General features: G+C 46.2%; 1 pseudogene; it reads left to right on the top strand.

The window, feature by feature from the left end:
• Positions 1–6,364: 6,364 nt before the first annotated feature.
• LOC143637806 (endothelin-converting enzyme 1-like) lies at positions 6,365–46,790 on the top strand (annotated as a pseudogene).
• The last annotated feature ends 55,544 nt before the right edge of the window (positions 46,791–102,334 follow it).

The following is a 102,334-nucleotide window of genomic DNA, read 5'->3' as shown; positions in this document are numbered from 1 at the left end:
AATCACTTCTGATGATCTGTAGCACTGAAAGATGCCTGTGGTTTTCACCAATTAATTGATTATTTCAAAATAGCTTCTTGAGAGGATTTTAACGCTCCTGGTACAAAGAAACGGTATGTGAAGTTTTAGATTTGCCAATTACCATGATCTGATCCTTGTACATTGTATATAGATACTAACATGTCACTCTGGACCCCATAAATAGATGTATAATTACTACATTATACATATATCATAATTAAATTAAAAACCAGTCAATTAAAATTAAAAAGTATATAAAATGAATGTAAGAATAATGTAATAAATGAGGTGAGATGATGAAGGGGGTAAAGGAAGAGGCTACAGGAAGTAGAAATCACGATTTCACTGTCTGTAGTAAGAAGTTAAAAGAAAGTTTCTAAAAAAAATACAGAAATAACTATGCTACATAAAAGGCATGGCTACTAAATCAACCACTAAAAGATTAAACCTTTAAAATTTCCAGAGGCAATTTGCACATCGAGCAAAGAAAACATGTCAATTGCTAAAATAAAATAAAAACTAAAATATCTATATATTATTTATACATAATATATAATATAATTATGTATTTTAAAAAACCAAAAGCTAAAAGCAACAATAAAAATAGACAAGAAAAATTGATGACTTAGTGAATATCTGTCAATGGACTAAATTCACCTAGTAATAGAAGGAAACTGATTTGTCATCAAATGAATGTGACCCCAGGCCACAGTAGAAGTGGACCTCAGAAAAGATGAATCATGCCTGTACCCACAAGGGCTTCCATTTCTTGGGTGCTTATTCGTGCCAGGACTGTGAGAAGTTTTTACCTGTGATTGGTATCTCCAGCCCAACGGTTCTATCATGTAGATTCCATTGCTGACCCTAGTTGAGGGACAGGTAAATGCAATGGGAGACACTCAGACGTGAACTGTTGAACCAGGACTTGAACTGGGACAGCATGGACGGCAAGGGGCATTCCATGTGGAGCCGCCTCCCTGGAGTGCAGGGAGCCTGGCCTTTCTTTCCATGAATTGCTGGGAAGTGAACCATTGATGATTTGTTCTGAGAATTCAACTTATCCCACAGTTATCCAATCTTAATGGGCTAAGTGTTTCTCTGATTTTAGTTGAATTGAGTTAGAATGTTGATGTAAAAATATTCTTTAGTTTTTTTTCAATTAGTATATTTCTGTCCTTATGTTTCCTTTTATAAAACAATTAACAAATGGTTTATGGTGTATTTAATAGATTTCGTTTTTCAGCATTTTTAATTTCAAGCTCTCGTTCTATACTGGTTTTCTGGGCCAATGCAAGGAAATAATTAACATAATTGTTTTGAGGTTTAAAAAACATCTATAAAACCTGTAAGTATTTCTTTTTATCTGACTTGACTGATGATTGAGGTCTGAATTGGGACAAGGTGTTTTGCTAATTTGCAGAAGGATCAACTGATTTGTACCTGGTCAGTTTTATAGGTTTATCACAGAGATTTATGGAAGGCAGACAATTCAGATGGCATTATGGCCATTTGATGGCAGATTAGTTACTCAACTGTACTAATCAGATGTCACATCTAACTTTTTTAAGTAACCCTACCACCATCCCCCAAAGTGGTAGCTTGTCAGTAACCTGTAAAGTTTCAGCCATTGCTTCTATTTTTTTTTTCTCAAAAATATTTTAAAATAAGCAACATTTTATTTTCTGTCTGGATAGCCCTGGGCTACATCTGCAGAGGAACAGCTGTAAGTCAATTATCTTAGAACTGCTAAATAGTTACATTCACTTGGATATGACTTTTTAATTTGCTTCCAGATGTTTTTGCATTGCTTCTCATGAAAATGAGACAGGAACAGTGCAGACCAATGGCTTCACTGAAGCAGAGGATTTGGGAATGTACCATTTTCTGTACAGACAATACAGCAAAACACCTTGAGTAATGCCTAGCACACAGTAGGTTCTCTGTAGACACCTGGAACATCAAAGAAAAACAAAAGCCTTCCTGCCTGCCACTCTGGATAGCTACATATCCCTTCGTTTTGCTTTTTGAAGTTAAAAAGTATGTTTAACAGTTTTGTTAGAAAGTAGAAAATCCAAGTGTTGAAATAATTATAACAAAAAACTGGGTTCCTGTCCAATGCGCTCCCCATTCCATACCATCAGTGACAGTCCTTAAGCTCTATGGATGGGACAACTTCTTTAAACTTTTTATTTCTTTGGGAAATTTAATCTTTATTTTTAAATAATATGAGCAGAGTGCCATGTAATCATTTGTGAATTTTTGACTATGTCTTTTGGATTCTTACCATGCAGAATGAGGCTGTCAGTTCATTTTTTAATCATTCTCTTGCCCCTCTTTAATGCTGCCAATCAAATTCTATCTTAGTATTTGAGTTGATCCACATTCAAGGTATTTATTATTATAATAGTATAAATATGACTTTTTTAACTTAATCAAGAAGTATCATACTTTTGAGCCTAGAAAAAGTCATTTCGTATTTCTAGACATTTTGTTTTCCTAGGACTACCTCAATTTTTTTAAAAAAATCTCTCCATACCTTTATAATGACTGGGTCCTGTAAACACCTGGCAATATAATTTTCTACAAGGTCAAAACTGTTGAATAATTTTTAGTTCTGCTTTTATTTTTTTATGTTTCTGTAGACATCCCCCGAGGAGCCCTTGCCTGCTGCATTCTGAGCAGATTCCTCTTGGGTCTTCTGCATAGATAGCTACTGCCTTGGGACTTCCTTCACCATCATTCTGAGAACTCTCCTATGTTGAAACTCTTGATTTCTGGATCCCATTGATTCCTCTTTCTTGTTTTCTGCCTTATTTTTGTGGAGTGCATCCTTGAGTAGCTTCATGGAAGTGGTGCATGAATCTATTTTACTATCACAACTGATTGGTTTTGCTGAGCATAAAATTCTAGGGTGAAAAATCTTTTTGAGAATTCAGAATTTTGAAGGCCTGGTCTCTCTAATCTTGCAGCTTCAGATGCTGCTGTTGGGAATTCTGGTACCATCTTTATTCCTCTTTAGTTTTATATGCATTTGCTTTGCTACTTATTTCTTCTTTGGTAGCTTTTAAAATCTCCTCTTTATTTCTGATATTTTGAAGTTTCATAATGACATGCTGTGTTCTTTTGTTAGCATTTTGGAGACTTAAATCTTTCAGATATGGGAATGATCTTATAGTTTTTTATTTGGCACACCCCCCCCCCCCAAGATTCTTCTTGATTTTTTTTCTCACTGCTTTTCTTTCTTTCCTATTGTCTATTTCTGTGCTTATCTTTTTGTGAGATTTTTCCAATTTTCTCTTTATGGCTTTTACAAATTTTAACCTTTCCAATCCTAATTTCCAAGACCCCTTCTTGTTTATTGCTTTTTCTTTCTCTGTTCTTGTTTTAGGCAGGCAAGATGTTCTTTCTGGAGACGTGAAGAACAGTTTATCTGACGTTTTCTTCTATCCTCTGTCATAGTTTTGTTTGTTTGTTTGTTTATTTTTGTTATAAGCATGACTGCATAGTTTTCTAGCTGAATTGAGAGAGGGAGCTGGTGCATTTTACTCTCATTTTGCTGATAACCCCTGAGACCTTCACAGATTCCCTGCCTTCCCCTGTGCCTAGTAGACACAAATCCAGAGGCTCTTTGGTTTGCTTTTTATTAGAAAGATTAAAAAAAGAATTTAAATTCTTTGTGGAGTGAGGGTAAGGATGTAGGGCTCTAATTGTTTTCTGACATGCATTAGAAAGCAATCCCCTGTTTCAGTCCCAGGTCACCTTCGAAAGACACCTTGAAATGTAAGTTCTGAGCTTTTCTAAAGTTTAGGTGGCTTGCTTCTCCATGTGCTGCTTAGAGGTTTGCATTCCTTCTCCTCTGGAGTCATCCAGGATTCTTCCATTTGATCTCAGATATTTATGTAGTGTAATTTAGGGATTATAAATGCCTTCTATTTTGCCAGAGTTTGAAGTTCTATTTCTATATCTTTTTTTCTTTGCGAGGAAAATCGAGAAAAGAACACGGAAAAAAAATAAGATATTTCCTCCATCCTCTCGAAGCGGAGAAATTCTATTTGGTTGATCTTAAATAGATAATGTCAGGTTTTCTCTTTGTTATAGTCTTAGTGACTGCCACATTTATCTTTCATAAAACTTACTCTGTTAGGTGCATTAATTCTTTAAGGTAAAGAAATGATGCACATAACTTCATCACCTTGAGAAAATTACATTAATCCTCAGTTAATTTGCTGCTATAGTAGAATGAATCTTACAGTGTTAAATCATACATTTAAGAATCTAACTTTTTATTTCAACAACTCTCAATTAAAATTTCTCCTAAATTTTTCAAGTATTTTCCTGTATTATTAACCAGAAAGGGACAAATGTGCTGTCTTCCTGGTTCCTCACAGGCATCTTATAAATATTGCATGTTGCAGTGTGGCACAATTTGGTGACATCTCTGAGGCTGGTACCTCCTCTTTCACTAAATTCTATCAGGTGCTTGTCCTTTAAGTTCAGTAATTGATTTTTAAGGAGGTGGCTGTCACCTTGCAATGAGTCATCTTCAGGCAGGGCTCTCCATTCCCCTGACACTGAACTGCATTTAATTGACTGGTGTCTTCAGAAAGAACTGAAACTGGCAGCGGAGGCAAAATCTCCTAGCTAGCAAACCAGGAACCTTAAATTTAATTGCAAATCCTGTTCAGTAGATGTTGATTTAATAGCTGAGGATAGCTCTTCCATCCAGGCTTCTGGGATTCCATATTGTAAACATCTCAAGCCACAGGGCGGCTCTGTGCTAGTTGACTTTGCCTTAGGCCAGGATTATACAACCTTGGCCTCCTGGACATTTAGGCCAGGCTGTTTAGCATGGTGGCAGTTTTCCTGTGCACTGTAGGATGTGACTGTGGAATGTCCAACAAGCATCCCTGGCTTCTACCCAGTGGAGGCAGGGACACCCCCACTCCCAGTAGGGACAGTCAAAAATGATTCCAGACATTTCCAAACACCCCAGAGGGGCAGCATTGGACTCCTGTGAAGGACTTTAATGTTATGGGTCTCCTTTTTCTTCAAGTTCTGTATAATTCTGTTCTGGGTGTTTGAAGTTGTAGAAAATATGACAGAAGTTAACTGGAATTAGTTGCAGAATTCCCTGGAATTTTGTGAAACTTGAGAAAATTCATAAACCATCCACATTTCCACATTTTGCCAGGGCTAACTGAATTACACTGCTTTAAATATTTTGATAAGTAATGTTTATGGAGTACAAACTCTGAGCTCACCCTATGTGCCAGACCCAGTTGTAAACACAACCAACATCCTCAGGGAAAAATGATCATTGCTTCCATACCGACAGAGGGAGAAACCAAGGCTCAAGTTGGGGCCTACTGCATTTCAGTGGCCAAGTTAGGATTCCTGGCCGGCCAGGTAGGGGGACCTCAGAGCCAGAGCTCTGTGTGATGGCTAATTTGAAGATGGCAGTATGAGTAGACTAATTCATCTGCCAACCAGAGGACAGGGCTTCACACATTGTTCACTTTTATGTCCCTGTTCCCTGGACCAATAATTGACGTATGGCAGAGGCATAGTGAAGGTTTGCTTTGCTAAATGAATGGGACCATTCTAAACTGCCGTCTCGCCTGTGGTTGATGAGGAAAGGGGAGTCACAACAAACAGTAAGTGCATGTTAGGGCTTCATGAGAGGAGCTGAGTTGTGATATTGTAGGTCATTAATGTGTTGCAAATATCTGTCATTAGCAGGGTAATTACCTTCCAGTGCAGAAAGGAAGCAGGGGAATAATTACAGCCCTCCTGCTGGATTCTGGGCCTCCTTGCTGGATGGCGGGCTGGGAGCTGAGATGCTGTGCTGAGTAGAGGCCCCACCACTTCCTAAGAATTAGCATGTCACCAGTACACGGGAGCATTTGTGACACACACGTGATAAGAGCAGACTTTCTCTGACGGTTCTCAAAGGCAGAACCTGCAGCCCCTCAGGGTCCTCACAGACGTCTCCAAGGCCATCTGGTTATGAAGAGTTTGGGTTTCTGTTGACAAGCAGCTTCTGACGCTGGCCCTCATGTGAGGCGTCAGTGCTGTGTTTGTACTCCAGCATTTGCCCTCAGAGTTCACGGAGGTGGGTGTCAGGGTGGCCTGGGACTGCGCAGGCCGCAGGGTGGTCCTAATACAAAGCCTCTGTTGGTTCACAGGAACCCTTGGCCATGATGTCACTGTACGGTGAACTGCACCTTCCTGATGCCCATTAAAAGTCAGGCCCTGTGCAGAATTGGAGTCGAGGCAGGGAGCGTGAGCTGACCTGCCATTCTCTGTCCAGACATCTCATTCATTAGGTCCTTGAGAAACAGCCATGGAGAAGCAGAGTCATATAGCAGTGTTCCGTAACAATGGCACCAAGCGAGGGAAGGCCTTTCGCTCCAAGACGGAAGCCATGTATCCATCAAGCACCGGGTGTCATCCAGACACAGGCCAGATCCAACTGAAGATGAGATCACAAGATTGCTCTCATTTACTGTGGTCATTGAGCTAGTGAACAATGGGCCAAAGAATTAACAGTTAATTATTTAATAGAAAAACATGTGCATCTGCTGTGAGAGTTGAGCCTTTAAGCTGCATGAGTATACTGCCTTGTAAAGGGAGATCTGCTTGCTAGAGTTGATTGCTAGACGGGGTGACCACCCATCCCAATTGTCTGGGACACAGGAAGTTTTCAATTTATCAACCAGGACAGCCCCAAGCAAACCAGCACATGGTGGCCTCTCTCTGGTTAGACCACATCTCAGTCAGCAGAATCAGGGGAACAGAGCATTTGGGGAGTTTGATAAGGGGAGTCTGTTGGGAAGACAGCTTTAGGTACCAAGGTCTGGAGTTTGTCCCTGTAACTAGGGTGTCTCTGAGGAATCAGCTGTTTTTCAGCATATGGGATGTGCCCCGAAGGAGACAGGAGCCAAAGCTCCATCTGAGACAGTCAGGCTTGTAGACTGAGGCAGCTGGGGCTTCAGATGGGAGCACGCTGTTCCAACTAGCTTAAGAGAAAAAAGTGGGCTGATGTCAAATCTTAGGAGCGGGTCTGATTTTGGCTTCAGGTTAGGGTAGGTCTACTGTCTCAGGGCCTTCTAGGTCAGGGCTCACTTGGTCTCTTGCAGACAGGCAGGTGGCCACTGATGACCAAAGTCATCCTCTCTTCAGAGAGATTCCAGTAGGAGAGACTCCTCAGCTCTGGGCTAAGAGTCTTCTGGTGGCCCCGTGTGGATCCTGGGATCACTGGGCCCAGTGACTGTGGCCAGAACAAGTGTGTTAACTGGCTGACCTGAGTCACATGGCAGGGCAGCTCCCTCAGAACTCACAGGGAAAGGGATTCTTTTGCCCACAGAGGGAATTTGGGGATGGACAACTGGGATGCCAATTGCTCTGTGTGCACTCATTGCTTCAGTGCGTGGCTCCTAGTAGAGCTTCAATTAAAACCTTGGCCAGTCAGAATAAATGTACAGGAAAGAAGAATTTTTTTCAGGATGGGGAGACTGAAAGTTGTGCAAACTCGCCGTGGCTTTGAGACAGTTCTGGAACTTGTACCTGAACCTTTCAGCAAACTGATTAGTCTTAAGGAAGGAAGAATATCCCAGACACAAAGTTCTTTTGTCCTGGAGGCTCTCAGTTTTTCTTCACTCCTTTTCACAACCTTGAAGGCAGAACTTGTGTTGGAAAACAAAGGGGGCTTTCAAGTCCTTTGGAAAGAGGCCCCAGAGACTGGGGCAGGGTGTGGAATAGCTCTCAGCACACAGCTCTGGTTAGGTTCACTGTAGATGACTGGGTAGGTTTGGTGGAAATTAATGCAAAAAATACATGCTTCTTGTTTGCTTTGAAATCTTTGAAATCTACAGGTTTGGAATTCAAAGGGAAGGCAGAAGGACTTCTTGGAACCAGAAGGACTGGCACGTTCTCAACTGTGTGACCTGGACAGGCCATGTCACTTCCCAGAGCCTTCGTCTTCTCTACTTTAAATGGGTAAGCAGTGCCCAATTTGGAGATGGCTCTGAGGATGTACCTGGTGCCTGAGAGGACTTCCTCAGCTCAGTTCTGGGCACTGCTGTTGTTAGGACGTGGGACGGTTAGACAGGCTGCCACTGCCTGCTGTCCTCAGTCCCAACAGACTAGCAACAAAGGCTTCTGTTTACTGTACACCACCCGTGGGCCAAACGCCTGTCATTTAAGGCTGTTGCCTCCTGTCCTCCTCGGAGCACCCCTGCAAGGCGTGGTTGCTTTGGGTCCTTTTCCATATGAGGAAATGGGCATAGACCAAGTAACTTGGCCAAGCTTACGCAGTCAGTGGGGGTCGAGTGGCAGGTTGAGTGGAGAAGTTTGCACAGGCTGCGGGTTCCTGAGGGCTCTGAGGCCCTGCCCACCTGCTTTGTAATCAGGATGCACTCCGGAGCACACCAGGACCCCAGAGGAGCTCAGCTCTGTGACTCAAGGCCTTCGCACCGCTCTGTAAGTGGGTGTGTCTGTTCCATCCCACATGGTGATGCCATGGGGCCTCTCAGGTCCTGCGGTCAGGGGTCCGAGGCTGGATCTCATGTCCAGCTGTGTAGATCCAGTCAGTGCCTCATTGCTCAGCCCTTATGCAACCCAATAGGGTAGATTCAGGTTATAACCAAAGCCAGGGGCCCACTCTCCTGTACCCCCACATCCTGCTTTCTGCTGGTCCACCTGGTGAGCAGCCCCAGGGGTTCCATCCACCAACTTGGTCACTCACTCCACCAGAGAGCTCATGGCTGTGTTGAGCCTTTGCCACTGTGAAGTTGCTGACCTGTGAGGGTTGCCATGTTGGGCTGGGGTGGGGAGGGCCCTTGGGGGCCTGAGGAGAGGGCAGAGACTTCATCTGAGTCACCCCTGCATCCCTCTTGTATGAGACCCATATCATTCATTCATTCCATAAACATGACGGGTGCTTAATCTGTGTACAGGCACTGAGCTAAGGACCTGTGTAATACTTAAGAAATAATCACTTGATTATTTAACTCTTTAATGGTTTATGGGCTTTTTACCAAATGTGCTTGGCCCAGCAGGTGCTTAATGCCTATTTGATTCATTAATTACTAATCTCCAGACTTTTAACCATATGTGCCTGGCATCGTGCCTGCATATCTTAACTGTGCAAGCAGTAAATTGAATAGACGAAATTTTCTTAGAGATCCTGCACCTAATCTCCATCATGTTGGCCTAGGAACTGGAAGTTGGAGTGAACCACAGAGTAGGAGGATTAAGCTGGGGACAGCGTTTCTCTGCCGAATGTGCGTGTGTACCTGACTGTGCAGGTGTGAGTTGCGAGTGTGTGCATGCACCTCTCTGTCAACAGGGCACAAGCAGATCTTCCTCACCCTGAAGCTGCCACCTTACCTTGACCTCACCGAAGTCAGTCCAGAACAACTGGCAAGTCAGTGTGGAGCTGGCCAGCCCCGTTGCTCAGCTCATGGCCCAGGACACGGGGAGTGGGCAGATTCAGCAGCCAGTGTTGCCTTCGACCATCCCTAGGAGTTCCTGCCCAGGAAGTTTCTTCACTGGGAACCAAAAGGGAACCCCCAGGGTCAGCTCCTAGCAATCAAACCCAAAACACTTCTGCCAAGTGGGGCCCACACGGAAGTATCCTGCTTCGACCTTGAGTTCGTGGCTCTCAGGGCCTCAGATTTTCCCTGGCCTGGACCCAGGAGAGGAATGAGCCTGGCAGAGGATCAGTGACCCTGGGCCACCTGAGAAAGCAGTGGCCACCTCGGATGTTGACAGTAACCTCGTTACACAGCAGTAGGTGCTGACATTGGCCACGAATGCGCAAACATCAGGCCAGTCAAGGCAGATCCTCTGGTGATTCTACAAGACCCGCCAGTGAGTGATGTCTGGCCAGTGAAGTGCATTCCCGTCCACCCTCCTGCTATGCCCTCCCTCCCAGAAACTCTCAGATGCTTTGCAAACAGCAGCCGCCAAACAAACAATAAGTTCTCCCAGGAAATATTTCAAAGCATCTTTGATGGCACTATCCAGATGAATGCTTTTGACGTGGGTCTGGTTCCTGCTTCTCAGCTGACCACACATCCTAAAGGGAAGAAATATGAGCCCTGCTGCAGGTGGTGACAGGCGCTGGGCAAGGCACTTTCATTCAGTCACTTGTTCGTTCCACAGACATGTATTGAAGAGCTGCCGGATGCCAAGCACAGTGACAAGAAGAGGACATAGAGGAGCAAGGGAGATAGCAGACCCACCCTGAAGCTCATATTCTAGTGCAGGAGGTGGACAGGGAGATACGGTCGTGACCCAGTGCAGCCCACACTGAGATGGCAAACACCCAGACAGCAAGGGACCCAGAGGGGAAGAGAGTCTGGAAAGGTTTCCCTAAGGAACGGAAGCCTTGGATGAGCAGGGTGGGAAACCATTAATTAACTAACCAAATTTACATTAAGCACCTGCTTGGCCAAGACTATTTGTTTAAAGATCGTCAACCCTAGAATAGTTAGATAACCCAACAGTCACTCCCCGGACCCAGCCAGGAACCCAGGGCAGTGTCTGCAGAGGAGGCACCCGCTGAAGATGCCACCTGCAGGACCGACTCTAGGTGCTGGTTTCTGCTTTTGTCTTCAACCCTGAGCCCCTCAGCACTCTGCCTTCTGGGTCTTTCCACCAGCCAGGATCATACCAAGCTTTACTTCCTGTAGTTTGGTTGTAACAACAATAGGTATTCTTTTTCTTTCCCAAATATGAAGTTTTATCATAATAATGAATAGGCCTTGTCAAGCCACACACAAGTTCTCCTCTGCCTTCCCCCATAAAGAGTCCTGTCGTCGCTGTGGCTGTTCACGGGGACATGCAACTCTGAAACTCATGAGGAGCTCATTCGGAAATATTGAAAATGGCAGCTTCAGTCCTGCCGTAGAAGAGATGCTCTGGGTTCACGCACAGTAGCTCTGTCATTTTAAATTACTGCCTAATCTCAAAATTAAGTCACCCTGATTTTCTTGCTGTTGTGTGACTCCTCTGAGCCCTTCATCCACCTGAAGGACTTGGTGTTTGTCAGCTGAGGGGGATAAGACCCTGGGGGACCTGTTCAAGACCCCCAGCCCTGCTGGTATTGTTTCTGAGTGAGCTGAAGGCTGTGTCTTTCCTCCTCTCTAGAGATTAGTCTGGAATCTCAGACCTGTCTGATGTACCCTGTGTGATGGGATCATGGGAGGTCTTCCTGTCGTCACAGTGAAATGGACCCTGGAAAAACTGAGGCTCAGAGGTTTTGTTTTTGGTTTTCTTTGGCAGTGCTGGGGGTTGAACCCAGGGCCTTCGGTGGCAGAGTGCATACTGCCGAGCTGCGCCCCCAATCCAGGCTCTTAAAGGAGGTCTCTGCACCAGACCGCACAGGCAGAAGCGGAAAGTTGAGATTTGAACCCAGATCTACCAGTCTCCAAATCTACCCAGCCTCACTGCCTCCCTGTGTGGTGAAGGAAACAATCCTGCCCGTCAGGCCACTCCAGCCCCTGCTGTGGCCACCAAAGAAGAGACGAACAGCAGGAAAACACGACCTTGGGGCTGCTGGGCCAGGACAGGGCAGCGTTGGCTCTCAGCTCTCCCGTGTGGCTGGATGAACTTGATCTGGTCGCTCTCTCAGAGCCTCAATTTCCTCAGGGATATTCCACCCATATCTGACGCTGGAGCGAGGGTTGGAAGACCGTGAACGTGGGTGGTGGTCCTGGTGCCCAGCCTGTTCAGGAAGCAGTCCCCCCTGTGGCCTGGGTGGCTCCTGTGGGAAGGCCATGAGGTGGGCAGGTTCATTCGTCCTGTGGCCTCAAGGAGCCTCTGGGGACCTGCTAGGTTGGTCCCTTGCGAGAGCTCATCAGACAGCTTTGAGGCAGGGTCCGGCCTTTGCTCACGCCTTTGGCAAACCAGCCTCTCAGGTTGTTTCTGTTTATTTATTTATTGTTTTGGTTTAGGGTTGTTCAGCCACTGCCCCCCACCCTCAGTTGGGACAACCAGCTCTCCTGCCTGGTGAGGGAATGGCTTCTCCCAGTCCTTTCCCTGTCCCTGAGTCCTGGTACCATATGTCCACATCACCCAGTTGGCTCCTAGTCAAGGTTCAGTTTAGTTTTATAAATAAGTGGCAGTTTCTCCTGGTGTTTTGACTTTGCTTTTGTAACACGTGTGTCCCCAGCAGAAGGGTCGGCTCCTGAAGTGAAGGACAGCCTCCTGTCTCCCCGCCTCACACACACTCTGAACTCCGCAGAGGGCCCCAGTATTGATTTTGTGGAGTAGATGAGTGCGTGAGTGAGTGGATAAGTGTGTTGAGCATAGGGGAATAATAAGAAGTCAGAGAATCTTTGTGGAGGGAAGGGTTGATTAAGAGAAAACCACCCCTGGGTGTGCTGGTGCCCGCCTGTAATCCCAGATTACGTCGGAGGCTGAGGTAAAAGGATAGGACATTTGAAGTCACCCTCAGTTTAGCAAAACTGTCTCAAAGTAAAAAAGGCTGGGGATGTAGCCCCGGGGTGATGAGTTCCTGGATTCAATCCCTAGAAGGAGAAAAAAGCACCTGGGCTCCAGGTACTTTTAAGCCACAGAAGGGACTTTAGGCAACGGGCAGAAGTCTTATTTTACAAAGCAGAAGATCATGAAGCTACTAGAACCCTTTCTTGTTTGGGGTCTAGTGACGATCCAGTTCCAAATCTGTTCGGTCAGGGCAAGGGTGGAGCTCGTGTGCTGGGGCCCTAGGCCACCTGCACTGCCCTCCCCAACCCTCTTCCCTGCCCATCACTGACTTTTTTCCCTTACCCCTCCAGGAACACCCCCAGTGTGCCTGAGCGAGGCCTGCGTTTCGGTGACCAGCTCCATCTTGAACTCCATGGACCCCACGGTGGACCCCTGCCAGGACTTCTTCAGCTATGCCTGTGGGGGCTGGATCAAGGCCAACCCTGTGCCTGATGGCCACTCACGCTGGGGGACCTTCAGCAACCTCTAGGAACACAATCAAGCCATCATCAAGTACCTGCTGGGTAAGCACCAATGCGGACACTAAGGAATGGGCTGCAGGGGGCGCCACCTACTGCACCTGCCAGCTAGGCCTGGTCAGAGGAGGGGCATTGCCCTGTCACTTGCTGTGGGGCCCTGCTGTGTGAGTTATTCATCTCTAGTCTCAGTTTCTTTGTGAAACAGCACTAATAACATCCAAACCGTAGAGGTGCTGGGAATCAAACTCAGGGCCTTGCATATGTTAGGCAGGTGCTTTGTCAAAGTTTTGAAACAGGGTACTTGCAACATTGGCCAGGGTGGCTTCAAATTTGCAATCCTCCTGCCTCAGCCTCCAAAGGAGCTGAGATTACAATCAGGCACCATTGCGCTCAGCCCAAACTGCAGATTTGAGCACTACAGAACACACTGTGATGCGTCAGCCCGTGTGTGACTTATACCAGGTACACAGGAGCTGGTAGCTGTGGTCAGTTTATGTTGTGGCTTCAGGATGCAGCATCGTCCTTGGCTAGCATTGACTGAGTTTTGAAAGCTGTGAGCAAATGGAGTCAAGGCTGGACATACCACATCAGACTTTAAGGCTACGGCCCAACGAAAGTTGTAACAGCTTATCGGAGAGTTAAGTTGTCCACGTAGGCAGGGGTCTTCCGTGACCTCACAGACTCTCCAAAGTACTTTTGACTTTGGGGTTGATGGTTTCATCCTCAGATTCCAATCCCCCGCCTGCCTTGTGTGCAGCTATATTTCTGGTTCATGTTTGTTGAATTCCCATCAGCCCCACGGAACCCAGAGGGAATTCCAGCGCCAGGCTGCACCCCAGTCCTGACTCAAACCCCTTGGCAGTAGGGACCTTTTCCTGCTGCCCCCTGCTGTCCCCTGTCCTGGGACCCTAAATGCTGGGAAGGGCCAGATTATGAAAAAAACAATCCATGCAACCATGCTGGACAGACCTTGGGTTTGACAATACTCATTAACTTTTTGAAAACCACTCAAGTCACCCAATATAGGTAAAATGGAAGAAGCTACCTGAGAGGGGACAAATCTTCTCAAAAGGACAGTCATCTCTTTATGAGACAGGAAATGATTCTAATTTGACAATTATGAAATCAAGGCAGCTGGGGCTCTTGGTGAAGGTGGTGAAGGAGTCCTTGACTCGCTCGTGCCTCATGCTGGGGCACAGCTGCCACCAGGTAAACCTACCTGTCCTTTCTCCTTGACCCGGGCAGTTCCTGGGTGGGATGTCCCTCAGCACCCAGTGCAGTGACAGCCTCCTGCTGGTCCCCCAGGGATGGAGCAGGGTGGTACGCGAACTGAGAGTAAAGGAATTCTGCAGGCCAAAACGGCCAAGCCCCAGCCTGAGATGGCCCCCGGCCATCTGAGGCCACCAAAGGTGTCTTCCAAAGGGGGTGCTGCCTTTTGTTTCAGATCTGGAAGCTCAAGTGGCAAATATGTCTGTGGTTTCAAGGCTACAACTCAGGACAGTCCCTTCCCTAGAGCCCAGTGACACAGCCGGGGCCTTGGCAGGACCATAACGAAGCTGCGGGTGTCCAGACATGTAGCAAGGTGGGCTGGCCCCCTGCGGTAGCCGCAGGAGCTGGGTTCAGTGCCGACTCTCACTGAGGGGTCTGGGCCAGTCCTGGAGCCTGGTTGTTCATTGACACACTGGCAACTGCGCTCCTCCAAGTTGTAAAATTCAATGGGAAAATATGTATAAAGAGCTCTTCTCAGTCTGCACATGATGGTTGCTCTTTGCAGTGGTAGTACTCTCATTCCTCACATTAATCCCCGCACAGGACTGTATGGTTCACAGAATGCTTTTGAACTGTCATCCCATTTTATCCTGTAGGGTGGGAGCTGGGGAGGTATCATTCACCTCATTTGATAGATGAAAAAACTGAGGTTCAGAGAGGTCCTCAAGATAGGCTCATAGTTGGCCTGATTCCTGGTCATGTGCCCTTTCCCCTGTCCCATGCCCTCTCCTCAGGTATGAGGGACAGACATAGCTCCCTTGTCACTGCGTTGAAGGGAGCACAGAACACTGAGGGCTGGAGGAGAGTGGGAAGGACACTGGCATCTTTTGAGTGTCTATTATGTTTTAGGTTGTTTATATCCACTGCCTCTTTAATTCTCATTAGCATCCTGGGACTTAGGGATTATCGTTCCCATTTTATAGATGAGGAAACTGAGGCTCAGAAATGTGAGATAATGGAAGGGGCTCGTGCTCTGGAGGCAGAGAGCATCGAGGGGGGGAGGAAGAAAGATGGACAATTAGGCCCAGAACCAGTCCTTTTGCTTTGTGGTCAAGGGGGCTGGCCTCCCACTGGCCTGGAGCTGATTCTTACTGGGAGGACCTTAGACCTGTGCCAAGACTGGATCCATCCTGTCCTGTTCCCTGTACATTGGCAGGGCTCATGAGGAGTGGCCTCCAGGCCTGGGCTGTAGCCTTACATCACCATGTCCCTGAGAGTCCCATTGGACATGGAAAGCTGCTCTGAGCCGGGCACAGAACAGCCAGCACCAGGCGATCAAACCCTTGACCCCAGGGCCAGGGGCTGATGGTATCAGGAGGCAGACCAGAGAGCTGCGAATTCTGGTGGCCTTGGCATAAGCTTGGCCGCTGCCAAGTGACCTGCTTCTCTCCACCGGAGCCCCAGTCTCTGTGAAATGGAGGAGCCAGTGCCACCGAGAGTGAGGCTGCTGTGACACTGACTGGCACGTGTGGTTCAGAGGGCCACACACAGGGCCTGGCACCCACCGAGGGCTCAGCAGGGCATAGGCGCCCTTCTTGGTGGGGTGGGTTCCACCCCACCTTCATCCTGACTTCATCCTGACAAGCTGTGTGACTGCAGAGAGCCACCAGCCTCTCAGGCCTCAGCTCTCCACCTGTAAAGTGGCATCTAACTCACATGGTTAATAAGGATACTCTAAGGGAAAGGATCACTGCTTATTTTATTTCTCAGGGAAGCACTGACGCGGACCTGGTTCCAGAGCAGGCAGTACAGGCACTTCCGCGCCACCGAGGCTCTTGGGTTACTTCATTTTATTCCTGTGGTGCATTCAAGTAGGCACCAGTATATTCCCATTTTACAGATGAGACTCACAAAGACAAAAGAAATGTATTTCCCAGGAAAAGGTGGAGCTGGGATCAGCTATGGGGCCTCAAAACTTCTGTCCTTTGTTTCCTGGCTCTCCTGAAGTCAGATTCCCATAGACAGGCCCTGAGTGTCGCTGCTCAAGAGATTGGCTGGGCAGCGCCTCTGGCCTCACGGCTCCCATCTGCAGTGGCTGCTTGGTCTAGCTTTGCAGGCCAGCCAAGCCCTGGCCTAGGCCTGACTCAGTACTGGGGTCACCTTCGCATCACACTGACCAGAGGCTTGGAAGGCACATCCTGGGGTCCCATCCCCATCAGGGTTACTCCTGGGGATTAGTGTACAACAGCCCCTCACCTGTGGGCCTCGATACCTGGGTGGACACCGGAACGAGAGTGCTCAGGTTCCTCTGAGGTCACCCAGAGCAGACTTCTTTCTAGATGGACAGAGGAAAAGGATATTTGCAGTGCCGGCAAGGACGGCGTCCACTGGTCCAGAGGACAGCAATTACCATCCATGTGCCAAGTGAGCTTGGGCAAGCTGTGCATTTCTTTCATGGGTGAATTCATCCCAGGCCCTCAGGAAATCCAGAGACCTGGAACAGGTGGGCTGAACTAGGATTGTGGGTGTCCTCCTTGCAGCCTGCTGGCTGGAGGGAGCGACCTCAGCTGTTCAGAACACAGGCGCCTCACTGCACTCTGCCACTCTCCCAAGAGACATACAAGCACTACCTTGTGGACTTAAGGGAGACAAGAGTGTGGCCTCACCAGGTACAGGGGTGCAGGCCTGTAATCCCAGCCACTTGGGAAACCAAAGCAGGAGGTTCACAAGTTCAAGGCCAGCCTCAGCACCTTAGCAAGGCCCTAAGCGACTTAGTGAGACCTTGTCTCGAAATGAAAAAGAAAACGGGCTGCGGATGAGGCTCAGTGGTTAAGCGACCCTGGGTTCAGTCCCAGGTACCAAAAAAAAAAATAAAAGTGTGGCCTCACATCATCGGGGAAGCCAAGAGACAGGCCCCTCACTCCTTAGCCTGGCCCTTGCCTGAGGCTTTCCCACTGTGCTTGGATCAGATATTCCAGCCTCTAGAGTGCCCCCACCCAGCCCTTCAAGACCCCATCGACCCACTGCCTCTATTGTGTTTTCCAAGGGCTTCTTAGGGCTTGAGCTACACGTGCATCATGGTGCTGCCAGGTTTACTCTACAATATCATATATATATATATATACACATATATATATATATACATATATATCATAAATCATAACAAAAAAACGTAATGCAAGCTTGTAACAATTCAAGCATTACCAGGACAATAAGGAAAAGTTTACAGCCTCCTTCCTTCTATCTCAAACACAATATACACATGCACGCTACTCCAGCAGCATGAGATGTGTCCACGTCACTGATCTGGCAATGAATCAGGTCACCCTGTGTCATCGCTCATGGTTTTGTTTTTTTTTATGTTTCCCACATTTGCTGTTTCATCTTCCTGCCCTCTGTGGACAGGCTGTGCCTCTGAAATGCTGGCTCTGTGCGGGGCACATTCTGAGGATGGGGTCACTCTGGGGTCCCAAGGGCATAGAAGTTGTTTGGCAACCTGAGACCAGACCACAGAGTTTCCAACTGCCTGGATACTTCCTTCTTGGGGCCCTGAGTTCCAGGAACTTCCCCAGTCACTTCCCCAAAGTCCCGGAGAGGAAAGACAGCATCCCATTTAATCGGGCCACTTCTTCCTCTGGGAGTTTTTATTGGAACGCCCTTTCCCACATCACTCCTCAGGAGCCTGCGCGAGCCCAGGCAGGCAGAGCGGTGACCCAGGGGGGCAGGGCGGTGACCCGGGGGGCTGTGGGACAGGGAGGGGGGGAGCTGGGAATTCCATGGTCTCCCTGGCTGCAGCAGGACTGCCTGGCCAGGGACGTGTGGGGCCCCCACTTGGCCATCAGGGCAGGACCTGTGTTTGTTTTAGATAAAAACCACAGACTCAGTTCCAACAGTCACAGGCCTCCGGAGCCCCATCCTGCTGGGGAAAGGGGGAGCTGATAAAGAAGGCGACTTGTTCTGCAGGAGAAAAAAAAAAATAAGGATACCATGTGTCATTGCCATTCCTGGTGCCTACTGCAGGCCAGGCCCTGCACCGAGATCTCATGGACACCCCATGGGGATTCAGCATCATCCTCGCATTTCAGAGACTGGGAGAAGGTTAGGCCCAGGGAGGGGAGGGGAGGCACCTGCCTCGGAGGGCAGAGCCCACAGCGGCTTGGGCTTGCTGGAATTTGGACTCAGGCCGCTTAGGCCTCTCTGGGGACCGGCCACCCCTGTGTCGGTGTGGCCATGTGTGTACATCTCATCCTAACAGTTCCCACTGCGGCTCTTACTAGTACCATACCCAATTTATAGGTGAGAGGTTGGGTAACTTACTGGAGGTCGCACGAGTCAGTGGAGTCAGTGGCTGAGGCCCAGGGCAGAGGTCCACTCGGGGGTCTGGTAGAGATCCCCAAGTGTCTGAACCTGAACTTCAGACCGACACTCTTCACTTGCCACTGGTTCCCTGGGCTCCATATCCTGGTAAAGGCAGCTTCTTGCCCAGGCTGAGGAAGCCTGGCACCATTCCTGACACTCTCACCCCTCCTCTGCTGGCCCATGCCCCCATCTTGGCCCATCTGATCTACTCCAGTGGCCTTCACCTGGCCATCTTGCTTCAGCACTTGTCCCTGGAGCCCTTGAGTGAGGAAGGAGAGGAGGTGGGAGAATCCCGGGGTCTCCAGGAAGCAGAGGTGGGAAGAGGCACTTGAACTTCCACCAGGGCTCCTGCCCCAGCCAGAGCTGGAAGCAGGGTCCAGGTGTGGTACCCCTGGAGGGGGCGTAGCACAGCACACACCTGCATTTCCTCTCCATGCAAATGCTGGGTGGCACCAGCCCCTCACCCTCCTCCCCTGAGGTGACATCCTGCCTTGTTAACCACGGACACTGAGCTCTCTTCTTTGAGCACATGTTGCTGAAGGCCTACTTTGTGCCTTTTCAGGTTCTGGGGACACAGGGATGACTAAGACACAATGTGGGGCGAGGCAGCCCACGCAGCCCCACTCCTGCTCCACGTCAGCCTCCTCCTGCCCAAGCAGGGCTTCCTCTGGCCGCCTTCCCAGGCCTCTCCCACCATCCTCTCATGGCATCCGGCACCTTCTCTTCACACTCCCCTGTGTGGAATCAAACACTCTTGTGACTTTAGTTGCCATCTGTTCACCACTGGGCTGCCAGCTTCCGCGGACGGGTCCATGCATCTCCATACCCAGCCTGGCAGCCACCAAACGCCAAAAACACACAGCTGTGGGAAAGTCAGTGAGCAGGACCCCAGGTTGCTTGAGGAACTTTGAGCTTGGTTGGGGAGCCTCTCAACAAAGGAGAGAGGGAGGCCATGCTTGAAGGTGGTGTCCTTGACCTCCAGGTGCTAGGGAAGGAAGGGCCAAGCAGCCTCAAGCTGGAACTCAGAATGTGCTGTGATAGCACAGCCAGGCTGTTCCTGGTGAGCCTTCCATGGGCCTCTTATCTGGGTGGCCTTGGGCTCTGGAGGAGGGAGATGCCAGGCCCTCTAGCTGTGCACAGAGCACCTCCCCTAACAGTGGCCCTGGCATTCAGGGTCATGACTGGAGCCAGATGTGGATGGTGAGGCGCAGCTTCTGGGCCTGGCAAATGATGACAGTTCTCCTGCTTGTCCTTCCAAGAGCCTAGCTGCTGGGAAGGGAGAAGTATTACCACAGAGCTGAGGCCCCTGGGGTGAGGGACTCCCCCCTGCCCCCCCATGCTCTGGTTCCTGAGTCTGAGGTGTGGCAGCAACCCTAGCTCCGCCCACTTTCCCTCCTTTGTCCCCAGGAAGCCTCACACAGGTGTCTCCAGAGCCCAGTGGCAGCCCTTGGTCTCCAGGGCAGGGTTTGCCCCTCCCTGTTCAAGCCCCCAACCTCCGTCTCTCGCTCAGGGCCTTCTGGCTCTGATCTGCCTTCAGTCCAGCCCCCCGCATGCCCATCCCCTTTCCGGGGCTACCTTCCAGACCTCAGCTAGACTGGGCTTGATGCCCTCTGACCAATGATAACCATGGTGCTATTTATGCCAGAATGGAGGGACAGGGAGCCTTCTGGGGTGAGGACTGGATAAGCTGATTAGAGACTGGCCAGGAAGTGACTCATGCCCTTGGCACCCAGCAAATGCCACACTCTTTCCTTTTCTTCCAGCAGCAGGCCCTTCCTGCTTCCTTCCTTGGCCCCACGCTGTCCACTCCCTCCACCCAGTGCCCTTTCCCCTTGTTTCTACCTGGAGACCGCCTTTGTTTCTCTTTGAGACCCAGCTCCAATAGAACCTCCTCTGGAGGCCCCCCCACCCCCAGGCAGAGCGGGGTGCTTCTATGTGTTCCAGAGCCTCTGCAGTGTTAAAGCACTTTTGTGTACTGTATTCCTTCCTTCGCACATCTTTGTCCCCGCTAGACCGTAAGCTCTTTGGGGATAGAGAACAGGTCTTAATTTTGTGCCCAGAGTGCTGAGAATGTTCTGGAAGGAGTATCATAGGAGAGGCTCTGGGTAAAAAAAAATAGTCTGAGAAAGGATGGAAGCAAGTGGGGTTTTAGCTGGGTCCCATGCCGAAGCCTCCTGGGGTTGAAGACATTGTTGTCTGGTCCCAGAGTACCCACAGTACCTGGCACAGAGCAGCCCTTTGATCTGCGTCCCATGGATGGATGGATGGATGGGTGGGTTGATAGAGCCCCACGAGAAAGGTGCCTGTGGAGGAGGTGGGTTTGGAGAGATCTTGGGAGAAAGCAAAGGAAGAGGTTTAAGGTCAGAGAACAACTAATCTGAGAGAAGGACAAGTGGCCAGATGAACGCAGGGGCCAAGAATCTGGCATGGTCTGGAGTGGAGCTCTGAGACAGACATGCAGGCCCAGAAACCCCAGCACATAGTAGGTCCTGGGGACCTGAGTACTCAAACTCACCAGGTACAGATGGGGACCTTCTGTGCTGTGCTCACACAGGAGGGTGGCCTTTAGCAGGCGGCTCTGGACCAGGGGCTAAGGAAAGGGAGGATGGGAAGAAAGTCTCTGGGTGGGTGGGTGGGTGGGGGTCTGAGAACCAAAGAGGATGAGGTGCTGCTTGCCTGAGCTGGGGAGGGATGGGGAAAAGAGCCCTTGCAGTCATCTGCAGGTCTGTTGACTGCACCTGGCCCCCCGAGGAGGAAGCGGAAAGTCAATTCACAGTGAATGAGGCCTTTCAGGCTTCACTCAACCCCAGTGTTTCTCACAAGGAAGGTCAGCTGGGATCTGAAAGCCAAGACATGGCTCTGTCCCAGCACCAGGCAGGGGAATTCCTGCCCCGTGTTGGCTGGCAGGGATGCCAACTGTCCTGCTGGGTGGGCCTGGGCTGCCATGCCAGGGACAGGTCCTCAGGCCCAATCAGCAGATGGGCAGAGACAGGGCATGCCCTCCTGATCTGCACCCAGCTAGGATGGGGGCACTCATACCCACTGGGGCTGGCTGCTCCTGCCTGACAGCAGCTGCCCTGACGGCTTCACAGTGGGGAGCACCGAGGCTCCAAAAGAAACTTGCCTGGGGATCCCCAGCAGGTAAATGGGGGCTTATTCAATATCTGCTATCTCTTATCCTTCTAGAAAAGAGTGAAGAGGAAGGCCCAAGTATACTACTGCGCATGTATGGATGAAACCAGGATCGAGGAGCTCAGGGCCAACCCCCTGATGGAGCTGATTGAGAAGGTGAGTCCCTGGGACACACTCTCTCCTCCTCCTCCTGCCGTGCCTCCTGCCAGCCCCTCTGGCTGCAGCTCTCAGGCCCACTGGTGCTCAGCCACCCCCACACCTCCAGCCTCCACACCCAGCTGGAACATGCAGCCTGTCTGTCTGCCACTGCATGTACATGCACGTCTGTGTGTGGGGGGACTGTCTGTTGTAATGTGTGGGGTTGTGTGTCAGCATCTGTTGAGGACATCTAAGTGTCTCAGTGCATCTGCATGGGTCTTGGGGACAGTATTCACTGGGAATCTCTTCCTCTGGATTGCCACTTCATTTTCTTCAGGAGGTGGGTGTGAGTGTGCAAGAGGTGTGTGTTGTTCCAGAGAAACCCACAGGGAGTCTTAGGCCAGCAACAGAGCCAGACCTGCTGGCTGGAGGCCTCACCTTGCTCCTGAGCCCAGGAGAAATCTTCCCTCTGGGCCAGGCTGCCTGGCACAGACGGAGATGGCTGTGGCTTTTCTGGCCACCCCTTGCTTGCTCAAGGGCTTGCCATCCTATCTCAGTTCGTGGAAGGTATTGCTGCAGGCATGGGGACTCTCCCAGTCCCTCCTCTCTGGCACAGGCCCCATGTGCCAGTGTGTGCCAATCCTGGAGGACCAAAGAGATTTTTTTTTAAATTCCAACTTGGAGAGAGACCAAGGTAGACCATAGCTTATCAGCCTTTTTAAAAATACAGAGCCTTATTTCCCGTAGTCACAATTGGATTTATGTCTTAATAGTAATCACGTTTGTGTGATTGATTGTCCAACAAATGAACAGCACATGGGGCAAAGTCTCTGGGATTCACAGCTCAGTTGTCAAGGATGAGTCTTTGCTCCCTCCCTGGGTCTCCAGGTCACAGGTCAGAAGCCCTTTAATTTGCCCTGGACGCTCCCAGAGGTCAGATGACTGCTCCAGGGTCACAGAGCAAGTCAGCTGCGGGACCAGAATTTGCATACAGTCTCCTTACCACCTTCCCCTCCCTATTCTGCTCTGCCTTCTCCCAGCTCGGAGGCTGGAATATCACAAGTCCCTGGTCCAAGGACAACTTCCAGGACACCCTGCAGGTGGTCACTGCCCACTACTGAACCTCACCCTTCTTCTCTGTCTACGTCAGTGCAGACTCTAAGAACTCCAACAGCAATGTGATCCAGGTGAGCAGGCCTGGGCCAAGGAAAGGGTGTGGCCTCCTGGGGTGGAGGGAGACCTGCCCTGGGCCGAGGCAGCAGGCTCTGGTTTCTAAGCCGGGGTTATTTCTGGCAGCCCCAAACAGTGAGATTTTTATAGGCAAGAGACTATGAGAGGGCAGACTACCCATCTTGGTGGGCAGCTCATCGTGGGCCTCAGAAGTGACGAGTGATATCAACTTCTGTGCACAGCTGTAGCCACCTCTTTGTCCCCTCCCTTAGCCTCTGGCTCTGTGGTGCTGCTTGGAATGCTTTTGGTCCATCTCTCCCACCAGAGCCTGCCCAAGGCTGAGGAACAGCACGCCCAGGAGAGCCCCCAGATTAGGGGTCATAAAGGCTTAGTTCTCAGCCCCCAAATGTGCCACACACTCACTGTGTGACCTTAGCAAGAGGCTCAACCTCACTGAGCTACACTTCCCTTTTCACCCTAATGAACTATATAATAGCAGCTACCCAAGGTGCGTCAAGGTATAGCCAGAAGGTTCCAATGGTAGCCATCAGGAATTGACCCTCCTCTGCCTGCCCCACTCTCAGGAAACCCTGTACTGACACCGTCCTCTCGAATCCTCATTCCAGCTCCGAAGGTTAGGTATTATCTCCCTAACTTTCTGGGCAAGGAACCTGGGGATCAGAAAGGTTAAGTAACTTGGGTTAAGGTTAAGTCACCTGTGTTGGCTCCTCGCCACTTGGGAAGGGTTTAGAGAAGTAGGGTGCATTGCTGAAGCCAAGGGGTGTTTAAAGAGGAAGGAGGCTCTGTCCAGCCCTCAGAAAGGCCCAGGTCCCTGCAGCTGACCCCACAGGTGGGCAGGAACGTGTCTGTCTTATCACTGAGTGATCCCATCTGTGACTTCGGCTACCAGCTTGTGCTCCTGCTGGAACATGAGCTGGTCCTCGGTGCCTGGTGTGAGAAGTCCTGGGGCAGGCAGAGGCCGCAGGAGACACACAAGCAGGGCCTTCCTCTCACTCTGCCTCCCTCTTTAGGTGGACCAGTCTGGCCTGGGCCTGCCCTCCAGAGATTACTGCCTGAACAAGACTGAAAACGAGAAGGTGAGTGCGTCTTTGCGGTGGTTCTCCCACCGTGTCCTCCACAGCATACCTGGGCAGGTCTTAGAAGCTGGGGGAACACAGGGGTATCACTTTCCTGATGGGCAACGGGCAGCCCAGGCAGGGGAGGGATGCCCCCAGGCTTGCTAGTTCATATGCAGGCACTGTGGGCACAAAGGGCAGGGGTTAGGTGTCATTTGTCCCCATTGTAGAGAGGTGGCAGTAGCAGCCCCCACCATTTGAGGGTCTCAGACCTTATATATACCTCACCTCTAACCCTCCCAGTCACCCCAAAGTCACTCAGCTTCTCTGAACATCATTTTCTTCATCTGTCAAATGGATATTCATTTTACCTTGCCCTATACAGAGGAAGAAATAAGTCTCAGACACAGAAGTGACCTCTTCAAGGTCACACAGCCAGTAAGTGGGGAGATCCAGAGCCACAACCAGATCACCTCCAACCGCTCACAGCTCTCCCTTCCCCTGCCCGGCCCACTGAGGTTCACTCACCTGTCCACGGGGCTTGAGGTCCAGTAGGAGAGGGAGACATTACTTAACGGACCACCCAACTAGATGCCAACTGTATACATTGTGATCAGGGCAGAGGGAGCCGACAAAGAACTTGATTCAGCTCTAGGGACGTGGTGGCAGAGGGTGGTTGAGAAAAGGTGCATTTCCAGAACAGGAAGATGGCTGAGGATGAGCCCTGAAGGCAGGGCCAGAGCAGCAGGGGCCAGCCTCAGGGACCTGTGTGTGTGCAGAGGCGGTGGGCTTTACCAGGAGCGCCACGGACACCAGTGAAGACACACAGCGCCAGAATCCTCCCCAGAGCTATTTTCCAGCATGTTTCCTGGGCCCCGTGCACAGGGCCGCAGCTAGGCCGGCCTCACCTGGCCCACTGGGTGGCAGGTGACAGCCACTGACAAACAGTTTGGGGGTGCTGGGCCCTACAGGTGCTGACTGGATACCTGAACTACATGGTCCAGCTGGGGAAGCTGCTGGGCGGCGGGGATGAGGACGCCATCCAGCCCCAGATGCAGCAGATCCTGGACTTTGAGACGGCGGTGGCCAATATCACCATTCCCCAGGAGAAGCGTCGGGACGAGGAGCTCATTTACCACAAAGTGACGGCCGCCGAGCTGCAGGTACCCTGTGCACCGGCTACTGCAGGTGCAGGGCCACTGGAGTCGGACAGGGCTCTTGGGGGGAGGGGTCATACCAACTTCATCATGACCATAAAGCCACCCTTGGGAGGAGGTGTTTATGCCCAGGTTACAGATAAACTGGGGCTCAGACAAGTAAGATTACCTGCTAGTGACCACAGAGTGCAAAGGGACTCCAGAGCCAGGCTTCTTCCCTCGCCGGGCTGCTTCGTGTGACAGCGTTTCCCTAGCAGCTCCATGGTTGTGATGTAAGGCTCACACGGACCGGGGCATTCCCAGTCATCCAGCACAGAGCACTAAGTAAAGGTGGGGTGTGGATTCCTACGTTGCTTCTCCCTTTGCTGAACAGGAGATGGAGAGACATGGTCACGTCCCGGAGGCTCCTGAGGGCAGGGGTGCTGGCCCTTGGACTCAGGCTTGGCTCAGCTCTTGACCATGTACCTAGGCAATATCCAGAAGCGTAACGGGGAGTCAGACCTGCACTTTCTGTGAAACTGTGTGACTCACCAGAGACCTGCTGTCCCCTCTGAAGGTCAGCCTTGCCGAGGCTGCCCCCTGGTGGCTGCTCAGGCCTCCAGGGCCTGGGGTGGACTTTCTACTGCTTCCTTCTTTCTGGCCCGTGTGCTGTTGCTGACCCGCTTGTCCTGGGCCCTGTTGGTCTCCGAGGAATGAGCAGAGTGGTCCCACGTATCTCCCAGTTCCTTGCCCTCAGGCAGGAGCACCTGGTGGCCCTTGCTGTTCTGCTGGGGTGGACCCTGCGCCTGCAGTGGGTTCCACTGGCCGGTCTTCTCCCCGCTCCTCACCCATCCATTCCTTCTTCCTTCGAGGAGGAAGTTCCTGCCCTTTTTTCCTCCTCCATCTGACAGATGTATCAGGAGCCACCTTGGGCCCTGCTTTCCTGTGCTTCTGGTCTAGTGGGGACACTAAGAAACAATCCCAGTCTCCCTACCTAGTGCTGTGGGCGAGAGAAGCAGGACGCTGGGGCCCGGTGGGGAGGGGCTGGGGAAGCTGAGTGTACACCTGCCCCGCGGGGACCTTGGTGTGTGCAGGGCCTCGTAGGCTTCATTCCAGAAGTCGTGCTTCCACTGGGTTTCCTGGGTGAAGTGTGTGTCCCTCTGGCCCCAGACAAAGGACTACAACCAGCCCTGCTCCACCCTGGCCTAGTGGACAGCAGTTTGGGAGTGTTGAGTCCCAGGGCTGACCGGATACCTGAACTACATGGTCCAGCGGGGAGGCTGCTGGGCCCCGGGGGTGAGGGCGCCACCTGGCCCCAGATGCAGCAGATCCTGGGCTTTCCCCACCTGATGCTTCACCCTGTGCCAGGATCCGCCACCTCAGTTCATGAAGCTCTCGTGAGCCCTGTAACTGGTGACATTCAGGAAACTAACCCACTTTCCCAGGTCTTTGCCCCAGGCCATGCAGTCAGGTGACCCTGATTGTTGGACCCAGTTTGAAGGTCTCATCACACACCTCTGAATTCTGTGGCCACAGAAATGTAGATATTGGCCTGAGAGTCTCCTGCTAGGGAGAGGGGAGGCTCTGGGCCACAGGGGAGGCCAGGCAGAGAGGCCTACAGCAGTCAGCTCTGGGGGCAGGGTCGCTGACCCCATCTTAGGAAAAGGATAGACAGTGCCCAGAGCTGGTTCCTGCTGGGGACTCTGATCTAGGCCTCCTAATGCCCAGCTCATGTCACCAGCTCATGTCACAGCTGGGCGACAGGGCTGTGCTGGCGCTTGCTGGCTCAGGGCCCACTGTGTGCTTCTCTTCCCAGCCCTGTGGGGGTTTGCCATCAGTGTTGGTGGGAACATTCACCCAGGGATGATGCCAATCAGCCCCCTACTGAGACCTGGTCTATGACTTGTACCAGCACAATACCGCCTTTGGGAGCTGCCCCCGCTCCATCCCCAGCCTCATTTGTCCTTTGAGATCTTTGTTCCCCAATAGATACGATGTCCACTTAAACCCAGGAGCAGGGGCTGGGGTTGTGGCTCAGTGGTGGAGCGCTTGCCTTGCACGTGTGAGGCACTGGGTTCAAGTCTCAGCACCACATATAAATAGATGAAGGTATTATGTCCATCTACAACCAAAAAAAATTAAAAAATAAAAATAAATAAACCTTGTCATGTATGTAAGAAATAATAATAAATAAAAATAAATGAATAAATAAACAAACAAACCCAGGAACAATGGCCTTGGGGTGGAGCCCAGTGGTAAAGCCTGTGCTTACCTGCTCAAGGCCCTGAGATCAATCCCCAGCACCCCGCCAAATACACCCACAGTAAGCCATATAACCTCAGGAAAGTCACCTTCCCTGATCAGCAAACTCAGCCTCTGTGAATTGGGGGTCTTGTGGCTGACTGCCTGTCCCAGCAGGCGGGGTGGATCTTAGGTGGCTTTATGGGTACGGTTTTCCTGTATGAAGGGAATGCATTTCTCACTTCCCGTTTTTGTCTTACATTTCACCCTTTCAAGAGAATAGAGAATGGGGTTTGAAATCTGCCAGGCCCAGGGTCACTTTTGGTGGGTCTTAAGCGATGATCGTAATTTCTGGGATTGCTAGCTAAGTCAGGTGCCCATCCAAGTGACTGACATATAGAGGCGTCTTTGCTAAAAGACGAGATATGCAGCCCAAAGCCTCATGTTCTGTAAAACTGCACACTAAAAATAACTGAGCGTGTGGGGAATACAGGGCCAGAGCAGACACATTGTGCAGCTCTGCTTGAGGAGGTGACACCAAGGGACACATGCCAGCATTGAAGCCCGAATCCTATGTGTTTGCACGTAAGTTGGGCCGCTTGGGCCGGCGTCAGACTCACAGAGACAGGTGGGGGTAGGAAGTGGAAAGCACAGAGTTCAAGTCTTGCAAAAGTCATCTGCAGCTGGGTGAGCCACATCCCCAGGCCTTTTTATTTTTCATTTTGAGACAGGGTCCCACTAGGTTGCTGAGGCTGGCCTTGAATTCGAGATCCTCCTGCCTCAGCCTCCTGGGTTTCTGGGATTATAAATGTGCAAGATATTTTACCACAATTTATTTTTAAAATGTTGTAGGACTTTATAACAAAAATCTGCAACCTCAAGAGGAATAGCTCGCATGGCTGGAGGCTGCTGCTGCAGGAGATGCTGGCCGTGACGTGGAGGTGTTGGGGGAGAAACCTCTGCGCAGGGCACCTTGGGGTGCCAAAGGGAAAGCGAGATCTGTTGGGAGCTGACAGTTATGAAAAGCCAAGTCTCTCTTTGGAAAGCCCTTGGGTACAGGGTCTTTTTTGGGTCACCTTAAAAACAGAGCTGCTGGGGCTGAGGTTGTGGTTCAGTGGTGGAGCGCTCTCCTAACGTGGGTGAGGCACTGGGTTCAATCCTCAGCACCACATAAAGATACATAAATAAAAACAAAGGCATCCTGTCCACCCACAACTCAAAAAATACTTAAAAAAAAAAAAACAGAGCAGGCGCATGCTGGTGCATGCCTATAATCCCAGAAGCTTAGGAGGCTGAGGCAGGAGAATCAAGAGTTCAAGGCCAGCCTCAGCAACTTAGTGAGGCCCCAAGCAACTTAGCTGCCTCAAAATACAAAGGGCTGGGGGTGTGGCTCAGTGGTAAAGTGGCCCTGAGTTCAGACCCCAATAACTCCCCAAAACAAACAAGTGCAAATAGCCGGGGGCCTGGTGTGTGCAGGGCTGAGCTGCAGGCCTCTCCCTTCTTGTTGCAGTCATCACCAACTTTGCTGTCCCAGCTCCCCACTCGGCAGCCTCTCTTGTGGACCACAATTTACCCCCGCAATGCTGGCCTTCCTGAATGTTGGATCCTCTGCAGCAGACTGCTGCTGCTGATACTCTTGTTGAGTGGGACAGTGCTGGCTTCTGTGTGTGACCCTCCCAGTTACCAGATACACGGGACTCATTGTCATGATGATCCCTGTTTTTCATATGAGGTGCTGAGGCACAGATGGGCACATTAACTTATTAAAGGTTGCACAGCTTATAAGCAAGGAAGCTAGACCAGGAGCCCAGTCCAGCTCCTGATTCTTAACTGTTAGGGGTCTGAGGCTCCATTCTTCCTCTGTAAATGGGGATAATTGTGGCCACTGCTTGGTCAGTTGGGCAGTGGCACATGCCACATGGGAAGGGCATGGTGACGGTGGCGGCTGCTGTGCCTGCTGCTGCTGCAGCCTCTCCTCCCACCCTGGTTCCGCTTCAGATGAGGTTTGCCTCTGGCTCCTGGGGACGCTGCCTCTGCCTGGAGCTCCATCAGCACCATGGTCCCAGGGAGAGGCACAATGACACCTTCTGAGGGACACCCAAAGACGGGGCTGAGGAGAAGCCACCCTCCAGCCTCACGCTGTCCCCTTCCCTTGCAGACCTTGGCACCGGCCATCAACTGGCTGCCCTTCCTCAACGCCATCTTCCACCCCGTGGAGATCAATGCGTCCGAGCCCATCGTGGTCTATGACAAGGACTACCTGGAGCAGGCCTCCGCGCTCATCAATGCCACGGACAGATGGTGAGGCCGGCAGCCCTGTTGGGCAGGAGGGGCAGGAGGCGGCAGGGCGGCCGGACGCAGGGTGCTGCACCCTGGTGGGCTTCCCTGAGAGGCAGCAGAGGGTGCTGGTCCCCTGGGCAGCTTCAAATCCTGCTGCCCTCAGCCAGCTGTGTAGCTGTGGCATGTCCCTTGTCCTTTGTCGGGGTCATACTGTCACCCATAAGATGGGGATCAGATAGCACCTACCAAGCAGGGGATTCGTGAGAGTCACACAAAATGATTCATGTTTTAACACCGTGCCTGTCATGGAACAGGACTCCGCCAATACCACCCATAATTTTTGGTTAATACTTACGGGTTTTTTATTTTATTTTATTTTTTTATTTCAAAGGCTTATAAAAATGTTGAAAATTACAGAAAAATAGGAAAAATGTAAAATTATTCAAAATATTACTCTTGGTCATTTTGGGGGGTGTTTGTGTGTGTGCATATCAGGGAGAGAAGGTGTGAGGGAAGGGAGGTTTCCAATCCATAGCTCTTCTTTCTCATTAACGTGACTAGATGGATGATCTACTTTTCCCTTGACTTTTCATTTTTATTTTAGTAGTAGGAGTACTGATGATTGAACCCAGGGGCACTTAACCACCGAGCCGTATCCCCAAACTTTTTGTATTTTATTTAGAGACAGGGTCTCACTGAGTTGCTTAGGGCCTTGCTGTTGTTGAGGCTGGCTTTGAACTCACTGTCCTCCTGCCTTAGCCTCCTGAGCTACTGGGATTACAGGCATGTGCCACCGCTCCAAGCCTTGCCTTGACTTTCATTATGAATATTTCCCAGTGCCATCCCAAACCCTCTGTGAGGATCATTTTTATAGTTGCATAGTATTCCGTCAACTGTTCATACAATATTTGCCACACTCTCCCCGTAGTCAGGCTTTTAGGGTGATTCCGGTTGAGGTTAGATGTTCAATATAGTGAACATCTTTGTACTAAGGTAACATCTTTGCAAACATGACTCAGCCACAGATAGGTTCCTGTGCCCTGTGGGTGGGGGACATGGGAACGGTCATTCATGGAAACCTGGTGGCCAGAGCTTCCTTTCCTGCCCCTGCTGCTCTAAGGCCTCTACTTCCTGTCTGGCCTTCAGCAGGGAATGGCAGCCTCCTCCCCACTGTAGCATACACCACCAGGCAAGTCTCTAGGCAGCAGCTTCACAGGTTCAGACACAAAGCAGCTAAGCAGCAGCATGTGTTGAGCACTGCTGGTATGCAAGTGATTGCACTGGACACTGGGGGGTTCTAGGTGGAGCGCCAGGCGTTCCTCGGAGAGTTACATTCCATGTGCTTGGAAGGCAGCCGCCAGCCGAGCACCCAGATAGGCTAGGAAGGAGGCTGGGGTGAGGCTGTTCGGGAGCCCCGGGCATTTCTGAGCCAGCGGTCCTCTCACCCCAGCCTGCTGAACAACTACATGATCTGGAACCTGGTGCGGAAAACAAGCTCCTTCCTCGACCAGCGCTTTTAGGACGCCGATGAGAAGTTCATGGAAGTCATGTACGGGACCAAGAAGGTGAGCTGTGACAGTGATTCCCAGGTTCATGCTGAGCACCTACTGTGTGCTCTGCCCTGGGTTGGGGGCTGGAAAGACCACTGTACCCTCAGGGCTGTGGCACTTACGAGGGCTGAGTCTAGGAGGAGAATGAAGAGGCCACTGAAGGGTCCATTTGGGGTCATGGGAACACTGATGGGGACTTAGGTGGCTTAGAGGCTTCTGGAAGGAGGTGGTTAAGCCAAGCACAAAGAGGAGTCTTAGCAACTCAGCTGGTTTGCAGAGAAGGTAGTCTCTGTTCTGACACTCCAGCTGTGGAGATGTCAGCACTCTCCTTATGTAACTGTGACTCTAAAGGTGGGGACTTCTTCCTCAGAAGCATCAAACACATCAAACACCTGCTCACGAGGGTTCCCTGATTATTATCCTCCCTGTTTGTAGTCGGGGGAACCCCAGTCCAGATCCAGGCCTCAGGTTCTCTTCGGGGCAGGAGTCCCAGGCCCCAGACCCAGTAAGCTCCACCCATCTTGAGTGCCCCCAAACCTCTGCGGGTCCTTCTGTAGGAGGCCCCAGGCCTCCCTCCTTCCCGCCGGGGAAGCTTGCCTCCCGTAGGAATTCTGATGCCAAGAATGAGGCCGTCACCTCTCTTTTATGCATCCAGCAAACAGTTACTCCTGCACTGTCACATGGGCCAGGCCCCAAGCCCAGTGTGGGAATACCAAGATGGGTGGGGTGGGTCTGTGCCCAGGAGCCCTGCCTGCCTGGGAGGTGCCAGGGCTGACCTCCCTCATGTACCAAAGGCCCAGAGAATGGCTGGGTGTGCCCCGGCTGCAGAGCAGGGGAGGCTGGGCAGAGATTTGAATGGGAGGTTCTGCTTCTTATCACACAGCCTTGGGCGGGTCACTTAAATGGGCCAGGGACTCGGTCTTCCCATCTGTGAAAAGGGGTGACTGATCCCTGGGCTCCTTTTCCTCAGGCCGTAAAGTCGGTTCCAAAGGTGGAAGCTTCTGCTGGGTGCCTGGCCGGCTGTCCTCGTGCTACCTGCCTACAGTCTACAGTTCTTGTTGGGAGGAGGGACCCCTCTCCACTCCCTGCTGGGCTCCTCCGGTTACAGTGAAGAAGTTACAAGTCGCACAGCCTCTTCAGGGGCCTCTTGGCCCCTCCTTTTCTGCCTGGAGGTGGCCCCCATGTCAGATGAATGCTGCCTGACCCTTTCTTTTTTCAAAGAGTTTTCTCCTCATTCCAAAACCTTTGTCGTAGCCAGTCAGAGTGGCCTTTTTGCGGGAAGTCACTGGAGCCAGACTCTCTGGGCTCAAACCCACCACAGCCACTTGCTCCCTGAGTGCTCCTTTTGGGCCAGTGACTTAACCTCTCTGTGCTTCATTTCTCTCCCTTAGTCTCCATGGACCATTCTAGGCGTGGGGCCTACACACCCTGGGCACTCAGGCGCTTAGTGCTGTCACGGCTGTTGACATCATTACTGCGCCTCTGTCTCCTGCTGGATGTTCTGGGCATTTCCACAGAGTCCTCAAGGGCAGGCCTGCGTTTGATTCAGCTCTAATTCCTGAGAACTGGCACAGTCCCCGAGCAGGGGAGTCACTCAGGGGACAAATGCATGTGTGTAAAGTGAATGGGCTTCTCCAGAGACGCGGGCAGAAGATGAGTAAGAATCTGCCCGTGATCCAGCCGTCAGAGCCTCTGCCCATCGTCAAAGTTGGAGGCTCCCTAGCTGTGACCCACTATGTGCTCGGCCTCAGCATATCCAGGCCAAGTCTGTGTCCAGCTGTGGGCTGCCCAATGACTGGCAGGGCAGCGGGCAGGAGGGAGAGGGGAGCAGAAAGCAGCCATTGGAAACGGACACAGGTTGCGACAGCTAAGCAGAATCCAGGGGCTACACTTAGACTAGAATGGCCTTCCCTTCCTTCTTGACTAGAAAAAAAAATTTAAGTCATAATTTACATACAATAGAGTATTCAATATACCTGGCCATGGTGGCACACTCTGTAATTCCAGGGAGACCCTGTCTCAAAATAAAAATTTGAGACATAGACCAGTTTAGTGTGATGCTAGGGTGGCCCTGGGTTCCATCCGTAGCACCCCATTAAGAAAAAAAGAAAGAAAGCCCGCCTAGCATGTGTGAAGCCCTGGGTTCAACCCCCGGCGCTTAAAAACAATATGCACACACATATGCATAGAGTGTGGGTGAAGGATACAGTTGGTTGATTTGTGACAATGAAGTCGTGTGTGTGACCACCAGCCCAGTCAGGACAGAGAAGGTTTCCATGGCCCAGTTACCCGGCATGCCCTCGGGCCCCTCCCTGCGTCTCCCCGAGGTGCTACAGATGGGCAGCCGAGTCCTACGCTGCCTGCCTGGCTGCCTGGCTCAGTGAGTCTGTGGAATTCATCATGTTGTGGCATCTCTGAGTAGCTGGTTCCTCCGTGCTGCCAAGTGGTATGTCGCTGTAGAAAAACACCACATTTTGTTTATTTATCTGTCTGCCGATGTGCATTTGGGTTGTTCGCAGTAGGGCTGGTGTAAAGCAGGCTGCCCCAAGCTGGTTGTCACGCCTGTTCCTCAGGGTTAAGAGGACCCTGCAGCTGGACCGGTTTCCATAAGCAGGGTCATCACACCTGGTCATTCACACTCTCCATGGGGGGATGGCCAGGCAGGGGGCCAGTGGGCTGAAACCCTCCCAGTGCTCTTTATCAGCTCTTTATCTGGGGAGCTGCAGCCCAAGACCATTTCTGGTTCATACTGAGGCATCCTGTGGGCTAGCACTGCTTGTGGGTGAGACTGAGGAAGAACCAATTTAAGCCCCGCGCAGTGACACACCTGTGGTCCAAGCTGCTGGGGAGGCTGAGGCAGGAGGATTGCAAATTCAAGGCCAGTCTGCGCAGTGAGCATTGAGAGACCCTGTCTCAAAATAAAATATAAGGAAAGAGCTGGGGTTGGGGTGGGCGTGCGGCTCAGTGGTGAGGCACTGCCTGGCATCCTTAGCACATTAAAAAAAAAAAAAAGCCGACATTGAAGTTTTGCAATGTCACTGTGGCCTTCTGTCTCTAGGAGGCTGTAAATGGGGCTGGGCCCCTGGCCTTCTAGGAAGGTTCCCATTGCTCAGGTGGATGGGCAGCTTCCCGAGGTTCTGCGCCTCCAAGATTCCTTGTGTCCTCCAGGAAGCAGGACCAGGTGGAGTTGGCGGGAGCCCTGGATGGAGGGCCAGGCATGTCAGAGTTCCCATCCCTGTGGCACCCCTGTCACCTACTGTCACCTGCTGGACCAGTGACTGCCCTTACTAAATTTCTGCTTCCCGTCTATCCAGTGGCTCATCCCTGCCCGCTACGGGTGCTCAGTGGCAGACCTTCGTGAAGTGCCAATCATGGAGACTGGCACTCAGGAGACAGTAGGTGGTGGCCATGAGGGGTGTCGGTGGCCTAAAGTAACTTCTGCGGTCAGAAGAGGTCTGTCTCCCTGGAGTTCTGGGGGGAAGCACAGGCCCCCGATGGCGCCACCTCCCAGGCAGGCCTTGGGAGAAGGAGGACTGTGCCCAGTGACCCTCTGCGCTCGTGTTTTCCAGACCTGCCTTCCTCACTGGAAATTTTGCGTGAGTGACACGGAAAACAACCTGGGCTTTGCCCTGGGCCCCATGTTTGTCAAAGCGACCTTCGCCGAGGACAGCAAGAACATAGTAAGTACCTCCCCTGTGGACAGAGTGGGCATCGCATCTACTGGGCGCCCCCCACCCCAGCCTGACAGCCCACACTCTGCTCTGCCCTGGTCCTTTCCTGCTCCAGGCCACAGGATCCCAGGCCTTCTTTAACTCAGAGGCCGTTCCCTCAGGCTGCAGGGCGTGACTTGCTAAATGACTTCCGTGGTTGAGGCCAGGCCAGTTGTTTGTGTTATTTAATTTGATCTTCCCAGTGACCCCATGAGGCTACCACAGCCATCTCCACTTCCTGGGGCTGCGAAGGACCCCACCAGGTAATGTTGACCTGGAAGTGACATTTTTCTTACTCTGAGGGTGACAGAATTATTCAAGCAGGTAGAGGATCATCATGGCTGAGTGCTAGGGAGACAGCCAGCCCCCAGCTCAGATTCTGGCTCTGTCACTTGGCTGGGTGACTTGAGCGGTGTTCTCCCCTCACCTGGGACATGAAAGTGGGGCTGTCCCTTCTGCAGAGGGGTGTTAAGGTGAGACAGCAATAAACCACCAAGTCGATCTTAAAGCAAGAGATGGAACCTTTATTCACCAGTTGATGTCTGGATCCACCAGCTGGCGGGCCAAGGGCCAGGCTGCTAGTCCACACCCTTTGACCACTCCCAGGGTTCGAGCACACCTTTTGTAGTCCAAAACCATATTAACATATAAGTGGCTGTTGCTATGATTCAGATCCATAAGCAAACATCATAAGATCTAAAATCATAAGCACTAAAGAGGGTGGGCCAAAACGTCCCTAGTTGAGAACAAGTTAAAGAATGGCTACTAACATCTACACCTCTGACAAGGTAGCTTGTCCAAGAAAAATGGGAACTGAAGAGGGGACACTTTTACGTTGTATAAGAATTGCCATCTGTGTCGCCTAACATGCCGTGCTAGGCAACCGCTCACTGATGGGTGCAGAGACGGGGATTTCCCACGGGAGAAGATTTTCTTACATGATGTGGGGTCTCAGGGCAAAATGGAATCTGTGTGGTCATTGCCCACACAGCCTGACCATAACAAAATGAGATGCTACACATAAAGAACACCTGGCCCAAAATAAGCTACAGTCAATGGCAGCGATAGTTTATCACTAATGGTATTGTTTGCGTAACTAGTATCTGTAGTCAAGGGGCAGCATTGCACTTCCAGTCTGCTGAGGCAGGGGCTGGGGTGGTGGCTCAGCGGTAGAGCCCTCGCCTAGCACATGCGAGGCCCTGGGTTCAATCCTCAGCACCACATAAAAATAAGTAAAATAAAAGTATTGTGTCCAACTACAACTTATATATATATATATTTTGTTTGTTTGTTTGTTTGTTTGTTTTGTTTTGTTTTTTTAATCTGTTGAGGCAGAATCTGAGTCCAGGTCTGTCTGGCCCCAGCCCCATGGCTCTTGCCTTCCCCTTCCCTAGAATCTTCCATCTTCTATCTTTGGCCCCCGGGTCTGCCCTGCATCGTCACCCTCAACAGCTGCCATTTGTGCCCTGAGACCTTTCTGAGTGCCCCTCAGATCAAGTTCTCTGGGTGTTAAAGCTCTATTCCATCAAAAAGGATCCCATCAGCCTGGGAGAGGCCATGTCTTCTGGACGGCTCCAAAAGAGCACTCTACCACTCTAAAGGCTCCGAAAAGTCCTCCTGCAGACCTTTCCGCTTCCCCAAGGCACGTCCAAGCTCATTCGGCCACAGAGACCAGTGCATGGAAGGCCCGTCTCGTCTCGAGGGATGTCTGTCCATGTTAGGAACATGGTCTGGAAGCACAGCCATGGCCACCCTCTTAGCCCACTCTGCAGAACCTGAGGCCTTGAGCCAACCTCAGTTTGACCTCGGGTCCAGTGTCATCCTGCCTGGGGCACTGGTTGCATCCAGGGGGCCAGTGCCCAGAGCTGAGGATGCAACATCTGTCTCCTCAGGCCAGCAAGATAATCCTGGAGATCAAGAAGGCCTTTGAGGAGAGCCTGAGCATGCTGAAGTGGATGGATGAGGACACCCGGAAATCAGCCAAGGAGAAGGTGAGGCCGCCCGGGAGCTCGGGCCACCCAGGCTTCCTGCACCGGGCAAGAGCAACAGAGAGAGAGCAGGGCTAGGAGAGGCCAGCCTGTCCCCTGGGCACGCATGGATGCTGTCCTGCCTTGTGACCAGTCTAGCAGGCTAGGGGGACAGCCTGAAGCCCAGTGTCACACATCTCTTGGCTGAAGGTGGACAGGCAGGAGAGCACGCACAAGAGAGGTGGACCAAGCCACTGTGGTGCTTGCTCCCTCCACAGCTCCCAGTCCCCCAGCAGTAGGGGACAGAGCCTCAGAATCTCAGAACCTCATCACCTCCCAAAGGTTCCAAAACTTGAACTTTGGGGACACATTTGGACCATAGCAGCTTCCCTTGGGGAAGCAACATTTAATCAGAAACCCAAAAGATTAACTGGGGGCTGGGGTGGTGGCTCAGCCGTAGAGCGCTCGCCTAGCCTATGTGAGGCACTGGGTTCGATCCTCAGCACCACATAAAAGTAAAAAAAAAAAAAAAAAGATATTGTGTCCACCTATAACTAAAAAATAAATATTAAAAAAAAGATAAGTTAGGCAAGGGGGGAATGTTTCCAAAAAGATGTGAAAGCCCTAAGTGGGGAGGAGCCTGATCCCCCGCCCCTTGGCGTGACCCTGAGCCCAGAGCCCACAAAGCTGGGGCCAGCTGGTCAGCATCGCGGGTGCTCAGTCCTCTGTGTCCCTCCCATCCAGGCGGACGCCATCTACAACATGATAGGCTACCCCGACTTCATTATGGACCCCAAGGAACTGGACAAATTGTTCAACGACGTGAGTGGCTTACGCCCTGCTATCCCAAGTGCCCACTTGGGGAGGGTCCAAGGTGGGCGGGGCTCCCAGGGCTTCTGGAGGCAGGGAGGCTGACCTGGCATCATGACAGCGATCAGGGGATTAGCTCAGTGGGAGAGCACTGGCCTCGCATCATGACTCCAACTGGGTTCAACCCAAGCACTGCATAAAATGGGGTGGGGGGAGGTAGCGGGGCTGAGGTTGGCTCAGTGGCAAAGCGCTTGCCTCACACACATGAGGCCCTGGGTTCAATCCTCAGAACCACATTAAATAAATAAAAAAATAAAGATATTGTGTCCATCTACAACTAAGAAATTTAAAAAAAATAAAAGACTTGGGGAAGCAGATCCTAAAAGGTGCAGTACCTGACCCTGAGCCCAGAGCCCACAGGGCTGGGGTCAGCTGGCCAGCATCGTAGCCCTAAAACACCACGGTGGTGGGGGGAGAAAGTGAAGCCCCTCACACCCCCGCTCCTGCCCCAGAACGGCCACCTGTCTTCAGGGTCGTACCCCAACCTCCTCAGAGAAAACTTGGAACTCAAATTTTGACCTTGAGATGGGGTTGGGAAAGAGGAGGCAGCCATCCCAAATGCACAGTGAAGCTCCACTGAGGCGGAGGGGGATTACTGCCTCCCTGCTGCCAGAACCTTCGGCACATCACCCCTTTAAGTGGGTTGTGATTTTGCCCCAAATGATAGTTTGCTATCTTCTCATGAGTGAAATTCAGGCATTTTTGAAATCATAATAACCTCTCATCATGGTTCTATTTAAAACCTAAGACTATTAAAATTACTTCTGAGAATAGGAGACTCATTCCGCAGCCATGTTTCTTGAGAATACTTTCAGACACCCCAGGGTCATCCTGATGCAAGACCCAGAGTCTCCTGGAGACGGCTCAGGCAGGGCCTACAGACAGGGGCCTGCCCCTGAGGGCCCAGTGTTTTACCACAGCCCTTGGGTATGCCATAAAGATCTGGAGTGGACCTGAGGGAGGGCTTTGCACCTGGTAGGAGCTGAGAGGCCGGGCCCAGGGGTGGGGGGTGTGATAACGCCTGTCCCCTGACATTTCATAGCCAGATTCCAGTGTGGTTCATTAAATCTGTGCTGTCCAATTTGTTAGCTACCAGCCATGGGGGGCTATTTAATTAATCAAAACTTAAGTTAATTAAAATTTAATTACACTAGCACATTTGAGATGCTCAGTAGCCACCTGTCACCAGAGTCTACCATATTGGCCAGTGTAGGTGGAAAACACACGGAGAACACACCCATCATCACAGTCCTGTAGGACAGTGATGGAGATACTTCTTGCTCAAGGGAACCACTGATGGGGCATCCTGCAGCACTGTGACACTGTCAGGTGCCTGAAGAAGACAGTTGTTGCTGGGCCCAGCAGGTTAGAAGCCTCAGAGGGGCAGAGCCTGCAGCTCCGAGCCCACACTCTGGCCCTGGGCCTGCCTACCCATCCCTTCACCTCGTGGGGTCTGAGTTTCTGACTTTCCTCTGGGGTTGCTCCCATCTGTGTCTCTGCTTCTTTCCTCAGTACACGGCAGTTCCAGACCTCTACTTCGAGAACGCCATGCGATTTTTCAACTTCTTATGGAGGGTCACCGCTGACCAGCTCAGGAAAGCCCCCAACAGAGACCAGTGAGTCCCCCAGGCCCGGCCAGGAAGGCCTTGGTTCCCCACCATAGGGATGCACCCCACTGAGCTTGCCTTCCTCACCCACTGTCAGGTGCCAGGTGTGACTGTCACAGAGGCCCTCTTTTCAAATTAAGAAACCAAAAGCCGCTGGGTGTGGTGGCACATGCCTGTAATCCCAGCAGCTCAAGAGGCTGAGGCAAGGGGATCGCAAGGTCAAAGACAGCCTCAGCAACGGCGAGACACAAAGCAACTCAGTGAGACCCTGTTTCTAAATAAAATACAAAAGAGGATTGGGGATGTGGCCCAGTGGTCCAGTGCCTCTGAGTTCAATCCCCAGAATCCTCTGCAAAAAAAGCCAAAGTAGAGCCCATCCTGGCCCCAGTCTGGGTGCCGCAGTGCCCAGCCTGTTGGCAGAGTGAACCTGGCCTCTGAGGCCGAGGGGGCCTGGCACCACATCCCAGCTTCATGGCCTCAGCATTCAGAGCCTTCATTTCATTATCTTCGAAGTAGCAGGGAAGGGAACTGGTTCTTGGGTCATTGAAGCAATCCAGTGTGGGAACTGGGGAGAGCCAGGCCCTGACAGGAGGCCCTCCGTATGGGTGAGTGTCCCATAACTCCTCACAAACAGGAGCAGTGGTTTCTCCCACTGTCCCACTGAGGGCTGGGAAAGGTTCTAGATGGGCGCTGATGACCCAGCACTTAACACACTGCAAATCCCACTGTGCATCAGTGTCCCCTGGAGAGCAGTTTCAAAAATAGTCTCCAAGGATGAGGGTGTAGCTCCGCGGTAGAGTACATGCCTAGTACTTGAGACCCTGGGTTCCCTCCCCAGCACTGCCAAAAATGTGAGGGGGGGGTGTGGGGGTTGCCTCCTGACGTTTTTTTGTTGTAGTTTTTGGTTGCGGGGGCTTTTGCAGCAGGGGGTAGGGAGTTCCTGAGGATTGAACCCCGGAGTGCTTTATCACTGGGCTAAATTCCCAGCCCTTTTTAATTTTTTATCTTGAGACAGGGTTTGACTAAGTTGCTGAGAGCCTCACTAGGTTGCTGAAGCTGGCCTTGAACATGTGATCCTCCTGCCTCTACCTCCCAAATTTGCTGGGATTACAGTTGTGCACCACTGCACCTAGCCATAGCCTAACTTCTACCCCAGATCTTAAGTCAGAATAATCTGGAGAACGACCCTTCTTTTTAAAATGGTCTCCCCAGGAAAGTTAGATGTAGTCAGCCCGGTACTAGTCCCTCCACTCCTGAAACAGGATAAATCTTACCAAGTCAGAACGAGTCCTCTTTGCCTCTGGCGCCCTCTTGTGGGCAATGGAGGTTCAAACATCTTTTTCCTCCAAGTTTTCCATTGTCAATGAGGGTCCCCCTAACAAACAAGAAGGTAGGTGGACCTTCACCTTCAGAATATGGCACAGACACTACTGCCAATTTACCTGGCTTCTTAAGTTTTAGATTAAAAGTTTTCACTTAAACTTGTCTTCTAGCCAGACACAGCAGTATTCATCTGCAACCCAAGCTACCCAGGTGGCTGAGGCAGAAGGAGCCAAAGTTCAAGGCCATCCTCGGCAATTTAGCAAAGTAAAAAATAAGGGCAAGGGATGAAGCCCAGTGATAGAACACCCCTGGGTTCAGTCCCCAAGGAAGGAAAGATTAATGCATTATGGAAAATCTGAACCAGTCGTGGTGGTGCACACCTATAATCCCAGTAGCTCAGGAGGCATGGGCAGAAGTTCAAAGCCAGCCTCAGCAAAAGTGAGGTACTAAGCAACTCAGTGAGACCCTGTCTCTAAATACATACAATATAGGGCTGGGGCTGGGGCTTAGTAGTCAAGTGCCCCTGAGTTCAATCCCCATTAACCTCCTTGCCCTCCCCCCAAAAAAATATAATATGAAAAATCTGAAAACTTATTCATGAACTTTTCATACCCTGTACACTAAAATCATTGATCTGTCTTGCACTTTTTGGATTTTTTTACATAATTTTTTACATAATGGCTCATGCATTGGTCCTTTGGAAAATAGTGTTTTGCCAGGCATGGTAGCACACGCCTGCAATCGCAGCAGCTGAGGAGGCTGAGGCAGGAGGATCATGAGTTCAAAGCCAGCCTCAGCAATTTAGCAAGACCCTAAGCAACTCAGCAAGACCCTGTCACTAAATACTATATAAAAAAGGGCTGGGGATGGGGCTCAGTGGTTACACACCCCTGGGTTCATTCCCCAGTACAAAAAAAAAAAACAGAAAAGAAAAAAAATTGTGGTTCCACTAAGATTTACAGATTTTCCGCTGTCATATACTGCAGCCAAAAAAAAAAAAAAAACCACATTAGTTAACATCATAGTTGACCTCCTGAGAAAAATCTTAAAGTACTGGGAAGCTATCAAATTCATGATGGTCAATACAAGTTTTCCAAAATTTTAATATTTCTTTGAAACTTCATTTTTCTTGAAACCTCAGATTTTTATCATTGGTAATAAATGACAAAATGTGAATTAGTTCCCCTGAGGTGCTAAGCTTCCTTTTTCATTTTCAAGAACATGTCTGCCTTGTTGCCCAAGTCCAAAATTCCATGGCTGGTCGGTCATCCGAAGAGGATGAGAGAGACCTGAAGCACCACGTGGGTATTCCCCATTGGTCACACAGGATATTGAAAAGACTGGTACTTGGGGGTCGAGATTTAATGGAATTAATGATTAGGCTACTTTTTCCTGGGTGTTGTCAACGAAAATGACCCGCTGGCTTGTTTTGGTTGGAGCACCTGCTAGGAAAGGAGCAGGTGGCCACTAGGACTTGCCCGGCCCCCTGCCCAGGCGGCAGCAGTGTCATTCAAGGTTGCTTTTGTACCATGATGCAGATCTCAACATGTGGCAGAGACAGAGTGTCTCAATGTTATAATGAAAATAGTTTTGACATCATAAACCAGAGGATCTTGGGGACTGTCACTTTAGACCACACCTTAGAACGGCTGCTAGACACATTTCAAGCCTCAAAAATAACCTCAGTTCAATATCTGATGGTCCCTCTTGCTGTCTGTGAGCGTCTCGGTGTGGCAACCTCTGAGGTGACATCACTGATTTATAGGTATTCAGGTGTTTTCTAGCTTCCCCCTCAGAAACAGTGCTGCCTGATGTCCTTGTGCTGACCTGGTCCTGGGGTCAAGGAGTACCCACTGGAGTTCCGCTCCGCCCACCGCCTGGGCTCTCACGCACCTGTTGCTTGCAGGTGGAGCATGACCCCGCCCATGGTGAACGCTTACTACTCGCCCACCAAGAACGAGATCGTGTTTCCGGCTGGGATCCTGCAGGCGCCCTTCTACACCCGCTCCTCGCCCAAGTAGGCCATCTCTGGTGCTGGTGCCCCGATGGGTCCCCTGCCCCTTAGCCAGCCCTGTGTCTGCAGCTGACCCTGACAGCCATCTCACTGAGCCATCTGTGCCCTGGTGGCCCAGGTGGCCTAGGATTGCAGCGTCGTGGGTGCAGAGCGCAGCAGCCCCTGTCCCCTGCCTTCCCTCCAAGGGTCTCTGGGGCCAAAAGCTCCTGCAATCGGGAAACGTGGCACAGTCATGCAGTCAAGAGCCCCATGTGGGAAATACTGCTGTGACGGTGGCTTAGAGCAGTTGCAACCAGGGAGTTGGCGGGGTGAGGGCGCTGTCCTAGAAGCTGGACTCCCGGGATGACTGTGTGGAGCTTGGGAAGAGGCACTGGCCCATTCCCAGGCTTTGTTTGCTTTAAAGCTTAACTGCTAGTCTGTGGGAGGGGACAGTGATCCTCTAGAGTGTCCAGCACGTGCATGTCACCCACAGGGCACAGCTGGCTCCCTTAGACTGCCCAGCCTCCCACTGTCTCCAGGGCTGTGTCCCACAGAGCCCCTGCTACATCTCAGGCCCAACAAGTGAGGGCCACATGGCAGGGCAGGAGCCAGAGGCCTTGCTCTCACTTTGTGTCTCCCTCCAGGGTCTTAAACTTTGGTGGCATTGGTGTCGTCGTGGGCCATGAGCTGACTCACGCTTTTGATGATCAAGGTACAGGTTCCTTGGGGTCCCTCCAGACAGAGCCCATCAGCTTCTTAGCCCCACTGCCTCTGCTCCCTGGGACTTAGCTTTGCAGAGAAGGACCAGAGTCTAAACCCTGGCTCGGCCGCTTGCCAAATGCTCTCACCTCGGCAAGTCACATCATTCTCCAAGCCTCCGTCTCCTTATCTGCAAAATGGGTGCAACAGGTCCAGGTGGGGGTGGGGAGGATTGTGTGAAGGCTATAGTGAGCACTTTCTGCAGGGTGCTGGGTGCTCGGTGCTCAGTAGGAGTCAGGAGTCAGAGACGTGGAAGTCACACCCTCCTCAGCAGCTAGTGTCCAGGGTCTTCCTCAACTGCCCCCTGCTCAGGGACAAGAAGGAAGTGGCAGAGACCCTGGAAACCAGGCCTGTCATGTGCTCCTGATTCTGCCAACTCCACTGGCCCCTTGCTGGACTCCATTCCTTGGGATCCGAGGCCCTTGGCCAGTGGAGATCCACCCTGCGCCTCAAACCTTTGTACAGCCACATGGCCGCCTGCCTGGCCACTTTTCCCCACCCTCTCCCACTCGGTCTGGCCCGTCCTCTGGCCCTCTGATGGGCATCCTGTCCCTGTACAGGCTGGAGGGTGGGGTCAGACAGGGGAACCGACTTCCCACTGGGAGGGAAGAAGAGCGATAGTGCCACTCCTGCGCTCTGACCACAGGGCGGGAGTATGACAAGGATGGGAACCTCCGGGCCTGGTGGAAGAACTCCTTGGTGGAGGCCTTCAAACAGCAGACGGAGTGCATGGTGGAGCAGTACAGCAGCTACAGCGTGAACGGGGAGCCGGTGAACGGCCGCCACACCCTCGGGGAGAACATCGCAGACAACGGGGGCCTCAAGGTGGCCTATCGGGTGGGTCTGCTCCCCCTGTGCACCTGTCCAGATCCACATCTGTCCAGATGCCTCATCAGTAGGTCAGCATAGAAACGCCTGGCAAGCTGCAGGAGTGCTGTGCCTCGGCTTCCTCGTCTGTCGGTGGGGGTGGGGAGGACGTGAGCACTGACTGTGGACGCAGCACCTGAGCCGAGTGCCCAAGGCCTTCTGCTTGGAGACCACCTGCTTGAGAGTCCCAGGAGAGAGCCAGGGCAGGGTCCACCTGCAGAGCCGGCCCCTTCTTGCCTTTGTGGGGGAACCCACTGCCAGGTAGGGCAGCAGGGCCCAGGAGGACACTGAGCACAGAGCCAGTTCTGGGTTCCGATCCTAGTCTGGAGTAAGTCGCTACCATCTGAGCCCATTGGCTTGGCTCTGAGCCCCTGACCTGCACCCTCAGGTGGCCGGAGGTGAAACCAAGTGACTCAGACACAGGTCCCGGCCTGAGAGGCAGCCTGGCGACTCACCAAGGGCCAGAGGCAGGGGGTAGTGGAAGGAGTCAGGAGCAAGGGCCTCTGTCACTGAGAAAGGAGCTTGGTTCTATTCTGGCGACAGTGAGAACCACTACAGGGTCAAACAGGAGATATGATCTAATTCCTTCTTTAAGGCAGGTCTGCAAGCCGGCAGCCCATGGGCAAATCCAGCCCCAGCCTGTCCCCGTAGGTTTGGGGAACCTGGCCACACTGTATCCACAGGTTGCCTGTGGCTACTTTTGCACTCTGAGCGCAGAGGAGGATAGTTCAACAGGGACCGGTAGCCCCAAAGCTGGAACATCTACTCCGGCCCTCACAGAGGAGGTCTGCCAACACTCGCCCTAGACGGTTCGCTCGAGTTGCCACATGAGGAGGGGACCAGGCTTGTGTCCTCGGTTCCTCTGAATTAGGGAGACCCGTTGGAAGCTGTTGTGAGGTTACCCAGGCTAGAGGGGGAAGGGTGAGGAGGGTCAGTTTTGGGGTGTTTGGCTTGGCTGGAAGAGTTGGGGGGAACTCTGAGCCTGAGTAACTAGGAGGGTGGTGGTGCCATCCTATGGTGGCAGGTTTGGTGAGGGTTCATGTAAATGACTTCTTCCTTCTGTGCCATGCTGAGTTGGATGTGACCTTGGGTGTCCAGCTAAGGCAGTTGAATATCCAGATCAGGGAAGAGGCTGGTGCCAAAGTGCACATTGGAGAGCCATCAGCATTGTGTGGCGTTTAGGCCATGGGGTCGATTGCACTCCCCTTTAGGGAGGGAGCAGAGAAAGAGGAGGGATCCTCCAGGCTGAGCCAAGGCCCAGAACCCAGAAACCAGCCTCGGCCTGCACACTAGCCCCTCGCCCCTGTGTCCTGGCTGCCCTCAACCTCTGGCCTTCTCTCCTCCCAGGCTTACCAGAACTGGGTAAAGAAGAACAGGGAGGAGCAGACCTTGCCCACACTGGGTCTCACCAATGACCAGCTCTTCTTCCTGGGGTTTGCACAGGTGAGTTCATTAGGGGAACAGGTAAGGTCCCCTCCAATCACCAGCTCCCTAACTCATCAGACCGTCTTCAGGTCATTAGCCTGTGAGGAGGTGAGCTTCCTGTCATTAGAGAGATTCAAGGAAGGGCCAAGAAAGAATACTAGTATCCTGTATGTGGTGGAGAAGGCCCCTCCTGGTTCTGGGGTTCTAGAAACTTCTTAACATAGCCAGACACGGTAATGCATGCCTATTATCCCAGCTCCTTGGGAAGCTGAGACAGGAGGATCACCAGTTCGAGCTCAGCCTCAGCAACTTAACAAGACTCTGTCTCAAAATAGAAAATGGAAAGGGCTGGGGATGTAGCTCAGTGAGAAAGCAGCCCTGGATTCAGTCCCCAGAACCGGGGGAGAAAGAAATCAAGACCCACCAGGTTGGCACTTGAGTTGGCCTTCAGTTGATTCCCAGAGCTGCCTCTCGAGAGAGTGTCCTACCCAGAAAATATGAAATCTGGACTAAATCCAAAATTTGTAAAGTGGAGTTTAGGCAGAATCCCAGCCTGGTACGTTGGTATCAGACAGAGACCCGGCTCTGGCTGAAGAGACACAGCTTGGTGACACCTGCGTCAGAGAGGGGCATAGGCGCACTCCAGCCTCCCCTCCGACCCACCCATGGGCCTTCCTGAGTCCTTGGGGTGTGAGCACCAGGCGAGGGCTCATTCCACCCCTGCAGTGGTGGGACCAGTCTGGCGGCCTCAGGGCCCCACAGTGACCCCAGCTTCTCCCCCTTGTCCCTCAAAGGTCTGGTGCTCTGTCCGAACCCCCAAGAGCTCTCATGAAGGCCTCATCACCGACTCCCACAGCCCCTCTCGCTTCAGGGTCATCGGCTCCCTCTCCAATTCCAAAGAGTTTTCAGAACACTTCCACTGCCCCCTTGGGTCACCCATGAACCCTCATCACAAAGAGCCAAGACGGAAGAGAGGAAGGGGCTGAGGATGAACCCCCAGGGGAGGCTGCCAAGTCTGCCCCTTCTTCCAACCCCTTGGCCGCCCAGGGCCCCTTCCCCGAACTGGAGGGTTTGCAGCTGGCACTGGGCCGGGTGGGGGTCCTCTGCATACCCGAGTTGCTCCCCTGTGCAGACCGGCGTCCCAGCGAGCACCAGCTCCAGTGGGCATTGGGGTATCAGGCTGGTGGCTCACCAGGCCTGGGCCCCACAGCGACAAGGGCCGGGGGACACAGCCCCCTCGCCCACATCCAGCACCACATAGACCACAATTACCACTGTGTCAAATGCTTTAAGATCTATTTTTGGGGAAACTATTTTTTAAACATTGTGGAATACACTGGAAATCTTCAGGGAAAAATGCATTTAAAACACTTTTTTTTTTGAGGGAAGGATTGTTATATTTATTATGTTTTCTTTTTTTTTCCTAAATAACCTGTGGACAAAAGAAGCCCCACTGATTTACCCCCTCACTGCAAGGCTGGGCTGAGTCAGGAACACACACACACACACACACACACACACCTGTCCTTCCAGGGTGCTGTGCATCCTTTGGAACCACAAGAAAGCCCCAGCCAGCCCAGAATGGCCCACCCTAGCCTCACTAAGAAGAGGCTTTGGAACCTGAGGAACAGCTGGGGCTTCCTCCTGCCTGCGCCCACCTAGCCAACCCCCACCTAGCCAGCCGGGCTTCGTGGGCAGGCTTGTGTGCGCCCCCTACCTGTGAGAGTGATGTGTCTCATGGCCTGGGCCCAAGGGGCTCCCTGGTCAACGTCATGTTTCCATTATCTCAGAGCCAAAGAGCTTCTGGATCTCAGATACTTGGGCAGGGCAGGCAGGAAATTCAAAGAGGTCCAAAAAACAGCCTCCCCTGGCTTTTACATATGTACTTCCCGCTGCCTGGAATGTTCTGACTTCCCCACCTGGTGAACTCCTACCACCCTTCAGTGCCCCACTCACCATCACCTCCTCTAGGAAGCTTCAGGTCTGCATGGGGAGGCTCGCACAGGCTTTCCTCTCCTTCCAGAGGGTATTAGTTTACTAGGGCTGTTGTAACTAAGTACCACAAACATGGTGGCCTACAGGACGGATTGAGGTGTTGGCCTCCCAAGTCTCTGGGGTTACGGGTGTGGGTCACCAAGCCCGGCCTGACTCTACCTGTCTTTAATAGGAGTAGGTCATTTCTCTTGGACTCTGTTTCTCTGGCTATAAGACCTACAATGTACTCTCTTCTACTGTCTTGGTAACCATCAGATATGGGCGACAGTAAGGATGCCAGAGCTCAGATGCTTGAGCTCAGACTGTCCCCACGAGGTGCGAAGGGGCCTGCGAGCCCCATAGGCCCCAGTGTCTCTCCCCCCGGGCAGCTGGGAGAGCCCCCTCCCCTCCAGCTCTTGTCCTCAGGAGAGCAGCCTGTTTAAGGAGAAGGTACCTCCCTGTCACTGGCTCCCACCTCTTGTGTTTGACCCTGTTGTGTCCTGTTTGCTTTGTCTGGGGCAGTGCCAGGGATTAACCAGGCCTCAAGCTGCAAGCGCCACCACTGAGCCACACCCCAGGCCTCCAGCTTCTTTCTGGAGCCCAAACAGGCCAAGCCCTTTCCCACTGAGGCTCTGGGTCCCTTTTGTCCTTCAGGCTGGAATGTTCTCTGCCCAGAGGGCACACCCCTCCCCAGCAGGATGGATGCATGAATTCTGTTTAGACCCTCCATGAGTCATGTGCCTATTGGAGTGCAGCCATGGGCAAGAGTTCTCACCCCGCCTCCCCTGAAGCTCACAGTTTGTGGGACAGAGAATTTCTCAGCCCTGATGCTCAGAGGAAGTGTCATTCGGGGACACTGGGTTGCAGGCAGGAAGTGGCTGAGCTGGGTTCTGAACCCAGGCCACTCGATTGGAAAACGTGACAAGTCACTAGAAACAGAAAGCCCCAGGGATGCCACATGTGCAGAACACGCATGCGCATACACACACACACGCACACACACACACACATGCATGAAGGCACAGGATGGAGGAGCTGGCTGCTGCCCACCCTTTTCCCAAGAAGGGAGACCTAGCTTTTAGCCACCCTTTCCCCAGCCTTGGGCCTGCAGATGCCCTCCCTCCAGACAGGCCACCTCCCAGGGACGAAGAACAGGCTTCTTCCTCCCCAGGCCGGGGTCCCAGTGCCCTTGCCCGCCCCCATCCTCCTAGATCCTTGCCCAACCTTGTTCCCCTCCCAAGCAGGACTGGAAACCCCAGTCTGGCCTTCAGACTTCACCCAACACATGTGGAAACACACAGGATGTAACTTGGGAACAGCTGGAAAAAGTAAGCAATCTGTAACAATCGTGTAAGCAGAAGGGCCTGCAGAGGCCTTTGAAAGGGTGAGGGAGCAGGGGGTTAGGACAGACTTTAAACTTGTAAAGAATTTGGTCCACTGTAGAGCCCAACCAGAACTTGGAAAACCTCAGAAGAGAAAACTGGAAACTTTACCAAAGGCCATCAGAGAATGCCCTTGAGCACCCTGCCGGTGGGCGGAAAAGTCCAGTGTAAAAGTCCAGCTGTCCCCAAATTAATGTATAATTTCAGCGTACTCTCAGCCAAAATCCCCAGATAATTTTGCATAGAATTTGACGAGCTGATTCACATGAAAGGGAAAAAGCACAATCAGGACAATTCTGAAAAAACATTGAAACAATGAAGGAGCTATATTCCATATGTAAATATTTATAAAGCAATGGTAAGTGAGAGCTGCTGTAGGTTAGGAACAGGTATCAAACTGGAATAGACCAGAAGCCAGAGACAAACTTGCTCATATATAGGAATTAGGGTAAGATAGAGGAAACACTTCCTGAGTGGAGAAATGAACCAGCGCCCTCCGGTCCTCTTCTGTATATGGCCTGTTGCCCACCAGGGCCTCCTCCTCAACCTGGTGGTCTCAGGAGGGCTGAGCTTCCTACATGACAGTGGCTCCCAAGGGGCAGGAAGCACAGCCTGCCAGGTGTGTTAGGCTCCTCCCCAGGGCCCAGGTTGACATCCTCCTGCATATTGTATTCCTCGAGCAGGGCTGTAGTGCAGTGGTAAAGTGCCCGGCTCAATCCCTTATACCAGGCTCAAAATTAAAAGATAAAAGGAGGGCTGAGTGTGGTGGCACACGCCTGTGATCCCAGTGACCCAGGAGGCCGACACAGGAGTATCTCAAGTTCAAGGACAGCCTCAGCAATTAGTCAGACCCAGTCTCCCAATAAAAGCAAAAGGGCTGGGGATGTGGCTCAGTGGTAGAGACTCCCTGGGTTCAATCCCCAGTACCAAAAAGAAAAAAAAAAATATCCTGTGGATACCAGGGGACCGCTGAAAATTTTCCTGCCCATCCCACACAGAGCTCTTAGTCTGGGTCTCACTGGGCACATGGCTTCTCTTGTGAGCAACAGTGTCTCTGAGCGAAGAATGACCAGTTGGTCCAGTCTGGCATGGAGATTTGAAAACTGTATGGAAAGTACTTGGCACAGGCTAGGAGCTCACCGGTTCACCAGATCATCAGGAGCCTGATTCTCCATCCTCTCCAAGGCTGGGAACACCCCAGTACACATCTGTAGTCAATTTCTTTGAAGAAGCCCAGGGTAGTGCAGAGTCCAGGGCCCTGCCCCCACTCCAGGTGGACTTTAACACTGGGCCCAGGGACCCTGCTGCCTTGCCACCCAAGGCTAAGGGTGCTCTTACAGAATGCCAGCTCATTGCTGATTATTGGTGGCCAGTCCCTCCCTCCCCCAGGAAATTCAGCCACTCACTTCCAATGGTTAGAAATACTCAGACTCAACCTGCACCACCTTGTGGCCCAGCAGGGGGAGGTGCTGGAGATGGATCCTAGCCTCCTGTAAAAAAAAAAAAAAAAGCAGATCTGCACCTGAGCTACACCTGCAGCCCAGAGCCCCCCTCTGTTATTTGCTGGTTCTATTCTAATTTGTCTTGTGTCAATGTTCCTTTCCTTTCCTTTTGAAGGGCTGGGGCTCAGATCCATGGCCTCATGCCTGCTGGGTGGGAGCTCTGCCCCTAGGCCACACCCCAGGGGTCCTTGTTTCCATTTCCAGGCTGAACAATGCAAGCTCCTTGGCATTTGCTCTCTTCTGCTTTTATTTATTTTTAAACTTGGGGGGCTGGAATGACCCCAGAGTCTTGTGCCAAATGCGTGCTCCACCTTGGAGCTACATCTGTCTGCTGTTTTCGTGTTTTCCAGTAGTTGCCGCAGTCTGGCTGGGCACAAAATCATGAGCCACTCACAGCTTTGTAGATTCAAACAGCAATTCTTTATTCCCGAACTCACACTGGCCCTCTCCAAACACGTTCTGGGGAAATCCACGTTCTCTGCCTCCCCAAAACTCTCGGAATCCGGGGAGAACACAAGGGGAACTCAGGCAGCAGGATACACCCTATTCCCAGCAGGAATACTCTTAAACCTGGAACCGCCCTAAACCCGGATTGTCCTAAACCAGGAACGCCCTAAATCCGAGGAGAGCCTAAAACCCTGATCTGCCCTAAACCTGGATCCGCCCTGGTCCTTGAGCAAGGTCACCTTACATGCAATGTCACTGCAAAATGTCTAAGGCAAGTCCTATTTCCACGAGTCCTTCCACTAAGCAACATGGGGTATGCTGGCAAGGAAATTGTCATACCAAGTGGCTAATGGCTCTCAGCAAGTAGTGAACATCTGCCCGTTCATTCTATTGGGACCTGCTTGGGAAGGGACACACTGGGCAGTGCCTGGGGCCGGGCCTGGCCTGGGTTCGGCTGCTGGCTCTGTGAAAAATGAAGGATCGCAGGGCTGGCGTGAGGCAGTGGGAGCCAGGACGGCAGCGCCAATCTGTCTTTGGTTATACATAGTTGTCCAGCAGAAGGTTATGTCATTGACTAATCAGAGTGAGATGGGACACAGATGGGCCTCTCCATGGCAGGAAGCACATCTTCTCACTATTAGAAGTGCTCTAGTCTGATGCAGCACACGCCTGTAATCCCAGCCACTCAGAAGGCTGAGGCAGTTCCTCGCAAGTTCGAGGCTAGCCTCAGCAACTTGGTGAGCCCCTGTCTCAAAAATATAAAAAGTAAAAAGGATTGGGGATGTGGCTTAATGTAGCACCCCAAGATTTAGTCCTCAGTACGTCTCCAAAAGGAAAAAAGAAATGAAATGTTCTAGGGAATCAGCACAAGGGCTCTGGAGTCGGAAGTCCTGGGTTCAGGTCTTGCCTCTGCCCTCATTTACTGCATAACTGCTGATGGCTATTTTGACTGGAGTGGATTTGGTGGAGAGTGAAGCTTCGGAGAAAATGCAGTTGAGGTGGTAAATCCCAGTTCCTGTAAACAACAAAATAAATTGTCGCCATTATGAGAGAGGGATTCCCCTTTGGGTCAATAGGGTACACGGAATGGAGTAAACCTGAACTTAACACTCATATTAAGTGGTAATGGGAATGCACAAACTTGCAGATTTTTTTCAACAAATGCAAATTGTGAACCAAGTGATCAGCATCCTCAAAATCAGAATGCCGTGTTCTCTTGAGTGTCCTGCTGGAGGAACCTGTGGTCCCAAATTGTAGTTTATATTAAGGTCAAATTCAGGATCCAGGGAGTTGCCACATTTTAATTCTAAAACACAAGGAGACAAACTGATTTTTATGAGTGTAGGCAAATGACTACTTGAGGCAGTCTGCATGGTTGAGAGTGGTGGCTGGATGCATGAGTCTAGAGGTCGGTCAAACCAAAGCTTGCAGAGGGAGATTGCAAAGGGTTGAGCGAAGAGGAAGGCCATTGGGTTTCAGGGCTGTCCTGGATCTCTGCAAAGCCTCTTGTGGAGGTCATGGGTTTCCTCTGTGGGGTGCTCCTCTGCTTAAAGCACCTGGAGGGTGCAGAGCCCCCTGGCCGCTCTCCAGTCTGCATTAGGCAACATCAAGACCCTAATGTCCACCTCAGCAAGACGCAGGGCTCTAGTGTCAGATGTCATATCAGCTGTGTCAGCCTCTGAACAGAAGGAAAAGAAGCCACCAACAGCACACCTGTCACCCAGGACAGCTGATGGCCAGGTCACATCCCAGATGTGACATCCGCCCCCAGGATGAGGTGTGGCTTTCTGCAAGAGTCACAGAAGCAGTCCTGCAGGAGGGCTTACCTCTGGGGCTTGCTGGGCTCAGAGAAGGGCGCCTCCAAGACACGGTGGTGTTTTTGGCGTGTCAGGCTCATGACCTAGGAGAAAGCTGGTGGCTTCTGCCCACCCAAGCACCAGGAGCCCCCGGAGTTCCCTGATCTATGTGAAGAGGAGGCTGCAAAAGGGATTGGGTTCTTGTCCACCCCCACCTTGAAATGCCCTTATCTATCTCAGGAAAGTAGGCTGGAGGTCACTGCCCCTGGACAGATGTCCCTTCCAAGATAGTGTTCCTGGGGCTCATTCAGATTCTAAAGAGGATGTAGCCCAGTGGTCAGACCTACTGGGTTCCATTCCCAGCATGCGTACACACACACACACACACACACACACACACACACACACAATTCTGGAACTATTCATTACCCAAATAATCATTTATATGCCCTCAAAGTTGCCAATATTCTACATTCTCTTCCTGCTATATAGAAAAAGTGACATATAAGTTTGGCCAGGCACAGGGGTGCACACCTATAATCCCAGTATCATGGGAGGCTGAGGCAGGAGGATTGTGGGTTCAAAGCCAACCTCAGCAAAAGCAAGACACTAAGCCACTCAGTGAGACCTTGTCTCTAAATAAAATATGAAATATGGGGCTGGGGATGTGGCTCAAGTGGTAGCGCGCTCTCCTGGCATGCGTGCGGCCCAGGTTTGATCCTCAGCACCACATACAAACAAAGATGTGCCTGCCGAAAAACTAAGAAAATAAATATTAAAAAATTCTCTCTCACTCTCTCTCTCTCTCTCCACTCTCTCTTTAAAAAAATATATGAAATAGGGCTGGGGATGTGGCCCAGTGGTTGAGTGCCCCTGAGTTTAATCCCTGGTACCAAAAAAAAAAAAAAAAAAAAGAAAAACTAGCAGTTTTTCCACAGGGCCTGTGGCACACACATGTAATTCCAGTTACTCAAGTGGCTGAGGCAGAAGCATCACAAGTTCATGGCCGGCCTTAGTAATTTAGGAAGACTCTGTCTCAAAATAAATTAAAAGGGCTGGAGATGTGGCTCAGTGGTAGAGTACCCCTAGGTTCAATCCCTGGTACCAAATTTTTTTTTAAATAGCAGGTTTTTTTTGTTTTTTTTTTGTTTTTTTTTTGATCACCCAGTAAATGGGTCAGAGCAACACATCCAAATGAAGAATACGATATCTTTCAAGTGCAGAGGTGCCCAATAGGTACCAGATTGCTTTCTTGGACGCAGGGGTACCAGATGGAGCAACTGTAGAAGGGTATCTCAGCATACCCACACTGCTGGACCCCTAGATATTTTGCTGAGGTAGAAGGCTCTGAATTCCAGCTGGATTTATTCCTCCCACCCCTCACATGCATCTGGATCACCGAGTGTAGGACAATCACCACTTCAGCGTGACAACATCCATGTAATGGGGCAGTGTGGTATCTTGTGGAAGAGGAAGGTCATAGAGATCTCTGTGAACTAAATTGGAACGTTGGACTAGAGAGTTGATACACTCCTGAGGCAGGACAGTGAAGGTGTCTTGCTCTCCTTTTTAGATCTAAGAAAATCACTTGTGATGGCCGTGATGGACAGGGAAGGGGAAGGAAGGCAAGTTCCAGATCAGTAGCTGCATGCCAGAATTGGGGATTGGAGTGTGTCACTTGATGGTGTGGGATGGAGGTGAGCATGTCACATGGTGGCTTACGATGGGTGTGAGTGTGTCACATGATGGTTTGGGACCGTGGGACCAGGTATTGACACCGTATCTAGATGGTGGCTGCAATAGAGTCACTAACCTTATAATAACCCACACTCATCCCCCTGAACCTTCTGCACAGACCAAACAGACGGGTTGGAATGTGGTGGGAATCACCACTCCTGTGTCTTTCAAGTCCTGATGGTGACAGTGACCTCTGAAATCCCTCTGAAAATGCAGTGTGCTTTTGGTTTGTGAATTTTTTTAAGATAGAGGTGTTCTAGTGGCTTCCACTTGGCCTTTCCTATCACCTGGAAGGAAATGACCGTTCTATGTCTCAGGTCAGAAAACCATGGCCGGGATTGTGCCAGTGGCGCGTCCATCCCTTCCACACGCATTCCAGAACTAGGGAAATCACCACAGGTGGATCCGAGCACCCGCTGGGCTGGCCAGCAGAGGAGCACAGTCATTGTCACCTGACCTCCACGGCCCTGGCACGGGTGGTGGAGCACAGTGGCTTTGAGGGTTAGTTCAGAGCTGGCTTCCAGAAGCCCCTGGGGAGTCTGATGGTTTCCTTTTCCCCAATACACAGTCCTAGGTCCCTGGGGAGAAACCAAGAGAAAGATAAAGGGTGTAAGTGTCGGGCAACATAGCAGAGTCCTTCCTGGGGGACCTACCCTCTCCTTCCTTCGGGGGCTGCTGGGTCTCTGAGTCTGTAACTGGCCCCAGCCTGGGAATGACTCAGAGGCCATGGCTCCCCGTTCTGGCGAGTCAAGTTAGACCTGTGTTCACTCGGCCTAGAACTCTCCTGCCCATACAGGTCAAGTAAGAAGTTGGCCGACTGTCTTCTCTGGGGATGCTGCAGCCAGCCGGCCAGTGCTGGGGCTCTGAAGGCCAACCATTCTGATCTCAGCCTCACCTCTGCTGTCTTTTACAGTCTCTGTGTGTTCCTCATCTTTGGCAAGTCAAGGGCTACTGCTTGACCCCTGCCAGCCCATGATTCCACAGTCTTACTAGCTTTAGGGATCACAGCTCCACGTAAATCCAGGAATTCCCCCTGTAAATTCTGAACTACAGAGAAGAGCCAGGGCTCCGGGAAGCTGCCGGGACTCCTTTCACAAATGTATTCATCCCAGGTCTGGAAGGTGGGTCCTCCAACCTGGCCTGGTCGGGGAGTCCGTCTTTTATGATCAAGCCACCATTCAACGCTCAGCCTCTGGGTCTCTTCCTCGGCTTTATTGCCAGTACCAAAAACAAACAAACAAACAAAAAATTGTTTTTGTTTGAGTTGGCCATGGTTGGAGCACACCTGTAATCCCAGCTACTCAGGAGGCTGAGGAAGAAGGACCACACATTCAAGGTAAGCTTAGGGAACTTAGTAGGACCATATCTCAAAATATTTTTTTAAATATTTTATTTATTTATTTATTTATTTATTATTTATTTTATTTATTTTTTTTTATTTATTCATTTTATACGGTGCTGAGGATCGAACCCAGGGCCTCATGCGTGCAAGGCAAGCGCTCTACCACTGAGCTACAACCTCAGCCCTCAAAATAAAATTCTAAAAGCAAAAAAAAAAAGGGCTAAGGATAGAGCTCAGTAGTAGAATGATTAACTAGTATGTCCAAGGCCATGAATCAATAATAATACATTTACTTTATTTTCATTTTATTTTTAGAATTGGGTACTGGGGATTGAACCCAGGGACACTCTACCACTGACCCACATTCCCAGCCATTTTCATTTTTGATTTTGAGACAGGGTCTTGCTAAGTTGCTCAGGCTGGTCTCAAACTTGCAGCCTTCCCACCTGAGCCTCCCCATTTGATGGAATTCCAGGTGCATGTCACCCATGCCCAGTTTAAAAAAAAAAATTAAACTTGTCTTTTAGATTTGCTTCATTTTAGCCATTTCTGTGAATCATTGTTGCGGTAGATACAAGGGCCTGTTGACTATCATTCCTTCACCTGAAGAACTTCCTTTAAGATCTCATATAGGGGGCTGGGGATGTGGCTCAAGCGGTAGCGTGCTCACCTGGCATGCTTGTGGCCCAGGTTTGATCCTCAGCACCACATACAAACGAAGATGTTGTGTCTGCCGAGAACTAAAAAATAAATATTAAAATTCTTTCTCTCTCTCTCTCACTCTCTCTTTAAAAAAAAAAAAAAGATTTCATATAGGGGCTGGGGTTGTGGCTCAGCGGTAGAGCGCTTGCTTGAGTAAGGCACTGGGTTCAATCCTCAGCACCACATAAAAATAAATAAAACAAAGGTATTGTGTCCATCTACAATTAAAAATTTTTTTAAAAGAAGATTTCATATAGTACAGTTCTGGTAGTAATGAATTCTCTCAGCTTTTGTTAATCTGAAGAAGTCTTTGTTTGACCACATTTTTAAAAATTTATGTATGATAATATTGACTTTTTGTATGTATAGTTTAATGAGTTTTGAGACGTGTATAGAATCATGTAACCACAATCAGGATACAGAAAAATGCTTTCATTTTATATAATCCTTATTTTAAAATAATTATGGTGTGCATGTATGAATGTGTAACAATGAATCCCACTATTATGTATGATTATAATGCACCAATAAACAAATTTAAAAAAATAAAATAATCATAGACTTACAGGAAGTTGCAGAAACTTGCATAAAGATTCCTATGTACCCTTCACCTATCCTGCATAAATATAGCCAATGTCAAAACTGGATATAATCAACTCAAAAAACTGTACCAGTATAATACTTTTAAGCAGAATACAGACATTATTCAGATGTCACTAGTTTTTGTATGCATTCTTTTTTTTAATAGCCTTATAGTAAGGTTTTTGTTTTTATTTATTTATTTTGTTAAGTACTAGGAATTGAACCCAGGAGCACTTAACCACTGAGCAACATCCCCAGCCCTAAGTGGCTTAGGGACCTGTTAAATTTCTGAGGCTGGCTTTAAACTTTTGATCCTCCTATCTCAGCCTCTCATGACACTGGGATTACATGCATGATCCACCATGCCCAGCAATGGATGCATTATGGATTTTTGTTGTTGTTGTTTGTTGGTTTGTTTTCGTACCAGGGTTGGGATTGAACCAAGGGGCGCTTAACCACTGAGTCATGTCCCCAACCTTTTTTATGTTTTATGTTGAGACAAGGTCTCGCTAAATTGCTTAAGGCCTCAATAAATTGCTGAGACTGGCTTTGAACTTGCAATCCTCCTGCCTCAACTTCCCAAATAGCAGTGAATACAGGCGTGCGCCACAGTGCCTGGTCAGGCTCAAATGATCCTCCTGCCTCAATCCTCTGAGTGGCTAGAACTACAGGAACATGTCACTATGCCCCACCAGTTTAAATTTTCAGAGTCTGTTTTTGCACCTGTAAGATGAAGCTAATAATGGCCATGTCATAGCTCATGTGAGGTAATGGTTATAAGGTCTTTTCTTTCGACACAGTGGCTTGTGCCTGTAATCCCAGTGACTCAGGAGGCTGAGGCAGAGGATCACTTGTTCAAAACCAGCCTGGGAAACTTAGAGACCCTGACTCAAAAAAAAAGGGGGAGTTCTGGGGATGCAGGTCAGTGGTAGAGCACCACTGGGTTCATTCCCCAGTTGTGCACATGCATATACACACATACACACACACATAATTTAGAGTACTTTGTGGCATATAGAGCTTACTAATTATCAGGTTTTTCCTTTTCTTCATTTTAATCCATTCATTCATTAACAAATATTGAGAAGCTACATGTCTAGGAATTGTGCCTGATGCTGGGAGTGCCCCATTGAGTGAGATGGGGTTTTTGTTAACTACAATAAAGGCAGTCATTGCACAAGTAACTGCAAATCCAAAGAGCACTCTGGGAGTGGCATTGCAGGGGAATACAAAAGTGCGTTCTTGGGCTGAGGGTGCAGCTCAGGGTAGAGTACTTGCCTAGCAAGGGTCAGGCCTAGGTTCAAAACAGTGCATCTCTGAGGCAGTCTTCTTTCAGCTTCACAAGCAGGAACTTAAGAATTTTCCAGGTACAGGGTAGGGAATTGGCTAGGTGTGGTGCTGTGTGTGTAAAGGCTGACTTAGGAAGTGGCTCCGACAGACACAAGCAATTGGAAGAAGACAAGTGAGGCTAAAGATCAGGGAGAGACAGGGTGGAGGCAGGGAGAGAGAGAGGTGGGGACCGTTGACTGTGTCCTGCAGGCCATAAGAGGATGGACTTCATCCTCAGAAAATGGACACTAGAGAGAGTATAGGGGCTGAGGATATAGCTGGTTGGTAGAGTGCTTGCCTTGCATGCACTAGGCAGTGAGTTCAATCCCCAGCACCACCACCAAAAAAAAAAAAAAAAAAAAAAACCCACTATGGGGAGTATAAGCAGGGAATGGAGTGAATAACATGGTCCATTTTGGGTTTTTAAAGCTGGCTGGTTATGCAGAGAACAGACTGGAGGAGGTCTGGAATAGAGTCAGGGAGGCCAGTCAGGAAGCTGAGGAGAAAAGGGGAATGTGGCACGTCCAGGGCAGCAAGAAGCCTAAACTTGGACCTAAGCACCAGTTCTATTTTATTCCAGAGAACTAGGGCAAACACCTGGTTCCCAAGAGGGCTTGGGCTGGTTCATTGGAGTTAGGTCTGATGCAGTTTTAAGATATTACCACTAGGCGGCGCAAGAACCCAAAGAGACGCTTAGAATCAGCAGAGTCCTTGGGGGAACTGAATCCTGGGAGGCAAAGACAGCCAGAGGGGGTCCCCTTCCTTTGCTCAATTAGATGGCTGACTCTCAAAAGCAGGAAGGAAACTGGAGGGAATCCTGGACTACATATTCGAAAATATGAGTTCAAGTCCTTCCTCTTCAGCTTCCTGTCTTAGGCGAGTTATTTTACCCCTGGAATCCTCAACTTCTGCAAGAAGGCAGCTAATTATCCTTGGCAGTGGAATTAGAGAGAGGTCCTGAACAGAGAGGCTCAAATCTTGGTATCTGAGTGTCCTGAGTTTAATTTCCCCCTTCCTTCAACCGCATACTGACTCTATAACTTAGGTAAAGTGATGTCACCTCTCGGATAAACAGTTTCCATCTCTGTTAAACGAGCTTTTTTTTTTTTTTTTTTTTTGGTACCAGGGATTGGACCCAAGGGCACTTTTACTATTGAGCCACATCCCCAGCCCCTTTGTATTTTATTTAGATAAAGAGTCTGCTAAGTTGCTAAGATTGGCTTTTGGCTTTGAACTCCTGGTCCCTTTGCCTCAGCCTCCTGAGCTGCTGGGATTATAGGCATGCACCACCACCCCTGGATTCAATGGGAATTTTAACCTATCCCTTGCGTGGGTGCAAATTTTAAATGAGATACTGTCTGCATGTAGTTAATGCAGGGCTGACAGATAATAATTGTTCAATACATGTGTATTATTATAGAAATTTAACTCATATTTATTAAGTATTTAATGAATTTCTAGGCCTGGGTCTATGCTACTATCCTCTGCCAATAATTCTGTTGGGGCAGAAGAAAGGAAGAATCCTTCTTTTCTGAGCCTCAGTTTCTCCAACAGAGACACAGGGAGTAAGATGGGATTGGATTCTTAGTAGGAGCCTTTCCAGCCCTGATATTCCAGGCTTTTCTTTTCCCTCCCTCCTTCCTTTTCTTTTCTTTTCTTTCATTTATCCATCATTTATTCATTCCTTCAACAATCATTTATTGACAATCTACTATATTTCAGGTGCAGGAACCAAAACAGACCCACATTAAAACGGTTGGAAATCCCTGGGAGCCAGTCCATTGGAAAAATGTTGGTTCAAAAAGCTTTGTTCTTCCTTACAGCCATCAATCCTTGCAAGTTATTTTGTGTTTGGAAAAGGAAAAAATCATGCCAAGAGTTTATTTCCGTGCCTCTCTGTGTGGCTATGTACACACACAGGAGCACACAGACTCATTTATATAGAACATTTGCAGCACGTTGTCATGGGAACCATATTTTTCAGTGTCTCTGGGCATGAGGGCTGCCTGTGAGTAGAGGAGCTTTTATAAAACACCCCCTGCATGCACTTTTGTGTGGTGTGAGATCCTGCTGTGAGAGCTGCCTCCAGAGCCAGTGTGGGCCCTTTTGATCATTGCTGCCCGTTTCCCTTATTGATCTTGACAGATATGAGTGAATTTGACCGAGGGAACTGAATGTCTAACTCAGTGACTAGTGGAAAGATCCTCTGGGACATTTGCCAACTTGGTGGCACACAGAGGTCAGACTTTGAGGGGTGTTTTTTTTTTTTTTTGTGTGTGTGTGTATGTGTGTTTTGAAACCCCCAATTTGAGATTGTTGAAGGATTTGGGAAAGACTTGGATGAAAAGACAGAAAGCAGCCAGGGAATATATTTTCAGAAATGACAGCTGCAGCAGCCACTTTTGAACTCAGTGGGCAGTGCCAGAGCCAGGAAGGGGCAGAGCACCATCCCAGAAGGCGGGGCAGGGAACCACTCTCCCCTGAGCTTCCACTCCGGGGCCTGGCTCCTTTGTCAGGGCTTTGCATGTGGGATCCTCTGTAATTCTCAAATCAGCTCTGTGAGAGGGACATTGTCCTTCCTAGTGGGAAACTGGGATCTGGAGGGTAAAGGAGCCAGGAAGAGGTGGAACAGATTCAGACCTAGTTTGAGCCTGACCTCACAGTCCACTGTCCTGGTCCATTTTCTATTGCTGCAACTGAGTGCCACCGACTGGGTAATTTATAAGAAAAATAAATTTATTTCTTATGGTCCAAGAGCCTGGCACCGGCATCTGATGAGGGCCTCCTGCTGCAGGAGAATATGGCGGAGTGCCTTACACAGTAAGGCAGAGCAAGCAGGCTAACTCTGGTCTCTGTTCCTCTTTTAATAAAGCCACTACTGCCATCCTTGGGGCCCCACCCTTGTGACCTCATCTAATTCTAATCATTGCAAGGCAAGGGATCTCCGTCTATTGATCTCCACCTCTAATTACCATTATCAAGATTTCTGGAGATGAGATTTCCAGAACATTGGAGGCTTATTTAAACCATGGTACCCAGTACACTGAGCCACCTCTGCAGTCAGTTTTCTCCTCACCTCCAGGCCAGGAGTGGAGTGAGGGTCAGCAAGGAATGGTAATCCAGAGATTCTAGTCCTTGCAGACCTCAAGTCATGGTGGCAGGTCCTGTCACGGGGCAGCTACGAGGCTGACCAGACCAAGTCTAGCAGGAGACTTCTTCAACACAAGAGCTGGCTTGCATTCCGGTTTCTTGAGAGCTTCCTATCTATCGGGAGCTCTGATTTATTTTGGTGCTGGGGATGGAACCCAGGGCCTCATGCAGTCCTAGCACGCTCTACCACTGACCTTCACCCCCAACGGGTGCTTTCCACATTTTCATTTATAAACTCTTAGAAGATCAAGGCTGGCATCATCATGACTACACTACAGATAGAAACTGAAGTTCAGATCACACGGCTAGTAAGCTGAGATGGGAACCCAAGTAACCTGGCCCTGAGGCTGGGGCTCTTAACCGCTGTGCCCTTCTGGCCCATGATTTAGAGCTCTGTGCTGCTACCACAGAGCCATGTGGCATTTCCCCTCCCCAAAGAGCTTCAGCTGGATCAGAGTAAGAAAGAGCTGAAGGGGGAGGGGGATTCCCATTGAATGACAGTCTCCTGTGAGTCCAGAACTGTGCTGGATCTTTCCACCTTGCAACTTTGTAGGAACATTGGAACTATCATCATGCCCTACGCACAGAGGAGAGGAATTGAGGTCCAGAGGGTGAAGCAATTCAATTAAGTTCTCAGAACTGGGATTTGCGCCAAGATCTATTGTGTTCCAAACCCCATGCCCAAGCCGCAGAAGTAGGACAGCACTGAGTCCTCCGCCCACATTTCTCAGTTCAGTAAGTGTTCAGTAAGTGTTTGTTATAATGAATTTTATTTATGTTGTGCTAAGAAAAACCAATAGATGTATTTTATTGTACATTACAGAAATGCATTAATAAGTGGAATTCCCTATAGTTCATTTCTTCTCAGTTAACTGTCTGATGTCTTTCTCCAGAATATTTTCTGTACCTGTTTTTTTTAATATCATATATATATATATATATATATATATATATATATGTTTAGTTGTAGGATGACACAGTATCTTCATTTCATTTTTATGTGGTGCTGAGGATTGGACCCAGGGCCTCACATGTGGTAGGCAAGCCCTCTACCATTGAGCTACAATCCCAGCCCTTTCTGTACCTATTTTAACATTTCTAAATTTTAACTAAAATTGGATTGTCTGCTTCATAGTGTTTTTTCTTGTGGTAGTCTCGCCTTATCAGTGGTTTTGCATTTTATGATTTCAGTTGCCTGTGATCTACAGTAGTCCAAAAGTAGTAAATGGGAAATTCTAGAAATAAATAATTCTTCTCAAGTTTTAAATAATTTTTATTATAGTATGTTGTTAATTTATTGTTTATTATTAATATTTTATATATATTAAACATGTAGAGGGTTTGGAATACTATCTGAGGTTTCAGGCATGCCCTGTGTGTGGTGGAACCTATGCCCTGAGGATAAGGGAAAACTGCTGTCAGAATTTTATTCTCTCTCTCTCTCTCTCTCTCTCTCTCTCTCTCTCTCTCTCTCTTTTGTACAGATAATTGAACTCAGTGACACTCCACCACTGAGCCACATCCCATTTTGTATTTTATTTAAAGACAGGGTCTCACTGAGTTGCTTAGTGCCTTTCTTTTGCTGAGGCTGGCTTTGAACTCATGATCCTCCTTCCTCAGGCTCTCGAGCCCCTGGGATTACAGATGTGGGCCACCATGCCTGCACTTCTTGATTTTAATGTAGATTCTTCCACTAGTTATCATATTACCAAACCCTGAGCCATTGTGGCACTCAGAGGTGCCAGGTGGCCTAGCTTTGTTTTTTGAGCATGCCCTCTGTTGGCCAGGACTATTTCAGGCCCAGATAATAGGTTTGCATTTTAGTAACAAAAATGAGGAAGATGGAGAGATGCCTTCTGTTTTAGAGAGCACCTGTCAGAAAGGAGTCATATGCTAATTATACTTTTTATCAAGAAAGGAAGCAAAAGTTGGAGGGCAACTAGCAGTGTATAGAATATAGGATTTTTATGAGTATGTACCCAGTGGAATGATGAACTCATAATAAGTGCTTAGTCAGTGGTAATTTATGTTTTAGAGCAAGTGCTGGGCTGGAATTGTGGCTCAGTGATCGAGCACTTGCCTGGCATGTGTGATGCCCTGGGTTTGATCCTCAGCACCACATATAAATAAATAAATAATCCGTTGACAGCTAAAATTTATATATATATATATATATATATATATATATATATATATATATATATATAATTTATTTATTTTGCAAGTCCTTTGAGTATCTGCTCTTTGCCTAGTTCTTTGCTTGACTATCTTCACTCTGGAGCTTTAAGGAAAACTGGTGACAAATTTGCTTGCTTATTTAGTTATTTATTTACTACTAAGAATTGAACCCTGGGGGAACTTAATAACTGAGCCATATCCCCAGCCCCATCCTTCATTTTTTAATTTTTAATTTTGAGATAGGATCTTGCTAAGTTGCTCAGGGCCTTGCTAAATTATTGAGGCTAGATTTGAACTTGCCAACCTCCTGCCTCAGCCTCTGAAGCCACTGGGATTTTAGGTGTGTGCTACCACACCTGGCTCAAATATATCTGTTTAGATACACTGCTGATTTACAAATTAGCTTTACTCTTTTTGGGTAGATATTTATATGAAATAATTAAACACTCATTTATTAAACTAAAATTAAAAAAGCCTGTTGTATGTTTGCTGAGTGTTGAAAAGGAAGATTTTGAATGAAATAAGTTTCTTGAGATATTCAGTCTGGGCTAAATGCTTCTTATACCAGCTCTCACACCCACATATAAAAGAATTTTAAACAGTGTAATTGAATCGTAATCCAAATAATAGAATTATGTTTTAATTGTATCTTTTATTCAACTTTATGATACTCAGTAATTCACCAATAAAGTCTTTGTTAAATGTGTCAGAGAATATTTTTTTAGAGAGGGAGAGAGAGAAAGAATTTTTTTTAAAAGAGAGAGTGAGAGAGAGAGAGAGAGAGAATTTTAATATTTATTTTTTAGTTATCGGCAGACACAACATCTTTTTTTATATGTGGTGCTGAGAATCGAACCCGAGCCGCATGCATGCCAGGCGAGTGCGCTACCACTTGAGCCACATCCCCAGCCCCTAAATGTGTCAGAGAATATTGAAATCTCTAGTCATGAACTTAGAGAGTGAAAGCATGTTGTATAAATTTTCCCAAGAGATTTTTCAGCTTGTTTGCTTCCCCTATCCCTACACCCAAGTTCAGTAAAATTATTTTACTTATGGTTTGAATTTTTAAAAATTTAGTGTTTTTGAAACATGATTTTTCAGTATTTAAAATACTAGATATGCATATTGAAATGAATTATAGAAATGAACATGGTATAGAGTTTGGGGAGGATATTAGTGTAGATTACCTACTTAGCATGCTGGAGGCTCTGGGTTTGATTCCCATCACCACCAAAAAAAAAAAAAAAAAAGTAAAAACGGTCATTGCTGGGCCTATAACATGCAGGGGCTGAGAAAGGAGGATCATATGAGACTAGCCTGGGTAACAGCCAGATCCTTCTTCTTAAATGAGAGAGAGATTTCTCTTTTATACTGTCATAAAATTCTCATTTCATTTGGCATATTTCATTGAAAGAAGATTCAGTTATGGGCTTGGTATATTCTTTTGTATGGATCAGATTTTAAAGCTTTCTTACATCTTCAGATGTAAGAAATAAAATGTATTAAAAACTTACAAAGGAGACATTTTGTGCTCTTTTAATGACAAAATATAGCATTTACTTAATAACTTGGTGCTCCAGGGCACCCAAATGTGCATGAGTACCACGTCAAGACAATACCTCTTTATCAGTCTTTTGTCTGCTTAAAAATATTTTAATGGTGGCTGGGCTGCACACCTGTAATCCCAGTGAATCTGGTGGCTGAGAGGAAGGTCAAAAGTTTACCTGAGCTCTGTGGTTAAGCACTTCTAGGTTCAATTCACAGTACCAAAAAAAAAAAAAAATCACACTTCTACATTAGTTTGTATTCGAATAATGAATGACAGCAATGATTTCATTCTTAGCAAAATATTTCTCTCCTGTTATTTCTACTTCCGGTGTTTATGTTCTAACCTTGTCATTGAAGTTTTTCTTCTATTGTGAGTAGTAAATAGTTTGTAGTTTTAGTCATGCATTTTGGAGGCCTAATTGAGAGATAATTCTGACCAATGGGATTAAATAAACTTTGACTAGAGGTGATAAATACATGATTATGTTATGGAAGGAGAAACTAAATTGCCAAACCAGTGCTTAAGTAATAGGATTTGTAAGGCAAATTTGGCCTTTTGCAGACGCTCATCATTCCCTTTTAAGTGTAGGCTTTTTTTGATATTTTTGGTAAGATTCCATAATCCTGTGGAAAAAACACTAAACTTTTCCTGGCTTTCTTTGTACTCTGCCTTTCCCTTTACCTGCTTGATTTGCTGCTAACATCTGATATTTTCTTTGGGATAATTTTACTTCCTTGTGCTCAGACTCTTCCTCTGTAAATCTGTTAAACAGACTACACGAACTTCTAGGTCCTTTTTGACCTTATATTTTTAATTTTAATTTAATTTATTTATTTATTATGGTACTAGGGATTGAACTCAGGAGTGCTCCACCACTGAGAGCTATGTCCCCCACTCTTTTTAATTTTTATTTTGAAACAGGGTTTCACTAAGTTACTGGAACTAGCCTCAAATTTGTGATACTCCTGCTCCACTATGTCTGGTTGACCTTATGTTTTTATTAGCCCATGATTAGTGCAGAAATAGCCCCATGTCCCTTTTCCCATCTTTTACACTAAAATACAGTAAAACCAAGTATCTATCAGTTAGCTTTGCAAATATCTTTAACATGTATTCTCCTTATCTCCTTGTTCTACTCTAGTGAAAACTGGAAGTGACTTATACTGACTTATACTGAAGTTGGGATTTATTAACCCAGTATGTATTTTTCTGTACTGCTACAAATGTGCATTATAGATTTCCAAATCTCTTTATTATTACTTTAGCTGAAGAAGAAATCATTAGAATTATTAAATCTCAATTGACACATGTATATTTTCTACAGCTTGTAAGGTATTTTCTGAACTTAACTTCCAATGCTGTATTTTTCCCCCTCCTTTTTCTTTTTGCAGGGCTGGGGATCAAACCCAGGAAACTGTGCATGCTAGCTAGGCAAGTGCTTTACCACTGAGCTACACTCCCAGTCCATTAACATGCTTTTTTTTTTCTTTTGTACTGTGGATTGAACCACCAAACCTTTTTTTTTTTTGATACCAGGGATTGAACTGAGGGGCACTCTACCACTGAGTCACATCCCCAGCCCTATTTTGTGAGACCCAGGTCTCACTGAGTTAGTTGCTTAGTGCCTCGCTAAATTGCTGAGGCTGGCTTTGTATTCTGGATCCTCTTGTTTCTGCTTCCCAAGATGTTGGGATTATAGGCATGTGCCACTGCACCCAGCCATTTTATTTTATTTTTGGGTACCAGAGATTAAACCCAGGGGTGCTTAATCACTGAGCCATATCCCTAGCCCTTTTTATTTTTTGAGACAGACTCTTGCAATGTTGCTTAGGACCTCACTGAGTTGCTGAGGCTGGCTTTGAACTTGTGATCCTCTTGCCTCAGTCTCCTGAGCTGCAACACTATCTTTCTTTTCTTTAAAAAATATTTTATTAGTTATTGATGGACCTTTATTTGTTTACTTGTTTATATGTGGTGCTGAGAATTGAACCCAGTGCCTCACATATGTGAGGCAAGTGTGTACCACTGAACCATAACCCCAGCCCCTGCAACACTATTTTTCTTAATAGAGTTTTTAAGTCTTATTATTGACTGATAACTAGGAACTTGTAATTTGAAAGAGCAGATTTGATTGTGAATGCTCAATATTTTGAACTGTTAAGATTTTAATCTTCTGAAGTTTAGGGACACAACCATTTTAAATTATTTTACTCAATGAAATAAATTTTTTGTGATATTTTATTAAATATGTGCAGTTGTATTTAAATACGTATGTATGAATATATAAACCAAGGTTAGTAAATATTATCAGTGTTGGCATTTTTATTAAATATGGTCTGTTCATTGTTAGTGGGTCTAAGTAGAAGAAGCTAATGACATCGATATCCACAGTGGAAATCTGGTAATACAATTGAAGGACTGAACCCTAATATCTCTACTTTCTTAATTATAAATGAGAATAGCAATCTTTGTTAATAGGATAATGAAGAGGGCTAGAATATATGCAATGCCTTGAACCAGTCTGGGTGCTTTATCTTCAGCAAGCAGATATTTTTCAGTCTTTAGTGTTTGTGATCTTTGGATTTAAAAGGCTGCCTGAAAGAAAGTCTTGTCTGTTAGTAACTACTTTTTAATTGTTGGAGGTGGTAGCAGTAAGTGGAACAGGTAAGTCAGAAACTGCTGCTTTTATATTTTGACACATTGGTAGATGGAACTATGGTAGAAGGTAAAACTGTTTTCTTCTTATTTTTTGAGGTGAGTCTGACTAAGTTCCCCAGAATGGCTCTGAATTTAGTGATCCTTCAGCCTCAGCCAACTGAGTGACTAAGATTATAGGCAGGTGCCATCATGCCTGGTTTCTGTGTTTCCTTCTTGATCACTTCACTTTTATATAAGTAGCAGCGAAATTCTAGTGTGACATGACATCAGCCAATAAGAATGAAAATTTGAGGGGCTGCGGTTGTGGCTCAGTGGTAGAGCACTCGTCTCACATGTGTGAGACCCTGGGTTCGATCCTCAGCACCACATAAAAATAAATAAGTGAAATAAAAGTATTGTGTCCAACTGCAACTAAAAAAAAGAAAGTGAGAATTTGAAATTAATCACAGTCCTGTCTGTAAAATGTAATGTTATTTAACTCTGGTACATTGTCAGTTTTGCTTTAATAGGATTTTTAAAAAGAATTTAAACATGGAAAATTTGACAAGATGTTTGTAGTAGAATATTTGAAAACTTTAAAAGTGGTGGGGAAAAGATCAGCTATAATTTCATTATTCAGAGGGAACCTTTGTGGTAGTAAGGAGTTTGTCCTGGGCTCTGCTTTCCCTTTCCTCTGGCTTGCGCACTCTCCTGTTTTTTTTTGGTGCTGAGGATGAAATCTAGGGCCTTATCCATGCGCAAGTACTTTCCCAGAAAGCTACATCCCCACCTCTCATTTTCTTTTATTTGCTTTAGTTCTATAGTATTTGAAGCTATAGATGGGACAAGAAGAATCAGGAAGGTTTTTAGAAGGGTTTTGCTTTGTTTTGTTTTTTGTTTTTGGTAGTGCTAGGGATTGAACCCAGGGTCTTATGCATGCAAGGCAATCACTCTACCAACTGAGCTATGTCCCCTTCTAAGGTTTTAGAAGGATTTTGAATATTAAGTAAAATGTTTGGACTGCTCAGCATTTAACTTTTTTTTTCAGGATAAAATCACTTTTTACTGTGTTTATTGAGTTAGTTTTGTTGAGTTAGTTTTGAAGATAACAATTAATATTCAGTTTGGCATGGAGAACAGTTAATGTTAGTAATCTTATGTTGCCTTCCTTTTTCCTGCACATAAAATTCTAGGTTGACAGCTTTTTTTCTTTCACTATTTTGAAGCACTGAAAAAAAGGATTGTCTTCTGGCTTGCTTAGCATCTGAGCTATGTCCCCTTCTAAGGTTTTAGAAGGATTTTGAATATTAAGTAAAATGTTTGGACTGCTCAGCATTTAACTTTTTTTTTCATGATAAAATCACTTTTTACTGTGTTTATTGAGTTAGTTTTGTTGAGTTAGTTTTGAAGATAACAATTAATATTCAGTTTGGCATGGAGAACAGTTAATGTTACTAATCTTATGTTGCCTTCCTTTTTCCTGCACTTAAAATTCTAGGTTGACAGCTTTTTTTCTTTCACTATTTTGAAGCACTGAAAAAAAGGATTGTCTTCTGGCTTGCTTATCATCTGACAGTTCTTATATTTGTACTTTGTATATGTAATACTTTCCCCCTGGCTGCTTTGACTTTGATGTGTCAAGTTGTGTTTGTTGGTTGGTTTTATATTTATCCTGCTAGGAATTTCTCTAAGCTTTGTGGATCCATGATTTGATATCTTTCATTACTTCTATTAAACTCCAGGCCATTATCTTTACAGTATTTTTTTTAAATTTTTTTTAAGAGAGAGAGTGTGTGTGTGTGGGAGAGAGAGAGAGAGAGAGAGAGAGAGAGAGAGAGAGAGAGAGAGAGAATGAATTTTTTTTAATATTTATTTTTTAGTTCTCGGTGGACACAACATCTTTGTTTGTACGTGGTGCTGAGGATCGAACCTGGGCCGCATGCATGCCAGGCTAGCATGCTACTGGTTGACCCACATCCCCAGTCCTCTTTCCAGTATTTTTGACCTCGCCTTTTTTCTTCCTCCTGCACCTTCCTTTCAGTTTTTTTCTTCATTTAGACCATTGTTACTTTGCAGTGTCAGTGGATTCCTCTCTCCCTCTTTTCTTTTTTCTCCGGTTTCACATTGGATAAATTCTATCTTCATGTGTCTTTAGGTTCATTGATTCTTAGTCTATTTACATTGTATTTTTTTTTATTTCTAGCCTTTGTATATAACTTTTAGAATATTTTCCATCTTCTTGATGAAATTACCCATCTATTCATATATGTTGGCCATCTTTTTCCTGACGTCCATTAACATATTAATCATAATTGAAGTTCCTTGCTGGGTGTGGTGGTGCATGCCATTGATCCCCCTTGACTCTGGAGGCTGAAGCAGAAGAATCTCCAGTTTAAGCCCACCCTCAGCTACTTAGCAAGATCCTGTTTAAAAAAAAAGGGGGGGGGCTAGAAATGTAGCCCAGTGGTAAAGGACACCTGCATTCAATTCCCAGTACTACACAAAAGAAAAAAAAATAAAATCCTTGTCTTGATAGTTCTAGCATGTGGGTTATATAAAGTCTACTTTTATTGATTATTTTTTTCCTTTCATCTCAGATTGTTCTCTTTTTGTGTCTGCTAAGTTTAGATTAAATGTTGAACATAGCATAGGGAACTTTAAATAGTATTGTGGGCTTAGAGATGAGCCCAGTTCTTTTGGGTCATTAGTGTAGGGTATCCAGTCATGATCAAGTGAGCTAGTTTTGTGTTTTGTTATCATAACCTGTAGTACATCACAAGCTTCGGAGTCTTTCTGGTGGCTGTTCTTTACTCCAGTGAGAGAATAGTGTAGCTTGCTACTTGGTGCGAAGATGGTGAAGGAGGAAGTTTTCCTGATTCAGCCCCCGTCTTATGCAGATCCTATCTTCAGAAGTAGGGGCCCCAGAAGTGTGGTTTTGTCAGTGTTCCCACCTCTCCTCCCTGTTGCAGTCACTGATTATCTTGTATTTGTGATTGTTTTGGTTGGAAGTTTCCTATCCCTTGCCCAGTGGTTCGAGACATGTGTGTGTTATATCAGTGTAGTGTCCTGACTTAACAGGGGTAGAAGCGTTTGTTATCTTATTCTGGCAACAGATTTGAGCTGATGTCTTAGGCGAGAAAAAGTTTGCTGCCCTTTCTCCTGTGGCCTTAAGACTGTTGCGTCATAGAAGAAAAGGAGCTGAGGAGTCCTGGGGGGCCTTGTGCCTGTTCCCAATTGTAGCTGATTACCTCCTGTGCTCCTGTTCAATCCAGTGGGACTCTCTTCCTTCTTTTGCTAAAGACCTATTAAAGAGCTTGCAAGTGAAGGTAGAATTCCTCATGTGTCTGGGGCACTTGTTTGGGAAACTGAAAGCTCACACTTAGCTTTTAGGTATGTATTAAACTTTAAGCATATATTCTTCTTATTGTTGTGTTACCACTCTGTTTTTCTCATGATCTCTTATGTATGGTATATGTTCTGTCCTTTATTGGGAGACCTTGTCCCTCTTTGGAATTCAGTTAATTTGTTTTCCTTGCAACTTCAGCTCTCTGATGGACTGAAGAAATGTTGGAATGTTTTATGTTATGTGGCCTTTTCACCTTTTAAAATGGGTTATAGTGTTCTTTGCAACTTTTGTATCTTAAACAGAAATATCTAGTAATAATGTGTAGAATTAATTAAATTAATCTATGTCAGCCTTTATTCCCAGGAGGACTCAGAAAGTTGTAATCATTTCAAGAAAGATTATAAAAATATTTGAAATACTAGGTTAAAAAATTATGCTAGATTAGGAAATCAAGGCAACAGGAAAAAAAGAACAGGGATTAAATCATAACCAGGCAGCTTTTGGCTCTCTGAGAACAGATAGATAGGGCCCTTCTGAGAGGACCAGATTTCATTGTTATTTTCAGTTCTTCTTCAATTCCCTTCCCCAAGACCCTCAATAAAATGATTTGACCTCAAGTAAAAGAGAAATAATAAAAATAAAAACCCAACCAGGTAGTTCGTGAGTATTCTGTATAAATGAATTCCAAAAGCCTGGGATGATTTCTGCACATGAATTGAAGTTTTGGATCTGATTTTTTTCTAAAAGTTTTTTTTTTTTTTAATTGTTCTTTTTAGTGTTTGTATGTGGTGCTGATGATTGACCTCAGTGCCTCACAGGTGCTTGGGAAGTTTTCTACCACTGATCCACAACCCCCGCCCTGGATCTGAATTTTATAATGATCAAAGCAAAGTCAGTGTCCAGACTTTTAATAAATTCTTTTTTTTTTTTAAGCTGGGTTATGGGGGAAGGGGGAGCTCTCCTATCTCTTCTGAACAGTCTTAGCAAATTGTCTTCACCTTAACAGGCAATAAATTCTTTTTCATGAGTGTCTTTTATTTTTTTGGTGTCAGGGCCGTGTGCATATAAAGTTTTTACTCTTACCACCAGCAGCCCCTGTGAGTACATTTTAAATAGTGGAGTGCATTATGTAACACATAAGATAATCTATCTTGAACATATATGTCTTGTACCTTGCTTTATTATGTTTCATTTTGTTATGTGTTGCAGATACTGCATTTTCCTAAATCCAAGGTTTATTGCAAGCTTCTGTCAAGCAGATCTGTTGGTGTATATTTTCCAACAGCATATGCTCTCATACTATGTCACATTTGGTCATTCTTTTAATATTTCATATTTTTTCATTATTATTTTATCTGTTATGGTGGTCTGTGGTCAGTGGTCTTTGTTATTATAATTGACTGTACAAAATGGTGAATTTAACTGATAAATGTGTATGTTCTGACTACTTCATTAACCTGCTGTTCCCCATTCTCTCTCCCTCTCTTCAGCCCTCCCTATTCCTTGAGACACAACAATATTGAAATTAGGTCAGTTTATAAGCCTGTAGTAGCTTCTTAGTGTTGAGAAAGCCTAGAAGTGAGGAAGCCAGTGAGGAAGGCATGTTGTGTCTGGTGGTAGTACAGTGAAAACCTAGCTGTAGAGCAGAATGTTTTTGAGATGATTGCTGTTCCAAACATCCCAGAGTCCTTCAGAACAGTCCATTAACATAATATTGCTGGGAGTCCAGGAAGGCTTTATGCATAGGTGGGGTTAAGGAATTTATTCATTTGTTCATTTATTCAACAAATGTTGCTTTTGTTTTCATACTGGGAATTCACTGAGTACCATTTCTAAGCCCTTTTTAAGTTGCGTAGGGCCTTGGTAAGTTTCTGAGAGTGGTATTGAACTTGTGATGATCCTGCTTCAGTCTCCTGAGATGCTGCGATTACAGGCGTGAGGTGTAATGCACTCTGCACCATGCCTGGTCCACATATTGTATTAAGAGCTAAGAGTGTAAAATGGTATGTGAACAAGCCCTTTTCTTACAAAACTTGTACTGGAGGTGAAGGATAGTATCCAAACACATAGTATCAGAGGGGATAAGTGCTGGGTGGGAAAATAATGCAGAGTTAGATTGGAATGGTGTCCCAGAGAATGATTAGAAGTTGGAGCAATTTGTTACTTTATGTATTGTGATCAAGGAAGGCGTACCCCTCATCCCCATCCCAGTACTGGGGATTGAACCCAGGGCACTATACCATTGAGCTACATCCCCAGCCCTTTTTGAGACAGGGTCTCCTTAAGTTGTCCAGGCTGGCCTGGAACTTGTGATCCTGCCTCCCATGTAGCTGGGATTCCAGATACACCACTCTGCTCAGCATGAAGGCTAGTTTTTAAAGAAGAAATTTCAGTGAAAGATGAAAGTGGTGGAGATTTAAGGGGATATCTAAGTATCTGGTGCAGAATGTGTGAGGCAAAGGAAAGAGAAAATCAAGAGTCTGAATCTGTCCTCAGACACTGTAAGAGGCAGTACAAGAAGGCCAGGTGTTGTCAGCATAAGGTCACAGAAGTAGTCAGGGGCAGGTTCATGTAGGTCTTGTAGAAAATGATAAGCCATTTTGGGTTTTATCTTGAGTGAGGTAGAAAACCATTAGAGGGTTTAGAGCACAGAAATGATATTTATGTGCCTTATTTTATAAGGGTACTGTGATTTAATATATACCTACCATCTAGATTCTGTAATATTTCATTAAACTGCTTTATCATATGTTGTTCTTTTTGTTTATAAGTACCAGAAGACCCCATTTTATTCCAAATTTTTGTTTAGTTTCGTAGACAGCATTTAAAATTTTTTTTTAGAATAATTTTTCTTTGAGCATGGTAGTACACTCTTAGAATCACAACAACTCGGGAGGCTGAGGCAGGAGGATTACAACTTTGAGGGCAGCCTCAGCAATTTAGTGAGACCCTAAGCCACTTAGAGAAACCTTGTCCTCTCGCTGTCTCTCTGTTAATATCTTTGATACCTGATGCCTTGTTTCCCTTATCTTGACATGTTTGTTTATTTAAGTCTCTTAAGGTTCAGAATCAGTATGTTGTTTTTAAAATTTTTTTCATTAAGCAAGATAAAATCTTGCTTTAAATATAATTTTATTTAGAATCAGTACTTTATGTAAATACAGTAAAATATTGTGGTTCAATATGGGCTCCGGAGTTAGAGTACCTAGCTTTAAATAACATCCTGAAATTTTTTTGACTTTTCTTTCTTTCTTTTTTTTTAAATATCTTTTATTTATTTATTTTTTATGTGGTGCTGAGGATTGAACCCAGTGCCTCATACGTGCGAGGCATGCACTCTTACCACTGAGCTACAGCCCCAGCCCTTGATCAACCTACCTTCCTTCCTTCCTCCCTCCCTTCCTTCCTTCCTTCCTTTCTTCCTTCCTTCCTCCCTTTCCGTTCCTATTTTTTCATTCTGGAATGGGGCTAAATAATAGAAATTTTCTCCTAGATTTGTTGTGAATGAATTAATGTGCATAGAACAGAACCTCCTCTAGGAAGTGCCTAGTGATATTAGTTATTGTATTATATGGAATACATAACCATAGAACTCACAAGGAGTTTTATTATTGAAATAGTGAGGTCATTGTTTCAGTTGTGTTTTAGACACTGTTTCTAGGCCTTCCCTGTTTTTGTTTCACAGTAACTTTGTCAGCACTTGAATGATTTTGATGGAATGTGCTAAATCCTGGAAGGCCATCAATATTGTGTGGTTCATTTTTCCATTTTGAAATAAACTTGTGACTAGTAAAAGTTTAAGTCTTAATATCGTTCTGAAATTTATCTCGCATTGGGAAAAAATGTAACTTGGGTTTGAGTAACTAAATATAAAGGATCATCTTAACTAAAAATACTGAGTTCAGTTTTCTCATATTCATGTCTTCTGAAAATTGCTTAAATATGTTAATATACTCTGATATGCTAACATAGTAACTTTAGAGCTTTGATACCATTAAATAAACTTGTTTGTTAGATCTGTGATTATAGAAATATTTTTTAACTCAGTTATTTAGGGTGAAGAACTGTGATGTCATGTTTTATCATAAGGTATTCTCTAGTTGTTTTCTCTTTGAAAAGGCTCTTCCTTTTATCCATATATGCTCCATGTGTAAAAGCCAGATTTGATCTTTTTACACATTAGTATTGTAACAGCTGCACAGTTATTGAGAAGTCCATGGCTCCTAGTGGATATATAGTTAAAATAAATTTCTTGCCTCCCAGTTCATACCAGTGTAGTAGCTGATATTGTCTTTTTTTTTTTTTTTTTTTTTTTTTTTTTTTTTTTTTGCAGTTTGGGGGCAGAATCAGTTTGGGTTAGGACTTGTGAAATTTATTTTTGTTTTCTTTTCTTTTTTAAGATGAGAGAGAGAGAGAGAGAGAGAGAGAGAGAGAGAGAGAGAGAGAGAATATTCAATATCTATTTTTTAGTTTTCGGTGGACATAACATCCTTGTTTGTACGTGGTCCTGAGGATCGAACCCAGGCCGCACTCATGCCAGGCGAGCGCACTACCGCTTGAGCCACATCCCCAGCCCCTATTTCTTGAGACTTACTTGGTGTTAAAGAAGGGTAATCAGAATACATGATTGAAATTCTAAACTTTTACTTTTCTTGATTAACAGTTAAGATAAAGAGTGTGTTCTTTAGCATTTGTTTTTACAAAAATGAAGGCCTTTATTTGACCAGTTTAAAATGGGTAATTTTAATCTTATTCAAAAATTATGCTGTTTAACTATTTAGAAATATACTTTGTTTGGAAACCAAAATAAATGCCACTTTAATGCTTTCTTTAAGAAAGATTGCATAGAACAATTTAAAAACCAACACCCTGAGATATTTTAGGTGGAACAATTCGAGAAGATTTCAAATTTCTGAAGAATTCTGACTTTTGCAAATTTCCTCCAGCCCCTAGAAGGCTGCTGACTACACCCAATCTGGCCTCTGCCTTTGTTCTTGCCTTAGGGAGTTGGCATTCTATAGAAACAATTTGAAGCTTAGCTTTTAAATTTGGGTATAGAATATCTGGTTCACTAGCTCTCCACTGAATAGTATTTTGTGCTTTTCATGGGATCTATGTGATAGAATATTGCTTGATTATAATCTGTGAAAGAACTTTTTCTGCAGATGTTTGTTTTCTGTTATTTAAAATGTTTCCTAGTGCAATTTAAGTCTTCTCTCCTCCCTCCTTCATTTTCATCTCTCCATCTACCTTTTCATCATAGTACCAGTAAATTTTAAGCCATGGTGTTGGCCAGAAGGCTCTGATTTACTTCGTTTTAGGTACTGAGGTATCTCACTGTGTTGGCCAAGTTGGCTTCAAACTCAACTCCTTTTTTTACCCAGTAGCTGGAACTGTAGTTGTGTGCCGCAGTACTCCATAATTCCTTTCTTTAAGATTTTTTTCCCCAAAGTATTTATTTTTTAGTTGTAGTTGGACACAACACTTTTATTTCACTTGTTTATTTATTTGTTTATTTTTGTATGTGGTGCTGAGGATCGAACCCAGGGTCTTGCATGTGCAAGGTGAGCTCTTTACCCCTGAGCCACAACCCCAGTCCCCTTTATTTTCTTTTTATGTGGTGCTGAGGATTGACCGAGTGCCTCATGCATGCTAGGTGAATGCGTTCTACCTCTGAGCCACAATTGCAGCCCAGTTTCTTTCTTTTGATTGACTGTATTTTTCTACCTTTTCCTCAGTGTTTACTCTTGTGTTATTTAAGCATACCACTGTTATCAGAAAGATGTCTTAACAACCATTAAATACTTTGATAATTTGCCAGTAAGAGAATATGGAGACAATAATATGAAATTTTCTAAGAGGAAAAATCCTGCTCATCACATGGAACAACAGTTTCCACAGGGTTTTTTTTTTTTTTTTTTGTTACTGGGCATTGAACCCAGGGGCACTTGACCACTGAGCCACATCCCTAGCCTTTTAAAACAATTTTCTTTAAAATATTTTTTTAAATTTTGAGACAGGGCCTTGCTAAGTTTTATTTATATTTTAAAATATTTTTACTAGTAGTTGGACACAATACACTATAATAAATACATAAACCCAGCGTCTCACACGTGCTAGGCGAGTGCTGTACTGATGAGCCACAATCCCAGCCCCCTTGATATGTTTCTAAGGCTGGCCCCAAGCTATGATTACAGATTTGCACCACTGTGTCCTGCCAGAGAGTTTTCTTTTAAATTGGATTTGGATTATGTTACTAATGTGTTACTCCTATGTTGACTTCATGTTTCCCACTGTGCAGTTTTACCTTGATACATGATTTTGGCTTGCAAGTGTTTATTTAGGCTCTGCAGTCACCATGATTCTAGTCTTGTCTGAGTCTGGACCTGTAGCTGTGTGAAACACAGTGCTACCAGTCCAAGCACACTTGCAGGTCGTTCACTTGTTTTATGTAAACTGGCAGACTAAGCCCTCAGCTGATGTGTTAAGTTTTTCACACATTTAAATTGTGTTGTTTTTTTTACCTGAGAGTACTCAATATTGTTGGTCTGGACTATAGTAATTGAATTACAGCTGAATCTGAATTAACCCAAACTGAAAAAAGTCTATCATTTGACCTAGCAGGAAATTGTTTTTTATTTGTGCTAACTGCTAAAAGTATTAAAATATTAGATACGTGAAAGCACATTAAAAAAAGAGATGTTTATTTAAAAAATATTAGGTTTACATTTGTAACTAATTTTCCAATTAATTTGTAATATGTGGGGGATAAAAAGGTCATTCTTCTTTTCTCTTCCCTAGTATGAATTAGTTATTTAATATTTTAGTTTCCCAATATATGAGAGGATGGAAATTATTCGACTTCTTGTATGTGTTTAGAAATTACAATTTATTCTTTAGTGTTAAGGAGTTTTCCTATCTTGAAAAATGTTCACCTGACGGTTAGTATGGTAGGAAGTGCATTATTAGGAACTCATCTAAAGTTTTATCCTTTCAAAATGAAATACAGCAACATTTTAAGTTTTCCTTTCACTCGCAAATTTATTGTTCACATATTCATGAATACACTCTAAGAGGGGAAATAGAGGATAATGACTACAGGGAATGGAGCTCAGATGACCTGAGTTTTTTCAGTTGTGCTCTGATTCTCACTAGCTTGTATCTTTGGGAGAGTTCCCTAACCTTTAAGTTCCTTAGCTTACTGAAAATGTGAAACAGGTTTACTAATAAAGCCTACCTTACAAGGTCCCCCCCCCCACAATATAGGGATCGAACCTAGGAGTGATTTAATTGCTGGGTCAAATTCCCCAACCCCTCCCCCCAAATACTTTTTTATTTATTAGTTGTAGATGGACACAGTACTTTTATTTATTCAGTTTTATGTGGTGCTGAGAATCGAAGCCAGTGCCTCACACATGCTAAGCAATGCTATAACACTGAGCCACATCCCCAGCCCCCCAGGCCCACTTCCCAGCCCTTTTACATTTGATAGGCTTTTTTTTTGTAGTTGTGGATGGACAGAATGTGCCTTTATTTTTATGTGGTGCTAAGGATCGAACCCAGTGCCTCACACATGCTAGGCTACAGCCTCAGCCCAGCCCTTTTAAATTTGATACAGGGTCTTGCTAAGTTGCTTAGGGGCTTGCTGATTTGCTGAGTCTGGCCTCAAACTTGTGAACCTCCTGCCTTAGCCTCCTGAGTCACCTGGAATACAGGCATATGCTACCAGGCTTAGCTACAAATTGTTTTAGGTCTTTTTTTTCTTTTAAAGAGAGAGAGAGTGAGAATTTTTTAATATTTATTTTTTAGTTTTCAGCAGACACAACTTCTTTGTTTGTATGTGGTGCTGAGGATTGAACCCGGGCCTCACGTATGCCAGGTGAGCACGCTACCGCTTGAGCCACATCCCCAGCCCCTTGTTTTAGGTCTTAAGTGACAGATGCATGTGCATGCTTTGCATGGAGCCCACCTTAAAGGGAGTTATATGAAGAGGTCTGCTATTCTTGCACTGCTTGCTTTTAATCCCCCACACCTTCCCAAACCTGTGCTAGACTGGGAGGCATTTCTGAGTAGCTTCCCTTCCTGTCTAATCCAGCATCCCCTTTTTCTGTGGAGCAGATTGTGGTAGAGCAATTAATTTTTTTTTTTTTTGTATAGGGGATTGAACCCTGGGGTACTCAATTAGTGAGCCACATCTCCAGCCCTTTTTATAATTTTTTTGTTTTGAGACAGGGTCTTGCTAAGTTTTTTATGGCTTTGCTAAGTTGATGAGGCTGGCATTGAACTTGGATCCTCCTACTTCAGCCTCTCAAGCCACTGGGACTACAGGTGTATGTCACCAAGTCTGGCTAGACTTTGGTTTAAAAAAAATTTTTTTTTAAATTGTAGATAGACCCATTACCTTTATTATTATTATTTAATTTTTATTTTCTATGTGGTACCAGGGATTGAATCCAGTGCCTCACATGTGCTCCGCAAGAACTTTACCCCGGTTCATGGAGTCCTGTGTACAGATATTATACCTGGTTCTATTGAACTCTACTTAATCCTTTCTCACCTCTGTGCTCCTTTTACCAAGTCACTCCTCAACACTTACTGTAACCCTTTGAATTTTTTGTCCATTGTCATTTAAAAAACTCTTTAAAAATTGAACCATTTCGCATGCAGATACAGTCTTCTTGGTCTGCTATTAATCCCCCACTACTGACATTGTAAGTTATTGAAATGTACACTTCCAGACCGTTTTCAGATTTTTGATTTCTGTATATCTATCTGTCTCTCTATTTATAAACATAACATGGTATTCTGAAAGTATCGTTCTGCTTTTGGAGGTCTACATTGTGTTTTTCAGAAGCAGGCCTAAAACACAGAGATGAATCCATGTTACCTAGGTTGAGTTCAAACCGGTATGTGCACTGTGATTCCCATTATATTGTTCTACCTACTAATGGACAGTTAAGTTATATCCAGACCTCCCCCCCTCCCCCATTAAGTAAAACCCCTGTGGAGAGACATGTAGATGCCTTTATGAACACATTGATAATTTTTCATGGCAGTGTTTTCCAAAAACCAGTTAGTAAAATCAATTGATTCCTTTGCAGCCTGAAATTACCTTCATTCCAGTTTACTGGTATAAGAACCACAGTATATCAGCAACTATTCTCCAATAGTAGTTCAGGCAGAAGTCATTCTAGATAACAATCAGTGCGGGATCCTCCATGTATTTTACACAGCCCATGGCAGGGGACATCTAATCAGGTGAGACAGACTGATTAGATTTATTCTGTTTGTTGGCTTTGTTTTTTCAGGCCTGAATTTTGCACATTTCAATTAATTGTAGGTCAAATATCAGGCGGATTCTTCACTGGGCTTGAAATGTGATAAAGCTGCTTCTTATTTTTAAGAAGGCCGTTGCAATCCTGCATTTATTTTACACCTCAGTGCATGTTTTACACACAAACACACACACCCCCCCTCACACACACACACATCAACAAACACAAACACATAATTAGAGCACATTTAACACTCAAATAAAGCTTTCACTATTAATTCATGACTAAGGTATTCTTTTAATAAGAATTGTGCCTTGGTCTCCACTGGGGAAACATTGTTCAATGTGCGTTTTCTGGTTTGTTGTAGGGCAGTGAATGTTCTCTTTTTGGCAATGATATAGAAATGGGGAGTAAGAGTTTAAAAGTTTTTATAGTAGGTAGGCAGCGTCAGAGTATGGAATCTAAGAATAAGAAATTGGGGAATTTCCACTTTTTTTCTTCATTTCAATCTCCTAATAATTCATATATATTTTCCAAATGTCTCTGAGAAAACAAGGACTAGGTCAATCCACATATCCGTGAACCATAGCAGAATGCAATTCTGAATTTCATAGAAACAGTCATAAAATCAAAAAGACAGGTGCTGGGGTTTTGGCTCAGCACTAGAGTGCTGGCTTCGCACTTTCAAAGGTCCTGATTTGGATCCCCAAAACCATATGTGAAAGGAATGAATGAATCAATGCATGAGTGTATGATGAATGAATTAAAGGTATAAGGAGGAGGAGGAAGAGGAGAAGGAGGAGGAGAAATAGAAGAAGATGATGAGTAATTTGACAGAAGGGAAAATGGGGAGCAGAGTGAGTTTAAAGTGTGGTTTCCAATTCCCAAACGTTAAATTACAGCAGCTGGGATAGAGAGAGAAGATGGGAGGGCAGGAGAGGTCGGAGAGTAGAGGATAGAAAAGGTAGCAGAATACAACAGTTACTAATATGGCATTTTGTAAAAATGTGGATGTGTAAACAATGTGATTGTGCAATCTGTATATGGGGTAACAATGGGAGTTCATAACTCACTTGAATCTAATGTAGGAAATATGATATCTCAAGAGCTATGTAATGTTTTCAGCAACGAATATAAAAAAGAGGTGTTCATTTTACTTTGTAGTTGAGATCTATTTCCGTGACATGTTTAGTTGTGTTCCCTCCTATAGTCCTCCCATGCTCTAGTTATTCTGATATGGAAAAACTAGCTGATATGCCCAACCAGTCTGAAAATCAGTGACAATTTTTCATTAAGCCTAAAGTCACTTCACATTTGCTACAGTCATACTAAATACACTTCTTTGTTGGGAGTTTCAAATATATTTCCATCAGCTAGATCACAAGTACCTAGAACTCCCATTCTTGTTTATGTAATAGTGAGTTCATCAGATTAAATGCTGTACTCTTGAATAAAACAAAATAGGAATAATTTACTCATAAGCTTCCTATGTAAACCATCTTTATTTACAAAATACTATCTTAAGAATTATAGTTTCATTGAGCTTCAATTGGAGCCAAAGTATAGTCAATTACTGAAGTAAAAGCAGTTACTTAAAAACTAAAAATGAGAGAAAAGTCAAATTACATTTGAAGAGAGAGCAACAGTATGAGGTTTCTTGATTGGTTCTGGATGTTGAGTAACAGGCTCATTTGCAGGTGGAAGGAACCCTTCAGGGAAATCACTTGTACTTTCAGAATGCGGGTGTAGAGGGCTGAATTCCAGCTCTTGGGGGAAGATTGAGAGGAAAACCCTCTCCCTGCATAGACACTTCGCATTGGAAATGGAGTGGGTGGCGGGCCAGGTGGAAAATAATCTCCAGGTTCCCATACAAGTCTCCTCGGAGAGGTGGAGGGAAAAAAAGGTCCTCTTCTCATGAACTGACTCCTTGGGTCAACTGGAAACAAGGCACCCCTTTGATTGCCAGCTTCAGTTCTTCCTCATTCACTTGAAAGAGTCTCCAGCTTGTTTTAGCTTCAGCTATTTGTGATCTGAGGGTTTCAGATTCACCTTGGAGGGACTGTATCCTTCTTGATAGATGCGCCCTCATTTCATCCTGTTGACCATGTTTAGCCTTCTGTGCTTTGAGCTCTTCTTCTAGAAAGAGCATTTCAACGCCATGGCTGGATTCGGACCAATGCAGCTTTTCGTAGGTTGCCTCCAGATGTTGTGCTTCCCTTGAACCCTTCTCAAACCTGCAGTCCTTTAAAGATGAGGCTAAGCCTTCATGTTCTTTTTCAACAAGGCTCACTTTTTCAAGAAGTCCACACTTTTTTTCAATAAGTCCCGCAAGATTTACAGCCAGCTTTTTTTCTCTTCCCACGTAAAGCCTGCTACTAACCGACTGAAAACATCTCCAGAAAAGTAAGAGAACAGCCAAAAATCTAAGAGCTGTACACATCACCAACTCCCAAGGAAAGCCATAAGGAAGATGGCCTGGCTTCATGTCTTCGGACAATGCTGCCACAACCGTTGGTGCTTCTTCCAGAACCACCCACTAGTATGGCTGAGAGGCAGCCCTTGGCTCCTCCATCACACCAAGACGGCTTTGGCTCTTGCCACCACAACCACAGCCTGCCCAGGCAGGCCAACGCAGGCTGTGGACACTCAGGTGTTTGGTCAGGAACTCCAACCTGCACCAGGCAACGGAGCAGACCACTGCGATCCCCTTCAGGGTGTGAGCGTATGGCAGGTGGTGGGCGTATGGTGGTGGGAGCCATGATCAAGGGCTCCCAGGAGCCTTGTTGTGCTCAACTGCCCATCAGGGGAGTCTTGTCCCCTTCCCTACCCAGTGCATCCTCAAGTGCCACAGGTTTAGGTCCCTCCCACTCCAGCCAGAGAGAATTCCTCCCCATGCCACACACCCCTTGATTTGGTTTAGGCCAGGCCAAGGCGGGGCTTAGTAGGAAGATTCCATCCAGTCATCATAACATTCAGTTTGATGTCACTCAAATTCTAAAGCTGTCTAAACTGTTCAAACAGCTTTCAAGGCCTATATTGGTCTTTGTGTCGCTTGCCTTTTGTTTTATTTTATTTTATTTTATTTTTTGTGTTTTTTTTGGCCTTTAGTTTTAGTGACTCAGTCCTTTCCCTGCCCTTGTACTCTCCCTATTTCCTCCTTCCTTGCTTCCTTCCTCCCTTCCTGGTTTTTCTCCTTTTCTTCTTCCTTCTTTTCTACCTCCCTCCATCCCTCCAACTTTGCCTCCCTCCCTTCCAACTTTTTCTCTCCCTTCCGTCCCTTTTTTTTTTTCTTGCAAGTGTTTGGGGTGAAAATCCATGGCAGGCCAGCCCCAAGCTAGGCAAGGTCACTGCCAGTGAGCTACAACATCCCCAGATCTGCTGCCACTTCCTACGCAAGTAATTTGAATTATCTCTAAAGAGAAACTCTCACATTAGTCTACTTTCAGTAATTTCAGAAGAGTTGCTAACATGGGCACAAATCAGTATGACAAGTCATTTTTGAGAAGCACGGCACAGAAAATGTTCCCAAAAAGAGGGTGTTGAAAACGTCAGTTGGTTTTCAGGTCAGCATTTCTAGACTAGTATTTGTTGAAAATTCTTCAAACTCTTCTTTCAGATGTTTTTTTTTTTTGGACTTTTCATGGGCTTGAAAACATCTAAGGAAGCTGGCTGGTCCTTATAAATATATAGCCAAGAGAAGGATGGATATGACTCTCTGAAATGGATGTAAATCATGAACGTGAATTATATTGTTGATGTTAAGACAACGAGTTCATGGCTTGATGTACCAAAAGGACATCCCAACATTGTTTTCCTCCCAATTTAGCACTTGACTTGTTGATGAGTCACATATGAGGTTCGAAGGAGAAGATGCACAAGTCATCACTGGTTTTGTAAGCATGCAAGTTCCAAGCCCATAGGCCACCATGCATGATTAGACCTGTTGTTATTTACACTTACATGGCCAGAGCTGTATCACTGTCTCAAAGTTGCCAAATGAGAGTAGCTTGTTTTCCTCTTCAGCACCTGTATCGAATGACCAGCTTTCAAGTGGACTTCCCTGAGCCTTTTCAGTATCTGAACATGCGAGTCCAAAACACTTTAGTCCTACTACTAAAAAGGATACTCACTGTAACACTGTTTTTCTGACCATTAAATGGACAATAAGGTGACCCTGGTGTGCAATGAACAGGACTCATTGAAGATGTAATGCCTGTTGGTGAATGACACTTTTCTAGGTTTCACGGGCCATGTGGAGGAATCAGCCCAAACACCTTGAAATACCACTTAATTCATAGTTTACTTAAGGACACATGTGGCTTAGGGAGAACTTCTTTCCTCTGAAAGTGTTTCTTCAAACGAGATGAGAGTCGAAAAGAAGGTATTGAGAACACTAAGTAAAATGGCTGTGCTTTGTGGAACTGGGAGGATTCCTCAATACATGTAACAATGTTTGTCACTGCCTTTGGACCTAACACGTATCAGTGTATATGAACAGAGGCACAGCAAGAAAGATAGCTGGCATAAAACACCAAGGGGAAGGGGCTAAGCTGCCTTACTAGGTTTACTTTTTTCACTCTGGTGGCACTTTCTGTTGTCTGTATGAACAGAGTTTCCAAGTACTTTCCCACTTAGCGGGCCTCTCTGTTATTCATACAGTTGAACTACCAGGGAGAGATGGATCAGTTTACCACCTGTGAGGCCTTTTCTTCCACATTTTCTGCCCATTGCATGCTTTGGTTTTTTTCAGCTCTTCCTACAAGCCCCCCTAATCCTGATCTCCCCTTAGTCCTGATGATTTCTTTAAGTTTCCCCTTTGCTCCTGTTCATGGAGTCCTGTGTACAGATATTATACCTGATTCTATTGAACTCTACTTAATCCTTTCTCACCTCTGTGCTCCTTTTACCAAGTCACTCCTCAATACTTACTGTAACCCTTTGAATTTTTTGTCCATTGTCATTTAAAAAACTCTTTAAAAATTGAACCATTTCGCATGCAGATACAGTCTTCTTGGTCTGCTATTAATCCCCCACTACTGACATTGTAAGTTATTGAAATGTACACTTCCAGACCGTTTTCAGATTTTTGATTTCTGTATATCTATCTGTCTCTCTATTTACAAACATAACATGGTATTCTGAAAGTATCGTTCTGCTTTTGGAGCACTACATTGTGTTTTTCAGAAGCAGGCCTATAACACAGAGATGAATCCATGTTACCTAGGTTGAACTCAAATTGGTATGTGCACTGTGATTCCCATTATATTGTTCTACCTACTAATGGACAGTTAAGTTATATCCAGACCTCCCCCCCTCCCCCATTAAGTAAAACCCCTGTGGAGAGACATGTGGATGCCTTTATGAACATATTGATAATTTTTCATGGCAGTGTTTTCCAAAAACCAGTTAGTAAAATCAATTGATTCCTTTGCAGCCTGAAGTTACCTTCATTCCAGTTTACTGGTATAAGAACCACAGTACATCAGCAACTATTCTCCAATAGTATTTCAGGCAGAAGTCATTCTAGATAACAATCAGTGCGGGATCCTCCATGTATTTTACACAGCCCATGGCAGGGGACATCTAATCAGGTGAGACAGACTGATTAGATTTATTCTGTTTGTAGGCTTTGTTTTTTTAGGCCTGAATTTTTCACATTTCAATTAATTGTAGGTCAAGTATCAGGCGGATTCTTCACTGGGCTTGAAATGTGATAAAGCTGCTTCTTATTTTTAAGAAGGCCGTTGCAATCCTGCATTTATTTTACACCTCAGTGCATGTTTTACACACAAACACACACCCCCACCTCACACACACACACATCAACAAACACAAACACATAATTAGAGCACATTTAGCACTCAAATAAAGCTTTCACTATTAATTCATGACTAAGGTATTCTTTTAATAAGAATTGTGCCTTGGTCTCTACTGGGGAAACATTGTTCAATGTGCGTTCTCTGGTTTGTTGTAGGGCAGTGAATGTTCACTTCTTGGCAATGATATAGAAATGGGGAGTAAGAGTTTAAATGTTTTTATAGTAGGTAGGCAGCGTCAGAGTATGGAATCTAAGAATAAGAAATTGGGGAATTTCCACTTTTTTTCTTCATTTCAATCTCCTAATAATTCATATATATTTTCCAAATGTCTCTGAGAAAACAAGGACTAGGTCAATCCACATAACCGTGAACCATAGCAGAATGCAATTCTGAATTTCATAGAAACAGTCATAAAATCAAAAAGACAGGTGCTGGGGTTTTGGCTCAGCACTAGAGTGCTGGCTTCGCACTTTCAAAGGTCCTGAGTAGGATCCCCAACACCACATGTGTTGAATGAATGTGAATGAATGAAGCAATGCATGAGTGTATGATGAATGAATTAAAGGTATAAGGAGGAGGAGGAAGAGGAGAAGGAGGAGGAGAAATAGAAGAAGATGATGAGTAATTTGACAGAAGGGAAAATGGGGAGCAGAGTGAGTTTAAAGTGTGGTTTCCAATTCCCAAACGTTAAATTACAGCAGCTGGGATAGAGAGAGAAGATGGGAGGGCAGGAGAGGGGGGAGAGTAGAGGATAGAAAAGGTAGCAGAATACAACAGTTACTAATATGGCATTTTGTAAAAATGTGGATGTGTAAACAATGTGATTGTGCAATCTGTATATGGGGTAACAATGGGAGTTCATAACTCACTTGAATCTAATGTGGGAAATATGATATCTCAAGAGCTATGTAATGTTCTCAGCAACGAATATAAAAAAGAGGTCTTCATTTTTCTATGTAGTTGAGGTCTCCTATTTCCGTGACATGTTTAGTTGTGTTTCCTCCTATAGTCCTCCCATGCTCTAGTTATTCTGATATGGAAAAACTAGCTGATATGCCCAACCAGTCTGAAAATCAGTGACAATTTTTCATTAAGCCTAAAGTCACTTCACATTTGCTACAGTCATACTAAATACACTTCTTTGTTGGGAGTTTCAAATATATTTCCATCAGCTAGATCACAAGTACCTAGAACTCCCATTCTTGTTTATGTAATAGTGAGTTCATCAGATTAAATGCTGTACTCTTGAATAAAACAAAATAGGAATAATTTACTCATAAGCTTCCTATGTAAACCATCTTTATTTACAAAATACTATCTTAAGAATTATAGTTTCATTGAGCTTCAATTGGAGCCAAAGTATAGTCAATTACTGAAGTAAAAGCAGTTACTTAAAAACTAAAAATGAGAGAAAAGTCAAATTACATTTGAAGAGAGAGCAACAGTATGAGGTTTCTTGATTGGTTCTGGATGTTGAGTAACAGGCTCATTTGCAGGTGGAAGGAAAACTTCAGGGAAATCACTTGTACTTTCAGAATGCGGGTGTAGAGGGCTGAATTCCAGCTCTTGGGGGAAGATTGAGAGGAAAACCCTCTCCCTGCATAGACACTTCGCATTGGAAATGGAGTGGGTGGCGGGCCAGGTGGAAAATAATCTCCAGGTTCCCATACAAGTTTCCTCGGAGAGGTGGAGGGAAAAAAAAGGTCCTCTTCTCATGAACTGACTCCTTGGGTCAACTGGAAACAAGGCACCCCTTTGATTGCCAGCTTCAGTTCTTCCTCATTCACTTGAAAGAGTCTCCAGCTTGTTTTAGCTTCAGCTATTTGTGATCTGAGGGTTTCAGATTCACCTTGGAGGGACTGTATCCTTCTTGATAGATGCGCCCTCATTTCATCCTGTTGACCATGTTTAGCCTTCTGTGCTTTGAGCTCTTCTTCTAGAAAGAGCATTTCAACGCCATGGCTGGATTCGGACCAATGCAGCTTTTCGTAGGTTGCCTCCAGATGTTGTGCTTCCCTTGAACCCTTCTCAAACCTGCAGTCCTTTAAAGATGAGGCTAAGCCTTCATGTTCTTTTTCAACAAGGCTCACTTTTTCAAGAAGTCCACACTTTTTTTCAATAAGTCCCGCAAGATTTACAGCCAGCTTTTTTTCTCTTCCCACGTAAAGCCTGCTACTAACCGACTGAAAACATCTCCAGAAAAGTAAGAGAACAGCCAAAAATCTAAGAGCTGTACACATCACCAACTCCCAAGGAAAGCCATAAGGAAGATGGCCTGGCTTCATGTCTTCGGACAATGCTGCCACAACCGTTGGTGCTTCTTCCAGAACCACCCACTAGTATGGCTGAGAGGCAGCCCTTGGCTCCTCCATCACACCAAGACGGCTTTGGCTCTTGCCACCACAACCACAGCCTGCCCAGGCAGGCCAACGCAGGCTGTGGACACTCAGGTGTTTGGTCAGGAACTCCAACCTGCACCAGGCAATGGAGCAGACCACTGCGATCCCCTTCAGGGTGTGAGCGTATGGCAGGTGGTGGGCGTATGGTGGTGGGAGCCATGATCAAGGGCTCCCAGGAGCCTTGTTGTGCTCAACTGCCCATCAGGGGAGTCTTGTCCCCTTCCCTACCCAGTGCATCCTCAAGTGCCACAGGTTTAGGTCCCTCCCACTCCAGCCAGAGAGAATTCCTCCCCATGCCACACACCCCTTGATTTGGTTTAGGCCAGGCCAAGGCGGGGCTTAGTAGGAAGATTCCATCCAGTCATCATAACATTCAGTTTGATGTCACTCAAATTCTAAAGCTGTCTAAACTGTTCAAACAGCTTTCAAGGCCTATATTGGTCTTTGTGTCGCTTGCCTTTTGTTTTATTTTATTTTATTTTATTTTTTGTTTTTTTTTTTGCCTTTAGTTTTAGTGACTCAGTCCTTTCCCTGCCCTTGTACTCTCCCTATTTCCTCCTTCCTTGCTTCCTTCCTCCCTTCCTGGTTTTTCTCCTTTTCTTCTTCCTTCTTTTCTACCTCCCTCCATCCCTCCAACTTTGCCTCCCTCCCTTCCAACTTTTTCTCTCCCTTCCGTCCCTTTTTTTTTTTCTTGCAAGTGTTTGGGGTGAAAATCCATGGCAGGCCAGCCCCAAGCTAGGCAAGGTCACTGCCAGTGAGCTACAACATCCCCAGACCTGCTGCCACTTCCTACGCAAGTAATTTCAATTATCTCTAAAGAGAAACTCTCACATTAGTCTACTTTCAGTAATTTCAGAAGAGTTGCTAACATGGGCACAAATCAATTATGACAAGTCATTTTTGAGAAGCACGGCACAGAAAATGTTCCCAAAAAGAGGGTGTTGAAAACGTCAGTTGGTTTTCAGGTCAGCATTTCTAGACTAGTATTTGTTGAAAATTCTTCAAACTCTTCTTTCAGATGTTTTTTTTTTTTTTGGACTTTTCATGGGCTTGAAAACATCTAAGGAAGCTGGCTGGTCCTTATAAATATATAGCCAAGAGAAGGATGGATATGACTCTCTGAAATGGATGTAAATCATGAACGTGAATTATATTGTTGATGTTAAGACAACGAGTTCATGGCTTGATGTACCAAAAGGACATCCCAACATTGTTTTCCTCCCAAGTTAGCACTTGACCTGTTGATGAGTCACATATGAGGTTCGAAGGAGAAGATGCACAAGTCATCACTGGTTTTGTAAGCATGCAAGTTCCAAGCCCATAGGCCACCATGCATGATTAGACCTGTTGTTATTTACACTTACATGGCCAGAGCTGTATCACTGTCTCAAAGTTGCCAAATGAGAGTAGCTTGTTTTCCTCTCCAGCACCTGTATCGAATGACCAGCTTTCAAGTGGACTTCCCTGAGCCTTTTCAGTATCTGAACATGCGAGTCCAAAACACTTTAGTCCTACTACTAAAAAGGATACTCACTGTAACACTGTTTTTCTGACCATTAAATGGACAATAAGGTGACCCTGGTGTGCAATGAACAGGACTCATTGAAGATGTAATGCCTGTTGGTGAATGACACTTTTCTAGGTTTCACGGGCCATGTGGAGGAATCAGCCCAAACACCTTGAAATACCACTTAATTCATAGTTTACTTAAGGACACATGTGGCTTAGGGAGAACTTCTTTCCTCTGAAAGTGTTTCTTCAAACGAGATGAGAGTCGAAAAGAAGGTATTGAGAACACTAAGTAAAATGGCTGTGCTTTGTGGAACTGGGAGGATTCCTCAATACATGTAACAATGTTTGTCACTGCCTTTGGACCTAACACGTATCAGTGTATATGAACAGAGGCACAGCAAGAAAGATAGCTGGCATAAAACACCAAGGGGAAGGGGCTTAGCTGCCTTACTAGGTTTACTTTTTTCACTCTGGTGGCACTTTCTGTTGTCTGTATGAACAGAGTTTCCAAGTACTTTCCCACTTAGCCGGCCTCTCTGTTATTCATACAGTTGAACTACCAGGGAGAGATGGATCAGTTTACCACCTGTGAGGCCTTTTCTTCCACATTTTCTGCCCATTGCATGCTTTGGTTTTTTCCAGCTCTTCCTACAAGCCCCCCTAATCCTGATCTCCCCTTAGTCCTGATGATTTCTTTAAGTTTCCCCTTTGCTCCTGTTCATGGAGTCCTGTGTACAGATATTATACCTGATTCTATTGAACTCTACTTAATCCTTTCTCACCTCTGTGCTCCTTTTACCAAGTCACTCCTCAATACTTACTGTAACCCTTTGAATTTTTTGTCCATGGTCATTTAAAAAACTCTTTAAAAATTGAACCATTTCGCATGCAGATACAGTCTTCTTGGTCTGCTATTAATCCCCCACTACTGACATTGTAAGTTATTGAAATGTACACTTCCAGACCGTTTTCAGATTTTTGATTTCTGTATACCTATCTGTCTCTCTATTTACAAACATAACATGGTATTCTGAAAGTATCGTTCTGCTTTTGGAGCACTACATTGTGTTTTTCAGAAGCAGGCCTATAACACAGAGATGAATCCATGTTACCTAGGTTGAGTTCAAATTGGTATGTGCACTGTGATTCCCATTAAATTGTTCTACCTACTAATGGACAGTTAAGTTATATCCAGACCTCCCCCCCTCCCCCATTAATTAAAACCCCTGTGGAGAGACATGTGGATGCCTTTATGAACATATTGATAATTTTTCATGGCAGTGTTTTCCAAAAACCAGTTAGTAAAATCAATTGATTCCTTTGCAGCCTGAAGTTACCTTCATTCCAGTTTACTGGTATAAGAACCACAGTACATCAGCAACTATTCTCCAATAGTATTTCAGGCAGAAGTCATTCTAGATAACAATCAGTGCGGGATCCTCCATGTATTTTACACAGCCCATGGCAGGGGATATCTAATCAGGTGAGACAGACTGATTAGATTTATTCTGTTTGTAGGCTTTGTTTTTTTAGGCCTGAATTTTTCACATTTCAATTAATTGTAGGTCAAGTATCAGGCGGATTCTTCACTGGGCTTGAAATGTGATAAAACTGCTTCTTATTTTTAAGAAGGCCGTTGCAATCCTGCATTTATTTTACACCTCAGTGCATGTTTTACACACAAACACACACCCCCACCTCACACACACACATCAACAAACACAAACACATAATTAGAGCACATTTAGCACTCAAATAAAGCTTTCACTATTAATTCATGACTAAGGTATTCTTTTAATAAGAATTGTGCCTTGGTCTCTACTGGGGAAACATTGTTCAATGTGCGTTCTCTGGTTTGTTGTAGGGCAGTGAATGTTCACTTGTTGGCAATGATATAGAAATGGGAAGTAAGAGTTTAAATGTTTTTATAGTAGGTAGGCAGCGTCAGAGTATGGAATCTAAGAATAAGAAATTGGGGAATTTCCACTTTTTTTCTTCATTTCAATCTCCTAATAATTCATATATATTTTCCAAATGTCTCTGAGAAAACAAGGACTAGGTCAATCCACATATCCGTGAACCATAGCAGAATGCAATTCTGAATTTCATAGAAACAGTCATAAAATCAAAAAGACAGGTGCTGGGGTTTTGGCTCAGCACTAGAGTGCTGGCTTCGCACTTTCAAAGGTCCTGATTTGGATCCCCAAAACCATATGTGAAAGGAATGAATGAAGCAATGCATGAGTGTATGATGAATGAATTAAAGGTATAAGGAGGAGGAGGAAGAGGAGAAGGAGGAGGAGAAATAGAAGAAGATGATGAGTAATTTGACAGAAGGGAAAATGGGGAGCAGAGTGAGTTTAAAGTGTGGTTTCCAATTCCCAAACGTTAAATTACAGCAGCTGGGATAGAGAGAGAAGATGGGAGGGCAGGAGAGGGGGGAGAGTAGAGGATAGAAAAGGTAGCAGAATAGAACAGTTACTAATATGGCATTTTGTAAAAATGTGGATGTGTAAACAATGTGATTGTGCAATCTGTATATGGGGTAACAATGGGAGTTCATAACTCACTTGAATCTAATGTGGGAAATATGATATCTCAAGAGCTATGTAATGTTCTCAGCAACGAATATAAAAAAGAGGTTCATTTTACTTTGTAGTTGAGATCTATTTCCGTGACATGTTTAGTTGTGTTCCCTCCTATAGTCCTCCCATGCTCTAGTTATTCTGATATGGAAAAACTAGCTGATATGCCCAACCAGTCTGAAAATCAGTGACAATTTTTCATTAAGCCTAAAGTCACTTCACATTTGCTACAGTCATACTAAATACACTTCTTTGTTGGGAGTTTCAAATATATTTCCATCAGCTAGATCACAAGTACCTAGAACTCCCATTCTTGTTTATGTAATAGTGAGTTCATCAGATTAAATGCTGTACTCTTGAATAAAACAAAATAGGAATAATTTACTCATAAGCTTTCTATGTAAACCATCTTTATTTACAAAATACTATCTTAAGAATTATAGTTTCATTGAGCTTCAATTGGAGCCAAAGTATAGTCAATTACTGAAGTAAAAGCAGTTACTTAAAAACTAAAAATGAGAGAAAAGTCAAATTACATTTGAAGAGAGAGCAACAGTATGAGGTTTCTTGATTGGTTCTGGATGTAACAGGCTCATTTGCAGGTGGAAGGAACCCTTCAGGGAAATCACTTGTACTTTCAGAATGCGGGTGTAGAGGGCTGAATTCCAGCTCTTGGGGGAAGATTGAGAGGAAAACCCTCTCCCTGCATAGACACTTCGCATTGGAAATGGAGTGGGTGGCGGGCCAGGTGGAAAATAATCTCCAGGTTCCCATACAAGTTTCCTCGGAGAGGTGGAGGGAAAAAAAAGGTCCTCTTCTCATGAACTGACTCCTTGGGTCAACTGGAAACAAGGCACCCCTTTGATTGCCAGCTTCAGTTCTTCCTCATTCACTTGAAAGAGTCTCCAGCTTGTTTTAGCTTCAGCTATTTGTGATCTGAGGGTTTCAGATTCACCTTGGAGGGACTGTATCCTTCTTGATAGATGCGCCCTCATTTCATCCTGTTGACCATGTTTAGCCTTCTGTGCTTTGAGCTCTTCTTCTAGAAAGAGCATTTCAACGCCATGGCTGGATTCAGACCAATGCAGCTTTTCGTAGGTTGCCTCCAGATGTTGTGCTTCCCTTGAACCCTTCTCAAACCTGCAGTCCTTTAAAGATGAGGCTAAGCCTTCATGTTCTTTTTCAACAAGGCTCACTTTTTCAAGAAGTCCACACTTTTTTTCAATAAGTCCCGCAAGATTTACAGCCAGCTTTTTTTCTCTTCCCACGTAAAGCCTGCTACTAACCGACTGAAAACATCTCCAGAAAAGTAAGAGAACAGCCAAAAATCTAAGAGCTGTACACATCACCAACTCCCAAGGAAAGCCATAAGGAAGATGGCCTGGCTTCATGTCTTCGGACAATGCTGCCACAACCGTTGGTGCTTCTTCCAGAACCACCCACTAGTATGGCTGAGAGGCAGCCCTTGGCTCCTCCATCACACCAAGACGGCTTTGGCTCTTGCCACCACAACCACAGCCTGCCCAGGCAGGCCAACGCAGGCTGTGGACACTCAGGTGTTTGGTCAGGAACTCCAACCTGCACCAGGCAATGGAGCAGACCACTGGGATCCCCTTCAGGGTGTGAGCGTATGGCAGGTGGTGGGCGTATGGTGGTGGGAGCCATGATCAAGGGCTCCCAGGAGCCTTGTTGTGCTCAACTGCCCATCAGGGGAGTCTTGTCCCCTTCCCTACCCAGTGCATCCTCAAGTGCCACAGGTTTAGGTCCCTCCCACTCCAGCCAGAGAGAATTCCTCCCCATGCCACACACCCCTTGATTTGGTTTAGGCCAGGCCAAGGCGGGGCTTAGTAGGAAGATTCCATCCAGTCATCATAACATTCAGTTTGATGTCACTCAAATTCTAAAGCTGTCTAAACTGTTCAAACAGCTTTCAAGGCCTATATTGGTCTTTGTGTCGCTTGCCTTTTGTTTTATTTTATTTTATTTTATTTTTTGGTTTTTTTTTTGGCCTTTAGTTTTAGTGACTCAGTCCTTTCCCTGCCCTTGTACTCTCCCTATTTCCTCCTTCCTTGCTTCCTTCCTCCCTTCCTGGTTTTTCTCCTTTTCTTCTTCCTTCTTTTCTACCTCCCTCCATCCCTCCAACTTTGCCTCCCTCCCTTCCAACTTTTTCTCTCCCTTCCGTCCCTTTTTTTTTTCCTTGCAAGTGTTTGGGGTGAAAATCCATGGCAGGCCAGCCCCAAGCTAGGCAAGGTCACTGCCAGTGAGCTACAACATCCCCAGACCTGCTGCCACTTCCTACGCAAGTAATTTGAATTATCTCTAAAGAGAAACTCTCACATTAGTCTACTTTCAGTAATTTCAGAAGAGTTGCTAACATGGGCACAAATCAGTTATGACAAGTCATTTTTGAGAAGCACGGCACAGAAAATGTTCCCAAAAAGAGGGTGTTGAAAACGTCAGTTGGTTTTCAGGTCAGCATTTCTAGACTAGTATTTGTTGAAAATTCTTCAAACTCTTCTTTCAGATGTTTTTTTTTTTGGACTTTTCATGGGCTTGAAAACATCTAAGGAAGCTGGCTGGTCCTTATAAATATATAGCCAAGAGAAGGATGGATATGACTCTCTGAAATGGATGTAAATCATGAACGTGAATTATATTGTTGATGTTAAGACAACGAGTTCATGGCTTGATGTACCAAAAGGACATCCCAACATTGTTTTCCTCCCAAGTTAGCACTTGACTTGTTGATGAGTCACATATGAGGTTCGAAGGAGAAGATGCACAATTCATCACTGGTTTTGTAAGCATGCAAGTTCCAAGCCCATAGGCCACCATGCATGATTAGACCTGTTGTTATTTACACTTACATGGCCAGAGCTGTATCACTGTCTCAAAGTTGCCAAATGAGAGTAGCTTGTTTTCCTCTCCAGCACCTGTATCGAATGACCAGCTTTCAAGTGGACTTCCCTGAGCCTTTTCAGTATCTGAACATGCGAGTCCAAAACACTTTAGTCCTACTACTAAAAAGGATACTCACTGTAACACTGTTTTTCTGACCATTAAATGGACAATAAGGTGACCCTGGTGTGCAATGAACAGGACTCATTGAAGATGTAATGCCTGTTGGTGAATGACACTTTTCTAGGTTTCACGGGCCATGTGGAGGAATCAGCCCAAACACCTTGAAATACCACTTAATTCATAGTTTACTTAAGGACACATGTGGCTTAGGGAGAACTTCTTTCCTCTGAAAGTGTTTCTTCAAACGAGATGAGAGTCGAAAAGAAGGTATTGAGAACACTAAGTAAAATGGCTGTGCTTTGTGGAACTGGGAGGATTCCTCAATACATGTAACAATGTTTGTCACTGCCTTTGGACCTAACACGTATCAGTGTATATGAACAGAGGCACAGCAAGAAAGATAGCTGGCATAAAACACCAAGGGGAAGGGGCTAAGCTGCCTTACTAGGTTTACTTTTTTCACTCTGGTGGCACTTTCTGTTGTCTGTATGAACAGAGTTTCCAAGTACTTTCCCACTTAGCCGGCCTCTCTGTTATTCATACAGTTGAACTACCAGGGAGAGATGGATCAGTTTACCACCTGTGAGGCCTTTTCTTCCACATTTTCTGCCCATTGCATGCTTTGGTTTTTTCCAGCTCTTCCTACAAGCCCCCCTAATCCTGATCTCCCCTTAGTCCTGATGATTTCTTTAAGTTTCCCCTTTGCTCCTGTTCATGGAGTCCTGTGTACAGATATTATACCTGATTCTATTGAACTCTACTTAATCCTTTCTCACCTCTGTGCTCCTTTTACCAAGTCACTCCTCAATACTTACTGTAACCCTTTGAATTTTTTGTCCATGGTCATTTAAAAAACTCTTTAAAAATTGAACCATTTCGCATGCAGATACAGTCTTCTTGGTCTGCTATTAATCCCCCACTACTGACATTGTAAGTTATTGAAATGTACACTTCCAGACCGTTTTCAGATTTTTGATTTCTGTATACCTATCTGTCTCTCTATTTACAAACATAACATGGTATTCTGAAAGTATCGTTCTGCTTTTGGAGCACTACATTGTGTTTTTCAGAAGCAGGCCTATAACACAGAGATGAATCCATGTTACCTAGGTTGAGTTCAAATTGGTATGTGCACTGTGATTCCCATTATATTGTTCTACCTACTAATGGACAGTTAAGTTATATCCAGACCTCCCCCCCTCCCCCATTAAGTAAAACCCCTGTGGAGAGACATGTGGATGCCTTTATGAACATATTGATAATTTTTCATGGCAGTGTTTTCCAAAAACCAGTTAGTAAAATCAATTGATTCCTTTGCAGCCTGAAGTTACCTTCATTCCAGTTTACTGGTATAAGAACCACAGTACATCAGCAACTATTCTCCAATAGTATTTCAGGCAGAAGTCATTCTAGATAACAATCAGTGCGGGATCCTCCATGTATTTTACACAGCCCATGGCAGGGGACATCTAATCAGGTGAGACAGACTGATTAGATTTATTCTGTTTGTAGGCTTTGTTTTTTTAGGCCTGAATTTTTCACATTTCAATTAATTGTAGGTCAAGTATCAGGCGGATTCTTCACTGGGCTTGAAATGTGATAAAGCTGCTTCTTATTTTTAAGAAGGCCGTTGCAATCCTGCATTTATTTTACACCTCAGTGCATGTTTTACACACAAACACACACCCCCACCTCACACACACACACATCAACAAACACAAACACATAATTAGAGCACATTTAGCACTCAAATAAAGCTTTCACTATTAATTCATGACTAAGGTATTCTTTTAATAAGAATTGTGCCTTGGTCTCTACTGGGGAAACATTGTTCAATGTGCGTTCTCTGGTTTGTTGTAGGGCAGTGAATGTTCACTTGTTGGCAATGATATAGAAATGGGAAGTAAGAGTTTAAATGTTTTTATAGTAGGTAGGCAGCGTCAGAGTATGGAATCTAAGAATAAGAAATTGGGGAATTTCCACTTTTTTTCTTCATTTCAATCTCCTAATAATTCATATATATTTTCCAAATGTCTCTGAGAAAACAAGGACTAGGTCAATCCACATATCCGTGAACCATAGCAGAATGCAATTCTGAATTTCATAGAAACAGTCATAAAATCAAAAAGACAGGTGCTGGGGTTTTGGCTCAGCACTAGAGTGCTGGCTTCGCACTTTCAAAGGTCCTGATTTGGATCCCCAAAACCATATGTGAAAGGAATGAATGAAGCAATGCATGAGTGTATGATGAATGAATTAAAGGTATAAGGAGGAGGAGGAAGAGGAGAAGGAGGAGGAGAAATAGAAGAAGATGATGAGTAATTTGACAGAAGGGAAAATGGGGAGCAGAGTGAGTTTAAAGTGTGGTTTCCAATTCCCAAACGTTAAATTACAGCAGCTGGGATAGAGAGAGAAGATGGGAGGGCAGGAGAGGTCGGAGAGTAGAGGATAGAAAAGGTAGCAGAATACAACAGTTACTAATATGGCATTTTGTAAAAATGTGGATGTGTAAACAATGTGATTGTGCAATCTGTATATGGGGTAACAATGGGAGTTCATAACTCACTTGAATCTAATGTAGGAAATATGATATCTCAAGAGCTATGTAATGTTTTCAGCAACGAATATAAAAAAGAGGTGTTCATTTTACTTTGTAGTTGAGATCTATTTCCGTGACATGTTTAGTTGTGTTCCCTCCTATAGTCCTCCCATGCTCTAGTTATTCTGATATGGAAAAACTAGCTGATATGCCCAACCAGTCTGAAAATCAGTGACAATTTTTCATTAAGCCTAAAGTCACTTCACATTTGCTACAGTCATACTAAATACACTTCTTTGTTGGGAGTTTCAAATATATTTCCATCAGCTAGATCACAAGTACCTAGAACTCCCATTCTTGTTTATGTAATAGTGAGTTCATCAGATTAAATGCTGTACTCTTGAATAAAACAAAATAGGAATAATTTACTCATAAGCTTCCTATGTAAACCATCTTTATTTACAAAATACTATCTTAAGAATTATAGTTTCATTGAGCTTCAATTGGAGCCAAAGTATAGTCAATTACTGAAGTAAAAGCAGTTACTTAAAAACTAAAAATGAGAGAAAAGTCAAATTACATTTGAAGAGAGAGCAACAGTATGAGGTTTCTTGATTGGTTCTGGATGTTGAGTAACAGGCTCATTTGCAGGTGGAAGGAACCCTTCAGGGAAATCACTTGTACTTTCAGAATGCGGGTGTAGAGGGCTGAATTCCAGCTCTTGGGGGAAGATTGAGAGGAAAACCCTCTCCCTGCATAGACACTTCGCATTGGAAATGGAGTGGGTGGCGGGCCAGGTGGAAAATAATCTCCAGGTTCCCATACAAGTTTCCTCGGAGAGGTGGAGGGAAAAAAAAGGTCCTCTTCTCATGAACTGACTCCTTGGGTCAACTGGAAACAAGGCACCCCTTTGATTGCCAGCTTCAGTTCTTCCTCATTCACTTGAAAGAGTCTCCAGCTTGTTTTAGCTTCAGCTATTTGTGATCTGAGGGTTTCAGATTCACCTTGGAGGGACTGCATCCTTCTTGATAGATGCGCCCTCATTTCATCCTGTTGACCATGTTTAGCCTTCTGTGCTTTGAGCTCTTCTTCTAGAAAGAGCATTTCAACGCCATGGCTGGATTCGGACCAATGCAGCTTTTCGTAGGTTGCCTCCAGATGTTGTGCTTCCCTTGAACCCTTCTCAAACCTGCAGTCCTTTAAAGATGAGGCTAAGCCTTCATGTTCTTTTTCAACAAGGCTCACTTTTTCAAGAAGTCCACACTTTTTTTCAATAAGTCCCGCAAGATTTACAGCCAGCTTTTTTTCTCTTCCCACGTAAAGCCTGCTACTAACCGACTGAAAACATCTCCAGAAAAGTAAGAGAACAGCCAAAAATCTAAGAGCTGTACACATCACCAACTCCCAAGGAAAGCCATAAGGAAGATGGCCTGGCTTCATGTCTTCGGACAATGCTGCCACAACCGTTGGTGCTTCTTCCAGAACCACCCACTAGTATGGCTGAGAGGCAGCCCTTGGCTCCTCCATCACACCAAGACGGCTTTGGCTCTTGCCACCACAACCACAGCCTGCCCAGGCAGGCCAACGCAGGCTGTGGACACTCAGGTGTTTGGTCAGGAACTCCAACCTGCACCAGGAAACGGAGCAGACCACTGCGATCCCCTTCAGGGTGTGAGCGTATGGCAGGTGGTGGGCGTATGGTGGTGGGAGCCATGATCAAGGGCTCCCAGGAGCCCTGTTGTGCTCAACTGCCCATCAGGGGAGTCTTGTCCCCTTCCCTACCCAGTGCATCCTCAAGTGCCACAGGTTTAGGTCCCTCCCACTCCAGCCAGAGAGAATTCCTCCCCATGCCACACACCCCTTGATTTGGTTTAGGCCAGGCCAAGGCGGGGCTTAGTAGGAAGATTCCATCCAGTCATCATAACATTCTGTTTGATGTCACTCAAATTCTAAAGCTGTCTAAACTGTTCAAACAGCTTTCAAGGCCTATATTGGTCTTTGTGTCGCTTGCCTTTTGTTTTATTTTATTTTATTTTATTTTTTGTGTTTTTTTTGGCCTTTAGTTTTAGTGACTCAGTCCTTTCCCTACCCTTGTACTCTCCCTATTTCCTCCTTCCTTGCTTCCTTCCTCCCTTCCTGGTTTTTCTCCTTTTCTTCTTCCTTCTTTTCTACCTCCCTCCATCCCTCCAACTTTGCTTCCCTCCCTTCCAAATTTTTCTCTCCCTTCCGTCCCTTTTTTTTTTTCCTTGCAAGTGTTTGGGGTGAAAATCCATGGCAGGCCAGCCCCAAGCTAGGCAAGGTCACTGCCAGTGAGCTACAACATCCCCAGACCTGCTGCCACTTCCTACGCAAGTAATTTGAATTATCTCTAAAGAGAAACTCTCACATTAGTCTACTTTCAGTAATTTCATAAGAGTTGCTAACATGGGCACAAATCAGTTATGACAAGTCATTTTTGAGAAGCACGGCACAGAAAATGTTCCCAAAAAGAGGGTGTTGAAAACGTCAGTTGGTTTTCAGGTCAGCATTTCTAGACTAGTATTTGTTGAAAATTCTTCAAACTCTTCTTTCAGATGTTTTTTTTTTTTTTTTGGACTTTTCATGGGCTTGAAAACATCTAAGGAAGCTGGCTGGTCCTTATAAATATATAGCCAAGAGAAGGATGGATATGACTCTCTGAAATGGATGTAAATCATGAACGTGAATTATATTGTTGATGTTAAGACAACGAGTTCATGGCTTGATGTACCAAAAGGACATCCCAACATTGTTTTCCTCCCAAGTTAGCACTTGACTTGTTGATGAGTCACATATGAGGTTCGAAGGAGAAGATGCACAAGTCATCACTGGTTTTGTAAGCATGCAAGTTCCAAGCCCATAGGCCACCATGCATGATTAGACCTGTTGTTATTTACACTTACATGGCCAGAGCTGTATCACTGTCTCAAAGTTGCCAAATGAGAGTAGCTTGTTTTCCTCTCCAGCACCTGTATCGAATGACCAGCTTTCAAGTGGACTTCCCTGAGCCTTTTCAGTATCTGAACATGCGAGTCCAAAACACTTTAGTCCTACTACTAAAAAGGATACTCACTGTAACACTGTTTTTCTGACCATTAAATGGACAATAAGGTGACCCTGGTGTGCAATGAACAGGACTCATTGAAGATGTAATGCCTGTTGGTGAATGACACTTTTCTAGGTTTCACGGGCCATGTGGAGGAATCAGCCCAAACACCTTGAAATACCACTTAATTCATAGTTTACTTAAGGACACATGTGGCTTAGGGAGAACTTCTTTCCTCTGAAAGTGTTTCTTCAAACGAGATGAGAGTCGAAAAGAAGGTATTGAGAACACTAAGTAAAATGGCTGTGCTTTGTGGAACTGGGAGGATTCCTCAATACATGTAACAATGTTTGTCACTGCCTTTGGACCTAACACGTATCAGTGTATATGAACAGAGGCACAGCAAGAAAGATAGCTGGCATAAAACACCAAGGGGAAGGGGCTAAGCTGCCTTACTAGGTTTACTTTTTTCACTCTGGTGGCACTTTCTGTTGTCTGTATGAACAGAGTTTCCAAGTACTTTCCCACTTAGCCGGCCTCTCTGTTATTCATACAGTTGAACTACCAGGGAGAGATGGATCAGTTTACCACCTGTGAGGCCTTTTCTTCCACATTTTCTGCCCATTGCATGCTTTGGTTTTTTCCAGCTCTTCCTACAAGCCC

Source organism: Callospermophilus lateralis, unplaced genomic scaffold (genome assembly GCF_048772815.1).
Source record: "Callospermophilus lateralis isolate mCalLat2 unplaced genomic scaffold, mCalLat2.hap1 Scaffold_349, whole genome shotgun sequence".
NCBI classification, from domain to species: domain Eukaryota; kingdom Metazoa; phylum Chordata; class Mammalia; order Rodentia; family Sciuridae; genus Callospermophilus; species Callospermophilus lateralis.
This window is presented reverse-complemented; position numbering and strand designations above follow the sequence as displayed.